We start from the raw sequence: 144,179 nt of genomic DNA on the forward strand, positions 1-144,179 counted from the left end.
ATTGGTAAAGAAGAGTGCTGGTAAGCAAAGCAATGCTTTAATTGGAAGAAAATGAGGAAATTAAAGTATGAGAGTTATGTTAATTCTCAGTCTCATCCAATTGCAATTTATATCACCACTAACCCTGTCTAATTCTAGTCTTCTAAATTGGCTTACAGTGTTCTAAAATTATAGAAATATGTAACTTCCAAATGGTTTCAATTCAAACTATTCTACTATCCAAGTAATCCATATAGTAAACCCCATCTCCTAACTTGTTAATAGTGGATGCTGGGAAGCAGTCTCAGTATTAGATTAGTTCATGACTGCATGACTAGATTGATCACAAGATACCTGCCCCACTATCATTCACTTTATATCATGAATAGGAAAGGCTGCCAGGAAACATGGTTCCATCATGAGTTAGACTGAGGTTGGGCCAAGATTGCCACTAAGACCAGAAATATAAGACGAGGCAAAAATTAATTACTGGTCAGGATGTGGGCTAATGGTTTTTAACCTGGAACAGGCATAATAATCACCAGTGGACTTTTTTAAACTACAATTTATCCCCCACCTACTGGAAATTTAATTCATTCAGTCTGAGATGGAGTGCCAACATCTGCTTTGTTTTAACATCACAAGAAATTGCCTGTACACTGCTAAATAAGAATAACCAGTAAAAGCAAAGGAGGACGTTAACAATGTGATATGATTTGAGGGGTAACAAGATAAATTTTTTTAATAATACAACACCCCACTGGTCAAATATAGTGCCTGAAGTTACACTGTCTCTTTTTTGGCTGAAAATATATTATCCATGGTCAGGCAACTTAACAGTAGAAGGGAAAGGCCTAGAATCAAGAGACCTAGGTTCTCTCCTAATTACTCACCTAACTTTGAGGAAGTCGTTCAACCTCTCAGTTTCTTCCTCTGCAAAACAGGGAAAGAAATCTATGCTCCCTAGGCTTCTATGAATGTCAAATGAGATGCGTGGGAACATATTTGGCAAACTTTCAAACGCCATCTAAAATAAAGAATTACTACCCTTCTGTAGGAAAAAGCCATTAACTTCTCTGAACAAACTTACTTGAATTGCTAGCCTATTACCTAATAAAATGATGAGGAAAAGAGACTAGGCATAAGTAACTTTGGATTGGGAGGGAGGAAACTCTGATGTGAGATAGTTCTGGGAAGGGAGAACCAACTGTTTCACCTCAATGGAGGACCCTCCCCAAGTGGCCTGAGGATAATACAGATGAATGGGACAGAGTAAGGTGGCTCAAAAAGGACGCTAAGTGCGAGCATTGCCTACTTCCTAATTTAGCCTGAAATCAGCTCAACAAATGGCCCTAAATCAAAATAGTTCAAGGGGCTCATTTTATTCTTAAATAATGGGACCGGTTAGAGAGAGAAAGAATAAAATAAGATATATCTCAGAATAAAGCGCTTGGTTGGATGTTTGATTTTTGTAGGCTTCTCTTTACCATTTTCCATTTGAAAACCAAGTTATTGCCATTTCTCATATTTGAAAGCATACACCTCTAATAACAGAGGCAGAGGAGGAATTTTGCAGATACAATAAAAAAATAAAAGTGAATTGCTCTTCAAATTGCCTTGCAGAGTTACCTTATATGAATAATTATTCATAATCTTTTTTGATGCTGTAGTGCAATAAGAGGTTGTTTTTCTTTTGATGGCAATAAAATAGGTTCATTTATTGAGGCTATAATGATCAAAATGAGAACTTGAAAAATGATGAGCTCATGCACTAGAAGTAAAAAGAGTTTGAATATGTAAAATACTGAACCACAAAAGCAAAGTTTTTCTCACTTCAAGCTTTTGAAAATGTTATATGAAGGTGAATCCTGTGCACTTGGATTGGTTTTTTTTAATGTTGATAATATATTTTATTTAACTCAATATATTCAAAATATCATTTCAATGTGCAGTCAATAGAAAAATTATTGAGATATTTTACATTCCTTTTTCATATTTGACCTTTGAAATTCAGTATGTATACACTTGTGGCTGAGCCACATTTCAAGTGCTCAAAAGCTACACAGCTATGTATAAGTGATATCATACAGTATTTGTCTTTCTCTGTATGACATTTCACTTAGCATAATGTCCTCCAAGTCCATCCATGTTTCTGCAAATGGCAAAATTTCATCATTTTTTATGTCTGAGTAATATTCCATTTTGTGTGTGTGTGTGTGTGTGTGTGTGTGTGTGTGTGTGTGTGTGTGTACCCCTCATCTTCTCTATCCATTCATCTGTTGATGGACACTTAGGTTGCTTCCATGTCTTGGCAGTTGTAAATATTCTTAAATATTTAAGTTTGCATGAACTTTATTCTTTGTCAAGAACACTGCTCTAGATCTGAGCCACAAGGGTGAAGACTTTAAAAAATTAACAAATATTTTAAAGGAGGAGGGGTTTTAGTCAAAGGGCTGTGGGTGGGAAGATAAAATCCCTAATCCATCCCTCTTTTCATTTCCATAGAGCATAGCTGTGAACACTTCCTGCTGCCTTCTCCACGATCACCCGCTCCCCTCCATCCAGTGGGTGGGGATCTGACACCCAATGGGTCTCTCGCTTCTGGTGGAAGGATCAGATGTTAAAAGCCACTGGCCCAAGCTTTCTTTCCTCTGATTTGTCATCCGCAGCACAGGCTCTCTCTTTGTGCTCACCAGACCCTTGCACACCCTAGCCCACATGATAATGAACATATAATTTCAATACAGTACAGTAAGTAACTGCTTTAATGGAACTTTGGTCAAAGAAGCACTAGAGCAGATAGGAAGGAGGGCATGCTTCATAATCAATGATACTCTTTCACTATTCACATCAATTTATATAATATTTTGTCATTCAACATTACTATGGAAATGTTATTTTCTTCCAGCTTTACTAAGATATAATTGACATTATAACATTATATTAAAACATGGTATAAGTTTAAGGTCTATAACATAATGATTTGATATATTTATATACTGCAAAATGATTGACACAAAAAGATTAGTTAACAGATTCAGCACCTCACAGAGTTACAAAATTTTGTGTGTGGTGAAAACTTCTTCTCTCTTAGCAACTTTCAAATATACAATACACTATTGTTAACTAGAGTCACCATGCTGTACATTACATCCCCAGAACTTGCTCATCTTATAACTGGGAGTTTTTATCCTTTGACTATCTTACCCTTTTCCCCTCTCACTTCTCACTCCCAGCCCCTGGCAACCACTAATCTGTTCTGATTTTATGAGCTCAGTTTTTTTGATTCCATGTATAGGGAGATCATATAGTATTTCTCTTTCTCTGCCTGGGTTATTTCATTTAACATAATGTCCTCAAGGTTCATCCATGTTGTTACAAATGGCAGGATTTCCTTCCTTTTTATGGCTGAATAATATTATATTCTTTATTTTCTTTCCATTCAGGTTTTCTCTATCCATTCCTCTGTCAAGGGACACAGGTTGTTTTCATGACTTGCGTATTGTAAATAATGCTGCAATCAACCTGGAGGTGTAGATATCTCTTCAAGACAGTGATTTTATTTCCTTGGGATATATATTCCAGTGGAACTACTGAATCATGTGGTAGTTCTATTTTTAATTTTTTGAGGAACCTCCATACTGTTGCCTGTAGTGGCTGCACCAATTTAGATTCCCACCAGCAGTGCACAAGGGTTCCCTCTTCTCCACGTCCTCCCCAGCACTCGTTACTGTTTGTCTTTTTGATAGTAGCCATTCTAACAGGTACAGTGCTGGCTGCTATAAGCCCTGCCACCCTGCTCCATTTCTATCTGATTCTCAGTGGTCAAGCCCCAGAGATTTCCCCAGTGATCCCTGGGAGGATACCTAAGTGGGCTTCTTGGGAAGCGCCAAGCAATGATGAGGAAGCTGAATGTCCACCTTGGGCTCTTTTTCCCTCCACTGGAGAAACCATAGACCCAGAGGGGCCCCTTAGTGTGTTGCTATGCGGTCCTGGGTGAGGGGCAATGTAGCCACTCCCTTTACCCTTCTAATTCGGTCCTTCGGGATCTCTGTGGTCCATGGGAATGCTTTAGCCTCACCCCTGGGTTTCTGGGATTTTCACAATGGTGCTTTGCCTATGGATAGTGGCTAGCTGGTCTTCTTGTGAGGGGGGCTGAATTTGGAAATCACGTATGTCACCATCTTAATCTGTACATTTGGTTTAAATTTTTAAAATGAGATGTTGATTTGGGGAAAATATGATAATTCTGTATTTTCTTAATATAAAAGACAAAGATTATATTTTTTCTTCTAAGAACTTCACGGCAATTCTAAACACTTATCAAATAAATAAAAGTTGTTTACTAATTTTTTGAAGATGTATTTTTTCTCCATACATTTCTTTGCCCTGTAAACCACCAAAATATACCTTTTTATCATCTCTTTCCTTTCCTACAAATGGACACAATGGCATAAATTCCTTTTCTCATGTGATGCTCTTGTGGGCAATAGTAAAAGACACCTGATAGCATTGTCCAGCTCTTCTTAGTTAGATAAAGACTGAGATTTCGAGATGTCACCTAGCCCAGTCATTTTCTTCCCTTTTGGACATGTTCTACAAATGTGCATTTTTTTTATGTCTTGTTTCTCTGCCTAGGTGTTTGTACCTAACCTGGGATCATTAAACCAAGCACAATAAACAAAGTTAACCATCAATAACAATGTAATTTGATAGATACTGTAGCAAAAGTGTTAATAAAAGTGAAACAATATCATAACACATCATGAAAGCAGTCAGAGACCTGTTGTATACTATGTCCAATGAAGGAGGTGCACGTTAAAACACCTATTGATTATCTCATGGTTTCTACGTGTCAAAGTCCTGGTTTGACTTAGCTGGGTCTTCTGCCCAGTGTCTTACCAGGGTGAAATCCAGGTACAGACTGAGCGGCATTCTCATCTAGACCTCAGAATGCTCTTCCAAGCTCATGTGACTGTTGGCAGGATCAGTTCCTTGCAGCTGTAGGACTGACGTCCCTGCTTTCCTCCTGGCCGTCAGTTCCTAGAGGCCACCCATGGTTCTTTGCCACATAGCCCTCTCACAAGCCTTCTCACACGTGGCAGTTTGTTTCTCCAAGGCCAGCAAAAGAATCTGTCTCTCCAGTCTGCTAAGACAGAGTCTTATATAACTTAAGGTAACCCCAGGAGTAACCATCCCATTACCTCTGCCCTCTTTTATTGGCTAGAAGAAAATCACAAGTTCTGCCTGCACTTAAAAGGAAAAAATTATATGAAGACTCATTTGGGAGTCACCTTAGGGTGCATCTGCCACAAGATGACACAAAAAATTCATAAATATGTTGTCTGAGATAAGCTTTGGATCTTGCCTTTGATTGGACAGCTGAAGTGGTGAGTGGGGAAAGAGATGAGGCAAAGACATTCCAACCAAGGAGAAAAGCATGAGCAACAGAGCAGAGGGAGAAAGTACAAAACACATTCTGAAAGAGTACTTAGTCCACACGATGAAGTAAAAGGACCTCTGTTCTCTCCACCTTATGTGAATTTCTAGGAATTCCCCAAAAGAAGGCAGATCTTCTGCTAACTCAGATGGAAGTCTTTGTGTGAGTTAGATAGAGACAACCTTCTTGCCAGTATGTACACTATCACAAATAGAGCACAGCTCTGTGGATGGCGTGCAGGCTGGATTTCATGTCCCACTTCTTCAGCCAGTGCCCTTGTCCAGGAATAGAATAGAATAGAATAGGAATAGAAAAGGCTACAGTGAACAGGCCACACAATAATTGTATGCAGTGACCTTGAAGGAAGGACTGTAGACGAATTGGGTAGGGGGTAGCATGGTGCTAGGTCTCTCATGTATAATCTGCCCCAACTGCCTGACCGTAGACCCCTTTGGAACTTTAATGCAGCTCCTTCTAAGGCTTTCTGCAGTCACCCATGTGATGGCATTGGTCTGCTCTGAGCCTCAGCTGATGCTAGGGCAGATTTCAAATCTGGCAGATCTAATCAGAGAAAAAGATGGCAAAGGAGATGCAGAAAGTGAATACAAACAGAAGGAAAGTGAACTGAAAATTAAATTATAGAAGATGATTATAGTGATGTCTAGAAGAAATACAGATGTAAAGAGAAAATAATCCAAGTTCAAGGATAATGGGATTTTACCAAAGAAAGGAGTTCTGCATTGGAAAAACCCAAAATAGAATAAAGAAAACTAATCTATATATCAATACAGTGAGAGACTCACATGAAGTAGACTTCAAAAGGCTCAGAGAAGAAAAAAACAGAGAGAGAGAGAGAGAGAGAGAAAACTGGGGAAAAAGTCCTTTTTCTGAAGATTATTTTGCTTTTTTTATAAAGTAGAAATTTTCTTCAGACCTTCATGGTTCTAAACATTATAGTTTTATATCAAAAACCAAGTTAGAGGGGCTTCCCCAGTGGCACAGTGGTTAAGAATCCACCTGCCAATGCAGGGGACACGGGTTCAAGCCCTGGTCCGGGAAGATCCCACATACCAGGGAGCAACCAAGCCCATGAGCCACAACTACTGAGCCCACATGCCACAACTACTGAAGCCCACATGTCTAGAGCCCGTGCTCCCCAACCAGAGAAGCCACCACAATGAGAAGACCGTGCACCGCAACTAGAGAAAGCCTGCGCACAATGAAGACCCAACACAGCCAAAACTTAATTAATTAATTAAAAGTTAGATATAATGTATTTCAATATTCATTAACTCAAATGACTTTAGATCTAACTCTGTACATGGTGTTAAGCACTAAATATATTTTATATTTTTCCAAAATAATAATTACCTCTCAAGTACGTACTATATGCTAGGCCATGAGTTTTATAAACATTGCCTCAGTTAATCCTTCCAGCCCTGAAAAGTAATAATTAATATGAATATTTTATAGATAAGGAAATGAAGATGTCAGGATACAAGATCAAGCTCTAAGGGGCTCCATTCCATTGCATTCTTTGTGAATCATTCTTCCCAGGAGCTGTACAAACTGGCTGTGTGAAGTAACTTGCCCACGTCCACCCATTTAACCAGAAGAGGAAGCCCCGGTGCCCCCACTCTTTTGTACCACACCAAAAAGTAAATTTCCATTGCTTCAAAATTTTAGGAAATTTTACGACTGTGACTTGAGTAGCAGTTTACGGAGTTACAGAGTTATTCGGTATTTACTGAGCCCTCCCTATGTACCAAGCACAGTATTTGGTGTTCTGCATGTCATTTCCACTTAATCTTCACAGCTTTCTGATGTAGGTTCTAGCATTATCCTCATTTCACACACAAGGCTACTGAGATGGCAGGTGAATAATCCTGCTCACAATACTCAGGCAGGAATTGATGGATTCAAGATTAAACCCAGGTATCCCTGACTCATTGAGCAAAGGCAATCTGAGGCTCTACTGGGGATACCACACACTCCTCAGGCTGACTTCCCTGCCATGGTTAATCTGAAAGTAACTTCACATTGATCTCTTTCCATATAAACTGTCATGCTACTTTACAATGATCTATCATCACACATAAGATTTTATAGTCACCTCCATACAAATCTGTGGTTGATTAATTAAGTAAAATTGGAAGACGTTTTGATGATGAAAAGTGCTAAGTATTCCGATGAATAATAATTAGTGTGGGACTCTAACTAAATTATGTGTGTCAGTATTGGGAATCAATTGGAGAGGGAGGGTGAGAGCTCAGACATCCAGAATTAGATGAGATGGATTTGTCAGGTCAACAGAGATGACTAGAGCAGATATTAGCAGCAAAAAAACAAACAACTTTTTAGACACCTAGTATGTGCCAGGCACCATTTGGGACCCTAGAGATATAATACTGAACAAGATAGAAACAATCTCTGCCCTTATGTGTCTTACAGTCCAGAACATGGCAGACTTCAGAGGTGGCCCCTGCACAGTGGAGCACGGTGCCAAGGAAATCTTGCAGTCAGCAAGCCGACCAGTAGAAAGCAAGTACATGGCCAAGTTAGCTGTGATTCAGGGCCTGCACTCCAATCCCTGGGAGGGTTGAGATGGCCTGAGGCAAGGCTGCAGTATTAGAAGAGAACCAGGATAGATGGGGCTATGACTGGGATTTGGTTACTGAAATAAGGCAGTGACCTGCCCACAGGAAGTAGGTAAAAGCGTGGTTACTAGGAACAAATCAGGGAGGGCCTGCGCATCGGGAAGGTGAAAGTAAAGTTGGTCTTCAGGCCAAGAATTTTGTAAAGTCCCCCTCCCACCCCCTCCACCCTACTAGAAACAGAAATGACCTCAGAGGCTAAGGTACCCGTGAGCCTCTGTTCTCTGGTGCAGCCACTGCTTCTCTGGGAACTGGAGAGCTGTGAAGGGAGGATGTCAGATCAGCCTTCTCCCTTTCCCAGGCTGAGTTTTCTCTCTCAAATTGCTCACAACACTTATGTAGCTGTAACGAGAGATCACAACACCAAATATGTCCCAAAGCAGAAGTTACCCAAATGATAGGCTCACACAGGGCTTTCCTCGTTCCCTACCAAAGAGATTTTTCTTTTTTTTCTGCACAGGAATTAGAAAGATATCTCACAAGAAATAGATGATAGATAGACTGTTGCCTTCTTTTGTGGTTCTTGTGAACTCAGAAAGGCTCAACCCGTTCTCTGCATTTCAGCAACTTTTGCATTTCAACTCTTTCCTGCCATTGCTTCACTTAGACATTGTGTCTGTGCTACTGCTCACATTACTTTCTTCCTATTTCTTATCTGTAATTCCCCAACCCAGAGTCCCCAACCCTATCATTGCTCCTCCTGGCTGCACCACCTTTTCCTTGTGCCTGCCTCAGCCTGTCCTCTTTGACAGCCTTAATGCACTAGCACTTTTGTGTCAGCACACCTGGTCAACAGGTGCACCCTCCTGAACACTTAGCACCTTTGGGTCCATCTTACTTGGTCTGTAGCTGTGCATTCCTGAATCCCCTGGACACCTCTGGGCCCAAGACCACTGAATGCTGTACCCTGTACTGATTCCTAAATACACCCTGACTCCTAAATACACTTCTTAAAACACACACACACACACACACACAAAAATAAGTGAAGCAGTCCTGACAAAGTGCACAGCCAGATGTGTGCTGTCTTGACTTCTTATCAGGGAGTCAGTTTCTTCAAAGGCTCCTTTAGATTCTCTTCCAATTCTGTGATTAGTCCTCTTTTCTACTGCAGAGGAAACAGCCTTTCTTTGCTTTGACCTCACTCTCATTTGTTTTTCAGGTATCATAAGGGTGTCATTTTCCTTTAATGATGCTATACATATGCCTATAGGCTATAACCCCTGATGGTGAAAGGCACAAATTACATTTATTTGATCCAACAAATTAGAGCTGTTGTCTTTTGCAGAGAGATGCAATGTTTTTCCGAAGGATAAGATTTTAAAACAGGATGCTTCTGCTGTCACTTATCCCATTTTCTTTAAAGACCTTTCTTTTCAAGAGAGTAATGGCAAACTCTAAACTCATTTGCATCTCAGCCTGGAGCTATACATTGCCAAAGCTGTCAAATATTTTACAATAAGTATTTGTAAATATTTCCACTTCCGGCATATATTAAAAGGCTAAGTGACTCTTCTGTGAGTACATGGTAAATATTCAAGAGTCAAATAACCTACGTAACTCTGGATGACATAGCCAATAACTTATGAGGTATTTTTCATATCTCAAGTTATTTTATGCTTGAAACAGGGCAGTTATGATGCCCATTAGGCAGTGACGAGCTCATGTCAGACACATGGAGTGACTATAGTCAGAGTGACTATAGCTCAGATCTCCTGACCCTGAGTTCACTGTTCCCCGCTCAAGTGTCCCATGCTCAAAACTTGTTATCTGTTTTATTTTTCAATATGTTTCTATCCTCTGAGGAAACTATGTTATATTCTTAATTTTTTAAATCTTTTGCTATGGAAGCTTTATTCAAAAAAGAAAAGCTGACTTCCAAGGGACAGCTGAGTTGGCGCTTACAGTAAGGACGCAATTTATAGTCTGTCTTAGTCTGTTCAGGCTGCTATAACAGAATACCACAGACTGGGTGGCTTATAAACAACAGAAATTTATTCTCACAGTTCTGGAGGCTGGGAATTCCCTGATCAAGGCACCAGCATGATCACATTGTGCTGAAAGTTCTCTCCCTGGTTCTTACACATAGCACCTTCTCAGTGCATCCTCACTGGGTGGAAGGGGAGAGGGTTCTTTCTGAAGCCTGCACTGACTCCATTCATAAGGGCTCCACCTCATGACTTAATCACCTCCCAAAAGTGCCACCTCCTAATATCTTGGCCTTTGGGGGCTAGGATTCAACATATAAATTCGGAGGTGGAGGGCCAGGAGACACATTCAAACCACATCATAGTCCTTTGCAATCTTCTTGCTAAGCTTTTTAATGTCTTTCATGTGTGGACCTCCTTATTACCATAAAAAAATTTCAGAGACATCCAGATTTATAGGCATGGGTAAAGTGCAGATTGGTATAGAAGTTACGTATATTAAAATAGGGAAAGAGCATGGAGGTGAGATAAATTGCTGCTATCCTTAGAGTGGCTGAGAAAATGGAGGTTATCTCTGGGTCAAACTGGTCCTGAAAATACTGAATCCTTTTCAAGAATGTTCAGTTGGTTACCTTTTCTCTAAGTTGGAAATTTTTATATCAAAATACATTCTTGAGGACACACAAAAGTGGGCTGAAACTCTTTTTTTTCCCCCTCATCTAGTCTTCCTGAAGTCCTTCAAACTGGGGAGACTCCGCACCAAGGGCTCCTTCTCACAGAAGTTGACCAGAAGAATACAAAGCTGACCAAACCCCTCAGGCAGAGCTGGTGAAAAATCAGTTAGTGTGTGTATAGAGGCCGTGGGATATCATGGGAGAAACAACAACCCAGTTTATGCCTTTGTATATTATATTGTGAAGAATGGAGAAGGAAAGTTGTCTGTTAAATGATAATAATAACTAAATATCTACCAAGTAGTTATGAATATCAGGTACTACAGCTCTATGAGTTCTACTCTGAATTATCACATTTAATTCTCACCCCTTGAGATACGTACTATTATCCCAATTTTGTAGATGACAAAACTGGACACAAAGTGGTTAGGAAGGTGGCTCAAAGTCACAGTTAATATGTGGTGTTGCCTGGATGTGAACCAAGTAGGTATAGCTCCAGAGGCCAGACTCCTAACCACTAGATAGTCCTACTCCTCATTGTATAAGGCAACACACACACACACACACACACACACACACACACACACACAAAATGTGATTTCCACATGCCAATCACTGCAGTAAGGACTTTTACATGTTAGCTCACTGTGTCACCATAATAAGTGTGGCATAATTTCATTATTTCCGTGTCCTATTTCTGTATCTAAATTTCCTAATTTCAGAAATACAAGTTTGAGATGTTTTAAACTCCCACTTTGCTAGTAGATGAGATGGATTATATAAATTGGGTAAATAATTAGGCATTTTTAAAGAGTTAAAAGTGAAATTGCCAAAAGGAATAAAAATAGATGAGAATATGCACTTCACAGTGAAGGAACTTTCATACATCCCAAGTCACTAGATGAGAGGAATTCAAGACACTGGAAAGAGGAAGCTATGGAGGAAGTTTCTAATAAGAGATTAAGGAATAAATAGACAACACTGCAAAAGGCTTTGCCATAAACTTCAGAGAAAATAAATCAATAGTTTAATTTTCATGCTCTAAAGTATGAATATTTGGAAGAAGATTGCTGAGTTTCTATTAAAAATCAAATAGAGACAACCTCAGATGATGAGTGATCATAAATAGAAGGCTCAACTTTGCAATTTTGAACAGTGATTGTAAAAAAATCATTTCTCTCTCCCTCTCTTTCTCTTTCCCATGCGCACGCGTGGGCACACACACACATTTTCTCCAATGTGCTGCACAAGTGAATCAATCTGCTAAGAGAGAGAGGAATGAGGGTACCCAGGGAGAGAAAGAGAAAGAGCAGAGATACCCAAGGGAGGGAGACAGAGTGCGAGGCTGCAGTGGATCTGGAGGGCTTTCCACTTCCGGCCTAGCTCTCTGTGGTGTCTGACTTCACTTCCTCTTATTGGATCACTGTATCTTTTTAACATATTTCCATTTTTGTTTAAAATAATTTGAGTCGGTTTTGGTAAGCAGCAAATGATCACTGATTACAACAGAAATATATTACAAAATAAAGGCTGGCTAAGAAAACTTAAGAGAAACCCCAAGACCCACGTTCTAATTCATGTACTTTAGGAGAAACCACGAGAGTAACTTTAGATACAAGTTGATCTTATGAAGCTCTATGCACAAATGGTTCGACTTTGACAGCCATTGAATATGCTTTAGTACTTTGAGATTTACACCTGTGAACTTTCTTATGACTTTCTGGAATATTTTTCTTTAAGCAGTGCTACTGTAAGGCACGACGTTGTGTCTTGGTGGAGTGAAAGGATTAAAGAGCTTTCTTTTTCAACCAGATTTTTTGCTAAGAAGTGACTTCAGGATTGGCCAGAATAGAGAATTCTAACAAAAACTGCAATACCTAGATATTGTTGACACAACAGTAGTCAGCGTTAACATAAATTTCAGAGAACTCAGGTCTTCTGGGAAACACATGTGGACTGGGAAAGAAATCAAATACCCTTCACTTCTTCCAGAGTTGCTAATAGGTTTTAGTCTCAATAAATTACTGATAATGCAAAAAGAAATGCGAGCTTACCTCCAAGCACTTCCATGTGGGTATTCTGTTTGTCTCTGTGGACATTTTTTGCCTCACAAACCATCATGGGCTTGCAAGGAGCTCTTCTCAAGAAATATGAATAAATCAAAAGTGGTCTAAGGGCTACATTTTCCTCAGTTTTATGCTAAACGCAATTGCCTGACTTCCAAATCCTGTCAGTCTAGTGTAGCTGAATCTCCTGTCTCTTTTGAAGATCGCTCCTTATGAATGGTTTAGGATGTGACGTTTGAATGCACATGCTTGTGCCATGGCTACAAAATGACTGATTTCTGTTATGAATCTACAATAAAAACTATATTTTCCCATCACACACACACACACACACACACACACACACACACATCCTGATACACACAATGCTTCCATGCTGAGGGTCACCCCAGCCAGGAGGCAGGAGAAATTCTTCTTTCTACCTCACCATCAGTGAAGATTTTCCTTCCTCACTTCCTCCCACACACTAACCTGTTCTCACATCCCCACCACACCCTCATACACCTCTTCATTATCCTCCTCCTCGTGCTTTCATCCTAAAACAGTGATTCCAGGCCTGCTGGAGTTGTCTTCCCAAACTGTGAAAAATAAATTGGTAACGTGATGAAGGGCCTCCATTCATACCTTTGTGTATTCAGGAAAGGAGGGAGGAGAGGTAAACTACTGACATCCCAAGTTAGAATTCTGAATGTATCCTCCAATGGAACCAGTAATATAAATAACAATTACATCTTTAATGGGATTAGTAGTATTCTTCAGTTTCTTTCACTCATTTATTCAACAAAATATTGCTTTATTGTCTACTATATTCCAGGCACCATTCATGAGTCTGTTACTACAAAAAACAAATAAAATTATGGACCTTTCTATGGATTGGTCTTAATACATAAGCATGATGAATAACATCAATGCCATAGGAAATTGTGTGCTAAGTTCCTGATAACCAATTTACAGCATGCAACCATCCCATCAGTCAGTTAAGGAATCTCTATATATGTCAGTAACCGTGCATATATAAATATTAATTTCTCAGTCAAACACTTAATACCCCATTTATTCATTCATACACACATAGCTAAATAAGTATAGATGGTTAGAATTCACATACTATGCCATAGAAACTGGTGTTCAGACTCAAATCCTTGGCCATGATCTCGTCTCACTGTTCCGCAAGATATTACATCAGATTTATGACATATATTTTAAATCTAAAGTTCTAAATCCAAAATACTTTTTTAGGTTTCCATACAGATAAAGCATAGTTACTAAGGACATGTGCTCTGGAATCAGATAGATCTGAGTCTAAATCTTAGTAGTTTTGTTACTTTGCACAAATTATTAAACTCTCTTAGCCCTTAGATTCCACATCTCTAAAATGAGGATAATAGTATCTATCGTATAGGGTTGACATGAGGATTAAATCAAATTAAGTAATGTATAGATTAAGCCCATCATGTCTAGTACAAGGTGAGTACTCAGAAACTTATTACTATGAAATGGTTATATTTTATCTATTTAACGAGCAAAACATCAAAAAGAATTAGTTGACCTGGAAGCCATTGAGAAACAATAGGTTTCTGTGTCCTCTTCTGTGGAGAGTATATTGGAAGGTGAAAGTGCACAAGTCCTATTTTGTAGCTAGGTGGTCAATTTCATTTTTCTTTTCATCTCTAATTCTCATGATTTTATTATGTCCCATGGTATGTGTTCAAATATTCTCCTCTACCGTGCTTTAAGGAAGCAAATGCAGTAATTCCATGAATACAAATACAACCTCAGCCTGGGAGGTCAACCAAACTGCAAAGGAGCAGTTGAAGGTGATATTTTAAAAATTAAATCTCTAAATCCATCTGAACAAACCTAGGGGACAGATATGGATCCACATGATATAAGAATTGCCAGATAACCAATCCCCATAAATAATCTCCTTGCAAGACTTGGAAATGACTTTGATTGAGAAATGGCATGCTATTTCTCACATAAGGCTATTCGCTAAGACACCTCTTTAACTCCTTTCATTCTCCTCCCTCCCCAGGGCAGCATTTCAATATACAATACTAGTCTGGAATTGACATTTGTTCTGAAAGGGAAATTCACTTACCTGCAGCTCTTCCTGAACAGGGTCTCGAGTGAGGAAGCAGGTACATATGCCTTTTACCCAGGAATCCATGCTTCAGTTAGCTTCCTCAGCATCTGAAAGGGAGAGTTTTTCCAATCACTCAAATGCCAAGCATGAAGGAATAAAATTGATCTTTAATTGACCTTCTTAGTGGAAAAGTAGAACTTCCTTTCCCAATAATGAAAGTCCTTCTTAAACTTTCAAAAAGGGAGGGGGGAGTCAATTAAAACTTTAAAAACCTCAGGCAGAAAGCAAGTCCAGGTGACCACATGGTTGCAAAGTATTCCATCTAATCCAGTGTTGCCGGCCCTGGAGATGACGATTCACCAAACGGAAGAAACCTCTGCTTAAGTGGGAAAACATTCAGATACGAAGAGAATTCAAAGTTTCCCTGTTTTCATAAAGTTCCCTGGCTTTAAATATAAAATGCAGAGTTTCTTCTTCACCAGAACCCAAAAAATTTATCAGCCCTGTGTTCTGCCTTTCACACCACTAATTTTTTCTCCTTATTTGCATATTATTCTTAATCTGCTCAGCTTGATTTGCTAGTCTTCTAGGGCTACTTTGAAAATAGGAATTAGAACAAACAAGGCCAATAATAATCAGGAAGTAGACATAAAATAAATACAATTGTTTTGCTTTCATCCTTTCTTTATATCTTGTTTTTGAACAATCCAAGTCCACATATATATCTTTGCAAATGCTTTATATTGAAAAATATACTGAAATAGTCTTTTTGCATATCCATCTCTCATTTAACTATAAGCTCCTACTTACAAAGTCTATGCCTTATACATCTTTGTATGGCATAGGATATTGTCTTGGAAACTTTGCTTCTGTTTTAAATCAATTTGCATTTAAATAAGACCTGGCATAAAATATCTATAGCCAAATTCAAGGATGAGTTTGAGTTGACATTATTTGAGATGATACCAGAAATATTTGCATAAACTTTTGACCCTTAAAATTATATTATTTGAGGGGCTTCCCTGGTGGCGCAGTGGTTAAGAATCCGCCTGCCAATGCAGGGGACACATGTTCGAGCCCTGATCTGGGAAGATTCTACATGCCGAGGAGCAACTAAGCCTGTGCACCACAGCTAATGAGCCTGCACTCTAGAGTCCATGTGCCACAACTACTGAGCCCGCGTGCCTAGAGCATTTAGTTGTTTTTCTGGGTTTTTATCTTGTTCCTTCATCTGATACATATCCCTCTGCCTTTTCATCTTGTATATCTTTCTGTTAATGTGGTTTTTGTTCCACAGGCTGTGGGATTGTAGTTCTTCTTGCTTCTGCTGTCTGTCCTCTGGTGAATGAGGCTATCTAAGAGGCTTGTGCATGTTCCCTGATGGGAGGGACTGGTGGTGGGTAGAGCTGACTGTTGGTCTGGTGGACAGAGCTCAGTAAAACTTAATCTGCTTGACTGCTGATAGGTGGGGCTGGGTTCCCTCCCTGTTGGTTGTTTGGCCTGAGGTGACCCAACACTGAAGCCTGCCTGGGCTCTTTGGTGGGGCTAATGGCAGACTCTGGGAGGGTTCATGCCAAGGAGTACTTCCCAGAACCTCTGCTGCCAGTGTCCTTGTTCCCACAGTGAGCCAGAGCCACCACCTGCCTCTGCAGGAGATCCTCCAACACTAGCAGGTAGATCTGGTTCAGTCTCCCCTGAGGTCACTGCTCCTTCCCCTGGGTCCCGATGCGTACAATACTTTGTGTGTCCCCTCCAAGAGTGGAGTCTGTTTCTCCCAGTCCTGTCAAAGTCCTGCAATCAAATCCCACTAGCCTTCAAAGTTTGATTCTCTAGGAATTCCTCCACCCATTGCTGGACCCCCAGGTTGGGAACCTGATGTGTGGCTCAGAACCTTCACTCCAGTGGGTGGACTTCTGTGGTATAAGTGTTCTCCAGTCTGTGCGTCACCCACCCAGCAGTTATGGGATTTGATTTTACTGTGATTGCACCCCTCCTACCATCTCACTGTGGCTTCTCCTTTGTCTTTGGATGTGGGATATCATTTTTGGTGAGTTCCAGTGTCTTCCTGTCAATGACTGTCCAGCAGCTAGTTGTGAATCTGGTGTTCTTTCAAGATGGAGTGAGAGCACGTCCTTCTGCTCTGCCATCTTGGTTCCTAATCTGTATTGGCATTTTTCTTGATCATCATGTTTAGATGTGGGCATGGCAGTGGCTTTATGAGTTAAAGTCACAACAAAGAGTGTTCTGGCCTGGGCTGTCCCACTATAAACTTTTAATAGATTGCAAGCCTCATTACTCCAAATTAATACCCAGCATTTCTCAACCAGCTTTATTACCACCTACAAAATTCTACCTTGTCTGATTCCCATAGAATAGTCAAATGCTGTTCCAGTCCAAATCCAGCTACCTTACTTTCCCTTCCTGGTAAAGATAAATTCCATGACTATTTAACCATTGTCCAATACTTTATTATATATTCGAAAGTTGCTAAGAGAGTAGATGTTAAATGTCCTCACCACTGTAGAACAAAACGAAAATGACAAACACTTATGTCAAGGACGAAATGGAGACAGTCAACACAGGAACATAAAGAAATATTAACCGAACTTTACAGAAATTTATAGTTCTTCTCAGAAATCATCAGAGGACACCAACCAATCCCCAAACACCAAATCTGTTCACACCAATCTCAGAACTTCTTTGTTCCCATGACTCAGCAACGCTGATCCAAATAGGGAAGAAAATCAGCTGAAAAAGCCAAATAACTTTTACATTTACCTCACAAAAAACCCTGCGTCTGTGAGCAACTTGAAACTCATTGGTACCACAGCCTTGAGTTTCCTGGCTTGCAGGTCAAAAACCTTGCAATAAACTCATCTTTCTGAAACCAAAAGTGGGGTTCTGCAGCTCACCACTCAAAAGACAATGAAGAGGCCAGGTTGGTGGAAAGTTTCCTTTGTTTTGGATGCCAACAACAGTGGGGGAGGGGCAGACTTCTGTCCAAATGCCAACTCCCCTCACTGTCAATCAGTGGACAAGAGCTTTTATAGAAGGAGGTAGGGGGCTACATGCAGAAACGGCAGAGTCAGCTCTGACAGTCATCTTGAAGTTGGTCATCGGGGGTCTAATCAGCAACATCTTGATTGTTTTAAGTACAGTTAATCTTCAGTTCCAGGGTCAGTTTGTTTCCATTTTCTTGAGGCCAATTCTTGGAATTGTGGCAGCTAACGTCATGGCTGTAATCTGGGCATCATGTGGTTCACTTCTTCCATGTGGTGGGGATTTCATTACCTATAAGACAGCTCACAGGATATGGCCCAGAATATTAGTCAAGGAGCTAAAGGTCCTTGACTTTGCTTAATGATTAAACTATTATTATTTAGTCTTGTTGGACTGCTTTCCTGTGTTTCTGCATTTTCTAACTTATCTGATTAAACTTACTTTTGGCTAAAGTTTTTCCACAGACAAAAGGCAGGTGGAGGACATGGGGGGCAAGGACCATAGGGTCCTGCTCCATTTCATTTCCACTTTATTTTAGTCAGTATGCAGAGTTTGGTTTTTGACACCACAAAAAAGAAATGGTTATTAAATTTTGTGTTGTGATGGAGGTATTCCCTAACACTATGGTGGTAATTATTTTGTAATATATAAGTGTATCAAATCAGCACATTGTACACTTTAAAATTACAGTTTTATACGTCAATTATATCTCAACAAAGCTGGGGGAAAATAAGAAATCAAAATTAGCAGTTGTCTGTAATGCCTCATCCTGACTCAATTAATGTTCTCCTAGAAGCCCCAACATATGATTTGTTGATGACACATATCTTAAAAATAATCAATATATATTTTGTGCTGGACATTCTCTTTACAGAACCTATTTATTTAAAGTTTTAAGTGAACATCTTTGCTGATAATAGATATGACTTAGAAATTGGTCATGACTGCAGCTTTGTTGAGTTCCAAGAAACAACATCTAAGACTGAAATTTGTTTGTGTAGAGCATTTATTAGGGTGTATACTTGGGCTCAACACCTTTGAAGCAGAATTGGACAGAGAATAAGGTTGGGCTGGGGTACAATCTCAACCAAGGGCTCTGGTGACTCTATACAGACTCTAAAGCTGGAATGGCCCGTCAGAATTGTCTTCCATTACATCAAGAAGGTAGGGCATTTTACTCTGAATCAATCAGTCACTGGATGTAGACCTCCCCTGAGGAGAGAGCATAAACTTGGGTGAAACAGTTGGGGAGAAAAATTTCCAAGAAGAACTGACAGCTGGGGAACCAAGTCTATCAGTCCTGAAGGGGATGCAGGCATCATGTCAATTTCCACTACAGGCATGGTATGAAAACAGAGAAGTTTTTTAACTTCCTGAGATGCCCCAACATGAGGAAGAAACAAATAATGTTTTAAAGGCAGTCCAACATACAAAGGGCATCCTAGTTATGCACTTCTGAAGTTAAAGGGGGTTACTCCATCCAGAAACCACTATGTACAAAAGTACCCTTTATTGATTTTGTTACTCTTGGTGTCAAAAGAAAGTTTCCCCTATGGTTTCATGAATCCATACTTAAATAAGAAGTACTTATTCAATTATAATAATCTGTCCCTATAGGAAAGAAAAGGTATCTCAGCACTGTCTCAACACAGCAAGGGATCTGTACATTCCCAGGACGTTTACTCAGTGGCACCCAAGTGAATGTCCAGCACTTTAGTGCACATGCTATATAAATCACCCGTAGTAACAAAGGCAAACTGGTCCAAACTGTTCAAAAATATTAGCAGGGAAATTTCCCCTGAGAGACTTAATAGGTGACCAAATATTGCCTTTTCTATAATTATCATAACCCAGAAAAAAACTATAAAGGTAGGGCATGACTTACAACTACACCTCAAGGATAATTTAAGCATTTACGAATGGATTTCATTTAGTTGCCCAAATCACAAAGCTTTAAGTAAGTTTTAGTAATAATTTTAAGTTTTCTGGTTAGATTGAAGTTTTCCTTGATGAAAGCCTAACAATTTTAACTTTTGGCAGGGAAGAAGTTGTGTATTTTTTTACTCTCCTCTTCACATGTGAACTGCTCAAGAAGCTATATAAGAGTCTTCCTTTAAAACAAAACTGTCACTTACCTATAAGCCTCAAAGCCCTGGAGAGGTAAAATGAATTAATGATATTTTTAATTTTTTACATTTTTATTTTTTAAAAATCCTAATTTATAGCAAAGAACAGTTAAATTAACTCCTGTATACACTTTACCTACATTCACTAATTCTTAACATTTTACACATTTGCTTTATATCTCTCTCCTTCTTTCTTTCCCTCTCTTTATATATATTATATATTCATATAAATAATGAAATAATTATTATTACTAATGCTAAACTATTTGAAATTTAGCTGCAGATATCATGACCCTTTATTCCTAAATATTTCTGTTTATCCCCTAAGAATAGAAACATTCTCTTACGAAACCACAGTATAGTCACTGAATTCAGAAAACCCAATATTCTTATAATATCATAGTATAGTATATTAATTACCTCCTAATGTCCTTTATATACTTTTTTCTTGATCCAGAATTCAATCCAGGATCACCCATTGCAATTAGTTGTAATGTCTCTTTAGTTTATCTAGAGCAGTTTCTCACCTGTCTTTGCCTTTGTGACACTGATATTTTTTAAGAACACAGGCTAGTTGTTTTATGAACTCTCCATCAACACGGGCTTTTTGATGTTCTGTCACAGTTAGTTTTTGCATGTTTGTCAGGAATACCAAGTAACCGATGTTGTGTCCTTAGTGCAACACATCAAGAAGCACATGACATTAGTTTATCACAGTACTAGTGATGTTTGCTTCAATCACTTGGTTTAGATGGCTTCCACAAGTTTTCTCCATGTAAAATTATCAATATACCCTTTGTAATTAATAAGTAATCTTGGGGGGGGGAATAAGTAATGTGTGGGGAAATACTCTGAGACAGTTTAATTATCTGTCCCTCATCAAACTTTCACCTAATGATGTTAGCATTTATTAATGATTCTTGCCTAAGTCACTTATCACTATGGTGGTTGCAGAATGGTGAATTTTTTTTTCCCAATTTTCTTTCCTTCTACATTTATTATATAACATTCTATGATAAAGAGGAGCTTTTTATTTAATGGGTTCTCATCCATTACTGCTATATTTGTGTTGATGATAACACTGTCCGATTGAGAGCCCTTCAAACTGGCTCCTGTGTCATTTTTACAATGTCATTTTTTTTTTAGAACTTCCTTACTTTTTGACACAATGAAGTGCTTCAGACTCATCTTGAATTTTTTTCTGTCCCAGCTGTAGAATCAACCATATCTCCAAGCTCTTCAGAAACCACTACATGGTTTAAGTCTACCTAGAGTGTTTGTTCTCTACAATTATATCTATAAATTTATGTACCCTCAACATGTATGTTTAGGGGATCTTTCTTCCTATGTATCTATATTGTACTCCCATGCCGACTACATGAAAAGGGTACAACGTGTACCCTTAGGGGATCTTTCTTCCTATGTATCTAGATCGTACTCCCATACCGACTACATCATCCTGCCCTAGTTCTTTTTAGTTCTTTTTATCTTTATGTCCTCTTGATATACACACAAGGGATTACTTTTCCTGTATAATTAGATGGGCATACTATGCTAATGACATCAAAAATGACCTACACTTTGAGAAAATCATACTGCCTTTCTTAGGATTCATAACAATCCCTCTTCTCATAATTTTGATGGGGAACTTTTCATGGTAACTTATCAGAAATGATTCAAGACACCAGAAATCATGAGGATTTCTTCCTCAGACTGAAATATGTGATCCATGGAAGTGGAATCATTAATTTTTTAAAGGGGGTGGAAATAGGCACATAGTTTTTAAGGTTGAGCAAACTGATCCATTGGACTTATACTCCTGGTTGATTCTAGGCCAATTAAGAACTAGGTACAGAGATTAGTTCAATGGTGGAGTAGAAGGACATGCTCTCACGCCCTCTTTGAGAACACTGGAATGACAACTAACTGCTGAACAATCATTGACAGGAATACACTGGAACTCACCAAATAAGATATCCCACATCCAAAGACAAAGGAGAAGCCACAATGAATGGTAGGAGGGGCACATTCGCAATAAGATCAAATCCCATAACTGCTGAGGGGGTGACTCACAAACTGGAGAACACTTATACCACAGAAGTCCACCCACTGGAGTGAAGGTTCTGAGTCCCACGTCAGGCTTCCCAATATGGGGGTCCAGCAACGGGAGGAGGAATTCCTAGAGAACCAGACTTTGAAGGCTAGCAGGATTTGATTGCAGGACTTCAACAGGACTAGGAGAAACAGAGACCCCATTCTTGGAGGGCACACACAAAGTAGTGTGTGCTTCGGGGCTCAGGGGAAGGAGCAGTGACCACATAGGACTGAACCAGACCTACCTGCTGGTGTTGGAGGATCTCCTGCAGAGGCAGGGGGTGACTCTGTCTCACCAGGAGGGCAAGGACACTGGCAGCAGAAGTTTTGGGAACTACTCCTTGGTGTCAGCCCTCCCGGAGTCTGCCATTAGCACCACCAAGGAACCCGGGTATGTTCCAGTGTTGGGTCGCCACAGGCCAAACAACCAAGAGGGAGGGAACCCAGCACCATCCATCAGCAGACAAGCAGAATAAACTCTAAGTGAGCTCTGCCCACTAGAGCAACAGCCAGCTCTACCCACCACCAGTCCCTTCCATTAAGAAACTTGCACAAGCCTCTTAGAGACCTCATCCACAAAAGGGCAGAGAGGAGAAGCAAGAAGAACTACAATCCTGCAGCCTGTAGAACAAAATCCACATTCACAGAAAGATATACAAGATGAAAAGGCAGAGAGCTATGTACCAGATGAAGGAACAAGATAAAACCCCAGAAAAACAACTAAATGAAGTGGAGATAGGCAACCATCTAGAAAAAAGAATTCAGAATAATGATAGTGAAGATGATCCAGGACCTTGGAAAAAGAATGGAGGCAAAAATCGAGAAGATGCAAGAAAGGTTTAACAAAGACCTAGAAAAATTAAAGAACAAACAAACAGAGATGAACAATACAATAACTGAAATGAAAAATACACTAGAAGGAATCAATAGCAGAATAACTGAGTCAAAAGAACGGATAAGCGACCTGGAAGACAGAATGATGGAATTCACTGCGATGGAACAGAATAAAGAAAAAACAATGAAAAGAAATGAAGACAGCCTAAGAGACCTCTGAGACAACATTAAAAGGAACAACATTCACATTATAGGGGTCCCAGAAGGAGAAGAGAGAGAGAAAGGACCCGAGAAAATATTTGAAGAGATTATAGTCAAAAAATTCCCTAACATGGGAAAGGAAATAGCCACCCAAGTCCAGGAAGTGCAGAGAGTCCCATACAGGATAAACCCAAGGAGAAACGTGCCGAGACACATAGTAATCAAATTGGAAAAAGTTAAAGACAAAGAAAATTTTTTGAAAGCAGCAAGGGAAAACTGACAAATAACATACAAGGGAACTCCCATAAGGTTAACAGCTGATTTCTCAGCAGAAATTCTACAAGCCAAAAGGGAGTAGCATGATATACTTACAGTGATGAAAGAGTAGAACCTACAACCAAACTTACTCTATCCAGCAAGGATCTCATTCATATTAGATGGAGAAATCAAAAGCTTTACAGACAAGCAAAAGCTAAGAGAATTCAGCACCACCAAACCATCTCTACAACAAATGTTAAAGGAACTTCTCTAAGTGGGAAACAAAAGAGAAGAAAAGGACCTACAGAAACAAACCCAAAACAATTAAGAAAATGATAATAGGAACATACATATCAATAATTACCTTAAACATGAATGGATTAAATGCTCCAACCAAAAGACATGGGCTCGCTGAATGGATACAAAAACAAGACACATCTATATGCTGTCTAAAAGGGACCCACTTCAGATACAGGGACACATACAGACTGAAAGTGAGGAGATGGAAAAAGATACTCCATGCAAATGGAAATCAAAAGAAAGCTGGAGTAGCAATACTCATATCAGAAAAAAATAGACTTTAAAATAAAGGATGTTACAAGAGACAAGGAAGGACACTACATAACGATCAAGGGATCAATCCAAGAAGAAGATATAACAATTATAAATATATATGCACCCAACAAAGGAGTATCTCAATACATAAGGCAACTCCTAACAGCTATAAAAGAGGAAATCAACAGTAACACAATAATAGTTGGGGACTTTAACACCTCACTTACACCAACAGACAGATCATCCAAACAGAAAATTAAGAAGGAAACACAAGCTTTAAATGACACAATAAACCAGAGAGATTTAATTGATATTTATAGGACATTCCATCCAAAAACAGCAGATTACACTTTCTTCTCAAGTGTGCACAGAACATTCTCCCAGATAGATCACATCTTGGGTCACAAATCAAGCCTCAGTAAATTTAAGAAAATTGAAATTATAACAAGCATCTTTTCTGACCACAATGCTATCAGATTAGAAATGAATTACAGGGAACAAAACGTAAAAAACACAAACACATAGAGGCTAAACAATACGTTACTAAATAACGAAGAGATCACTGAAGAAATCAAAGATGAAATAGAAAAATACCTAGAGACAAATGACAATGAAAACATGATGATCCAAAACGTATGGGATGCAGCAAAAGAAGTTCTAAGAGGGAAGTTTATAGCTATACAAGCCTACCTCAAGAAAGAAGGAAAAATCTCAGATAAACAATTTAACCTTACACCTAAAGGAACTAGAGAGAGAAGAACAAACAAAACCCAAAGTTAGCAGAAGGAAAGAAATCATAAAGATCAGAGCAGAAATAAATGAAATAGAAACAAAGAAACAATGGCAAATATCAATAAAATTAAAAGCTGGTTCTTTGAGAAGATAAACGAAATTAATAACCCATTAGCCATACTCATCAAGAAAAAGAGGGAGAGGACTCAAATCAATAAAATTAGAAATGAAAAAGGAGAAGTTACAACAGACACCACAGAAATACAAAGCATCCTAAGATACCACTACAAGCAACTCTATGCCAATAAAATGGACAACCTGGAAGAAATGGACAAATTCTTAGAAAGTTATAACCTTCCAAGACTGAACCAGGAAGAAATAGAAAATATGAACAGACCAATCACAAGTAATGAGATTGAAACTGTGGTTAAAAATCTTCCAACAAACAAAAGTCCAGGACCAGATGGCTTCACAGGTGAATTCTATCAAACATTTAGAGAACAGCTAACACCCATCTTTCTCAAACTTTTCCAAAAATGCAGAGGAAGGAACACTCCCAAATTCATTCTATCAGGCCACCATCACCCTGATACCAAAACCAGAAAAAGATACCACAAAGAAAGAAAATTACAGACCAATATCACTGATGAATATAGATGCAAAAATCCTCAACAACATACTAGCAAACAGAATCTGACAACACATTAAAAGGATCATACCCCATGATCAAGTGAGATTTATCCCAGTGATGCAAGGATTCTCCAATATACACAAATCAATCAATGTGATAAACCATATTAAAAAAATTGAAGAAGAAAAACATGATCTTCACAATAGATGCAGAAAAAGCCTTTGAGAAAGCTCAACACCCATTTATGAAAAAAACTCTTCAGAAAGTGGGCATAGAGGGAACCTACCTCAATATAATAAAGGCCATATACAACAAACCCACAGCAAACATCACTCTCAATGGTGAAAAACTGAAACCATTTCCTCTAAGATCAGGAACAAGACAAGGATGTCCACTCTCACCATTATTATTCAACATAGTTTTGGAAGTTCTAGCCATGGCAATCAGAGAAGAAAAAGAAATAAAAGGAATACAAATCGGGAAAGAAGAAGGAAAATTGTCACTGTTTGCAGATGATATGATACCATACATAGAGAATCCTAAAGATGCCACCAGAAAACTACTAGAGCTATTTAATGAATTTGGTAAAGTTGCAGGATACAAAATTCATGCACAGAAATCTCTTGCATTCCTATAAACTAATGATGAAAAATCTGAAAGAGAAATTAAGGAAACACTCCCAATTACCATTGCAACAAAAAGAGTAAAATACCTAAGAATAAACCTACCTAGGGAGACAAAAGACCTGTATGCAGAAAACTATAAGACACTGATGAAAGAAATTAAAGATGATACCAAGATGGAAAGATATACCATGTCCTTGAATTGGAAGAATCAATATTGTGAAAATGACTATACTACCCAAAGCAATCTACAGATTCAATGCAATCCCTATCAAATTACCAATTACATTTTTTACAGAACTAGAACAAAAATCTTAGAATTTGTATGGAGACACAAAAGACCCCGAATAGCCAAAGCAGTCTTCAGGGAAAACAACAGAGTGGAGGAATAAGCCTCCCTGATTTCAGACTATACTACAAAGCTACAGTAATCAAGACAATATGGTACTGGCACAAAAACAGAAATATAGATCAATGGAACAAGATAGAAAGTCCAGAGATAAACCCACACACCTATGGTCAACTGATGTATGACAAAGGAGGCAAGGATGTACAATGGAGAAAAGACAGTCTCTTCAAAAAATTGTGTTGGGAAAACTGGACAGCTACATGTAAAAGAATAAAATTAGAACACTCCCTAACACCATACACAAAAATAAACTCAAAATGGATTGAAGATCTAAATGTAAGACTGGATGCTTTAAAACTCTTAGAGGAAAACATAGGAAGAACACTCTTTGACATAAATCACAGCTCCTAGATCCAACTCCTAGAGTAATGGAAATAAAAACAAAAATAAACAAACGGGACCTAATGAAACTTCAAAGCTTTTGCACAGCAAAGGAAACCATAAACAAGATGAAAAGACAACCCACAGAATGGGAGAAAATATTTGCAAACAAATCAACGGACAAAGGATTAATCTCCAAAATATATAAACAGCTCATGCAGCTCAATATTAAAAAAAACAAACAACCCTATCCAAAAACGGGCAGAAGACTTAAATAGACATTTCTCCAAAGAAGACATACAGATGCCCAAGAGGCACCTGAAAAGATGTTCAACATCACTAACTGTTAGAGAAATGCAAATCAAAACTACAACGAGGTGTCACCTCACACCAGTCAGAATGGCCATCATCAAAAAATCTACAAACAATAAATGCTGGAGAGGGGGTGGAGAAAAGGGAACCCTCTTGCACTGTTGGTGGGAATGTAAATTGATACAGCCACTATGGAGAACAGTATGGAGGGTCCTTAATAAACTAAAAATAGAATTACCATATGACCCAACAATCCCACTACTGGGCATATACCCAGAGAAAACCATAATTCTAAAAGACCCATGCACCCCAATGTTCACTGAAGCACTATTTACAATAGCCAGGTCATGGAAGCAACCTAAATGCCCATCGACAGACAAATGGATAAAGAAGATGTGGTACATATATACAATGGAATATTACTCAGCAATAAAAAGGAGTGAAATTGGGTCATTTGTAGAGACGTGGATGGATCTAGAGACTGTCATACAGAGTGAAGTAAGTCAGAAAGAGAAAAACAAATATCATATATTAATGCATATATGTGGAACCTAGAAAATTGGTACAGATGAACCAGTTTGCAGGGCAGAAATTGAGACATAGATATAGAGAACAAATGTATGGACACCAAGCGGGGAAAGCGGCAGGGAGTGGGGTGGGGTGATGAATTGGGAGATTGGGATTGACATGTATACACTAACATGTATAAAATGGTTGACTAATAAGAACCTGCTGTATAAATAAATAAATATATTTATATTAAAAAAAAAAAACTAGGTACAAATAGTGGGATTCCAAATATTTCTTTTGATTTTTATGATTCATCTTGCCTTTTCTACTGAAAGATATGCAGTTGCTTAAAAATTACCACAGTGCCAATATGCCAGGCTAAAGCTCAGCTGATGTTACTACATCAAAAAGAATGGGCTTCCCTGGTGGCGCAGTGGTTGAGAGTCCGCCTGCCGATGCAAGGGACACGGGTTCGTGCCCCGGTCTGGGAGATCCCACATGCCGCGGAGTGGCTGGGCCCGTGAGCCATGGCCGCTGAGCCTGCGCGTCCGGAGCCTGTGCTCTGCAACGGGAGAGGCCACAACAGTGAGAGGCCTGCATACCACAAAAAAAAAAAAGAAGACTGAAGCCATTATGGCTCACTCAGCTGGCTTTGACCAAAATGAGAACAAAGTTATTCTAATAGAGAAATGTTACAGTCTTACCTTAATGAAGGAGCGGAGTTCAGCAGAAGTCCAGCCAAGAGTTCAGCAAAAGCCATACCCAGAAATAAGACAATCACTTTCAGTCACAGGATTTCTCAGAAAACTCATAAATAACTAAAGTTTCCTTCCCTGATAACTGTCAGTCCCTGATGAATGCCACCTTGCTTCAAGGAAAATGTTCCCCCTGATAAATTTTAACTAATAAATTTTAACTAACCACCTTGCCCATGGACCGAAAATAATATTTCACTGTTCCTCTGATGCTGTGGTTTTTGCTTTTATAAACCATTCCTTGCCTCAGTTCCATGATTGATCTTCATCACATGTGAATAAATATCAGCTATGCTTTTAATTAAACTGAATACATCTGAGTTATTCTTTGACAAGATGATCCTGTATCTAATCAAGACTTGAAATTTGACTTCCATTTACAGGAAACTCAGTAAAAAGTTAAGTGACCAACTTACCTGCAGAATGTAAAATAGTTCATAGGAAAATTGACCCAGTTTCTGCAATAACTCAATGGCAGGAATTTTTTAAATGAAGGGATGTCTGCTCCAGATTAAAAGAGATTTGAGAAACATAAAACTGAATAGAATGTGTGCACCATATTTAGGTACCATTTCAAAAAAATGAACTGTAAAAAGGCATTTTCAAAACCATCGTGAAAATGTGATTATGAGCCAGGTATTAGATGTTACCAATGAATTATTAAAATTGTTAAGTGTGACAATAGAATTGTATTTATGTAAGAAAAGGTGCATATGTTTTAGATATACCTACTTAAGTATGTAAGAGCAAATTTAAATAATGTCTATTTCCTCTTAAAGATTTCAACAAAGATGGAAAAAATAAAGAAAAATTTAAAAATAGAAGCAAGGAAATCTTGATAGTTTTTTAACTTGATTGATATGAGTTCATTAATTGTTCTCTCTTCCTTTGTGTCCATTTCAAATTGTTCATCACAAAAATATTCTTAGTAAATATTCTTAATTTTGATAATATAAGATGTGTGCACAAGTTTTTGAAACCGTTTTTCCAAAAGAGGACATTTCCTGCATATTCTAAATAAACCCAAAGAGGAAAACTGTAGGCACCATTTGCTACCTAATCTGTACATTTCTCCCTTGTCGCTGACCTGAATTCTTGAAAAGTCAGCTGTAATTAGTCACCCTATGATTAAGGAAGCAACTGAAGAAAAAAAGAGGAAGCAGGAAGAGTCCATGAAGGTGTGAAAAGATGGGCTTCCCTGGTGGTGCAATGGTTGAGAGTCCGCCTGCCAATGCAGGGGATGCAGGTTCGTGCCCCGGTCCGGGAAAATCCCACATGCCGCGGAGCGGCTGGGCCCGTGAGCCATGGTTCTACTGTCTATAGCAGAGCTCAAGGCTCATGTTACTGTCAAACTGAATCTTTTATGAAATCACTTTTTAAAAATTCTACCTACTCTATTAATTCAATTCCATCTCATAATAAAGCAGGATGGGGTGGGGGAAGTTCAAAGGGTTAGAGAATGTGTTAATAAATGATTAGTGGAAAAGTATCTTTGGAAGACTGTACAATAAATTGCTTTTGCTTTTCTCTTTCCTAATTCCCCCTCCTCGTCCTTCCAGATGGGACTTAAATAAAACGAAGTTCTTAGGCAACTAATATTAACTGTGTGTATAGTGCAATGCTTATGGTGGGGCTTCTGTTTAAAAAATAAAATAGAATAAGCCCTGTGGGATAAATGGAGTGAGTCATACTTCTAGGTTTCTCTTCCAAGCACTTCAATATTGTCTCTGTTGTGTTCTCACTCGAGTGTTGAAAGCTAAAATGATGAGTGGAATCCCAAGGGGAATCAACTTCCCAGCTTCAGTGGTGTCCACCTAATGTTCTCCTTGGACTGAAGTTGTAAGTCAACACACAGAAAGAAGGAAAACATTACAGTAGTTGCTGTCAAGATAGCAAATAGTTTTTCAACATTACCAATTTAATGTAGGGATTCAACTTATTAAATGTACATTGTCTTTCTTATGATTAGGGCAAGTTCATTTCCAGAAAAGTTCAATTATAAAATCGTCAATAACACTTATGAATTTCAATAAGTCATTTTGCTTCTGGGTAAATTATTCTTATTACTAATATGTGCAAGTCCCATTTGGACATAAAGAAAACCCCAGGGATAAGAAAGGAGATAATAATTAACTAAGCGTTCTTCATTTTTAATAACTAACCTAAGAGGAAAATAATGATATGTTCATTCACCACTGCAGAATCAACCAGAACTTACTGAACAATGTAGATTTCATTGTTAATAGCGAACACTAACTCCCTCCTTGGAATGATTTTCCTTTTAAATAAACCATATTGGATGGTTCTATTAAAGAACATCACTACAAACAATAAATGCTGGAGAGGATGTGGAGAAAAGGGAGCCCTCCTACACTGTTGGCAGGAATGTAAATTGGTACAGCCACTATGGAGAACAATATGGAGAGTCCTTAAAAAACTAAAAATAGAACTACCATATGACCCAGCAATCCCACTACTGGGCATACATCCTGAGAAAAACATGGTTCAAAAGGATACATGCACCCCAGAGTTCATTGCAGCACTATTTACAATAACCAAAATATGGAAGCAACCTAAATGCCTATCGACAAATGAATGGATAAAGATAAGGTACATATATCCAATTGAATATTACTCAGCCATAAAAAAGAACAAAATAATGCCATTTGCAGCAACATGGATGGACCTGGGGATTATCATACTAAGTGAAGTAAGTCAGACAGAGAAAGACAAATATCATATGATATCGCTTATATGTGGAAGCTAAGATAATCGATACAAATAAACTTATTTACAAAATAGAAACAAACTCACAGATGTAGAGAATGAATTTATGGTTACCAGGGGGGAAAGCTGGGGGGAGGGATAGATTGGGAGTTTGAGATTGACATATACACACTGCTATATTTAAAATAGATAACCAACAATGACCTACTGTATAGCACAGGGGAACTCTGCTCAATATTTTGTAATAACCTAAATGGGAAAAGAAATTCTAAAGAATAGATACATGTATATGTATAACTGAATCATTTTGCTGTACGCCTCAAACTAACACAACATTGTAAGTCAACTATACTCCGATATAAAATAAAAATTTTGAATAAAACAAAAACAAAAAATAAATACATGATAAAGGACATCGGGTCCTTTTATTTTTCATTAACCTATAAGGGTTTAAATGTGGCAAAATGATTAAAATGTTAATCAGTTAACTTTTTTCATGTGTTACTATTTTAGGTGCATCTCTAGATATTTTCAGCTTTTACTGCATTTCCAATCACCTAAAAAAATTCTATGGCTTTTTTTTCTTTTTCATAAACTTCTTTTGTAATCAACTGAGGTCAGATCAAAACAATTAATTCAATTCTAACAATATTTTTCATATCTCACTAACTTTTAATAATTACTTTAAGATTCCTTCCCAGACCCTTGGTTAGTATTAGCAGAAAATCATATGACTGTATTAGATGACATCAGCTAATCCTCCAAAGCAACTGCTCCTCTACAGTTTGGAAAGAAACCAACACCTCATGCCTCCTTGCAGAGATAATACACAATACACCACCGAAAGCCACAGTAATTAAAATCTCTGTTAGCATGCCTTTGATTTCCACAACTTGCTCTTACTGCTGTTAAAGATTTTTAAAACTACCAAGGATCTTCTACTGACATGAGCTTTATCCCCTTAAGTCCTTTTGGGAATGGGGCAGGATATAAATAAAGAAACAATAGTAAACAGCTTAGTACCTGCTCCCAAGATGAGCTAAGCAAAGAAGGGCTGTTAGAAGCATCGCTATGGTTTCACTGGGTTCAGTCATCTTGATTTATTTTCAACAGTGTTGAAAATTGTTGTTGTTGTTATTATTTCACACGCATTTATTGACTATCTACCATGTGAATCATGAAGCCAAGCACTAAAAGGGGTATAAAGATATACACTACCCAGTCCCTACCTGTAAAAATGTTAATTGTATTAAAAACCATAAACATCGTAGCCATAATTTATTAAACATTCATGGTGATTTAGGCAGTTTACACATGGTAACCCTTCAGCCTATCCCAAATTCTGTAATATAGGAATTGTTGTCCTTATTTACATTGTACAGATCTAGTACCTATTCTTTAATTTTGGCATCCACCCACCCTCATCAAAACCATTTGCTTCACGAGCAGCCGCATGGCACAGGGAAATCAGCTCGGTGCTTTGTGACCACCTAGAGGGGTGGGATAGGGAGGGTGGGAGGGAGGGAGACGCAAGAGGGAGGAGATATGGGAACATATGTATATGTATAACTGATTCACTTTGTTATAAAGCAGAAACTAACACACCATTGTAAAGCAATTATACTCCAATACAGATGTTTAAAAAATAACAACAAAAAAAACATTTGCTTCATGGAAAGCTGATTCTCATCTTCAGACCTCTGGGACCTGCTCAATCTCTATAGTTAGATGAGCTGACAAATCCCCTTCTATTATCAAAGCTAGTTTGCATTGTTTTTTCTATTCTTTGCAACCAAAAGCACTCTAACTGATACACAGGATAATATTCATCCTTCAAAATTAATAACATTTTCTTAAGAAGGTGGGGGTTATAGCTTCCTTTATTTTATAATTTTTTAGACACTAAGGAGAAGCTTAGCTGATTTCATAACATAAAAACCTGAAATGTCATTAAATAAATATTTGCTGGATGAATGAACTGAACAAATGAATGAATAATGATTAAACTATTGAATATGAGATAATTTCTCTGTCCTTATTTTGCCCCTACCCCATCAGGCTAAGATGCATGATTGACATTGTTATGTTAAAAGAACATAAATATATAACAATAATTGATGTAACTCAGCTCTTTGAATTTATTTAGTTTTTCTTAGGCAGTTGATGATAGCCCCAGCTTGACATTATTTGAAAATCATACATAACGGGGGTTAAGTAGCTAGCACCTAGAAAGTCAGAAATAGATCAGAGTCACCCATCTAACACTTGCCCCTGTGAATACTTACCTCCATCTCACATTCCTATACATCAGTAAGTAATGTTCCCAGAGAGTGAGAGATTAGACCATAAAATGTGTGTTGTGTTTTGTTTTACTCTCAGTGATCAAAAGTGCAATAGATCTTGTTCAACTGTTAATGGTGGTTGTTAAAGACATTAGTGCCATGACTTAGGGACCTTTTTCTCCAAGGAAGCTAAAGAATGGGTAGTAATGACACATAGCCTGAGGGGAAAGGGTGTGGTGGGGAGAAGAGGAATACTTTAAAGATATTAATCACACAGACATACTGAAGATCCCTCATCTCACGATTGGAAACTACTCCACTGAGAGGGAATTAGCTCTCACATTTAAAGTGGGAAGTGACTATAGAGAGGGAGAAAAGGGCTGTTTATTTCCAGACGCTGCCAACTTCCATATTGCTCTCTTGCTGTGTCATAGTCACAGACCTGTACAATGACAGGAAAGATAATTTCTAATCTTCCTGTTCAAGAAATGATTTTATTGATCTCCACTTTACCTTTTATTTTTCCTATGATTCAGCAGGTTAGAACTGCTCCAGCTCCTGTAGCTTTCTATCATTCAGCAAGATGTCCATGGAGTTAAAATGTCTTACAAGTTAATAGGAGGTGAAGAAATTTATTTCAGCACCAAGGAGAGTACCCTGTTATTTTTCAAATGGTTTTATGCATTCAAAACTACATATTATTCATGAGGCTAGAAAGAAATTTTGAAAGGTGGTTTGACAGAAAGCTGCTAAGAACTTATTTCATTCATGAGAAAAATTCTAATCATTTCTATAAAATTAAAAACTTGCCAGTTTTGTACCTGTACATGATTTCAACAATGCACTATTCTTTTAGCTTCAAAATGCAATGGAATTGGAGATTATTTGTCTATTTTTCAACTGTCAAAACCACAGATCCTGGATGGACTTAGATTGCAGGAAGTTTCAGCAAAGACACAGAAGAGTTAAATTAACAGCGATGTTCCATGATGCAACTAGATATTATCATACTAAATGAAGTAAGTCCAAAAGACAAATACAATATGACATCACATATATGGAATCTAAAATATGACACAAATGAACCTATGTATGAAGCAGAAACAAAATCAGGGACATAGAGAATAGACTCGTGGTTGCCAAGGCGGAGGGTCATGGGAGAGGGTAGGAGTGGGAATTTGGGATTAGAAGATGAAAACTGGTATATATAGAACAGATAAACAACAAGGTCCTATTGTATAGCACAGGGAACTATATTCGATATCCTGTGATACACCGGTCAGAATGGCCATCATCAAACAATCTACAAGCAATAAATGCTGGAGAGGGTGTGGAGAAAAGGGAACCTTCTTGCACTGTTGGTGGGAATGTAAATTGATACAGCCACTATGGAGAACAGTATGGAGGTTCCTTAAAAAACTAAAATTAGAACTACCATACAACCCAGCAATGCCCACTACTGGGCATATACCCTGAGAAAACCATAATTCAAAAAGAGTCATATACCACAATGTTCATTGCAGCTCTATTTACAATAGCCAGGACATGGAAGCAACCTAAGTGTCCATCAACAGATGAATGGATAAAGATGATGTGGCACGTATATACAATGGAATATTACTCAGCCATAAAAAGAAACGAAATTGAGTTATTTGTAGTGAGGTGGATGGACCTAGAGTCTGTCATACAGAGTGAAGTAAGTCAGAAAGAGAAAAACAAATACCGTATGCTAACACATATATATGGAATCTTAAAAAAAAAAAAAGTCATGAAGAACCTAAGGGCAAGACGGGAATAACGATGCAGAACTACTAGAGAATGGACTTGAGGTTACAGGGAGGGGGAAGGGTAAGCTGGGACAAAGTGAGAGAGTGGCATGGACATATATACACTATCAAACGTAAAACAGATAGCTAGTGGGAAGCAGCCGCATAGCACAGGGAGATCAGCTTGGTGCTCTGTGACCACCAGAGGGGTGGGATAGGGAGGGTGGGAGGGAGGGAGACGCAAGACGGAAGACATATTGGGATAGATGTATATGTATAACTGATTCACTTAATTATAAAGCAGAAATTAACACACCATTGTAAAGCAATTATACTTCAATAAAAATGTTTAAATATATATATATATATATAGATCCTGTGATAAAGGAAAAGAATATGAAAAAGAATGTGTGTGTGTGTATATATATATATATATATTATATATGTGTGTGTATATATATATATATAATATATATTATATATTATATATATATATAACTGAGTCACTTTGAGGTGCAGCAGTGATTAACACAACATCATAATTCAACTATACTTCAATAAAAAATAAATTAAAACATAAAAAGCTCCATGAGAACAAGTCCTAAAATCTTTCTCACTGCTCTATCCTCAGAGCTTGGCACATGGTAAATGCTCAATGAATATTCATGTGAGTCAAGTGAGAAAGAATGAATTAATGAATGGCATTCATTAAGTGAGTGGGAAGGAATTAAGGAATACCTTGTTTGTAATGAATCACTTTCTGCAACTGGTCTCAGAGATCCTCACATTGCTCGGCCTGAAACATGGACACATCTTGCTTTGCCCTGTACCAATGGTGCTCTGGATCTCAGAAAAAATCATGCCCCAGGTCATGCCTCTCAGCTCCACTAAGCTTTCAGTGTAAAGGGTTCTCCTTAGAGCCCTGGAAGGGTCACTGAGGTTTCTATCCATGTAATCCTACATCTCCAGGGTAGCATGGCATCCACCCACCTGTGGCTCCTCCAATGCTCAAGCCAACCAGTCAAGCTGGTTCTGCCCTGTTACCAGTCGGACAGGACCCAGTCACAGGAGGCTAACTCTCATCCTCTTCCACAAGGTCCCCAGGTAGACCATAACTACTTGTCCTTATTCCCAAGCAACCCAGGCAGCCCCTTCCTTCTGTGCCAAAAGTAGAAAATATCAGGCCTTGCTCTACTGAGAGAGCCTCAAGAGTCCAGCGACATCTTAGTTCAGATGTGCTAGGAGACAAAGGACAATAGTGCAGTTCTCCTCTGAGTTACCACCATAGCCAGACATGAGGTCACCCTGAGAGACTAGAATCTACCAGAGACATGGCCAAAGGTGAAAGAGGAAACATGAACGAGTAAAAACAGTGTTGAAACAAATGTTTCTGACAGTCAGCATGGCATGAAGACTTCTCAGGCCTCTGAATCCCTTTCCTTGTTTTATGTCTATTTGTTCAATGAAACACGTGCAAATCAAGTCAAGCCTCCTGGCTCCCAGGTGGGTACAGCCCAGTTCTTAGCTCCTAGAAGGATTCTGGGCTAAGGCTCCACTCTACTTGGACTGTACTATCAGGCCCCCAAAACGGGGGGAGCTGGCAGGGAAGGACTGATTTCCATTTCAAACTGCATTCTGGTACTTTGTACTCCAGCACCATTGGCCGATCAATATTTAATGCTTGGAGATTCTGACTCTGCGGGAGTCATGTCAGGGGACCTTGGGAGCCAATCTGCTTGAGCTTCTGAGTGATAATTATTCATGGGCTCCTGCCTCTTGCTCTTTCTCTCGCACGGTCCCACTCTGCAGACTCAGTGCCTTATTCAGTCTTCTCTCTCGCTCTCTCCGCTGCTGTAGCTGGACCCTCCGCCTTCGCCAACGCTCAGCATCTGCACATCCCTACAATGGCTAAAACAGCAATGGGTAAGGCATCGCGCCTCGTTCTTCCTCGGCTCGACCTGGAGCCCACCTCTCACCCTCTCTCTTACAGCTTGGAAGACATTCGGAGATATTTTATAGAGAAAAAGACATTACTGTTAACATAGCAATCGGGAAGGATGGAGGCCGCTCTGGGGTTTGAGGGAGGGCAAAAAGGGGATCCTTGAAATTCTAAAGCTAAGGATTTTTTTTTAAAGGTGGAAGAAGGTAAGTTGCCGTCCCATGGGTAGCGAATTTATTCTGTTTCCATATTTAAAATTAGGGCTCAGTCGTGGGGGGGGAGGGGGTCTACTCGAACTGTATGCCTTAAATGGGGTTAAGGGACATTTTGGAAAGTGCTTTGTAACATCCTTTATTTCTTCTCTAGTTAAAAAAAAGAAAAGAAAAGAAAGAAAAAAGAAAGAAAATAGGGGAGAGAAAAGGGGGCGGGAGAAAGGAAAAAGAAAAATGCAAAGTCAAAGCGGTCCCATCTAGGCTGTTTGAAAGATGGGTGGAGACGAGGGAGGCGGGAGAAGAACCGGGCAAATGTATCGCATTGTCTGGTCGGAAAAACTGATAGTCCTGGGGCGCGGTGCGGAGAGGTGAGGGCGCGGGGCGGGGTTGGCAATGGGGGGGAGACCTACACTCTTTTGTTTTAGGGAAAGGGAGGGGAAGGAGACAGGAAGTCGGGAGGGCACGGAGGGCGCGGGTGGGCAGCTGCAGGGGCGGGGAAGCGCGCGGTTGGGGAGGGGTGGAGGGACAGCGGTTTCGCAGGCTCTGGGGTGGGGTTTCTTTGTGTGAGGACGAGCCGTCCCGGGGGGGAGGCACCTGCAGAGCTGGGCACACAATGCGGATGGCCCCACCCTTTGCGGAGCCGCGCTGGTGCCCTCCCCCTCCCCCCTCCCCCCAACCCGGTGCCGCGGAAAGGGGGCCGGGTGCGGAGCGCAGCGCGACGCCCAGGAGCCCAGCCCTGGGGAGACAGCAGCGCCACGCCCGGAGCCTCGCGCTCCCGACTCCCAGCCTCGGCTTCCGAGTGAGACCTGACCATTGCCCCCGCCTTCCCCACCCTGGCCATATTGTTCCGTTTCACAGAGGGAAGGGGGGAAAAGTGGGTTAACATTTTTCTTTTCAAAACCGCATTGCATAGGGTTATTAGACATAAACGCGATAAAGCCTTCTTTGAACTCATTTGATCGTTTGGGGGAAAAGCTTCTGGAACCTAGATACGAGTATACATAATAATACAGACACAAAAGAGGTCAAGGTCTTAAACTGAGCCAAGTGAAACATGTTTTGTACGTCAGACAGGGCCAAATATCGGCAATTTTCATAGGCTCAGCCTGTATCGGAGAGACGGTCGAGACGCAGAGACCAAACGAGGTTCCGGATCCAGGGCCGCCATCCCCAACGGGTCTTGCGCCTCCAGTACCCCTCGGTTCGGCGCTCGGTGGCCCCGGGAGAAACAGGCAGGGAGGGACCGGAGGTCGGGTGGCGGCTGGAAGCACCCCTTCCGCGGGACCCGGTGCGGGATGCGGAGAAGGGGGAAAGAGGCCAAAAGGGCTTGCTCTGGTCAGCTCCGCCCTGCCCTACCCTCCCAGGCGGAGCCGGAAAGACATCAGGCTCAGATACTGGGCAAGGAAAGGGGGCTGGGGAGGGGCCCTTGAGCGGTCTGCCGTCCTAGAGTCCTTTTTTCCAGCCCCGCAGTCCAGAATAGTCCGGGGGCCCCTCGATGTGCGCAGACAGCGGGCGTTGCTCGGAGTCGCAGCGCCGAGCCCCTCCCAGCCAAGTGCGTGGCTCTGCGGAAAGGCCGGCTCGAGCCCCGCCCGGCCACACAAAGGCGCCGCCCCACCCCAGCCGGCCGCGGGACCGCAGAGGTGACCCCTTCCTCGGGGCGCGGGGAGGGTCTCTCTCGCCCTCCCACAGCCCGTGGAGCATGGGGCTGTTTCCCGTAGCCGAAGCCCACGGCCCACGCCCTGTTCTCCATGCTTTCCTGGGTGGAGATCCCTTGGATGGTCTCGGTAGGAGAGACCCTCGCTCCTTGAGCGAGGGCCTCGGCCCCACCCTTCCCAGCTGGGGCCCAGGCCCGACAGCCGCTGGCCGGATGGGGGCGCACGTGGCGAGCCGGCGAGTGGAGCGCAGCCAGCCCTGCAGAGCCCCGCGCCGCGCCCTGCGCTCCCCTCCCCAGGGCTGGGCGCTCGCCCGCGTGGGTGCAGCCGGGAGACGGGTTTCTGCGCAGTGTCCTGAACTACCCCGGCCTCCCGCGGTTCGCGGTTCGCCTGGCAGTCCGACAAGGTTCTGAGAATGGGAGGTGGGGGCTCCCTCGCTCTGCACTCTGCACCCCCACCCAGAGGTTTCTGCTGCAGGAGGGCGTCTGCAAACTCAGCAGCAGCAGCATTATTGCTATTATTTTAAATTATTATTATTGTTTCCTGACTCACTGGCCATATTTGTTCAAAAGGTTTGAATGACTGCATTTGAATAAGGATTAACCCTTGTTGTGCTCACTTTTCTTTTCTTCCTCCTGTTCCCAACCCCCCCCCCAAAAAAAGAATGCATTCCCCCTTTCATTTTACGTTATAAAACAAATACATGTTCGGTTCCTGTAGGGACTTTGTACGTTCATGTGGGTCAGATACAAGTGCAGGTGCTTGCTTAGGGCAGGGCTTGTGTGCCAAAGATTGCTGGAAAATTCTCCGCGGAGAATTGTTTGTGGCCGCAATGGATGAAAATATCCGTATATAATTGAAATATTTTGATCTTCACCTTGTAGTCCATAGACCCTATCTATAAATATATAAATATAGGTTATGCACAAAATTTTAACTTTTTGTTTTTATTCCTAAACTCTTCTTCCAATTGCTGATTCTTGATACCGACTCGATTCTGCACAGAAGCATGGATGGTGAAATAGCCACCATCCCATTAATAAAAATCCCACCCCAAATATGACAAACGTAAAGGCCCTTTCTGCCATGAGTAAGCAAATCATGAAAAGAACAACAACCTCTGCATTATTAAAATAATGGATTTTGAAGTCATTCCAGTTGCAAAGCATAATCAGTTAATCACCAGGGCGGGAGTTTTTTCCTGATTCATTAAACAATTATTGTATTCAGCAAGACTGTACTAGGTGCATATAATATTCCCTGTTATCTTCTCTAATGAAGTGGGCACCTTATAAATGGATATATAAATAACTAGAAGTGTAAAGAGGAGGATTTTTGTCAAATTTTCAGGATAAAATTGAAAGAGAAATAGCAGTAGTTTATCACTTAATCTTATATGCATAGTTCGTACCAGGAGAGTAAGCTGAGCCTGCAGTAAGCATTATTGACCCAGTGTAGCAGCATTACTGACCCAGTGTAGCTCAAGGCAGGTAACTGGTTTAATGATATAAATTAATACACCGGGTGGTGGTTGTCTACCTACACATGGTAAAATTCTCTGAAAGAAAATAAATTTTTCAATGATAATTATCAATGATTATTGGATTGGATGGTTTGTCATATTAAAATACACAACTTTAAAGTTAATTAAAATTAACCATGGTTTTGTGATGTGACTTACCGAATAATTGTACTAAATTATTCTAAGGGGGAAGGGAGTGTTTTTATTGTCAGAGCAATTGTCTCTGCCCTTAATCATTAACAGTTTTAGTAGAATTGTATCTGTTGCATTAAAAATACTTTTACTTACTTTCATATTCTTTTAATTGTTAATGGATAGATCGTGGAATAAGCATTTAATCATTTGGCACAATATATTTACCTTCAAATAACTTGTTCTCACTGGTGAAATGCTGCAGGAGGCTACATTTTCCTCAGATTCAAGAAATGTCCTCTCAGAGTGTCATAAAGCCGGTTCACGCAATAAAATAGCTTTCCTCCCTGTAATTTAGAATCAAAATAGTTACTCAATTCTGTGAATATTTGGTAGTAGCCATTAAGCAGAGTTTTAAAGTTAAATCTGTACAATTAAAAATGAAATGGAGGATAAGTCAATTACGTAATTAATTGAGGATTTTTGTCATTGATAAATCCAGACCATCTTTAGGAAAAGTCCTGACTTATCGGTCACTCGTGTTTTTTATTCCAACCGACTGTACACCCACCCCAATAGCTCACTGCTCACACAGGCTGGATGAAGCTGGCCTCAGAGCTAGTGGCTACTTGCTTTGGGTGTGGCCACCCCAAGCTGTTATATCTAACTCCAGCGCACACCAGTTTTCTTCCGCGGTCTTAGAAAAACACACATTATTCTGTTGTCACAGAACCTGTGACCTTATGTGAAGAATGCAAGAAATTTTACGGACAAGAAAAAAAAAAAAAAAAAAGACGGAATTAGCCAGTGACCCAGATGTTTCCAGAACCAAGGCTTGGAGTCTGCATTAACTTTTCAGCCCACTAGAGGGCACTCAGGTTCTCCAAAGAAGTAGATTGATTTAAACCCTGTTCCAAATACTTGCTATTTAAGAATGTCTTTTATCTGGAGCATTCAATTGCTTATTGGATAAGTTAATGCCACGCTTAGCCTAGTGAATGAAAAGAGTTTGTACACTTTTTCAAGGAGACGAGATTAAATGAGCCATGTTCATAATCTGGAAGTAGGTGTAGGTCCTGGTTAAGTATTCTCTGATGATTTTACTTTCTAGTATCATTACATTGATAGGGTTTGTAGTGGATAAATAGTATACGGTGGTCAGTAGTAATATCAAGATTATATAGGAACAGAATGTTTCAATGTTTAAATAAAGGAATAATTAAACAAAAACATTGTTTAGTTATTCATTTATTTAAAATGTGCTCAGTTTTGTGGACACACCTGAATGTCACTCACCACTTCCAGAGAGATGTCAAGTTAGTAGATAAAGCAGGTAGATACAATGTGATACTGAGAGGGGGCCCCCCAAACTGGCTGTTACTCTTTTTCCCACTTCCTGTGTTTTTTTTTCCATTTAAAGGATACCTTTTAAACCAAATCCAGTGTGATTTCAGCTTGAATATTTAAATCTAATGTTATGTCAGCTTTCAATAATTATTGAGTACCTCCTTGTAGTTTTATTATTTAGTAGAAAATTGATGTTAATTTTCATGAAATAAGAAGAAATAGATAAGCATAAACTAATTTTTAGGATTATCAAAAGTGGATTTTTTAATGTTTGCAATGGTAGGAAATTCTTTTTCTCTTATATGTCATGTACTATAATCCAACCGTAAAATATTTAATAGGTTCATATTACTATGCTCCCCAGACTTTAATGTGCATGCGAATTACCCTGGATTTTCATTAAAATGCAAATTCTAATACAGTAGGTCTGGTTGAAGCCAGATATTCTGCATTCCTAACAAGCTTCCAGAAGATGCCAATTCTAGCCACCAAACACATCAGTTTAAGCAATATAAAATTGTGATATACACGTTCCTCCCACAGTAAGCTCTGGCATTATGTCTTAACATTCAAATCTATGGCAATCTTTACAAAATATTTCACCTCCAAACTCATATACTTAAGGATTTTATTCCTCTGGGAGTTATGTGTTCTGTGCCATCATTCTCTTTTAATTGGATTTTTAAAATATATTCATATTGCAGGATTCAGCAAAAGACCTTCAAGAGAAATGTGGAAATAAGAATTTGACTCTGTTTGGGTGGGGGGGTGGTGTGTGTGTGTAAGAAAAAAATGAATGTGGCTTGCAGCACAGTTGAGAAGGACGATAAATCAATACTGCTAGTTTACTGTCGTTTACAAAACAATGCACAGAACAAAAAGTTCAATTCGGAAACTTTTAGTTATGGAATATAGTGCAAAAGTCTGTAACCCCATTTACCATATGGCTAATTCATTGCAAATACTCTGCATACTAAGGAAATTAACACAGAGGATTGAGCAGCTCTAAAGTTGTCTCTCAGCATATCCCATACTTATTACTTACCAAGTTATCTAACAGAACATTTCTTCCTGGATACCACATGAGCAAATTATTAATAATTTATTGAGTATGGCTGTATATTTGAAAACATTACGTGTGTGTTTTCTGCTTACTTAAGCCAATAAAGGAACTCCATTATTCTATACTAACTTTCTAAGAAAGTCAACCTAGAGGTAAAAAATGGGTCTTCAGGGAATATCATCAAAGATGTACTATGTCAGTCCTGGCATGCAGTGGGTGGCTGACCCTGCAAACATCACCACATCTCGGGAAATGCTCTCCAGCAAAAATGATACTATGCATGAAATATCTCAAATTAGAAATTTACCGTTTCCCAAATAGGGCACTAAAAACATGGTCCCAAATAAAACTGGCCATAGAGATAATAAGATGTACTTTTTCCCCATGAAGTTGGATTAAGCCTAAAGCTTATCCATCCCTTTGTTCCTGTTGTTCTTAACTGTTCATTTCAGGGTCTCTCAAAAGCTAGGGAACTTTCAATTTTGCAACTCCTGGTACATTTTAAAAGGAAGAAGACATGCTAAGACAGCATTATAAAAGTAATGTGTGTTTTAAATGTTTAATCCTAGCAGTCTGCTGTAGCTGTTTGTATACTTCATTGGGAGATAACAGAAATTTAAACTAGTGGACCCTGAAGAATGAGGCAAAAAATTTCCTGACTGGTCCTTCAATCAACAATTTTCCTGTGACATTGCTTGTTTTCAAGGATCATTTCTCTGGCATAGAAGTAAATTTCAGAGTGTCTATAAGAAGTTACTTTAATTTATTGCTTTCATCCTTATATAGTGTATATAACATGCTAGGCACTAAGCACTTTACACATATTAGCTATGTTCATTTATAACATGTTATAACATGTTCGTCATCCAATAACCCTAAAAAGTATGTACTATTACAGATGAGGAAACTGAGGTGCAGAAAAGAGGAATGACTTGCCCAAGGTCACACAGTTATTCAGATCCAAAATTTGAACCCAGGCCTTCTGGCTCCAGAATCTTTGCCTTTAACCAGTACCCTTAGGCTTCAGAGGTGTTCCCATCATGGGGTTTGAACCAGTGATACTGCTATTTTGTTTAACAAGCCAGATGGTCTTATCCTTTCTGAGCACAGATCCACCTTGAAGATGAAATACCTTCAAATTAATGACTTTTAATAGCTAACCTGGGGCTTATTAAAATAATTGCTATGATTTAGGCTTTTGGTGAAAGAGAGCTATAAGACCTTGGGGGCTCTAATGTATGGGATCACTTTGCTCTCTGAAGGCTCAACTAAGAACACAGCAGGGACTTCTCTTGTGGACACAGTGATTTTTTTTCTGGAAAAAAAGAATTCTGACTTAATCTAATCAGTATCTTCCGGTTGACACATTTCAAAATGGGCTCTTAGCTGGTTCCGTAGACCCTAGATGTTTAACCTTAATATTTTGTTTTATGAAATAAATCTAGAGCTAAAAGAGAGATACGGCCATGGCATCCACATTTAACATAATCATTAGATATTACTTCAAGACTTTCTCCATCTTGTTACCTCAAGAGCAGACACTCAGGCAAGAGAGATCTGTGGGAAGGCTCTGACTCCCTTGCAAAACATTTCTAATTATCTTTTAATAAAGGAATCAGGTCCTGTCATTTGTCAAGGAGACATTTGCAGTAGTAAAACCTGTGTTTATATAACCCATTTTTATTAGTCATGATTAAGATAACACTTTGTGTACATTTGTTCTCACAAAACACTTTTATGTGAATGTAAAGGTTAATTAATGCATTTCAGCAGTCATTTTACTAGTCATCTAGAAATATAGCTTCTCTAGGAATTGTACTTAAGAAAAGCCACACGTTATACTGTAAAACCATAATAAAATTTTAAGGCTTTTCCTCATTTGCAATTTTGTTGACCTCCAGATTAAAATATTTAATACTTTGAACAATTATAAGATTTAAAAAATTTGTTTTTGTGATCAAAAATAATTACAGTTCTTGTATACTCCATTAAATATAGTATTATCTGGAATTGTTTTTTTTTTAATTGTAAAGCAATGACCATAAGTGTGCTTATTTAGCAGTTATTCTTCTGGAATAATTGTACTTTGGATGTCAGAATTTGTACATCATCCATTAGCACAAGTACTTAGTATCACAATAGATGATCAGTAATATGAATCTGTCAACCTTTTAGTTGTATGCCTTTATATCCGGAAAAGAAATGGATGAAATTCATCTAAACTTAGTTCCACAAATACTTGTACAAGAAAGCATTTTCAAGTTTAAAATTTCATTCTACTCCCTGTTTCGGAAGATTTTTTTTTCTATTAATGGCAGCCATAAAATTTAATTTCCATTCAACAAAACTGCTTACAGTAAACCTAATAACAGTGTTTCAGTTTGGGCTTCCTAGTAAACAGAAACCTAACTCACATGATAAAGCTCAACGGTATAAAACATTTGACTGTTGCAAAACTGAGACCAGAAAATCACATCAAGATGTCACTTGTTACCACTTCCAGACTCTAATGGGGAGGGGCACCAACCATCTCAGGCAATTGAACAGCAGCTAGAGTTACTGCAGCCTGCCTTGGAACCCTGCTTCAGTACATAATTGTCTTTACTACTGCGTGGTTCTTTTTTGTTCCTGACACACTAATATCTACTGCTGTTTTTTAAGTCTTACAGCTTTATCTGAGCAGTGCCAGTTAGCATCTGTCTCATTGTTCAAACACGTGACAAATTACCAGAGTTGATTCTAGCCTTTTCATGCACAGATTACATGATCCAAGACTCCTGTCACTTTTAAAATGATCTTTTCATTCTATTTCTGACCTAATCTTTACTTTTAGAATAAAAAAAAAAAAGGAGCAGATAAACACAGAAGACTGAAAACATTCAAAAGAAAAATTGGATAGCATGATCTATCAATGTGGGACCTTGTAGTTCTCAGAAAATACTCACCTGTGCCATACTTTGTAACCTTCCTATAATTCTTATGAGATGGGCATAGTATACACATCACTCTGTTTAAAAATGAGCAAATTTAAGCTCAAAGAATTTAGTAACGTTCACATGTGGTAAGTTTTAGAGCTAGGGCCAGAACACAGGTCTAACAAAGATATATGTATCTATGTATACATACAATATGTGTGTGTGTGTATGTAATTTCACTGATATGTGGAATCTACAAAACAAATGAACAAACAAAACAAAATAGAAACAGAGTCATAGATACAGAGGACAAACTGGTGGTTGCCAGGGGGCAGAAAGGGGGGGTTGGGCAAAATAGGTGAGGGAGACTAAAAGGTACAAACTTTCAGTTATAAAATAAATAAGTCACAGGGATGTAATGTATAGCATAGGGAATATAATAAATAATATTGTAATAACTTTGTATGATGACAGATGGTAATTAGACTTATTGTGGGAATCATTTTATAATGTATGAAAATATTGAATCAGGGCTTCCCTGGTGGCGCAGTGGTTGAGAGTCCGCCTGCCGATGCAGGGAACACGGGTTGGTGCCACGGTCCGGGAAGATCCCACATGCTGCGGAGCGGCTGGGCCCGTGAGCCATGGCCGCTGAGCCTGCGCGTCCGGAACCTGTGCTCCTCAACGGGAGAGGCCACAACAGTGAGAGGCCCGCGTACCGCAAAAAAATATATATATATATTGAATCAATATGCTGTGCACCTGACACTAATATAATATTGAAGTCAATTATACTTCAATAAAAAGATATAGATATCTAATATATATTAATATATATGTATTAGATAGGATTAGATTAGATATATATATGAATATATCTAATATATATTACATCTATATTAGATGTGATAATATATAATAAAAACAAAACTAATAAAATGTAGCACTTTCTCCTGTCCAGTAACAATATGCACAAGTGAGGAAAGGCACACACTAAGTGGGTTTACCTTCAGTCTAAATTTATTAATAGTTAATGGCATTCGCATGGCACAGGGAGATCAGCTCGGTGCTCTGTGACCACCTAGAGGGGTGGGAGGGAGGGTGGGAGGGAGGGAGACGCAAGAGGGAAGAGATATGGGGACATATGTATATGTATAGCTGATTCACTTTGTTATAAAGCAGAAACTCACACACCATTGTAAAGCAATTATACTCCAATAAAGATGCTAAAAAAAATAGTTAATGGCATTAACTGCAGTAAAATAGATTCAAATACCAGCTTTGTTCTGAAGCCTATGCTAGGTATTGTAAAACTATAAATAATCACGGTCCTTACCCTTGGAGAATTTAGTCTTTTGAAGAAAACAGGACCTTGTACATACAAAAACTAATAATAATAACCAGTAATTGCAGCTTGTAACTATAAATAGAAGTCTCCACCATTTTAACAATCTTATTACACTACCCTACAATATTATGAGGCAGCATATAATGATATACTAAGACCATCATTTAGGAAGTACAGAGAGCCACTCAAGTGCTCTAAGAGACCTCTTGCAGATAAGAGGTGGGTATGGGAATTAGATGGATGTAATTTTTTTTATTTATTTATTTATTTTGCGGTACACGGGCCTCTCACTGCTGTGGCCTCTCCCGTTGTGGAGCACAGGCTCCAGACACGCAGGCTCAGCAGCCATGGCTCACGGGCCCGGCCGCTCCGCGGCATGTGGGATCTTCCCGGAGCGGGGCACGAACCCGCGTCCCCTGCATCGGCAGTCAGACTGTCAACCACTGCGCCACCAGGGAAGCCGGATGGATGTAATTTTAAATCTTGCTCCACCTGTTCACTAGTTGATAATCCTTGAGTGAATTATTATTTCTATACTACTGTTTTCTTGGTTATATCTCACAGTATATCTCAGGTATAGCTCAGTTATATCTCGGGGAAATAAGACCACCTAAATTACATGGTTGTTGTCAGAGAAAGAAATACTGTATAATATTACTTATATGTGGAATCTAAAAAGAATACAAATGAACGTATATGTGAAACAGAAACAGACTCACAGACATAGAAGATAAATCTGTGGTTACCAAAGGGAAGAGGGAAGGAGCAAATTAGGTGTATGGGATTAACAGATACAAACTACTATGTATAAAGTAGATAAGCAATAAGGATATACTGTATAGCACAAGGAATTATAGCTTTTCTCCTAGTAACCTATGATGGAGTATAATCTGCAAAAATACTAAATCACTATGCTGCACACCTGAAACTATTATAATATTGTAAATCAACTATACTTCAGTTTTTTAAAACATCACATGGTTGTGGAGGGGATTAAGTAAGTAATTCAGTGTTAAGCACTTTGTAATCCAAAAGAGTAATCCCCTTCCCTGACACCCTAGATGGATGACGAAAACACTAAATAAAAATATTAATTTAAAGTAAATAACTAAATTCTTATACTTTGTAAATTTCTACATATAATAACAAATTTACTGGAATTACTTGGAATTCAGGAAATGAGCATCACTCAGTAATTCTTCGTGGTAGAGGGAGAACTGATGTGATACTTATGACACAGTGGCCAATATAGAACACCTCCAAGATAAATCCATTCCAGGTAATGCGAGAATTAAAAATACATTTCTTTTGCATTTATTTCTCACCTCATGTTTCCCCGTTATACTTCATATCTCATCCTCCTTCAAATACGTATATATCTTCAACAAAACTAACGCTTCTTGCCTACCCAGTAAGACTCATCAACATAAAATGTCACATTCAGTAGAAATAAAAACTGATTCCAGAAACATTAAAATGTAAAAGTCTTCCCTGACGTTTCTTGGAGAGCAGGAAAGGGGAAATTATATCACATACCACACACGCACGCACGCACGCACGCACGCACACAGAGTCTCTTGTTCCTAAAATCCTCTTAACCCATCAATTTCACCCAAATCTCACATCACTTGACCGTTTCATAATCTCTCATTTCTGTTTCTCCAGCCTCCTCCCTGCCTGGAACTCTCCTGCTCTCCTACTTCCATTTTCAACACCTATACTTCAGCTAGATCTTTTCTTTTTCAGGGATAACTTCAGGTATTTCTTACCTGGGTCCATTTAGCCTTGCTACTCTCCACCCATTAGTAGATAAGTACAACAAAAATACTAGAGCCAAACAGTACAAACAGAATATTCCTTAGATGACTGTAGTAAGAAAAAGGATATAGATACTTAGAGTTTAGTATTATTCTCCCAGTACTCATGAAAATAATATGTTTTCAATCAGTAGAGTTCCAGGTACCGATCAGTAAAACACTAAAATGTTACTGGAATGTCATTATTAAAATAATAAAGATATCCTGAGAAATCCAATTAGCATTCATCTGACATCTGACTTGACAAAGGCTTAAGGGAGCATAATTCTGCTATAAAAGAGCATTACAACTATTTTGTTTTGCCTTCAAAATATCATTTCATATAAACACATGGTACATAAAGTTGGAATTATATTTATGACATAATTACAGGCATATTAATAGAAATATGTTTACATTTACAAGTATAGTCCTTTTTCAAATTAGATACTGTTGATAATAACAATCTACAAATAAAAATACTCAATATTGTTCATATTTATAGGCCATAAAATGTAGAGGATAAGATATACTCCTACTTTCTCATAAACGTGAAATAATGACAAAGGAGGAGCTTTATACGAAAGCATCAATACAGTTTAAATCCTCACGAGATCATGAGATATTGCAGTGGGTAAAAGAGTTCAGCTTTAAAGAAAATGTAGACATTCTTTCATTTTAAAAAAACTGAACAAGCTTCCGAAATGCCTAACCAGAACGCAACGGTAGAAAGAAAAGAACTGTGTCTCTTCTATCAACCAAAAAGTTGGTTTAAAAAAAAAAAGCTTAGTAGTAGAACAAATAAAAGAAAATGAAATTCAGTATCTAGGATGAGAATGTTTTCTAAGTTCAGCATTAACGTTGAAGAAATATTGAATTATGCTGCTTTGAAAGAACTGGATTCCACGTGCTGAAATTTTTCTTAAAATGAATTTTTTTTGAGTGTGTACAGTAGCAGTCTGTATTTGTTATGAGTTGCAGGAACCTGTATTCCAACTTAGGCAAGAGAAGAATTGCAGAAAAATATAACTTGGGAGAGAATGATGAACTTTATGACCTGCTTGCATAGCTGAAGAGAATAAACGCCTACCCACTTTTGCAAAGGGACGATGCTGCTGGCAACAAATAGCCAACATTTTATCACTTTTGATAAATTTTAGACGTGAATGGTGAATACATAGGGTGAGGACGGTCAGCTAAAAAGTCAAATAGGATTTCTCAGAATTGCTTCTGAAAAAGCTTTGTTCTGCTTGAGAAAAAGAGTAGCAGGCTTTGCAAGGCAGCCTCAAATCTAGCTTTGCGTGATCTTTCTTCCTGTGAACTCTACAGGTTTACTGTTTAACAATGAGCTTGGGGATTAGCCACATACCTACTTGCAGCACCTTTTTGTGGTCATCATATTTCCCATCATTTATTGTCCCCTACTATGCATGAACCAGTCACATGTCACGTGTCCCTATGCCCTTTTTCCCATTTCTTTTTTTTTTTTTTTTTTTTTTTTTTGCGGTACGCGGGCCTCTCACTGTTGTGGCCTCTCCCGTTGCGGAGCACAGGCTCGGGATGCGCAGGCTCAGCGGCCACGGCTCACGGCCCCAGCCGCTCCGCGGCATGTGGGATCTTCCCGGACCGGGGCACGAACCCGTGTACTCTGCATTGGCAGGCGGACTCTCAACCACTGCACCACCAGGGAAGCCCTTCCCATTTCATTTTTATGGCAACTCTTAGGCTTCATTATTCCCACTGGACAAGGAAGGATAGGAGAAGCCAAGGGAAGTTAAGTGACTGTCGAAGTCACACACCTTGTTCACGGCAAAGGTGGGTTTCAGATCTCAAGCCCTCTCTCTTCATTCCAGCTGCCTCACTGGGAACAGTTGTTAACTGTGTTTTGCTACAGATATTTCTTTATCTTACATGCAACTATACTGAGGGCTTCTTTTAGGCCAGAACCACGTTTCATGTACTTTGTCGCCCTCACAGCATCGTGTGCCCGGCAGTAATGATACTGTTGGGTAACGTGTATTGAGTGTAGTGTGCCGAGTGCAGTGACAGCTGTCCCAAGCACCTTGAGAAGATTATCACCCCCATTTCCACAGCTGGGAAGGAAAGCCACATGCAGCCAGTAGGTGCTAAGGCCAGGGTTTGAAACAAATCAGTCCCTGGAGCCCTCTTAGGCAACCACTATACCTACAGTCTCCCTTGGACATAAGTAGGGGCTCTGATTGTGTTCGGTAATTTGATGAGCTAAGGATGAAGAGAAGCCACAGCATTACAAGAAGCAAGATGCCACAGCATTTCACTGTAGCCACGGCCTGTAGACTTCAAAAGTCACTCAAAGAATAAAGAGCAAATCAGAGAAGATTAATCTTTGCTAACAAGATCTTACATGAGTTAGCACTTAAGTTTCGCAATACATGATTTAATTCAATCTTTACAATAATATACCCATTTTGTGGATAAATAAACTCATGTTTAGAAGGTTTAATAAATTGTTAAGTTTGGATAGATCCTGAGCTAGAGCCTAAGTAAGTCTTCAGCTCTTACTCATAGTTTTTTCCATTATCCCAAGGTAATATCTTAAGTCAGTATTGTGGCCAAAAAAGCAACAGAACATATAAATGAATGCAGAGGAAACATTCACCTGCCTCCTTTTTCTCCTTGCATAGAGAGAGGTGATTACCTGTTTTCATGAGGTTGACTTTATGAAGCATAGAGGTAGGTGGGGCTGCTTAAATTTTGCCTGGGAGCCAAGCAATTACAGTTGTGCCACTAACTAGTGCCATTTTGAAACTATCGCCATAGCTACAGCCATGGGATAAGGGCTAAGTGAGATAAGTAGGCCACCTCAAAGCACCTGGAAATACCAGTCTGTAGCATAAAAGGAAGTTAGTAAATTTAGTGAAGATAATCAGTGAGCTCAATCTGGCTCCAACATCTGGACTCTTAATCCCCACTCTTAAGCTAGTCTCAATGGGAAGCCAGCTGAGTCACTGACAGATCCAGGGGATATCATCTGGAGCTGGTGACAGCTCCTCCCTGCTCAGCCACCAGAAGATAAGCTCTTATAGAACACTAACTGCTACATATAACTACATGCATGCATTAAATGAGACACCTTCTCTCGCCCTCAAAAACCTTAAATATAGTTGGGAAGGAATGATTAGCAGCGAACCCAACAGTAGAGGAATAAGGGCTAAGCTTTGTGAAACAAGCCAGGAACATGACTGTGTCTTTGAAAGAAGAAGAGACTCAAAGCCCTTTGTGATGGAAACCATTAAGTTTGAGTTACTTCTATTTTTAGGGAGATGCGAACTCAGCCTTATGGAATTGCATGAGTCAACCATTGGAGACATTTCTGAATTGTCACCACATCCTGGTACACAGCTCCTCTGTCCTGCTCAACACATTATTACTTGGCCAACTTTTTGAAATTGTGAGCAATATCCCAAACCACAAGTACAATTTTTTATGAATGTATTTAGGCTGAATGAATCTAGAGAAAACAGAACGTGAAGGAAAGCCCATATTGTGCCTTTAAGTATGATGTATTACCAAGTTATGATTTTTAAAATAATATCGGCAATTTATTATGCCAAATTCTGATTCATATTAATCTATGCAGATCCAACACTTGATACCATTTTACCTTCAGTTTTTTACTGGGAGTGTTTATGACCAAGTCTTGTAGTACTTGCTGCCACAAAGAAAATAAGAAGCATAGGTTATTCTGATCTCACTCAACCAGTTATACCAACATGTAATCTTTCTCATATCTTAGGAATGAGTATCATGAATTCAAACGGGGCTCCAGATGGCATCCAGAAAGCTCATATTTTATGAATCACCTATTCTGCCTAATCATAAAATATATTTTTTTATATATATTTAAAATAGATCTTCCTTGTAGTATGGGAAAAAGCTAAGTTGGCTCAAATAGTTTGACAATTTGAAATTCAAATGATGAGTTGCTTTATGAATCACATTATATATAACATTTTGTGTCTATCATGTAAATATTTATTGTGAAATACCAAGATTTGGAAAGAGGAAACAATTTACAAAGCAGAAATATGAAGAGTAAGTTTTCCTTTTCTTTAAAAATGCAATGCCTTAAAATAATTTGTTTAAAAGAAGGTAAGTAAAGAAAGCCCTTAGTGCAGAAAACACAAAAAAATGAATCTGCATGTAATGAGGAAGTTAATTCATTTATAGACAATATTTGCTAAATTTGTAGAATCATAGAATTCCAGAGCTTGGAAATACCAACTCTCAATGAAAAAAGGGTCCAGAAAAATTAAATGACTTGCTCAAGTTCTTAACAGAAAAATCTTAAGTTTTGGGAAGACCTCAAAGGTCATATAATCTAGTCACCATCTAATACTTATTTTCCCACCTGAAACATGGGGTTAATTAAGGCTTGAGCTACTATCCAAGAGCGTAGTTTAATCGCAACACATTACATAATTTTGTAAAGTAAAAGAGAAATGCCATTCTTCATGAAAACTTTGTAAATGGAGGAATTCTACAAGTAATACATGGTACGTATATATTGCCTTGGTCAGCAGAAGCAGCAAGTACCACCATTCTGGGTGCATTCCAAGAATTTTGTATGTATACGTGAGGCACTGGTCTTCACATGCAGATGAATTTGCTTCCCAAGAAGGATGAAAGTGTGTGAAGCCCTCCGAAAGGCTGTTCCAAGTGTTCTGGAAGAGGAGATCAATGATCCTTAGGTTTTAGGAAAGGAAAAAAAAAAACTGCTGCTATGCAAATAAATTGCTTTGTATCACCCAACATCAAAAATGCACAACCAGATTTAGAAGCAGGAGAAAGAGTCAAATATCGAAGAAAGATGATTTTTTTAAAAGCCTTTCATCACTTCCACTCATTACACCTTTTTCCCATTGCTGTTTTCCCTCTGTCCCTGTCATCACCACCACCATACCATCTACCATCCCCAAAGTGGGGGAAGGCCTTTAAAAAACTAAGGTTATTAAGTTTGATTTCTTCATGTATAAAATGAGACTATCATTAGATTATTTAGATTATTTCTGCTGTTCCTTCCAGTTCTACAGTGCTAAGGCTAGTGATTCCAATTACATTAGACAAAATGCAGACTTATTAATAATCTAAACATATTTATATTGATGACCTTAAAGTAACTCTTGGAGAAACTGCTCACCAATCCAGGTCAACCAGATTTCACTAAAGTACAGAAACAAAATGCATAACCAAAACAAACTAAAAACCTCATAATATATTTCCTCAAAGTATGAACAAACCCTCCTGATCACTCAGGTATTTTTATTTGTATCTTATAGGTTAAGCGTATTATGAAATCCACCTGTAAGAGAACATACAGTTACTTTTTTAATTTTTCTGGGTTTTTTTGTGATGTGTATTGCTTATTTCAAATAAATCAAAACCCAAATTTCAATCTCTTTATCCTTTCTGTAGCCATTTACTTTATTACAAAAAAGGCAAAGTGATACTTTGGCATGCAAAGAACAATAAATTAACAAAACTACATTTATCATAGCATGAGCATACAAAACTTTTGCATCACTGAAAATTACCGTTTCTTAGAAGAGCTTTTATTTCCAGAAGAAACAAAATGCATGTGAAAGAAAGAAAATTTAGAAATACTTTTCTTGGACCAAGTTGTCTTTTATATTTTAATCTTGTTTGTAACAGTGATGACACAAAAGGGACTGTGGAATTCAGAAGCTCCCGACATTTTTCTTACTTTCTTTTTACACTGCTTTTCATTCCTGGCAGAAAATTATACGAATTCAAGTTCTAGTATATGATGGGATGAATCCTATTTCAGAAAATGAGTCTTTACATGGCAAAGTTTGAAGAAGTAGCATTTGATTTCCAAAAGAAAAGCAGTTTTCATGGCATATCTACATTAACCTGAGGATTTCTTCCACACTATTTACCTGCCTCAAGAATGGACGCTGAAGATAATTACACAGTGGAAGCCGTAATATTAAGAGGTTTCACATTCATCTCAAAGGCTCCAGTACTCTCACATACTTGCAGAGATACTCAGTCAATGGTATCGCTCAATTTTTTAAATATCAGTGGCAATTCTAAACCTTGACAATATTTACATTTCCTATATTTTTAAATATATATTTGTTCATTCTATTCTCTTTGACACAAAGTGACTGTAGGACACATTACTTAAGTGTGACTAACAAGGTCACAAGACTTGTTTTCATTCAGGGGAAAAAAATTTACCTGACTGCTCAGTTTTCGTTCGCTAAGCCAGTTACCTAAGCTTTTAATACACAGGTTTTGAATGGATGACTAAAACCAAACTCTAATAAATATGATTTAAAAATCCAACTTTTAGAGCACTATTGAGTAAATGTTACATTCTGTTGCATTTTACAAAGTTTCATTTAAGACTCTAGAATTCTTAGGTTTTGGGAAGCAAGCAAAATGCTGGCTCCTACATGAGGCTTTTGTGGCCTTTTCCTGAAATATTGTCTATTAATCATTTATATGCCGTTCATTTCCTAAGAAAGAATTTAGAAAAAGTGCTCTAAGGACAATTTGTATACTACCCAGATAAGGATTCTATTCAATGGAAACTTAATAAGTATTATTTGGCAATAACAGCAAGTTAAATACTTCTTTTATTCGCAGTTGATGCTAGTAACTATTACAAGTAGTAAGGGTTTTGTAAGACGCACTTAGAACTAAAACAACAGCATGGGACTCTTTAAATGTGTAGAAACTTTACACCGTTCCAAGGGAGTTGAGGTTTATGGGCAAACTTCAAGAACTATGCTTTCGACTTTTGGCAAATTTTCAGATTGGTAGAGGAATTAAATCAGGATATAACTGATAAGGCTTATCACACAAATTACTGCAGAGTCCCCGCTTAATCGGACTGTGTTTCTTCTCAGTGTTCTGTATTAATTAGCATATTCCATTATCTGAATACAGGCAACCCCATCTTGTAATGATAGAGAGGATTCTCTTTGAAATCATCGTTTGTATTCTCAGCATCTAAACCACTGGTTAATTCATGGGGAAATTCAACTGACCTATTAAGTGAGATAAAGTCATGTGAATCTTATATTACAGGTTTTTTGTTTTGCGCTTGTAATAAAAGTCTTGCATTTTTCATTTCTGGAAGTTCCTGCTTTCACCGAGAACATAATAAGGTGAACATATATTCACCATATATGTAGTTTTATACTTCCTTATGCAACACAAAAACATGAATCATAGTCAGACTTAATTCTAAAATCCATGTGAAGGAGAAGCCAGGGCTTATTTTCTAGAGAAAGGCTACATGTTACAACAAAGTAAAAAAGGAAGCCAACATCCTCATCATCGATGACCAAAACATTTTTGATTCTAGAATTTATACCACAAATGCAATAGTCAGTCTGCATAAGAAGTATGTTTTGCTGAATTAAGAATGGATGCAAAATATTTTTTTACTCTTCAACCAAAAAATTAAGAAATAATGGGAAGAGATTTAAATCACTTGGGTGTCACATTCAGCCATTGTGGAGACACAATTCAGAGAACATCATGGCAGCCCTCAAATGGAGGTTGCCTCCCCATCAGGAGACTGAAGGGAAGGGGAGAAAAGAGTCATTCCTCTACGAGAACTCCACTCAGCCAGATGCATGGTCTCTCTCTGTTCTTTCACTCTGGCTTTGTCTCATTTAAGTCCCAACCAATTTAGCTATCATCCTAGGCTTGTGACTACTGGTGACTTAAGAAAAAGACATCCCTCAGTACCCAGAATTAGGCTTGCTGATAAAATCTTGAATTGCAGACAGAATAAAGTGCTCCCATTACCCCTGGAAACCACAGCGTAGACCAAACCACAGTTTGGTCTCCATGTAGAACTACAAGAATTTCTTTACCAGGGGAAAGATAAAAGAACAAGACCCTGCATGACACAGCGGAATTCTCATTAAACTCAACAGGTGCTTGGCCTGGAATCAAGAGTAAGGTGAGGTCCCAAATTGATACAATTTACTGCTTTTATTACAATTTTGATCACAAGGACTGATTCATGTCACCCAATTTCTTTTCCTTGTCACCATTGTTTTTCCAAGAATCAATGGAATTGAAATTTAAGAGCTTCATATGTTTCTGTAAAATCCAATGATGGGTTGTACAGCTTTGACTTTCTTTTTTTTTTTTTTTTTTTTTTTTTTTTGCGGTATGCGGGCCTCTTACTGCTGTGGCCTCTCCCGTTGCGGAGCACAGGCTCCGGACGAGCAGGCTCAGCGACCATGGCTCACGGGCCCAGCCGCTCCGCGGCATGTGGGACCTTCCCAGACCGGGACATGAACCCGTGTTCCCTGCATCGGCAGGCGGACTCTCAACCGCTGTGCCACCAGGGAAGCCCTGACTTTCTTAAATATTCCTTTATTTGATTTGATATCTATTCCTACAGAAAAAGTATGCTTCTCTGGTCTGGCTGATCAAAATATTAATCTTTCAGAACCTCCCTGGTTATTACAGCTTAGGAGATCATAATCCTTGTGGGGAGATGTGAGTGGAATAAATACAAACCGAATCCATATTTATTTGGATTAGCATTACATCATCATGGCAGAAATATCTAGAACATTACTTCATATCAGTGATCTTCTGGGATGTTAAAATAGATCTTGAAAAATTAGAGATTTCTTTTTCATGTAAATGTTGAATTCTCAATTACATATTCATCAAGCTAAGGTTTTTTTAGGGTCCAAATTGAAGCCAGTATAGTATGCAAATGTTTTAAATAGAATCATTTTAGTCTATTTCATCTTTCAAGAAGAAAATCACAGTGACGGAACTCCTGAAAGTATTTCTAAACGGGATGATAGATTTGACTTTTAGAAGATAATCTGACCTCAGGCTCTAGGACCTCAAAGCAATCAGACTACCAAACACAATACACATACACATACACATACACACACACACACACACACACACACAACACAATACGGCCAAAAGCAAGTTAAGATGAGCTGCAGGAGCTTAATTTATGACATGGATAAAGAAGGCATCAAAAAAAGAGCTTATAGGTAACGGATTCCCATCTATTTAAAGACACATAATAGGAGGCACAGAGAGAAGTCAGATCTAGGAGATCAGTGGTAGAGTGTGAGTTCAGTGTTTAATGACTGTGGGTGTAGGTCTTGAGTCTTTTTAAAATCAATTAGCAGAGTACCCTGTTTCTCCCATTATCTATCATTTAAACCCTGGCAACAGCAACGAGGACTGCCAGGAATGTCCACAACTATCGCCCCCAGCTTGCCAGATCCTAAAGATGCCCCTACCTGGAAATGACAGCGTTTTTTCCCAAAGAAAGAGGTGCTGCTTTTTTTTTCTTTTTTCTTTTTGCGGTACGCGGGCCTCTCACTTGTGGCCTCTCCCGTTGCGGAGCACAGGCTCCGGACGCGCAGGCTCAGCGGCCATGGCTCACGGGCCCAGCCGCTCCGCGGCATGTAGGATCTTCCCGGACCGGGGCACGAGCCCGTGTCCCCTGCATCGGCAGGCGGACTCTCAACCACTGCGCCACCAGGGAAGCCCGAAAGAGGTGCTTTTAATTCACTGTTTATATAAATTGGAAAGCTTCAAATAAAAAAATGTTGTCAATGAAATCTCTTCGAAACCAATGCAAATCTACTTGCTGTAAAATCATTGCAAGGAACTTATATCCTGCATTCTGTATATCATCTAACTTTGTCCTTTACTTTCTTGCCAGAGACCTTTCAAAAGAAGAAATTTAGGTTGACTCCAAACTGAGTAACTTAGGACTTGCCAAGAAACCCCACCCCTACCCGCTACTGGACTAAAATGATCAATGATTGCAGGTAAAACATGAGAAAGGAAAGGAGGAAAATCAATGTGCTAACAGACCCTGAGCCTCCCTCATCGGAGCCCCCAAAACACAAATCCACGGTCAGGCAACGAGTGCCTTGAATGACTCTGTTCTTATGATTAGCACTGCTATATGGGAACACAGACCAGTAGCGCATCCAGAGATTATGAGATATTTTCTTCCAAAGTAGTATATTAATGACATTTTCAGAGCATTCCTTAACTGTCTTTCACATGTTAACAGGAAGTCTAATACATATTATTTCTTTTTTATACTCTGCATTAACCAAAACTGAGTCAAATAAAATTTTGCCCAGAATGAATAAATGGAAGATATTTTTGTGATACTACTGATTCTAAATCAAAAAACAACAAAGTAAGTATGAGAACTCATATTGATGGTCGTTCCCACACAAACCAGGTGAAAAAAAAATTGAACATTTTTAAAACACTTCATTTTAATTATTCAAGCCTTTCAAAAGTAATGGAGTATATTGTCATGAATAATATAGATTATTGTCTTGTTGAAACACAAAGTGTATAAAATTAAGATGTATTTGAAATTTTGAGCAAAGGGCTTAGAGCTTGTGATATATATTTAGAAGAATGGGAGAAATAATTTTATACGTATATACATACATATGTGTGTGTGTCTATTTCATATTTTACTAAGTAAACAAAATCTCTGCTATTTTAATCTATGCCAAGATCTAATCTGATAATTAAGTCTCTAGTACGGATTGTATTGTTCTCCTCAACCACTCTTTTCTCCTCGAGGGAGAAGCACAATCTCCAGATTCACACACACACACACACACACACACACACACAGGAAAAAGCCAAAAAAAAAATTGAGAAAATTTAGGTGATTGCCTGCCAAAATATATCATCCTTAAAATAATAATCCAAATAACTGATGCAAAAGTATTTTTTTCCTAAAATACCTAGATAATTACCACTTTCTCTTTTTACCTCATTAGCTGGAATATGAGTGTGTAAGGATATATTTACTCATATAATAAAATATACATATACTCAAAGTTCCCTTTGAGAAACTGTTCCTGTGTTTTCTAGCCATCTCTGTACCAAGTAAAATCCACACGTAAAAGAAAAGTTACATTTTCTTTCTATAAACCCCTACACTTACCTATAGCCATGCAGTCAATAAAGTTAAACAACAAATGCCAAAGAAAAAATGGGAAAGAAAAAAGTCTTGAACTCGTCATTTTAAAAATCAGTAATAATATGCATTATTTTCTAGTTAGAGACAATATGTAGATGGTGAAGTTAAGTGTAATACACCTGAGCAAATTCTTGGTGAAGTGAATGACATTAGCAGCAAAGCGTTTAGAGTCAGGCAGACCTACATTCAAACTAAACTCCACACTTTATCATCTACTGCACATCAGGCAAGCTACACCACCTCTCTGAGTCTTTTAATTTCATCTGTAAATCTGGACTAATTATAGTACCTCTCATCATATTGTTGAGATGATTAAATGAGAAAATACATGCAACCAGCTAGCACCATGCCTGGTACATTGTTTGTTCTCAACAAATCGCAGCTGTTGCCATTATTCATAGTTCATTGTAGCCATTTAGAAGAATGGAAAAAATATCAGCGTTCATACACCATTAGGTTAAGTGGATATTGCTATAAAATCATTACGCATCATGTGGGTTGAATTTTAAATGAATTTACTAGAGAAATACACTTACCTGTAAACATTGATAGTAAATAACAAATGCAAGCAACAATGAAAAACATTATATGGAATTACCTATCTCTTCCCACATCCTTACAAACATGCATGCTCTGCTTGGTGTTGGGTATAGTGAAAAGATTAATATATGCTGACTTCCAAAAACCAATGAAGAAAATGATTGTCAATTCAAAGTATGAAATTTCAATACTGAAATCTTAATAACATGTTTCTAATAGCATTCACATTTGCTTGGGATTTGTTTTATTGTCAATAAAAAAGTTTATTCAAATTATATATATTTCCGTACCTCAACCCATGGTCTATTTTCTGCAAGGCCAGCTCATCCTAGATGAGCTGGACTGAGTTTTAGCAACCCTTTTTCTGGAAAGCTTCCCTTGGCTACCCATCCATTAGGATCTCTCACTCTCTTCCATCTACCCTTGACTCCAAATTTAGGTATTCTTTTCTATCAATTCATCTTTCATAAAGTCCCCTGCATCTTCCCTTTCCTTTTCCTCTGCACTACCCTTTCCCCAAACCACACTGCCTTACCTGCTGAACTTTATTCAACTGTTTCTTAAGTGTGTCTCCTAGCGATGGACCTTTCCTGCATAAAACGGCCAAATAGGTCTAAGAAGAGCTTTTATCAGGTAATTCCACTTTCAAAACGTTCAATGGCTTCCTGTTGCTAGGATGACTCGTAATAGCCAAACGTTTCGACCGTGAATGGGGATGTTATTAATGTTACTAATGGGCTTAAACCAGAACGATGCAGGCAAGCCAGGACTTACAGTGAACCAACCCATTGCCAACTCTGTGCTTTTCAAACTTTCTCACCTAAATATTCCTAAGAGTGGACTCAAAACTAAACTCTCAAATTCAAATTTGTTTTAAGTTTACACATTTAAAATTCTTGAAATTCTAACATTCTTGTATATATCCATGTTTTAATGTACACATAATGTTTTTAAGTCCCAGCAACCCTTTTACATGAGCAAAATTTCAGAACATCTTACCCAAAATCTTGGAGCCAAATTGACCTCAAAGAAGACTTACTATCAGGACACAACTTCTAAAAACCCTTTGTAGTGTAGTCTATGAAAAAGCTGTCTCCTGAAACACAGAGAAGGCCATTCGCAAAGACCTGGAATTGAATTATGCGCCCTGAAGTTGAGTTGAGTCAACCATCCTTATGTAAACTCACTGTTCCACTCACAAAAGTCTTCCATATGGTCTCTTTGTAAACCCATTTCCATGTCAACAATAACAAATATACCTCCTCTCTTCTTTGCTTTCCTCAACCCTACTCAGTCTTATGACCCTGGTCCATTTGCTCTGGTTGCCATATAAAATACAAGGCACCCAGTTAAATTTGAATTTCGCAAAAGCAAGGAATGGTTTTCAGTATGTCCCGTGCAATATTTGGATTAAAACTGAACTAGGTATCGGTATTTTTATTTGCTAAATCTGGCAACTCTAACTGTAAAGCCATTGCTGACCACCCTCCCTACAGCCCCAGGACTTTGAGGTTCTTCTGAACCTCAAAGTACAAATCATCTACCTCTATTTGACACTTACCCTATTTTGCATGTGTTTCTATTGCTTTTTATATCCATATATTTCATTTCCCTGACTTGAAAGCTCCTTAAGAATGAGGACACATATATTGTATCTCTTTTTAATTTCATAATGCCTCACAGAAACTCTTGACCATAGGTGGTGATCATAAATATTGATACTTGTCAATTGAGAGATTGATTTAAAATCAGGGCTTCCCTGGTGGTGCAGTGGTTGAGAGTCTGCCTGCCGATGCAGGGGACACGGGTTCATGCCCCGGTCTGGGAAGATCCCACATGCCGCGGAGCGGCTGGGCCCGTGAGCCATGGCCACTGAGCCTGCGCATCCGGAGCCTGTGCTCCACAACGGGAGATCAGTGAGCAAAATAGCCAACAACTATTTGCTAAGCAAGTGCTTTCTGTTCCATTCAGAACTATGCTGTAAATTATTTCATAAATGAGTAAGATGCAACATTTGCCTTCAAAGAGTTTAGTTTAGTAAACAAAACTTACGCATCAGAAACCAGTAGTGAATGATCTGAAACAGTATATAATCAAGTATAACAGTGTATAATCATGATTATGTAGTATAGCCTACTAAGGACAACAGGGAATGAATGTGGGGGTACCCCCGAAGAGAGGGAAACGCTGAAGAGGGGTGATCTGAATTGGGATTCAGATCTTGGGAAGGATGGAGATGAGTGGAGACGATTAGGAAGGGTAATGCCGTCTGGGGAAAGTCTTGGGCAACTGCAGCAAGTGGAAAGGAGACCCATCTTCACAGTATGCCTTTGCTGCATGGAAACAATCAGAATTTGCTTGTGCTGTGGTTGCAACTGGTTTTCATTTGCTTTTACAGCTTTAATCTGTTACCTCTCTATAAAATGGAAAATCTTTTTTTATTGTAAGTATAGTTGATTTACAATATTGTGTTAGTTTCAGGTGTACAGAAAAGTGATCCTGTTTTATATATTTTTCGGATTATTTTCCATTATAGGTTATTACAAGATATTGAATATTGTTCCCTGTGCTATACAGTAAATCCTTGTTGCTTATCTATTTTATGCATGGTAGTTTTTAATCTGTTAATCCCATACTCCTAATTTATCCCTGCCCCCTCCCTTTCCCCTTTGGTAACCATAAATTTGTTTTCTATGTCTGTGAGTCTGTTTCTGTTTTAGATTAGATAGTCTGTTTCTGTTTTAGATTAGATTAGATTTCTGATATAGATTCTTTTGTATTATTCTTTAGATTCCACACATAAGAGACATCGTATAATATTTATCTTTGTCTGACTTACTTCATTTAGTATGATATTCTCTATGTTCATCCAGGTTGCTGCAAATGGCAGTATTTCTTTTTTATGGCTGAGTAATTTTCCATTATATATATATATACACTCCCTACATCTTCTTAAACCAGTCACTGGTTGATGGGAACTTGGGTTGTTTCCATGTCTTGGCTATTGTAAATAGTGCTGCTATGAACATTGGGGTGCGTATATCTTTCCAAATTAGAGTTTTCATCTTTTCTGGATATCCAGGTATGGGATTCCTGGATCATACGGTATTTCTATTTCAGTTTTTTTAAGGAAAGTCCATACTGTTTTCCATAGTGGCTGCACCAATTTACATCCCTACCAACAGTATAGAAAGGTTCCCTTTTCTATGAGACAGAATATCTTTTATTTTGCTTTTGGATTGCCTTTCCCTAATAAAGTTGATGTCTTTAACATGTGCTTCTAATATGTGCTTAATTTTGCAAAATATTTTGGGTACCATTTGGTGTCCTCTTACCAGAAAAAGGTACAAGCCTACAAAGGCTTGCTGTTTTGGTTTTAATCAGTTCGTGGAATTAAATGCATTGAACCACAAAATGCTTTTATGTGACAGATATTGTGATTCACGCTGAACATCCATGTGAAGATAGGCTTGGACCTTTATAAGTGACATAATTTTATTAACTAAATAGACACATAGGACAAAGAAATATGGTTTCAGCCTTCTAAAATTCCAAAGGCATCCAGTAAAAATCTCTCAGAATGGGTGTTGGCAGGACTATTCTGGCACAAGGCAAATTGTGTTGCTTATTTTAAGGAAATAAGCTAAATAGGGATGGAGATTCCTTTAGAGAGATGCTCTGGATGTATTAGGTTGAACCATATGCAGTATGACACTATTGGTCTTTGTGTATGGTTCAACGGTGTGCAAGCATGTCTAGCCCTCTTGGCACATTGAATCTCATTCTGAAAGTAGAGCTAGAAGAAAGCCTCTTGGCAATCTTAAGACAGATTGATTTACTACATTTTATCCAGAGATCCCAACTTTGTCACTGGCCATATATGACTTCAGCCTCTGTGGGCCATTTCATTTGCAAAATTGATGGTACAATGGGTGGACAGTTGACTAAATGATCGCTTAGAATCTTCCCAACCTAAATTTCTGTAGCTCTAAAACATCCAGATACTGAATCTGTTTCCTACTGGCTAACCAAAGATGCACCTGGCAATAATGCCCAAACAATCTTCTGCAGATTCTCGCCTTGCCAAGGTACTCCTCTTCCATGGGTTACATAATGATCAGAAGATCCTGCCAAGAGGTACATGCCCCCTGTGAGGTTCAATATGTTAGGACATCACCATTTGTTTATACTTTCTCACAAGTCAGTGCACATTGTCTCTATTATTTTTCTTCCATTTTCCTTAATTTATTAATTTTGCTAATTATATAACCAACAAAGGTGAGAGGATCCCACCTCTTTATCCCCATCTGGTCGTCACTTGTCCCGGTGATGACCAACGTGATAAGAGGCCCTCTAAGTCTGCCTAGACAGGAGACCTCTTGAAGGACAAAGGGGAAAATGAAATGGGGGGTGGGGGGAGTGAAGGGGGAGGAAGGTCTGAACTCCAGCAGCTGCTAGGCATCAAACTGAGTGTGCAGAGAGGAAGAGACATCCTTATCAGATCTCAGGTCCAGGTTTTTGGTGTGTGTGGAAAGAGGGAGATAAAAAAAAAGTGCACTTGGGATGAAGAGAAATAAGCAACATTGGCCCCTGCAAGATATATCAATATTTGCTTAATAACTATCCTGGTGAGTTCTCTGACTCTCCAAATGGGTATGTGGCCATTCAGGGTCAACCAGCAAAGGACACCTCCTGAAGCTGATTTATATACAACAGACCTGCGTGCAAATGTACTGGAATGGACCTTTCTCTTTGCCCATTTTGTCTGTTTCTGCTTCCTCTGTATCTTCCTGTCTCTCCCTCCTACCCTGCTGGATCTCATTTCCTTCTACCTTCCTTTCTTTCTCTAGCTCCCTTTCTCTCACTTCTTATCTAACCTGCAACAATTTGTGTTTTATGTCCTCTGTACTAAGGAATATGCACCCCAGAGTCCGTTTCCATCTTTCATTCATTTATATTTTGTGAAAGAGAGCAGTGTCCCTGGCAACATTCATTCTTCTGGAGGCTACAATTATTACTCAGGTTAAAAGAAACGTTCAGAGGAAATTCAGAAAATGATAGATACTAATCTTGAGCCTTTTGTTTCAGCCTACAAGGAAAAAATGAAGGAGCTGTCCATGCTGTCACTGATCTGCTCTTGCTTCTACCCGGAACCTCGCAACATCAACATCTATACTTACGATGGTAAGATGCCTACAATAGAAATGCCCCTGCTGGCTGGATCAGTTGGCAAAGCTTGGATATATTTGTTTCTGTCTCAAAGTTCCTGATATAATTAAATCAATATTTTGTGGATATTACTATTGACCTGCCGGGTCTAGCTAATGGGTCTTATTGATTGCCGTTTGCTCAAAACAGTATGAGTTTGATGCTAATAACAGCACATTAGTGTCTGTTAAGAAACATGGCTGAGTGCTTATTAGCCATTGCATCCAGCATGTCAACAACCACAATATGTCCGAGGCTTTTCTTTGCAAATAACACGATATGCTAAGCTGTAATTAGAGATCACAATTTGCAAGAAAATGCTTTGTAGTTAGAAAACTCAGGAGAGAAAATCAACCACCATCACAGTTTTTTAGTGTAGTCTTTATAAAATCCCCGTATTTTGTGTGTGCTGTCAACAACCTAATAAGTTCCAGTAGTAAAACCGACCTATGAAGCCCCAGATAAAGAGGATTTTAAAAGAAAATCCTAAAGAACTGGCATAGCTATGAACCTTATTTTGCAGTAAAACCCTTTTGGTTTGATTTATCCTGATTCATACGACTTAATTTGATTACCTTCCTGGTTCTGCCAGTACCTGCATGACCTCGGGCAAGTAACTTAGATTCTTTGAGCCCGATTTAACTCTAATATCCTCCTCCCAGTGGTGTTGTGGGTTTAAATGGTTTCATGTTTAGCATAGAGCCTGGCCTCTTGTAAGCATTCAGAATGGTAGCTGACGTTATCAACAATACCATTTTTACGTAATTCAGTCCATTTAATCAAAATGTTTGGTGCAGTTATATATGTAGTAGAAAAAGCTGAGGCATATCTGGCTACCTGTTTGGCTCACAACGATTTTCTTTTCCACGTGTATAAGGAAATACATTAAAGGTAAGGTGAAAGGATCTATGGCAGTTAACCCCTTCTATACCTTTAAAATATTCCAGGACTCAAAGATGTTTTTCTTTCAAACTGATTCTGCCACGGCACAAGCATCATAAATATGAATTAACTGTTTCACAAGGAAATGTCTTCCATGCAAAAAGATTTTGGTTTCCAACCAAAACTCTCTTTAGAATGCAGGTCCCACGCCTACTTCGTATATGTCCATTCAGTCAACAAATACACTGGTCCTATCCTTAATCTGCTAAATGTGGCTGTGACTAGTAATCCAGCTATGTTTCTTCTGAGACTGTATCTCACCATGTGTTGTCACTGAGGCTCCAGTGATGAATGCAGCTCAGGCCTCTTCTTCAAGGCACTCATGGCCTAGTAGAAGAGAATTACAGCATACGAATAACCAGTAAGTGGAACTCAGTGTGATTATTTGCTAAGGCAGCATTTACTGGTAGGACACAGAAGACGGATGGTTTCTGCCCTCTTAGGGACTGGAGAGAGGGAAACGAAAATCAAAGGTTATATATAAGCTGAGTCTTAGAAGTCAAATAGACAATTCAACATAGCTCATGAACTGCTTCCTAAAAGAACTGGTAGAGAATTTCAAATTCCCAATGTCTTTAACCTTGTCTTCTCTTTCTATATTAGGTAATAATGTGAAGTGTTTATTGTAGACAAATATTATCACAAGAATTAATTATTATTATTATTTACATTTATAAACACTAAGTGCTATGGCCCGTGCTTTACATTGAGTATCCTTTATATCTTTTTTTTGGAACACCTTTACAATTTAGTTTTTTTAACAGCTGTATTGAGGTAACTTACAAATCACTGCACATATTTAATGTATATAATTTGATTAATTTGGACAAGTATCCTTCATCTTTTAATCTTCACAACAGTCTTATGAGAAAGGTGCCTTTTATCTCCATCTTTCAGATGAGGAAATGAAAGCTTAAAGAAGTGAATTAACCTTCCCAGTATCACACCCTAGTAAGCAGGGCTTACTATTTGGATGCAAATACAGGCAGTTCTGATTTCAGTGTCTCTAACTCTATCCATTTAAAATCCCATCGCCTCATCGAATAAGTGATTTTTATTTGCCTCTGTTCTGTTGAAATCCTTTTCCATAAATTTACACACTTTTTATAGAATTGTACTTAAGATATAAGTACAAATTTGGATGCCTTCAGGAAGATTTAAAATATTTTTACCTTTGTGAAAAAAGCCACATCATTTTTAACATACCTACTGAATTGACTTTGTCTATATGATCTGTTAGCATTCACAGATCTAAGTAAGTAAGGTCAGTTCCTGTTCACCTGGGGTCTTACCTGACCACAAACTGAAAGTGCACTAACCAGGCTGCTAAAAGAACGTTAATGGAAGCTAATTTATAATTCTTCTCTGCTCTGCTCTAGTGAGAACTAGCCTGGAGACCTGGCCAGCTTGGTTGCCACAATTTTCAAGGGACATTAATAAATTAGTGAGTCCTGTGAGGTTAGGGAGTGATGCAGTAGTAAAGATCTAGAAACCGTGTCACTTTAGGACACTGAGGATGCTTTAGACTGGGGAAAAAATTTGAAATGGAAAATCATAACTCTTTTCAAATACTATTGTGATGCACAACAGAGACTGGCCTGACTTTGGGTGGGTTTAGAGGACAAAACAAGGACTGGGGGGCCGAAATGAGAGGGGTGTAGTCTGGGGTTCAAAATAAAAAACAGTCATCTAAAAGTTAGAGCTGTCCAATGAGCTTTTAAAAATCAGTATATTTTACTAAGCTGTAAGTTGTGTAATTACACTAATATCCTAGCAGGTGCTAGCTACACTCTATTTTATATTATAAATGATATTATTTTACATTATACATTATTATTTTACATTATAAATTATATTATGCATTTTCAGGTTTCTGCCCATTTAATTACTATGCATATTATGCAGCTATTGAGTTTAAATAGTTTTAAAATGTACAGAGTGTATAAATTAGATAAGCAGAAGTTGCCCCCTCCCTCCCCTACTACAATGCCTCTTCCCCCGGTTCCTGTCTACAGCTGAGGGATGATGAAGAAGGACATTCTAAATAGCAACAAAGTAGAAGCAAAGAGATTACCATGGTACCCTGTCTTATTGTCTTCATTAGACTATAAGCACCTTGAAGACAGGGACCCCCATCACAGTGTCCTCCCCAGAGTGGACATTACACTGCTTGATGACTCAGATCAACAGACACACTGAAGGGCAAACCAGGAACCAGCAGGATGCCTTTGCACATGAGCCTTGACTGCTGCAGGTATTTCCAACCATTCAGGGAGCTGCATCGGTTCCAACACAGCTCCTGTGATTTCTAACCACAGGATTAGGTGTGAGAACTGGAGGACTTGGTTATTTTCCTCATTACGTAATCTGAAAATGATTCCAGCTTTGCTAATTTCCAAAACAATAAATAAATCTAAATTTGTGCTCCTTGGTTTTCATATGAGGCTCATATTTATTCAAAAGGAAAATAAAGTTAGTTCAAAATCGATTCAGGCTCTTTTTTTCTGGGCACGTCTACCATGATTCAACTCCCTATGGACATTATTGAATTTCCCCACACTGTAAATATTTAGCCAGTTAAAATATATCTATAATTATACGAAAGAAAGAGGTCTTATATGTTCAAACGATGTAGAGTAAATGATCCTATGCAGCATTTTACTCATCTTTGCCAGAATAACAAGGCTACTTTTAATTGCCAGAATTCAAAGTGTTTTAGTAAACCCATGCCTGTGTTCTGTGTGCCTAACCTTCTCAAATATTCATCTCTCAGATATGGAAGTGAAGCAAATCAACAAACGTGCCTCCGGCCAGGCTTTTGAGCTGATCTTAAAGCCACCATCTCCTATCTCAGAAGCCCCACGAACTTTAGCTTCTCCCAAGAAGAAAGATCTGTCCCTGGAGGAGATCCAGAAGAAACTGGAGGCTGCAGAGGAAAGAAGAAAGGTAACTTTTTCCATAGGTTTTTAAATTCTGCTCTCTCTTTTCCTTGCCTTCTCTCTCTCCTCTTCTCTCTCCCTTCTCCTCCCCAACCCCTCCACTTTCACACACACACACACACACACACACACACACACACACACACACTTCCATCAGAAGTTCCAGGAGACAATGATGCCTGAACCTGCACATGTAGGTCTTCTAGACATAGATCCAGGCTACTTCAAGTAAAAACTGTTGCTTTGAGGCTAGTTAAAACCAAACATCTCAGACACTGAAAGAACTTCAGTGCCCTAGTGCCCTCCCCCCATCTTGGACCCATTTTGATAAAAGCCTCCCTGCCTTAGCCTATCCTTGCTGTCAAGAAAGCACAGCCTTAGGTACTGTAACTCCAGGGGTTGTGGTGGAGAGAGGTGCCCAAGTGGTGAGTCCTCCCTCTCAGACTCTGCGTCCTGCCCCAAAGCATATTACATGGTTTTCCTCGGAACTAGAAAGCACCAGATACTCCCTCTGAGATATTTCCTGCCCAGAAAACACTGTTCACCCCAGGGTAAGGGCCAGAAGCTTGCCCCTGTCCCCAAGGCCTCACTCCCTGTCCTTAAAGTTGGTTCATCCAAGATCAGAACCCTCTCGGGAATATATGAGTATCTTCCTCTACCCATTTTTAAGCCTTGATAGCATTTTTTTCTTTTTTCCATTGGTCCTTGTTTGTATTAAAGAGCTTTTTCTTAGAGCTAAATCTTTAATTTTCCACAATCAGCTGAATAAGAAAAGCCAAGGGTATTAAAAATGGAGGGCATACAGAAATCCCTAAGACTGTATACATAGAGACAGAAGTTATGTCTGAATATGTGCGTATCAGCTGTGTGATTATGGGGGTACATCCCATCGAGACGCTCTTGATTAACCCAAATGAATTACTGCAGGTAATTCATTCCTATGTTGTATTTTCCACTGACTTTATCATGATATATTTTTAGAATCATGTAGTCACTAAGAATATGCTCCATGCAAGGTCTCGTGATTTAAGTGGAAACTCTGCATTTATAATAATTTTTAAATTTTATTTAGATGTTTATAAAAAGTTAGCCAATACATTAAACACTTCTATGTTGGATACTTACAAAGAAAAGGAAAATAGTCCTTCTCCTAAAGACTGAATTCTCTAACAGGGAGTGCAGAACAAACCCAAATGTGTGTGTATGTGTATGTGTTTATATATACCTACATGCACACACACACACCAACACACTCACACATATGTACATACATAACTATAGCATCAAATAACAAGGCTCAGAGATTATAAATCCTAGATTAAGTTTTCTGAACCAAAAATACTTTTTGTTTTCATCTTTGTGGTTGGAAAATCTTCTTATATTGTGTAACTTTCTGATCACAATTTCAGTTTTTACTCAGGTGAAGTTCTCTTTGCATCCAGTGAGTATTTCTTTACATATTATTTATTGTATTTGACCAATTACTGTTGTTATAAATTTGGATTTCAAAGGAAGGAAACTAAGCTACTAACCCAAGCAGACATACAGGAAGTTGCTTTAGAAATATTTATCTTTTTTTTTGTTGCCATTTATAGCTTTCTTCTCATAGTAAAACTGAATTAACGTATTCAGAGTTACAGTCCTTCGAGACTGTCGCCAACAAATATGAATGACTAACTACAATAGTAGAGAGCATGTTACAGTCAAGGTAATTTAAGTTCTCACCGAAGCATTGGCATCTTATAGCTAACAGTTGTAAGTAGAGGTCATAGGTTGACATATGGAGATGCCATGACTTGAATAGAAGTCAGTAACTGACCTGAAATTGAAAATTAAAGATGAAAATTCAACATCATAGTTCAGATGTTGCTGGTATATTTAATTTGAAGGAAATTATTAAAAGAAAAAGAACACAGAGATGATCAAAATTAACTGGATGTTCTCATAGAATTCCCTGAGTTAACTAATTACTGATTCTGGTAAAATTCATGTACTCTGACAACAATAAATTATCAACAATTACACATTTAAACCATTGAATTTAACTAGAAATTGGCCACGTGACTAAAAGACATCTGCGAATGTAATCATCCAGCATTGCGACACCCAGGAAAAATATTCTTTGGAGCCCTTTAAAATCAGTATTCCGTCACATTTCTGCTCTTACTAAAATTTTCAAAAAAATCATTATATAGATTATGTCCAGGTACTAGGGTTTTAATTAGAAGAAAATACAACTAATTAACAGAAAGTGACAGCTTAAGAAATCATTAATTGATTTTTTTCTATTGGGTTGTACTGACTTAATTAGCACTCATTTGAAGAACTGTTAATTCTCTTTAAAGAGAATTCTTTAACTTCTTTAATTCTCTTTAAAGAGCCTTTAGCAAGTGCATATATCTCAGTAACTATCTAAGTGAGGATATGCATATAACCAAAACCCAACTCAACTAAATGAAGCAAAAAGAGGGTATGGGACTAAAATCCTCAGAGTGGTTACAGCTTCAAAAACAGCTTGATCCAGGAGCTCAATATTTCTTTTTACATTTATCATTTATTTCTGCAACTAATTGGTCTCAATACCAAGGATTTTTTGTTTCAGTCAGTCCCAAATTATTTTTCTCACAAATTAGCAACTCCAGCAGAAAGAGAGCTTCTCTTTCCTAATAGTTCTAACAGAAGTCTTAGAATTGAGTCTCAGTGACCTGTGCCAGGTCACATGCTCAACCCAGTAAGATGGTACTAAATAGAGCAGGACAAAGAGAATTGGTAGTTCTGGGGCGAAAAGTGCTATTCATATGGGGTGGTCAGAAAAGGCCTCTTGAATATGAGAACATTTGAAAAGAAGCATGAAGATAGTGAGGGAAAACATTTGAAAAGAAGGCAAGAAGGTAAGGAGTGAGCCATGGGACTCTTCTCTGGGGGACAGAGTTTGAAGTAAAGAGAACAGCAAGTGCAAAGGCCCTGAGGTAGGAGTATGCTAGGACTATTCGAGAGATAACACAGAGGACAGTATGGTGGGAGCAGAAGGAGCAAGGGGAGACTGAGGTAGGAACTGAGGTTAGAGGCTTTTTTTTTTTTTTCTTTTTAGAGGTACGCAGGCCTCTCACTGTTGTGGTCTCTCCCGTTGCGGAGCACAGGCTCCGGACGCGCAGGCTCAGCGGCCATGTCTCACGGGCCCAGCCGCTCCGCGGCATGTGGGATCTTCCCGGACCAGGGCACGAACCTGTGTCCCCTGCATCGGCAGGCAGACTCTCAACCACTGTGCCACCAGGGAAGCCCTAGAGGTAGCATTTTTAAGGACTCTGAATTCAAATGAAAAAGAAGTTCATTGGGAAGATGAAACCATTTCACTCCTTGTGAATCACAGCCTCTGTTCAGAGAAATATCTACTTTAAAAAGCTGGGTGACTAGAAAAATAAATAGTGTTAGATAAATAGAGAAGACATGAAAGTGTGCTAGATGTAGAGAATTGTTCCAGAACTAAGGATACCCAGAGGTGAGAGTGCAGAAAGTGTGTTTTCAGGGCAGTGGGTAGACCAGTAGTTTGGGCTAGTGGCCTTGGGTAGGGAGTAGTGAGGTGAGATTGTGGAGGGCCTTCAATGCTAGGTTAGGTATTCAAACTCTATTTTATCTAAGAAATGAGGAGTCACTAAAGGCTTTCAGAAATACTCAGATGTCCAACCTAGCCGAGTGACCGGCAGCACTTATATTGCCCTGGTTCCATTTCCTTTCCTACAAGCTAAAAGTCTGTAAAGATTCCGCCTACCAAACATAATACATTTAAATAAGTATTAATCAATTCCTTTTGTCATGGTTATAATCAAAGCATCTATAACTGCCAATTAATATTTTTGATTATCATAAAATAAGCATTCTCTCACTAAATTAACATAATTCTAACTCAAAGTAAGGATTAAGATAGACACAGAGGTATTTCACAGAGGTGAAATATGGCTCCTGATAGGGCTTTTAAAACAAAAAGGTTATGAGACCCCTCCCCGTCCATTAGTACCCTTGAAAGACTTGCTTCTGGGACCTGAGTTTAGAGATCATGTCTGGGAAGCAGTGACCTACCTCGGCCGTGCTGCTGGAGCCTGCTGGATCTAGAGCTGGAGGGCTGTCACTGACTCATCTCCGTGTGGGCTCCAATTCACTTTGTGTTCGATGTTTTGGCAGTTTCCCCAATTCCTCACTCCATCTGTTGATACTATTGCAGCACTGACCATCTGATCACTACGTTAAATGCTCCTCCGTTAGGCTCCTTTGAACCAGAATTAATGCTCCATTGATCAGTTGTAGAAGATTATTATAAAAGGAATAAGTCCTTTTTCTGATTTTTTTCTTCCTTCTTTGATTATCTCCGAGAATCAGTATTCACCTCCATGAGACCACATTACCTCATGAGGTCAGATTTGAAGCTCATTATTTGAAATTAAAGTTTCCATACAGCAGCTTACCCATGTGGATGAAATGATATGAACTCTTCGGTTATCCATCCATCTATGCATCTATCCATTTATTCATTCAACAAACATTTATTTAGTGAGAGGCAGCAGAGCTAAGCCAACCATACATTCCAGCTGGCCCAGGACAACCCCAGCTTATTCCTACTGTTTGGTTATCATTATTATCTCAATCTCGTAAGTATCCCAGTTTGGACAATAAATTATGTGATATGGCAAGACAAGCACAGTGTTTAAGAACATCTTTAAAAGCATAGTGGTTAAGAACACATGGTTAAGAGAATGTCTGTGATCAAAGTCTGGTTTCGCCACTTAATAGCTGTGTGACCTTGGGCAAGTCCCTAATCTCACTATGTCTTATTTTATCCATCTGTAAAATGAGACTAACAATAGGACCTACATCCTGGAGTTATGGTGAGAATTAAAAGAGTTATTCCATATCACAAGCGCTGTGAAAGTGTCAGCTATTATCGTGTAAAAACACATCCAATTCCAACCTCACAGAGATGATGATCTAGCAAACTCATGATTTCATAAAGAAAGCTTCTCATTAACACAGATGCTGAAATGTTACTGTATAATACATTTCATAAATATTTTTAAACATTTTAAAATATTAGTTATCAAATTACAAAGGTGGTTTGATAGGTAACAGATATATAAATAGTTCATCCCAACTAAAAGTGGCTTGAAAAAATTAGTATTCTTAAAAAAAATGATGAAAACTTAAGGAATTGATTGATATTGATAAAATCTCATGCTAAAATCAATTAAATTAAAAAGAAAGTTATTCAAACCACTCCAGTAAACTATAATTGGCATACTGACAATACTGGCACCATCAACTCCAAAGTCATCGAACCTCCGAAAGAAATCTGTGTTGGTTATTTTTAATAACATGGCCTCGAAGTGGACCATTTGTCACCAAACATGATAGACTTACCTTTTCCATTGGTCGGCATCTCACATTGTAGATGGCAACTAAAGTTGAATCCAGTAAAAGAGGGGTGGTTTGTATAGCAATGATTATGAGCTAAAGTGCTGGATTATTCACAATTCAACATTCAGGAAGTGTTCTGCTCCTTAGAGAATGTGACATATGGTCCACAGACTCTTCCCGTGTGTGAAGAGCACCCCCGTGATTCTTTTCCTAGGAGTTAACCACAGTAAATGCACTACAGACTCTGGCAGAAGGACTCATGCTAAAGGTGTTTAGATTTCACTCATTTTAAATTTCTTATTATACTTCTGACTCTTCAACACATAGTGAATTTTAAACCCTTTTGTTTTACATAATTATACTCAATCATCATATTTAACAAGGCTTTATTTGTGACTTTAGCTGGGTTAATAATGTATTTTCATTGTTAACAGTAAAGCAAATAATTAGAGACACATCATCTAACCTACTACCGTAAAAGCACTTAGGTACTAGGAGATCTAGCGTCTGATAAATGGTTCTAGAAGGCAAGAAATATATCCAAATGATGAAAAGGGACAAGAAATAGAGAGGTATGGGGACCTCCCGGCAGTCTAGTGGTTAAGGCTTCACCTTCCAATGCAGGGTGAGGGTTCGACCCCTGGTCAGGGAGCTAAGATCCCACATGCCTCGCGGCCAAAAAACCAAAACGTAAAACAGAAGCAATATTGTAACAAATTCAATAAAGACTTTAAAAATGGTCCATATCAAAAAAAAATACTTTAAAAGAAAATAGAGGTAGAAACGTGTATACTTCAGGACACATAGAAATAAAAACTAGCACTATCTAAAATATAGTCTTAAATCTCCTCTGTGTACACAAAGTAAAATGAGTTTTATTATACCACTTAACTCAAATTTATCTTCCATTTCATTATACAGTAATTAAATGCTTATACTCAGTAATATAAGAAATGGTAATGAACCTCTTTGGAAAATTATATAGTTAAAGTGTTCCTAAATGTACAATAATTCTTCTCACCATCTCATTATTTTTCCCTTCACGTATGTCTCTTGTAATTATTTCAGTGATACTGAGTTCAGTGTGAGGAAATTTATGCCCAGAATAGGTGTTCACCATCCTTGTGGCTCCGCTATTACAATAGCAAGATGGAGATGTTCTTCATCTTCCAGAACATCATGCTGGATGTCTTAGCTCTATAAATACTTTGCCTTGACATTCGCATTATACCTGAATCATGCCCTCATTTTCTATTTCCGCATTTCAGTGACCTTCCACATTAGGTACATGCTATTCAGAAATGCTCCTCTGTGGTCAGATCCTTTTCCCTTAAACAATTTAGTTTTAACAACGTTTAGCAAATCCCACCTCTCCAGCCTCCCTATAAGTCAATCAAGATTCCTTTCTGCTAATCTGCCCAAACAAGGAATAAAGTAAGAATACCTATTCGACCACGTAGCAAAAACTTTACTCCGACCGAAATGAAGGAAAATGCTTCTACTTTTATATATCACATCCTCACACTCATTTTCTGTTTTAAGGCAGTTTTCTGGACAAAATACTTATTTGCTTATTGATAGAAATATTAGAATCAGGACCAGTGAGGCTGTGACTGGGGGGATTAAAGCTGTATTCATAGAATCAATTTCTCCCCAGGAACAAAGTTAGAGGTTATAGGTGGTGATATCTGGAGGCCAGGCTATGTAAGAAGGAAGAAGAATTATGACTCTCTGAAGCAGTGGAGTTCCAGAGACCCTAGGAACTGAGGTCAAAGCCCTCAAGGCTGTTAGCTCCATGGAAGAATTTAAGAGTTGAGTACGTACGAGGAAGAATCAAAACAGGGAGGCAGACGTATTTTCTTGGTGAGGAATTCTTTCCATAATCAACTTCTCATCCTGTATTTTTTTTGCATGGACTTGAGCTTTAAATATTTGAAACATATATAATTATTAGATCCTACTAATGCATGAGTTGAGGCAATGGTGGTTATAACAACCCCTACCAGTGCGTAAGGAAAGGCTCCATGGAGTGGCCCTGAAGGGTGGCCTGGCCCAGTTAGGCAGGTCTTCATCACTGAGCAGCAGCCTCACGTGAGAACGTTCTGTACTGCCTTCTGTTTCTGTTTCACCCCATTAATTGTGCTAAAGGAATGCACTTGACACCTAGGCTGGGTAATCTCATTTAGCCCCAGTGGCTGCAAAAGTACTAACGCCATTCACTGAGGCATTTCGAACTGAGCCAAATGCCACACTCCACAAATGCAATAGGCCTCCCTCCTTTCGTGATTATGGGCCCCCGAGGGAGTCTGTGTTCACACAGACCAAATGTGTCCCACCAAGGCAAGAGATCTGAAAAGGAATGTATTGCTCTATTACCCTTACAATGCCAAGGCCTTCCCTTCTCAATCCTGTTCCCCTGCTGTCTCCCGACTGGTTTCGGTTCTTCCACAAAAGAAAATTAAGAGCACAAATATAAACATCAAGTTACAACACGATTTCACAAAGTGCCAAAGTTAATTTGAGCATCTGAAAATTAAAAACGACGCAGTTGCTTCTGGACAACTATCCACGGTAACTCTGCGAGAAAGGGCCACAGAAAAATCCAGGTAGATCCTATCCAGGGCAGTGCTGGAAGCACTGATCTGTGGGAGAAAGAGGCGGGGAAAGGAACTTACTAACATACCGAGCAGAAAGTTCACGTATCTACTGGCTTCAGCAGCCTTGGCTGATGGACCATGTCTTACGAGGAATACAATCTAAAAGCACTGCTGTAGAGGATTTTGAAAAATTTTGTTTTGCTTTATTTTGATTGATTTGGTGTTCTTTGGTTTCCTGAAGCTGCCCCACCGTTTTCTGCCCATGACAAGAGACACCTAAGGTCCCAATCTTATCCATAATTCTTGGACACATTGCACCCTTGTTTTGTGATAACCCAGACTTCTCTCCCTCAAAAAGTTTTCTGGACTTAGGTTACGTAAATTGAATTGAACTTTCTGAAATGAAAGATCAAAGTCATTTCCTCTTACTTCTTTGTGGTGCTTCCTTAACCGTGAAAATTCTTAGCAGTACAGCCCCATTCAGTGTACGTGTGCTGGTGGAGAGGACGGAGTTAAGTAAGGGCTGACTGTCACCAACCGCGAGGACACATGAATCTACTCACCGTCCATAACTAAAGGAATGTGGACAGATATCCTGCACACGTGAGATAACCAAGATTCTGCATCTGAGCTTAGGTGTAGCAGGAGGTTCAATTGCCGTCCTCCCCTGTCACAAGTGTTTTGAGTTTTCCTTTCAATAATAATGGCTGCCGTTTGCTCAGTACTAACTTCCTCCATATTAGACACCGTGCTGAATCCCTAGCAAACATTATTTCATTTGATGCTGACAAATAGTCCTACGAGATAGCTACTATCTTCATGCATATGCCAAAAAAATAATTTCGTGAAGACTTTTCTCAGAGAGAAACTTTAAACACACACACACCTTTTGTCAGTCTCTCTTTCCCTGTGTCACAATTCAGTAGTCCCGGTAGCAGTAGATAAGCAAAATCCATGTAGGATGTTTTACCAATAGCCCCACCTAGAGGCAGGAGGATGAATAAACTAGAAAATATTTTTTCATGTTTTTTCCAGAAAGGCTCCATTTGATCTTGAACTTACTTTGTGTTAACATTTTATCATTTTTCATAGTAGATTTTTTTGCAAGCTATAACAAAGCAAGAATGAAATGGGTCCACTAAAGATGTCAGTGAAACGATTACGGGGTTAAAACAAGAAGTGGGGCTGGTTCCCAGAACTGTCTGTTTAATCTCCAGTGACTCACTAGACATATTCCTGATAAACTTCAGAATAACCACATCAACAAAGACTCTTAAGGCTGTCTGATTTTACCATTCCTGTAGAATTTTATCTAAAGAAAAGTTTCTTTCCCTGTCAGACTTCGTATTGTTTATACATCACAATCTCTCCAGTAAGGGCCCACGACCACTGCCATCAACTGAAATATCTTCCTATTAATGTTTTTAATGGTAACCAATATTTAGCCCATGAAATGTTTGTTTGATCTACCATTGTTTAGATATTCACATTTACAATGAATCCTCTGAAGCCTCACCTCAGAGGACCAGCTGATCCCAAGGAATTACCCAGGAACTATGGATGTGTAATAATTTAGTCTTAAACCTGGATAGTTCAGTATTGGGTAAGACTGCTCTTAGCTGCATAATTGGAGGAGAAGGTGAATGTGGAAAGATGTTAATATATCCAGGGTCATTGACCCAGTTAGCACTTAAACACAGACCTGATGCCAAAGCGCATGCCAGTGCATTTTTCAAAAAGTAGGCTGTGAACTGCCTGCATTACAATCACTAGGGCTGCTTATCAAAAATATAGCTTCCTGGGTCTTACCAAAGAACTGCAGAGTCAGAGTCTCGCGGGTGGATACCAGGCCTCGGCATAATTATCAAGCACCCCTCTGACTGTTAACATAAAGAACCGTATAGCCTCCTGATGCTGCAGGAGAATTACGGTGTGCAAAAATGTGTGGGACGTGCAGGAGTGGGATACACAGGTTTCTGATGTTTCTGCTGTAATCACTGAGCAAATACAGGGTTTCACAGGTGACCTGGGTGGCCTTGGCATATTCAAGATGGGGCCGGAAAAGGACTTTCTGTTGTCTGTGGCCATATGGAGATGGAGTTTGCACTGTTCCCAAAGTCTCCTAAGAGAATTTGGTGCATGGAAAAAAAAAAAGAGCAGAGGTGGGCATGGAATAAAATGAGAAAGTGGATTTAACAACTGGGGGAAAGTTGAAAGGCTCATTGCAGGGCCCAGCCTACAACTGATCAAAAACAATGAGGCAGGAAAAAGATGGGAACGTGCCCCAATACTCACCTATTTTCCTCAGGCTTCCATGGATGTTGCCATCAGGTGATTAATTACAGCATTCCCTGTTGCATAAATGCTTAGCAGCAACTTATGAAAACAAAAACTCTACCAGGAGGGTAAAATGCTTCTTCTAGAACAATCTGTCCGAAAAACTCACAGCTGAAAATTCAGCTCACTACATTTCCCCACTCAGCACATTCTATAGAGAATTCTAAGGCATGCAGATGAGCAGGGAATTGACAACAGTGCTCAAGGCTAGAAGTACTATTCATTTGAAAAGAATGCTGTCTTGAATCAGTGGACCATTATTCCACCAGGTTTGTGTCTGGGTGATTCTAAGATGGATATGTTTTTCTTCCCCAGTCTCAGGAGGCTCAGGTGCTGAAACAATTGGCAGAGAAGCGGGAACACGAGCGAGAGGTCCTCCAGAAGGCTTTGGAGGAGAACAACAACTTCAGCAAAATGGCAGAGGAGAAGCTGATCCTGAAGATGGAACAAATTAAGGAAAACCGTGAGGCTAATCTAGCTGCTATTATTGAACGTCTGCAGGAAAAGGTAATCATAACAGAGTCCTGAGCAGATGCACACATTTGTATGCAACACGGCCAGATGAACTCTCAAATGCCCAGGCACCAGAGACTTAATCAATCTCTGCTGCGGGTGCATAAGGCACCTAACCCCATGGGCAGGGTTTCCCGGGGTAGCATGGCCTTAGTGGGCACTGCAACATGGTTGAAGAATGAGAGTAGGACTTAAAGCTGGAATTCTGTCAGATTTTTCCAATGGTGAATAGTTTGAGGGAGGCTGATTCCTGCTTTTCAAATGTATAACAGACTTCGGTACAAATCTTAGGAACCCATCTACTGGAAAAATATTAAATTGGAAATATTAAATATTTCATACAATCAGTAATAAAAGACAATATATAGTAAAATAATAAATTTAATATTTAGTCTAATAATTAATATATAATAAATATGTAAAGGTTTTGTCAAAATATATTTGGACATATTTCTATACATTTGGAAAAACATTTGTCAGAAAAGGACAGAATATTTATGAACAGCGGAAAACCCATTCTCTCCATGTAGGAAAATCTACACTAAAAGCTAGTAGGGGAACTTCATTTACTCAGTTTTCTGGTGCCTTCAATTTCCTGGTGCCTTTCTTCTCACCAACCTGAACATATAACTATTCCCATCAGTCAGGATGAACAGCCCCGGAAATCCTCTAGAAATTGTTCTCTCAGAACCACTGTATCTTTTACTCAGGATAATTGTGAATCAACCTTCATCTCTCATCCTAGGCCCTAAAAAAATAAAAGCAAATGGCATTGCTAGGAATGGGGCATGCTGATTTTATTCCAGGATTGGCAATTAGACCTTTAATATCCAGTGCAAGATTTATATCAATCCAAGTGGTGGGGTGAATTGGGAGATTGGGATTCACATATGTACACTGATATGTATAAAATAGATAACTAATAAGAACCTGCTTATAAATAAAATAAAATTTAAAAAAAATAAAATTAAATTAAAAAAAGACATATCAATCCAAGGCTATCCAGGAGCATTACTGTTTTTTAAAATTACACATAGTCAAACACACAGCAGATCCTTCTTGATTTCAGTTGTAAAATAGTTCATAAAATTTGCATATTTAACTATTATTTCCAGAAGTGCTGGATTTTAATGGGCAATTTATTTCTCTCTGTGTATTTTTCTTCACCCACCCCTCTGGCCAGCTCCTTTTTTTCTCTTCTCACTCTCACACAGAATTGGTCTCCTCCCTCCATGCATACATACTTGCATACACACTTGCATGTCTACATACATGCGTACATATGTACATACATGCATACATACGTACATACATGCATACATACAGTTTGTCCTGGAAATAATCAACCTGTGGAATGCTTAATATTCCTGGCATCAAGCTGCAGAATCTCCAGGGGTGGGACCCAGGCATCCATATTTTTTTTTTAACTCTCCAGATGATTCCAGTATGCAGTCAGGTTTGAGAACTAGCGGTTTGTAGCTTTTTCTGATGTAAATCTCAGCTGACAGCATTTTATCCTGTGCTGAGTGATGCAGCCCACATCATTTTTAGGGCCACATTTTCCCTGGTATTCCATAGCTAAAGAGACACTTTTCAAATCTAATAGAATCTTTGACCAGTGACAGCCAAGATCTGTTATCTTCTCAGTAAAGTGGAGATACTCCTTAGAGCATACTAACTTTACTTCCATTTGATGTATTTTAAGAACATTGTAGATTTTTTATTGACATATGGTATATGTGTTTGTATGTACTAAAACTACTATGCTTCTTCCTAAAATAAGACAAAGTTAGTTTTTTATTGTGACTTTTTCTGAATGAAATTACTGCAATGAAGTTAGAAATTAAAAAGAGGATCCATAATAATAATTACGCTGAAAGTGCATGAAACTGCCGATATAACATAAACTTTTCTGGAATCTCCCACGTCAAAAGGTGATTATTACTGAAATGACATCTATTAGTGAGATAGTCATCAGGCGACCACACTAAGTGCCCACCATTTTGACAGCCCTCACTGGCCCTACCGATTAGCCAAGAGATGTGATACAATTCCACGTGAGCTTTTGCAGCAATCTGCCTACCACCCAGCCCTCAGTCCCCCTCCTGCTCAATTATCGAATTGAGCATTTGAGCAGAACGTGTCCCTCGATGGTGGCTACGATAGTATCCTCAGTGTCATTCACTGATGAATTCCCACAGACCTGTCAGAGTCCCAGCCATGTTAGCACAAAGCCTTTAGATAAGACTGAAAGCCTAAAGCAAAATCAATCCCAGTTGCACTTTAGAACTTACTGAAGAGCTCTTTAAAATGAGAGCTTCTGATGTAGCTGTCTGGGGCGGAACCCAGAGATCAGCATTTTAAAGCTTACCCATAAGCACTCATATTTAGCCAGGGTTGAAAAGCACTGAGCTAAAGCCTTCTTAAATATGTTCTGTTATGTTGTCATAAATGATATTTAAATCTTTTTGATTTTTTGTTCCGTAAACATGTTCTTTCTTCCTTCAACAATAATGTTACACTCTTTTCTTTAACATATATTACTATTCATTTCTTGAATAAATGAGCACCTATAAAAATATAAAAACACTAACATGTGAGTAGTATGTGGGCAGGTACTGTGTCTATATTGTTCACCACTGAACACACAGTGCCTAGAATGTGGAAGAACTCAACAAATATTTTTGAATACATACATACATACATACATACGTACATACATAATTCAGCTCATGATCTCTCTTTTCTCTCTATTCTATTCCCAGGATTCCTCATGCCTCTCACAATTTCTACTATCTCCTATATGAGAACATATCCTATGATTATTAGTTTATTAATCATTCGGTTAATAATTATTAATGATAATAAATGTAGTTGTGATGATGATGATACATTTACTGAACACATGACACATATTAGCTTTGTGCTCAGTACAATTTTGAATGTTACACTGTTTTTAAATTTCCGTTTCTGTTCCCTTAGCACTTCATCTCAACACTCCAACTTATCATATAGAAAAGAATCAAATGAAGAGGGTGTGAGCAAAAAGATGCCTGTGCCACAAAGACCTGCACTAGTCTGACCTGTTTCAGTCACTCAAATTGAGTGACATGAATAGTCATGCTCAGGGCTCAAAATTGTAGTCTATGACTACACTGCGGATTATGACTGACCCTGCAGTAAAATTAAAAATGTTCTTATTCTTGGAGTTTCTATTTCTAAAAAATAGAAAGAGACAGACAGAGAGAGAGGCAACACCTATTCTCGCCATACAGAAAGGATAAGAGACACGTTCACCTTCCCCACGTGTGCTTCTTCCCCTAACCCACTAGACAGTATCCCACAGAAAATCCACCACCTGACCCATTTGGAACCCTGGGTCGTAGCAGCTCTCTTGTCAAACCCAACCAGGAACTGCAGTGAATAGCTAGTTTTGAAAAATCAGTTAAAGCATGTATAATCATTTTGACCATAGATACATTCATTAAACATATAACTTTAACATCAAACATTTAAATGTACTTCTAATTACACCCTTTGAATGTGGACCAGGACCTGTCTGAGAAATGGATCAGTAAATTGGAGTTCCATGTCCTTCTTTTTCCTTGTGTTAGCCACACCTATATCACATTAGCTATGATCTACAGTTTCCTTTTTTTTTAATTGCATGAGGGCTAAAGACATAGGCAAAATAATCTGGATATAGAAAGGATAAAAAATGTTTTTTCTTCAGGGAGTAACATTCTGTGATTCTTTTTCTAAGAGATGATTTTGATGATATATAACTCTTTAGATAGAGATTTCAACCATTATCAATTCCCGTCTGTTGTAACCTTTCATGCTTCTCATCTGACTTTTTTTCTTTATCATTCTGATTCACGAATGCTATTTGTGTAACTATTTCCTATGGAATATGTCTGATAAATGAAAAATGAAAGGGAAAAGAGGATTAAACTAGCTTTCACTGATTTCTCACTGTAGGCCAGGCATTTGACACATGCTATGGAATTTAATCCAAGCTACAGCCCTAGAAGGAAATACTGTTATCATCCCCATTTTGCATCTAAGGAACCTGGTCCTTAGAGAGGTTAAGCCATTTGGCCAAGATCACAAAGCTAAGCAGATCGCAGAGTCTCGGTTTGAACCCATGTCTTTTTGACGCCAAACTTTTATTCTAAGCTAAAGCTGTAACTCTGGCCATCCTAAAACACCGCACAGTAAGCAGACTTGGCAGCGGCATTGGATGTTGATATGCTCCCATGACCAACGTCATCTTCATGTATGAAAATGTGCTTTGCTGCACTCCTGACTCACTCCTGGCCCCTCTTTTGCATTGCAAGCTCATAGCTATTAGTAAAAAGAAGGATTCTGATGATGTTGAATCTCATCTTGCATTTAAATACTCATATAATAGGATTTCATGGATTGGAATTGATACCCTAAGTCATCTAGTTCAAGTCTTTTGTTTAGATTTGATACCTAGTGAGGTGAAGGGGATATTAAAAGGTAAAGTAAAAGAAAGACCTCATATTTCTTCGCTTCCAGTGCAGAAATCTCTCTAATCACATTTTCTCCAAGAATCAGAATTTTTTCCTAAAACCATCTCTTACACATTTTTGCATATCAAAAGAATAGTTGCATACAAGCGCTTAAGCACTATTATATTGATGGGAGCAAGGGGGTAAGTTGTAGAGAACATTGTAAATTTAGATCTGCTTCGCTCTGTCTAACCCAGCGTGTCTGACAGTGCCTGGCAAATAGTACAAGCTCAATAATGAAATGAATATTATCAAAGAATAGACTTGACCTCTTGATGCACTTTCTCAGAGCATCACAACTTCCTCAGTAACCTCTTACTCAAGGTCTGACAATTGCCAACATTTTGCTGATTAAAAAAAAAACAGACTATGTTGAAAATTACATGCCCCCTGCCTATCTGCCTTTGATTCTCCCACATTTTTATACGAAATCACATTACAATTTTGAGTATATATTTGATGATTTGAATGTAAGGTTTTCAAATAATAGATTTATTAGAATGCCTGAAAATAAACAATATTTTTCCCAGAAGCTCAGGATTTATTTAAATTTCCTTTTTTTTTTCATGTTATCTCAAGCTCACAGATTATATTTCTTCTTTCCTATGGCAAAATCCATTTCTTTGCAACTAATTTTGAGCTGAATAAGAAGTGTGCCCCAAAGTAGCCTAATAATACTGATTATAATCTTTCCTGTTATATTACACATTTGAGTTTATATGAATCTTTAGACTTGAGGCTGATTTTTTTTCCTAACATAGTGATGGTCTGGGCTTTCTCTCAATTTTTGTCAGAGCTCAGGTCTTACTAATTAGTTTCTGCATGAGAAAAAGATTTTATGGCATCTTTTTCCTCACCATAGCAGAACAAAAAGAAAGAAGAGTCAGCTGCATTCATGCTAGTTCCCCTGTGACATTTCCAGACAGGACATGATTTCTCTATACATGTTTTTTCCCTCTTCTCTTCATGGCTTTTGAATACAGACAAAAAGCTCATTTAAACCAATTAAATAAAATTGCTTTTAAACTCTTTCTCTAGAATCAACTTCCTGTTTACTCTAACTCTGTATCTTTGAAGGAAACGTAGAGCTGTACATGCCTTTCTCTCCCAGAACCTACATTTGAAAAGACACATTTTTCCATACAACTATAAAATTTTCTCCTCACGTTCACATTGAGGCTACATAGCAGTGGTTGAATGGGGGCTGTATAGCCAGGCTCCCTGGGTTGGAGTCTCAGCTCTGCTGCTTCTTAATTTTGTGATCTTGGGCAAGTGACTTAGCCTTTCTGTGCCTCAGTTTCTTCATCTGTAAAATGGGCACCAGAGTAGAGCCTCCATCACAGGATTGTTTCGAGGATCAAGGGAATGAATACAGGTAAAATCTGTACCTATGCAGAACTGGTACCTATTAAGTGCCTAATAAATGCTTAGTATTATAAGGAACCTATAAGCAGAGACTACTTGAGATTAATAGAGCTTCATGATAAGATTTACTTTATAGCTGGTCAAGATCATTGCCTCTGAACTAAAGGAATCTATAGAGCAGCAGTCCCCAACATTTTGTCACCAGGGACTGGTTTCGTGGAAGACAATTTTTCCACAGACCCAGGGCGGGGGCTGGAGAATGGTTTGGGGATGATTCGAGTGCATTACATTTATTGTGCACTTTATTTCTATTATTATTACCTTGTAATATATAATGAAATCATTATACAACTCACCATAATGCAGAATCAGTGGGAGCCCTGAACTTGTTTTCCTACAACTAGATGGTTCCATCTGGGGGTGATGGGAGACAGAGACACCCGAAGTGTGTTGCTTATGTCCAGTCTACTCTGTAAGATGCAGCTTAACTGTCACTTGCCACTCACTCATAGGGTTTTGATATGAGTCTGCAAGCAGTTGATTTATTATGGTCTCTGCAGTCAAACCTCTCTGCTAACGATAATCTGTATTTGCAGTAGCTGCCGAGCGCTAGCATCACTGCCTCAGCTCCACCTCAGATCATCAGGCGTTAGATTCTCATACGGAGCGCACAACCTAGATCCCTCGCATGCGCAGTTCACAGTAGGTTTCGCGCTCCTATGAGAATCTAATGCCGCCGCTGATACGACAGAAGGCAGAGCTCAGGCGGTAACTCAAGCCATGGGGAGCGGCTGTAAATACAGATGAAGCTTCGCTCGCTCTCTCACTGCTCGCTTCCTGCTGTGCAGCCCGGTTCCTAACAGGCCACGGACCAGTACCTGTCTGTGGCCTGGGGGTTGGGGACCCCTGCTATAGAGCCACAAGAAATTTCTGGAGCTTCAGGGGAGTAAAATAGCAATATAAATAATATTCTAAATAGAAAAATAAATAATACTAATAACAATTAATATTTTAAAAATTCAGTTTCAATTGAACACCCACGTATTTATCACCTATGATAGGCAAGACCCTGTGCTTATAGTCATCCAAGGCAGAACTGTGCACTAAAAATAGAATTCCACCTTTCTTATCAGCTCCCTTCTCAGAGAGTTTAGTTCCCAAATCAAGTTTAGTGCCCCAGATCCTCACGTAAATAAACATCTATTGATCATGCACTATGTGCAAGAGAACCTGCTGGGCCCTGCAAGTGCAACAAAAGTGAGAAAATGCAGCCCTGGCCCTCAGCGAGCTTCTAAGTAAGCATCTGCCTAAGAGAGCTGATGAGATAAGAACAGAAATGACCAAAGCACAAGTTAGAATAAAACGGCTGCCACATAAAAAGGGAAGATTAATGCAGGTTTTCAAATGGAAAGTGAGATCGTTTTCAGTCTCATGAAAGTCTTCACGGAGAAAGAGACAACCGCTACAGGGATTAAAGAGTCTGTTTACTATCCTGGTGGTTGGAACTGGAAGACTTGGAATCTCCAGCATTGAAAAGTGCATGAAAAGATAATTCCGGGGCTTCCCTGGTGGCGCAGTGGTTAAGAGTCCGCCTGCCGATGCAGGGGACGCGGGTTCGTGCCTCGGTCCGGGAAGATCCCACATGCCGCGGAGCGGCTGTGCCCGTGAGCCATGGCCGCTGAGCCTGTGCGTCCGGAGCCTGTGCTCCGCAACGGGAGAGGCCACAACAGTGAGAGGCCCGCGTACCGCAAAAAAAAAAAAAAAAAAAAGACAATTCCGTTAAACCGAGAAATCAAGCAGGCGTAGGAGAAGGGTGGAGGCTAAGACTGGAGAGGTCATTTGGACTCAAGTTTTGAAAGCCCTGACTAAGGGGTTAAGAATTTAGGAAGTATACAACAAGTCTTTTTCCTGCATCTCATCCTCCCAAAATGTCCACTGGCAACTATAAAGCCCTTAAAATGTTAGGGAAAAGGAAAAACACCGTTCAAAATTATAGAGAAGACAGGATGATATTGTATTGCTATTCTCTGGATTTATACAGTAGTCCTAATAGTCGAAATTCTCTTAATCAAAAAATTTTTAAAAATTTTTAAATTCTCTTAATCATATGATCTTTTGTTCATCGTTTTAATCAAATACAGTGATACAAGTTTTTTAGACACTATTAGTCTTCTATGATCTTCCGTAATGTGACCCTCATTGGGTTCCACGTTTTCCTTTCTTTGAAATGAGAACATTTCCTAAAGGTAGACGCTAAAGGGGGTTACTTCCAGTCAAGCGCATAGTAGCCAAATTAGTGGGCGGGGCCTCCTAATTCTCTGTGGACCAGGCGAGGCTCCTGATGTCTCGTCTCCCTTCGGTGTTTTTCAGGAGAGGCATGCTGCGGAGGTGCGCAGGAACAAGGAACTCCAGGTCGAACTGTCTGGCTGAAGCGACGGAGGGTATGGCACGCCCCACCATTAGTAAATCCCCCTGCCTATATTATAATGGATCATGCGATATCAGTATGGGAAATGTATGACATGGTTTAAAAAGAACTCATTATAAAAAACAAAAAACAGAATCAAAAATAAAAAAAAAATCAATGCGGTCTCTTTGCAGAATGTTTTGCTTGATGTTTAAAAAATACCTTGGATCTTATTTTGTAAATACTTACATTTTTGTTAAAAAATACAAGTATTGCATTATGCAAGTTATTTCATAATCTTACATGTCCTGTAACAGGCTTTTGATGTTGTGTCTTTCCACTCAAATGAATTTGCTAGGTCTGTTCTTTTTGAAGCTCCCCATGTCTGACTCCATTCCTTGCCCTTTTCATTCCAACAGAAAAATGAGGTCAATAGACAGTCTTTGGTGCTAGAAACCCACCATTGCCTACTGACCTAGACAGCTTGGTAATCTCTGAACTTGACTGAGACCATACCTAGATCACAGGTATTACAACTCCACACAAATCACCACATTTGTCCGCTCATAATCTACTGACTGCCTAAGAACTACAAAACCAGGCTAAGAAAAACCACTACTCGTAGCATTTACTTCTGCTTCTACTGGATTATGTGCTACAAATGTGCTTTGACTTTAGAAAGGGATGGACGAAAAAGACAGATCTGAGATCAATCTGGGTAGAAGCAAAAAGCTGAACCTTTTAAAGTGCTGAACACAGATCCTAACCCAGATGGTTCAAGCAGCCGTGAAATCGCTTTTCATGAAGTGGGCTTATTCTCTAGTTTAAGTTCTTTTGATGGAATGAATTAATGTGTCAGGTGGCTTATTTGTGGATGCCATGATTGATGATGTTCATTTTAAGCTCTTACCTATAGTACAAGTACATGATGCTACTGAATATTTTTCCACTTGGAAACTGTGAGCTGATTGTTGCATTCAAACACACACGCAAACAAAATCAAAAACACTGCGGACTTTCACTTAAGCTGGTCTTTCTTCCCCAGTGTGAGGCAATCCTGCCTATTTAAAAAAATATTTATATATATTACTCCATCTATGAGGGCTGACGCAGTCAAGGGGGCTAAGCAGGGCGTTTGTGCCAACTGAGAGAATCAACAGATACCCACCATAAGTACCTATCGCAGTTTTGAAGTCGTTTCTCCCCCAACTCCCAACTCCCGAAGGTTGCTGCCTGCATATTTACTCTTCATTAGTGCTATTTTCCTGTATGTCATTGTGAGCAAGCTGTGATTAATAAAGAATTGGAGTTCTGTGAACTAATACAGGTTTGGTCTGTTCTCTTGCCCCTCCCTGTGTCAGACCCTGGAGTTCAGATTTTAAAAGGGTGGCAGTTGCCTTAGGCAATCTCAGAAGCAAAGACAGTAATTAGAGTTTGAAGGAAACCAGGGCCCTGCTGATTCACTTCCCTTCTGGAGCAGCAGGAAGCATCACTTTTCTCTCTCCCTCTGACAGTCCAACACAGCAGGAGAGGGCTTCAATCTGTTCCCCTTAAAAAGCATTCAAAATTGAAGGAGGTACCACAGGTTTAGACTGATGATTCTGCAGGAGAGAGCCCTTCTCAAAGAGCTTGGAAGCTTCCTGGCACCGCCTCACGTTCTCCCACGCGGCCACAGGACACCTTCCCCAGCCTGTTAAAATGTGATTTCCCTGCCATACTGCCGAATTTTGCACTGCCAATAAACACACTGCACACACGGACACAGCGGGGGCGTGTCAATGACCCAGATGGATACTGCAGGACCAAAGGAACCACATCCAGTTTTAGCAGAAAATCATAAATAATTGAAACCACACAGACTTACGAATAAACAAACGGAGCTATTGTCCATAGGAGTGCTAACAAGCCAAGTTTAAGGTGGAGGCCACCTGGTCCCTATCTTGAATATCCTTTATTTGTGGGCATCTAACACTGCAACCATTGATACACATCCTTAAAAACATGAATTCCATGATCTTCCTTTCAGAAGTCAATCAGAGCTTCTGATTAGCATAAAATAAACTATACTTTCACACTGATTTTTATGTTGCTTAATTCAGTAAACATTACTTGAAGGGCTTCCACTGGGCCAGAACCTGTGATTAAGCCCTGGATTTCCTCAGGATTACGTTTAAATTGCGTATATGACTTTGAAATGTTCTTTAAAGAAAACTCACATAATCCCATGGATTTGAAGATTCACCCTCCTCTCATCTCTTCTACTCTCAAAAATGTGTGAAACAGTGGAGGACTGATAAATGTTATTCCCCTCCCTGAATCAAGCACCAGACTTTACAACACTTGCACTGATAGCCGTACTCTAACTCTCCCATCAGCCCTCCCACTGAGGGAGAGAATGAGAAGGGAGACACGGCACCCTTGACTTCAGCAAGCAATCACCTCTTGCATTCCCAGGCTGGACAGGACAACGGTCCTTGACTTCTAATCAGGCAATTTGCTGAAAACTGCTAAGGCAAACACAGAGCCTAAAGCAAAACTGACATCCTCAAGCTCCCCCAAATTATCCAGGTCATCTTAGATTCCCCTCTGTCCCCACTGCCCACCTCCGAGTGACCATCAAACAGCACTGATTTGACTTCCAAGTTGCCCCTCATTCCTTGCTTTTCTGCTTTCATAACCACTGCCCTAATTTGGATGCTATCAGACTCTCACAGGAGCCAACTGAGAAGTCTCTTCCGTGCCAGTCTACAGTCTCCTCTACACACTGATCGGGTCCCTCCCACATTCTACTACTACCTCCCCTTTACCAGCAGAATAAAATCTGCACGTCTTTACATGACATTAAATTGTCCCCAACACACCTCTCTTTTCTCAAGAATGTCATTTTCCTTAGACACCAAACCATGCATCCTGACATACCAATGACATGAAATGTCTGGCCTCCATGCGTATGCTGTACTCTCTGTCTAGAATTACCTTCACTACAATGTCAGTCACAAGAGCCTAGCTTGCTCTGTAATAAAACCCCCCAAATCTCTGTGAAATGAAACCAGAAAAGTTTATTTCCTTCTCCTGCTGTACATGTCCAACATGAGTCACAGTGGACGCTGCTCTGTTTCACTGCTCACTCTGGGGCCAAAGGCCTACAAGGACTGCCTCTACCTGGAACATCGCTGGCCACCGTAGAAGAGGAAAAGTGTAAACATGGCCAATCACGTGCTGGCTCTCTTAAAGCTTCCTCCCAGAAATAGCACAAGTTATATTTCATTGGTCAAAGTAAGTGATACAACCACATTTGATTCTAAACGATCAGGAAAGATTCCAGCCCATCATAAGCCCAGAAGGAGGAAAGCCAGAAGTAAGCAGCACTGATGACTACCACCCTACTGGTCACCAAATAGCAGGTTGACTCTCCTTCCCACGCGTAAAGTACACTCACACTGTTCCTAAGATATAAAATCCCCAAGTGCCACTTGTCCATGACATCAAGCTCAATGTCCAGGATCTCGGTGGTACACAGTACTCTTTCCGACAGATGTGGATGTGAGTCCTCCTGACAAGAGACAAATCAATTTAAAATGCAAGTTATCTTCCCTAACATATTCAATTTACGGTGGTGAGATGAGGACAGATAAATCACAATAAACAAGCTTGTTCTAAAGGGGAACAATAGGGAATACATGGCATTCACTGAAGATAGAAATTCTGGTGACCCATTGGCCAGTCATTATGAGGGTCCTCCTTTGGGATAGGGAACGTTCCTTGCTTCTGTCTCTATTCTACTCCCAGAGAGGGGCTCCCCACTCCATGGCTCTTGGCTCTGTTACCTAAGCAGATCTTCCTGTCCCTTTATTCCCCTTGGCACATTGGAGAATACGCCCTCCATGGAACCTTAGCAGCTCCTTGCCATCTTGCTGCCCACCAAACTTGCAGATCCAAGACTCATTACGTTTTTACTACCATACCCTCACATACTAGTCCTCAACCTGGCAAGAAATAGATGGCATACTATGAAGGGGTAAATGAAGTATATTTAATGAAGATTCTTTTATGAGGATGTGGACAGATTAAAAGAAACCAACAAAGGATGGTGAAGGACCTAGTGTGTACCACCAGAGAGAAGCCATTTCCACCTGTGGCCGTAGATCCAAGAGAAAGTTGTAGCTGTGGAAGAAGGCTGTCTGATCAGGGGCCATGACCTTAAAGAGAGGAATTCAGCCTCTAACAAATGGAGCCCAGCAAGGAGGGATCCACAGAATAGAGCAGCCTTCTTCTCTTACTCTTCCCTCTGTAGCCAAGGACTCGCACCGGCCAAATCCAACAAGAAACCAGACGGCAAGGGAGTCCAGGGGAGGCAGTGCATAGAAGTCAGCCTCTGGGGCTGAGTAGGATGAAGAAAGGCAGAAAGAGAATCTGGAAGGACAAACAGAGGATATGGCGACCTGTAGTACAGACCGCCAACAGAATTAGAGAACAGTGCTCATGACAACTAGGATACCTTCCATTTGTTTGTCATTTGTGCTCTTCACTAAATATTTCTGGCCTCTTTTTTCTGGGATTGATTGCTTCCCTGACACTTCTAGTTAGGCGTGGTTGTGCAATTCCCTTTGCTCAGGGCACGTTGTGCGGGAGTAACCTGTGCCCCTTCCAGGTGGAAAACTTGAGAGGAAGTTCACAATTCATCAGGCCCAATTTCCCCCTGCTCCCACGACCTGGAAGAAGAAAACAGAGCTCAGCCCCCATCTGTGAGAGACATGTATCAGGAATGGGGTAAACTCTTCTTGTTTTATGCCCGTGAGCTCTGAGGTTGTTATTCACTAATAACTATTAATGAATTGAAATTCTTTTTACCATCACGCACCGTGACTTTTAGCCAACCACATCATCCCCAGTCTGAAATTGAATGTTTCAACAGCTTTCAAGTGGCTTACGTATTTTCAGTTCATTTGAGTCCTAAATGGCAAAGAAACCATTTAACACTATGATATTGGGAAGGGGGCCTGACCTAACCAGCTGAACTATTTATCTCAAATATGAAAAGGCAAATTGAATTTTTTCATTGGTTTATTTTGAACTATAGTCACCTGCATTGTTTTAAAAGATAAGAGAGCAAAACGTTTAAAACCTTATACAAATTCTAGCATACAAAATTTTCACATACATACTTGTGCCAACTACCTCTAAAAGTTATTTTCCTAACACACATATTCCCATGACTGAGGCTTCAGTAGACCCTTTTGTGTATGAAAGGAAGTAATACGTTTGACTAACCTGACACAGCATGGAATATTGTGAAGGATTCCATTTCAATTAATGGGGATTTCCAGAAAGTCTTTTAAAACCTGCTTGTGATGTTTCCTAAATACTAGTTAAATAAATGTATCAATTCAGTTCTGTAGGCTACATGACAGACACTGAGCTAGACTACATGTTATATACAATGGCACATACAGTCATTGAAATGATCCTCTCTCTCTCTCTCCCTCTTTTTTTTTTGGCCACACTTCACGGCATGTGGGATTTTAGTTCCCCAACCAGGGATCAAACCCGTGCCCCCTGCAATGTAAGCGTGGAGTCCTAACCACTGTACCACCAGGGAAGGCCCCCCTCCCTCTTTTTTGAGTCACATTCATCTCTTCTCTGTCCCTCACCTCCCACCAGGGGGGTCATCTCGTATGGAGGGGCAAAGATGTGTTGGAAGCCAAACTTCAATCCAACGGGGCCTCTCTACTAACTCTCAGGTTAGCATTAAGCACTCAGGTCTCTGAAGAAAAAAAAAAAAATGCTATCTTCTATCCTATTCCAATCCTATTGTCATATTTTTTTCTACCCATCTTAGTCAAGCTTCTAGAACCTGTTTCTCTTCCTTCACCTCCCAAGCACATTTCAACCTACCACCATCTGCCTTCTGCTCTCACCTCTCCAGTGAAACTGCTTTCACCACTACCAATGGCCCCTTTGCTACTAAACTCCCAGTCTGGTCAAATACTACTCAGGATCAGCTCCAGTCCCTTCCTTCCCTACTGACGCCCCAATAGGCTGGTGAGCCGCATCGCCTATGTGCTCCCAAAGCACCCTGTGCAAAATAGTGCAGTGGTCAAGGGCATGGGCTTTGGAGATTAAGGTCCCTAGCTCTCTGACCCTGAGCAAGTTGTTTATCTTCTTTAAATGTCCTTACCAGGAAGCTAGGGATGATCTCATAGTCAACGCCTACATTTGACTGAATCATTGTCTCAGCTCTTCACTTGACTGCAGGACCTCTCACTGGAGAAGACAGAGTACATTTCCCCACCCACTGATGTTGGGCTTGACTACGCATCAGACCTTGGCCCATGGAATAATACTGGATTTGCTATGAGTCAAGGCTTTAACCAAGCAGGGGCTTGCCAGCTTATACTCCTATGATCTGTCATGGAAACATGTCCTGGAGGAGCTGTTGTAAACAAGGAGAATGTGGACGCACGTGAGCAGACCCGAACCCAGTCAAAAGCCTGGAGCCAAGCCCAGCTGACCAACACTCTGAAACAGAAAAAATATATGTATATGCAAGAAAAGTAAATATTTATGGTCATGAGCCACCGACGTTTGAAATGGTTTGTAACACAGCATTGTTATGAGATGATTAATGTAGTGTCTGAGAAGCCTGCTGACAAGATTAAATGAGCTCATGTAAAGGATCTTTACAGAGCACCTGGTACAGGTAAATATTCCATAATTATTATTAACATATATCCCACTATATTATAATTTCTGTTTGCTTAGCTGTTTCTCTCATTTAACCATAAGCTCCTCCAAAGCAGAGAGTCCTCTTCTAATTTATTGTTGAATCCCTAGTATTTAGCAAGGGTTCAATACACACACACACGCGTACACACACAGACATACTTTTGGTGAGTTAATGAACAAAATGAATTGATGAATTCGAATGAGAAGAATACTTACCGCAGTGCTTGGCATATTCAACGCTTAATATGAGTTCCTGTCTTCTTTCCTTCCGCTATAGTCTAATAGTGTCTTCTTGATTTCAAATTATTTGAGCTTGAAATTAAGCTTAGGTATACAACACCATTTTAGATGATCAGAAAAATAAACCTCCGCAAAAAAGGGAAAACTTCTTAACATCTAACCATAGAGAAAAACAGAATAAAATCACTTGGAGGCAACTCTTTAATTAGGAATTTAATGGTAACACTTTCAGCAACATACCATGAAACCAACACTGGTTCCAGCAGGTCACACCACATGGGCTGCTGATTCTGCCCGCAAGTCATGCCACTTAAAGCAGCAGCTGGTCCAGGGCTCTGAAGCCTGAAGTTCCCATTTGTTCCTGAGGAAATGGAGTCTAACTAAACTGAACACTCTTCCAAAATGGGAAAGTACAGCAAGGGCACAGTTCTCAGGGTCTGGTGACAAAAAAATTCCTGGCATTTATGTGCTGAATACTGTACGTGCATTGTCTCCTTTAAGCCTTAAATTCCCCAGGTAAACAATGTCTTTCCCAATGGAAATTCCCAATGGAAATGCCCAATGGAAACAATGTCTTTCCCTCTCTCCCCTGGGGATTCTGCTTCCCCTGTAGGCTTCTCAAGGAGTGTGTTCTTGTTTTCCACATTCAGATCATTCTAACTCCCCCCTAAAATACCCACTCTTGCATCTCATGTCACCAGACTATTCAACCTCTTTTCTTCATTGTTGGGGTTCACTACAAACCCCCAGGTCACGGTCCCACATTTCTTTATGATTTTTAGTTCTTGGATCTCTGTTACTCTCTTCAACTCTATTTCTGTGTTAATGATAGTATCCACATAGATGAAGCTCCCACATTCTTTTGTTTGTTTGTTTGTTTGTTTTTGCTGTACGCGGGCCTCGCACTGTTGTGGCCTCTCCCGTTGCGGAGCACAGGCTCCGGACGCGCAGGCTCAGCGGCCATGGCTCATGGGCCCAGCCGCTCCGCGGCAATGTGGGATCTTCCCGGACCGGGGCACGAACCCGCGTCCCCTGCATCGGCAGGCAGACTCTCAACTACTTCGCCACCAGGGAAGCCCCCTGTGTAGTCACCTTTGATCCCCTTCTTTCTCTCATACTCCATAGGCAAACATCAGAAAATTTTGTTGACTCTATTCTCAGAATCAATAGATAGATAGATAGATAGATGATTGAGGGTAGGTAGATAGATACTTTATCACCTTCATCTAATCTTTCTTCATCATTTGCTGGGATTACTGAGACAGCCTTCTAACAATGTAGAAACATGGTGTGCTGGCCAATAACATGGGGCCAAAGTGTGTGGGTTCAAATCCCACCTTGGTTACTTATCAGTCAGGTGTCAGTAAACAAATAACTTAACGCCTCTGCCTCTGTTTCTTCAGATATAATGGAGGATGATAATAGTACTGACATCATAAAGTTATAGTGAAAATTCAATGAATTAGCAACTTTAAGCACTAAAAAAAGAACCTAACCCCTAGGAAGGAGTACTTACTATTTATAAAGTATTAGTTACTTTGGTTATTTTTTATCTAGAAGGAACTGAAATGCAAACTTTTCTGTCCTGAACTTTATATTAAACTCATCACGAACAGCTATTTGAAAGACATTTTATAATTACACCCAGGCCACTTTGATTTTCATACAAGTTTTATTACAGATTTTTAGCTTTCAAACACTTCTCTGCCTGCAATGAGGGCTTATATTTACACATATAAATATCTCAGATGATTTTTGTAACAGAGTAGGGCATTAAATAAATATGTTTCCACTCACAGTTATTGTAGCCACAAAGCCCAAACATATTAGTAAAATATATTTATTCTGCTGAAGGAACACAACATTTAACACAACAATAAGAATCACTTATAAATTTAAGAAGTTGTCAGCAACCTTCTATATGTAATTTATTTGTTTACTCATTAACAAGCACTTATGTAACCACAATATTTTGCCTATATGTCTTTTTCATTACTATTGGGAGATGGACAGTTAATTACCAAATTACATACTGAAAAGAAATAATGAGAAGCAACAGAGTACGTCAAAGTTTCCCCTAGAGATGAACATTTTGAGTAATACCTCTTTGGGAAACTTTTAATGTTTCATACATTCAATATGAAATTGACAGTTACAGAAGAAAGACACATCATTTCTAGTCCAGAGCTATAAACTAAGCCTAGTTATATATTATCACAAAAAGGATGGGAAAATCTATTAAACTTTAGCAATTATAGAATGTCCATTATAGAAGATCGATTACAGAATCACATGCAACCTTCTTATTAAACTGGTTTGTATTCTCTTGGCTAGGTTTTCATTTTTGTAAAATGAATCTAACAGCAAATGGAAGAGAAGAGCAAGAAAAACGTGTAAGAATAGGACACTCTTTTGCAAAGAAAAAATCTTACCCACTTCTAGTCTGTTCTACATACTACAGCCAAGGTGGGAGTCCATAAAATTGATATCTGATTGGGTCACTTCTCCACTTAAAATATTTTTGTGGCTTCTCATTGCCCTGAAGTTATTCTAAATTCCTTAGTGTAATTTACAAACTTGTGGTCTCACTGCTCTCATCTCTTATCATCATAGCCCTATAACCTATGTAACAACCTTACTTTCTTTAGTTTCTGGAAAATACCATGATTATCTCCTCGCAACATTTAACAGAGTGCCTGAAAACATTTGTGGAGTGTAAAAAAAATAATAATAATCGAAAACAAATGAATGAAACAAAGGGAACATCTCCATTTTTTTAATGATTTGATTCATTTCCTCCTTTCACGGCTCAGCCCACAAACATGGCTGATGACAACATTTTAAAAGTATGGAGAGTAAAAAAGCAAAACAAAAATTCAGAATCAAAAGTAATCTCAAAGGATTAACAAATTGATTTCTCTGTCATTGAGTAGGTCTGCACAAAATGTATCAGAACAGATAGTACAAAAACTTTTTAGTTGTGTTGTAAATGCAGGATAATAATTTTGAATACATATTTTGAAAATCAATTTTTTAATTAAAATTCTGAAAGCAAAGGGTGATTTCCTCTTATTTGAGCAACACCATAAATAGTTTAAGGAACTATTTCTTTAGGAAAACGTAATTGAGAAGTCACCAGTTAGATCAAGACGGAGAGTTAGATACATTCATTTCTCATTTTTTGCCCCAAATCCGTGAAATAGCATAAAATATATTTAAGATAGAGTAATTCCATTGCAATAATAGAAAATAGAAGTGCTGTAAATAGGCCAGAAGTTTTGAGCAAACTTTGAAAAATGGAGACCAGTTGGACTCAGATCTGTAGAGAAATCCAGCTCGAGGAAGGCATGTATTTCAGAGGTAGATGCAGTTGGGGGCAGTTCTAAGTCCAGAGTCAAGAGGTAGCAGGTGTGGGGCGGCAACCAGGTATGAGAATGTTTAACTGAGAGCATATATCTTGAGTATGTAGGCCAGCTGACTCCTTTCCACTTTCCAGACTTTAGTGAGAGTTAGACAACACTATCTTTGTATTCAAACTAAAACAATGAGTGTAAGCCCTAAGGACATAGAGGCAAAAAAAAAAAAAAAAAAAGAAAATTAGAGTAAATGAAAGTGGAAACACAACATATCAAAACTTATCGGATGACAGGAGTATTTCTAAGAGAGAAGTTTACAGAACTGACAAACCTTTATCTAAACTTACCAAGAAAAAAAGAGGGAGGTTTCAACGAAATAAAATTATAAATGAAAGAGAAAACATTACAACTGATAGCCAGTAAATACAAAGGATCATAAGAAACTACTATGAACAATTTATATACTACCAAATTGGACAACCTAGAAAAAATGGATAAATTTTGAGAAACATACAACCTACGAAGTCTGAATTGTGAAGAAAAAGAAAATCTGAGCAGATCAATAACAAGTAAGGATTGACTCAATAATCAAAACCTCCCTACAAAGAAAAGCCCAGAACCAGATGGCTTCACTGATGAATTCTACCAAACATCTAAAGAAGAATTAATGAAAATTCTATTCAATCTCTTCCCCCAAAAAAATTGAAGAAGAGAGAACACACTCAAACTCATTTTACTCTCTAAAGCAATTTACAGATTCAATGCAATTCCTATCAATATTCCAATGATATTTTTCCAGAAATAGAGCAAATAGTTTTAAAATTTGTATGGAACCACAAAAGACCCTGACCAGCCAAAGTAATCTTGAAATAAAAGAACAAAGCTGAAGGCATCATGCTTCCTGATTTCAAATTATATTGCAAAGCTATAGTAACCAAAACAGTATGCTATTGGCATAAAAACAAATCAAAGGAACCAAATAAAGAGTCCAGAAACAAATCCATGTATTATATACTCAATTAATTTATGGAAAAGGAGTCAATAATATAAATGAGGAAAGCATAGTCTCGTCAATAAAAGGTATTGGGAAAACTGGACAACTACATGCAACAGAATGAAACTGGACCCCTAACTTACACCATACACAAAAATCAACTCAAAATAGATTAAAGACTTGAACATAAAACTACTAGAAAAAAATATCAAAGGTAAGCTCCTTGACATCAATCTTGGCAATGATTATTTTGGATTTGACACCAAAAGAAAGAACAGAAGAAAGATAGATTGAGGGTTCCAACATTCATCTCAGAGCTCTTCTAGATTACTTGGGTGAGAGGGGGAGCAGTTGGTGTAGGAAATAAAGACATAACAGAAGAAAATTTCCTAGCACTACAGAGCAACATGAATCAGCAGATAGAAATAACCAACTAAGTGCTAAACAGAGCAAATGCAAAAAGACTGCACCCACACAAATGCTGAAATTTGGAAACATCCAATCCTTTAAATTGCCAACAGAGTTAAAAATAATTTACCTACAGAGGAGTGAAAATCAGATCGATTCTGAGTCCCTATTGGCAACTCTGAATGCTAAAAGATAAAGGAGAAATATCTTTAAAGTCTTGAGGAAATAAGGTAGGGCTCTACATCCATCAAATGATCAATCAAATGCAAAGGCAAAATAAAGATATTTTCATATATATAAGAGCTCATAAAAGGTACTGCCCAATTTCTGAGAAAATTACTCAAGGATATACTCTGTCAATATAAGGAGCCAGTAAGATTTATAGGTCTTCTAATAATTGTTGATGAATATGTTTGATATTGTCTAACATCATTCGGTATCGTTCTCATCCCTCTATACTCTCCTCAAGGACTACAAGCCTGTGAACTACACTTCCTGTCTTCTTTGCCAGCAGAGTTCCTGGTACTCTATAGATTCTGCCAATGATATGTGCTTGCATTAGATTTGGAAGGTGGAAGGGAAATAAAAGTCATTCTTTCCCCCCTGGAATTGGGGGGAAAAGCAAAGATGATCTTTTGTAGCAGTCACATTTCTCTGACAATGCCTTACTTCAGGACAACTGTGACCATGGACACTGGCCTTTCCTGCTGTCTCCAGACTCCTACATTGCAACAACCACTTCCTGATTTTCTGGACCACACAGCTATAGTGCCTCTGACTTTCACTCTCGCAGCACTTACAAAGTTCTGGAAAACACCAAATTCCCTTAAATCTCTTTCAGTTTGACATAATTAAAATAGTTTCTGATTGACTTTTTACCAGTCATGGTCTTTTCAAAAATAATAATTTGGAAATTTTCAGAAAATGTTATCCAAAAAAAGTGCTATTTATGAAAAGAAACTCTCTGCAGTTCAAATCGAGCTTCTTTTCAAGACTCTTATCAGACTCCTTCCACAGTATCGTATCACTAAAGAATTCAGTAAATTTAAGAATACAGGAAGCCTCAGTAAAAACAGATGATTCCTTAAACTTTCACAAAATCCAGAACACTTGTAAATTGTTGTGCTTGATTCTTAAATTTTCAGATTCTCCAGAAACTGCAATAAATTCTAGACAGGGCTTGCCATGCAGTGGAATTCACTCTCAAGTAATATATTTATTAAGAGACCCATGAATTTCAGCTAGGTTCCACAAAGAGCAAAACATGTAAGAAAAACTACTCCAAAGTGGATTTGTTTCTATGTATAAGTTTAAGGTAAGATCCTACTCTATGAATAAGCCAAAACAAACATCATTTTCATGGCAACACACTCAGAACAAAGCTTCTAAACTTTTAAGTAGGGATCAATTTCCAGAAGTGAAACCCAGATTTCAGGGGGCTTTCCTCACTCACTTCACAGTTGAAACCTTATGAAAAGTAAGTTACATCTAAGCAAATCAATGGTTTTGCTCTTTAAATGGCATATACAACCAAGGCACCACGGAATGAGCAGTACAGCACCAAACTAAGAACAAAGGTAGAACTTGATTAATTCAATTGGCCCAATGCCTGGCACATGGTAAACGGGGATTGAAACTGCACAATCTGTAGAATTGTGTTGCAACACATTCAGCTCACTATTTCTCTGGTAACAAGCCCTCCAGTTCACTGAGTCATTCAGCAAACATTCACTGAGGATCCAGCATGGAGTTTACACAATCTGAGAAAACTATCACATGCATTCGCCATCTTTTGCTCTTTCTTCTACACACAGACCTGTGCCCATTCTCTTCACTTATTTTCTACTTGCATCGACCATCCTCATGATTGCCCTTCTCTTACTCCTGTTCTTACTGACTCACATTTGCATTCAACATTTAGAGAGTGATTCGTGCACACCAAGCCCTGCATATATAAATGAATAGAACCCAATCCTCAGCTGTGAGGCCATTCAAATGGTGATCTGCCTAAAAAACAAAGGTAGCTATCTCACATTCTTACAATAGTTGCCCGTTGCCCGCTGGTTGGTCTTAAGCATGTGACCTCCGACATGACTGAACTGATGAGCACAGTTCATACACGCCATGCTCATTTTCAGGCTCATGCTTTTGCTCGTGCTGTCCTATCTACTTGCTTACCTGCCTTCTTCTACAGCTCACATATCCACTGGTTCCTTTAGGAACCTATCTTGAACACATATTCATCCCTTCCCACTTCCCCCCATTGGCTGACTCTTTCCTCTGCTTCTGTAGCTCCTTGTGTTTGCTTGTGTCAACAATGATCACATTGCAATTGAAATAATTTCTTCCAGTTTTACCCATTCACTCCACAAACACTATTGATGGACTATTAAGTGCCAAGTATTTGACTAGCTGTTAACTATACAATACTGAGTAAAACAGATGTGATTCTTGCTTTCATGGATCTTACGTGGTTGTGAGGGGAGATGGACAACAAATAAGTCATATAGATACATTCATACAACTTGGGGGAAATGGCCATGAAAATGATGAGATTCATACTCTGTTAGATTAAAGGGATACAGAAGATAAAGTTGTCCAAAGATTCTTATCTGAGGTGGATGCAAAGGCCTGGCACATAGGAGGTGCTCAGTAAATGTTTCCTTAACTTTCAAAACTGTGCTCAGCAAGCCTACATTGGAATTAGACTTAGATTTTTATACATAAACTTTTATGTATAAAAATAATAACATGGGGATTTCCCTGGTGGCGCAGTGGGTAAGAATTCGCCTGCCAATGCAGGAGACACGTGTTCGATCCCTGGTCCGGGGACGATCCCACATGCCACTGAGCAACTAAGCCCACGCGCCACAACTATTGAGCCCTCAAGCCACAACTACTGAAGCCCGCGCGCCTAAAGCCCGTGCTCTGCAGCAAGAGAAGCCACCGCAACGAGAAGCCCGCGCACCGCAACGAAGAGTAGCCCCCGCTCTCCGCAACTAAGGAAAAACCCAGGCGCAGCAACCAAGACCCGACGCAGCCCCAAATAAATACATAAATAAATAATTTTCTTAAAAATAAAATTATAACATGGCAGCTATGATGGTGTAAATAACATGGTGGAGTAGGGAGAACAGTAGGGAAAGAAGTTTTATGTGTGTGAGGAGGAGAGAGAGAGAGAGAGAGAGAGAGAGAGAGAGAGAGAGAGAGAGAGACCCTCAGACCCCCTAAGGATGTGTTGCCTTTGGATTGCGGGTTTTCCCTCCTGGAGGAAATGTGAGATCATTTTGGACCACCAGGGGGCAGTGTCTGACCACGTGTGACAACAACTTTTCTGACCCTGGCAATCATTTTGTAGGGGAGCCACCCCTGCCTGCCCCATCTGTTAAAAATGGGCGTAAAACGCTATTCATTCCTTTTACATGACTCATAAAATACATAATCCTCACAGATGACAAATATAGTAATTGGATTAAAATGTATTAAAAAGGAAGAAAAAAAGAGGCGTTTCCATATTCATCATTCTATAATTATCCTTATCTAATGGAACAAATCTCTACTTCCTAATCATTTATAATTTTCATCACTCAGCTATAGGTCACAGCAGGTATTAATATCGGGTGAGAAGGAATCTTCCGGTTTCTACTCAGCATTGATGCCGTTCAAGCACTTCCAACGGGTGCTTCCTCCACATTGAATAGTCTGGTTTAGCCTCATCATAACTCATTGAGATAGATGAGAGGCAATTATCATTTTTGCTTGGCAGATAAGGAAATGCAGAGGAGCGCTCTGCTGGTGCGGGCAGAATTGAAAATGGCCACCCACGTTTGACAGGCTGCCCAGAATTCACTCAACTCACTGCCAGCCAGAATGAACAGGCCCTGGAGCACTGCCATTTCCTGACGAAAGTCAATGACCAGGTGCTTTCAAGAGTGTGTTATCTGAGACACCTAGAGACATTATTCCTGTCAGAGCACATCAGAACACTCATAAAGAGCTTAGAGCCCCTGCTTGGCCCAGCGAAGTTGGTCCCCAGAGGCCTCAGCAACTTCTTCACTAGGAACCGTTAATGGGAGAGACCAAATACTGTTCCAGGAAACAAAAAGCCATAAGAGTCGGAAAGAAATAATCTAGGCTCTGCTACCTGGTTATTCAATTAATGGACATTCATTAAACAGCACTGCATGGATCACTGCAGGGAAAGCAGTGTGTAAAATATTGTCCTTACCCTAAAGGAACTTTAATTATGAGAGCATGGCATATATGCATAAAAATATTTGTTAATAATAATATAAAACAGATTCTGCTTCTGTGTGGCGGAGTTCAACTGAGATGGTCGATACATATTTGTTGATCGCCTACTAAGTTCCAAACATGAATGAGCTGCAAGAGTGTATGTAAAAGGCACTGTGCTCTCCCTTGCAGACTTTAAACTCTTGCTGTAAAGAGTATGATTTATTCTGTTTATTAATTTGTTCAATGAAGATTAATGGACCACCTGTAACATATGAAGCATCTTGCTAAACAAGAGGGATATGAATAACCCACAATCCCACCCACAAGGAACTCAGGCTGGTAGGGGAGACAGACTGTAAACAAATTGTTTACTTTTAATGTAGTGTGTGTGTGTATGTGTGCATGTGTGTAGTAATATATATTTTTTATTACTTTGAAGATTGAATTATTTGTAGATAGATTCCTACAAATACCTATAATTATCTATCTATAGATAAAAAATTTACATAGATGATAGATAGATAGATAATGCTTAAGATGACATGAGAACTAGAAGAAACATGACAAAAAAAGTGGCATCTGAGGAGAGTCTTGAAGGTGTTTTCTAAGTAGACTCATGAGTGAAGGATCTTCCAGGTAGAAAGAACTGAGTGTGCAAAGGCACTGAGTCAGGAAATGGCATGGTGGCTCATTAATGGGCTGAAGTCAGAGTCAAAATTGAGCAATGGGGCTTCCCTGGTGGTGCAGTGGTTGAGAGTCCGCCTGCCGATGCAGGGGACACGGGTTCGAGCCCCGGTCCGGGAAGATCCCACATACCGCGAAGCTGTTGCGCCCGTGAGCCATGGCCGCTGAGCCTGCGCGTCCGGAGCCTGTGCTCCTCAACGGGAGAGGCCACAACAGTGAGAGGCCCGCGTACGGTAAAAAAAAAAAAAAAAAAAAAAAAAAAAAAAATTGAGCAATGATGGAATATGAGAATGGTAGAGAGGCAGAAACCAAGTGGCAATAGGGATGGAGATTTTAACTTTACACAATAGAAAGCCTTTAAAATATCAGAAGAGGAGACTAGGGCAATTGTATTGTGTATTAGAAAGATTATCTTAATTGCTGCGTGGAAGATGGTTTGGACTAAGACAAGATTAGAGGCAAGGAAATAATTAGGAGTCTATCTCAGTAGTTAAGACAAAAGCTAATGAGAGGTATGGAATAAAGAATTACGTAGGATGTAGGACCAAGACAACATGGTAGCCAATTGATACTGAGGATAAAATATGATCAGGATCAATGATGATACATTTTTATTGGATGTTTTTAATTTCTACTGTGTCATAATCTGGTGTCCTCAACTCACACACCCTGGCTGGCAGCAATAAAAGAAAAACTATAAGAAAATAAATGGGAAGAGTGGAGGATAAAGAACTCAGGTCTAAATATGTTGAGTTCAAAGTACATGCGAACCATCTAATGGAGATGACATGCGAACCATCTAATGGAGATGACATGCGAACCATCTAATGGAGATGACATGCGAACCATCTAATGGAGATGAGTTCAAAGTACATGCGAACCATCTAATGGAGATGACCTATAAGTAGTTGAAAGCTAAGGTGGCCATAGAATACTTCCTGGAAAAAGTTTGGACTAATTTAGATCTAAAAGAATAGGTAGAGTTTGTGGAGGGGAGGTAGGGAAGGGGGAAAAAATTGGGAATGAAGGACATCCCAGGTAAAGAAATATTCTGAATGAGAACAAAAAGGTAGGAACAAGGACAGTATATGAGACCACCCTGAACAAAGCAAACGGGAAGAAAAAAAAGGTGGTGCTCCACAGACAGAATGAATCCAAGGTTATGGTGAAAATGGGCTCCAAGGAAGAGTATCCTGGTGATAAGATGCAATACGTGGTTTAGAGACTAGAAAATTTGGATCGGAGTGGCAAATGGGAGGTTAGTAAATTTTTCAAGTCATGAAGCGTGTAGGATAACGTCATTTCCCTTAAGAAAGTAAAATGCGGAACTTCCAAAATTTAGTACCCAAAGTAGAGTTTCCTGGTGAAAAGAAAGGTTGATATAATATGTATTATATGCTAGGCACTGTTCTAAGCACATTACAAACATCAATATATTAAATCTTCCCAGCAACCTGCTGAGTATATGTTGTCATTTTATGGATGAGGAAACAGACAAGGAAGAGTCCAGTAACTTGATGAAGTTCTTACGGCCAGCTGGTGGTGGGACAGGAGTCTGACTATGCAGCCACGCCTTCAGTCACTTCACGACATTGCCTCCCAAGTACTGTGGCTGCTCTGACTTGGTACCTTCCCTTTGAGCTCACCCTCAGCCACCGTGCTGATTCTAGGGGAGGTCGGCTCTGTCCCTTTGCAGTGCCGACACAAGCCAACCCCTGTAAGAGTCTTTACTAAATCATACAGGAGAACAAAGTGGAAACACAGGAAGAGTACTCAGAAAAGAAATCTGACTTGTGAAGCACAAGCCTTTAATCCTTTTCTAGCTAGCTTGCCCTGTTCTACATGATTTCCTCTGAATACTATACTCACCCCAAGGGCTGATATCTCTGCATGCCTCTTGCCTGAGATCCTCACCTTTTAGCTTGTTCCATGTGGTAAAACTATCTTTAAATCATGGATACCAAGGGGGAAAGGGTGGGTAGGGTGGGATGAAGTGGGAGATTGGGATTGACATATATACACTTCTATGTATAAAATAGATAACTAATGAGAACCTACTGTGTAGCACAGGGAACTCTACTCAGCGCTCTGTGGTGACCTAAATGGGAAGGAAACCCAAAAAAGAGGGGATATATATATACATATAGCTGATTCACTTTGCTGTACAGCAGAAACTAACAGAATATTGTAAGGCAACTATACTCCAATAAAAATTAATTTAAAAACAACAAAACATGTGATACAGAGCAACTACCTAGACATCTAACTCAGAGAAGATCTCCTTCCTCATTTCCACAGATTTATATGAGTGTCCACCTGTTCCTCAGGTGTTGACATCACACGTGATTTCATTCTACCAGTGAGATTTCCTGTCCAGAATCCCTGTGCCCCTAACCTTCACCCTGAAGTGTGTCTTCACTCTTCCAAGTACAAGAGCATTTCCTGATACACTATACCAAACACTGTTTCCAGATGGGAGGAATTACCTGCCTGTAAAACTGAGAGTATTTACTCACAAGGTGACAGGGAGGGGGCATTGGACACAGAAAGAAAAAGATTGGCCTTAACACAACTGGAATAAGTGTTTTTCTATAAGAGTTGAAGGTGGGAGTTCCCTGGTGGTCCAGTGGTTAAGAATCCATCTTGCAATGCAGGGGATGCCAGTTCCTTCACTGGTCAGAGAACTAAGATCCCACATGCCACGGGGCAGCTAAGCCCAAGCCACAGCTAGAGAGCCCATGTGCCCCAACTACAGAGCCCACGTGCTCTGGAGCCCAGGCACCACAACTAGAGAGCCCACATGACACAACTAACGAGCCCACGCGTTCTGGAGCCTGTGAGCCACAACTAGAGAGAAGCCCATGCACCGCAACGAAGAGTCCGCCACAATGAAAGATCCCATGTGCCACAACTAAGACCCAATGCAGCCAAAAAATAAATAAATATTTAATAAATAAATAAATAACAATTGATTTAAAAAAAAAAAAGAGTTGAAGGTGAACCCAAAGTTTCAAGTCCAGGTGACAGAGAACTAGTTGTATTGAGACATTCAAGGAAGTTGGTGTGAAGAACTGGCTTAGGGGATTAAAACAAAGAATTTGTTCTTACCCAAGCTGATCCTTCTGAGGGAGAAAGATCCAAGTGCAGATGTCTGATGGGCAACTGAACACCTAAGGCTAGAGATATAGACAGGGATGTCATCAGTATAAAGGTGAGGCATGACAAAGAATTGATAGATGTTCCTAAATTTGAGGGAGGAAAAAAAAAAAAAGACCAAGTGGGAAGAATTCATAGCTATGGGAGAAATGAAGAAAAAGAAGAGGAAACAAGCAGATAAATGGAAAAGGAATCATTCCGGGAAAAAGGGAGAAACCAGAGATACTGCAGCACCACAGGACCACAGAAGATAAGAGAAAGGTTTCTGAAAACAGCGAATTACTTAAAAATTCTCATGTGGCAAGAGATGCCATAAATAAGAGCAGAAAGCAAACAATATACTACAAGAAAACATCTGAATTACATATGGCAGATGAGTTGATATTGACATGAAAAGAATCTTCCATAGAAAAAGGATGAATAGTAATTTCACAGAGATGGAACTGAAAATGGCCGGCTTGTGTATGAAAAACTACTCATATTCATCAATAGCCAAGGAAATGCAAAAGAAAACCCATCAGAAATGTTGATGGCATCCGTGCTGGCCAGGAGTCCAACATGAAGGAAGGCTTTTTCATTTATTGCTGGTGGAGGTGTAATTTGGTACTAACTTTTTGATAATCATCTGACAGCATTAATAAATTTTCAAATGCACATACCTTTGACCCGATGACACCTCTTTTGAAAATCTATCTCATAGAAGTAAAAGCACCGATATATTTAAAGATCCTTGTATTTGATTGTTTTTTGCATCATTTTTTGGTAGTTGGGGGGACTTGAAAAATTGAATCCAGGTAAATCAGAAAATAATTGAATAAATAATGGCATATTCATACCATGAAATATTGTGTATCCATGAAAATGAATATATCAATTTAAATGATATAGTTTAAAGCAAAATACAAGTTGCAAAGCCATATTTATTGTATGATTCCCTTTCTGTATTAAATGCCTGTTTATGCATATACAGTTAAATGCATTTGTATAAGAACAGATATCAGAGGGGAAGCATAAACATCAAATTGTTAATTTTGGTTACTGGAGTGGGATGAGAGCAAAGGGAGGGAAACTGATTAACTTTTTCTTTATATACTTCTGGGAATAGGTTGATCTGTTACAACATGCATATATTTTAAGGGATTTTTTTTTGGTAAAATACAAATAAATAATTGTAACCAAGAAGACCTGCAAAGTGTCAGAAGCTACATTATTCTAGAAGACTTAACGTGGAGACACAAACCACTAGACAAGTTCTTTGGGAAAGACCTCAGGAGAGTGAGGGTCAGAGGGTGACACAGAAGAAAAGAATCCTGATTTCAAGAAATGCCAAAGAAAGTGAGTGGTAAATAAATGTTCATGCTCCCAAAGGGGCGAATATATAATATGTGCATATTTCTGTTGGTATAAAGTTTTCCATTTTAAAAATAAACACACACAGGGCTTCCCTGGTGGCGCAGTGGTTGAGAGTCCACCTGCCGATGCAGGGGACACGGGTTCGTGCCCCGGTCCGGGAAGATCCTACATGCCGCGGAGCGGCTGGGCCCGTGAGCCATGGCCGCTGAACCTGCGCGTCCAGAGCCTGTGCTCCGCAACGGGAGAGGCCGCAACAGTGAGAGGCCCGCATACCGCAAAAAAAGTAAATAAATAAAAATTTAAAAAATAAACACAAAAAATAATTTTTTTTTTTTTTTTTAATGAAAGCACTTTCTGGTGCATTATCTCATTAGACCCTCACAGAAATTCTGTCCTGTCATCAATATTGCATCCCCATTTGACACATAAAATGCTGAATCTCAGAGAGTAAAGTGACTTTCCCAAGACCACACAGCTATTAAGAGGTCCCACTAGCTGGGCAATCAGATCTCCTGTATTAAACCCCTGTATTTTGATCGGCCAAAGCCCCGAAGTGCAAAAGTTCTTCCTGGACTTCAAGGGAAGTAGTCTGGCTAAGGAGAGATCACTCCCATTTTTGGTTTTGTCTTTTTTGTTTGTTTTGTTGGGTTCTTTTTTTTTAGCCTCACTGCATGGCATGTGGGATCTTAGTTCCCCAGCCAGGGATGGACCCACCACACCCCCTGCAGTGGAAGCATGGAGTCTTAACCACTGGACCACCAGGGAAGTCCCCTCACTCCCATTTTTGGATGGAGAATCAGTGAAGGGAACCCACTCTGAATCAAAATCAGTCTTGCCGGACCCAAGCTTACGGCAGGAGGCTGGAAACAAGAAGGGACGCTGCTGGAGGCATCTGTTCCTGTCACAAGCTCTCCACAGCCTCAAGAAAGTAACTTCACCCCTGTGTCTCAGCTTCCCTCCCTTTAAATAGGATACCCCACCTTCCTCTGAAGAAAAGGTGTGCTGAGATCAATGGGGCTTTCTCTACAATCGCTTTGAACTTGATGGTAGAAAATACTCCACCCGTTGCCCTTACCCTCTTCCTTAGAAGTGGTTCCCTGAGAACACGCTCAGGAAGGAGATTTATAGTATGGTCCTCCCACGTCGTTTGCCTCAAGGTGAGAATGATCCTGCTTAGAGTATCTAAGAGACTAAATATAAATTGAAACCACACCTGCTGAGAGCTGAGGGGCTGCCAGGAGCTGTGAGGAAAACCTGATATCTTTAGTAGTCACTGTGTGTGTGAAAGAATGTGACAAACCTCAGACAAGGCCAAAAGGGACCCACCCTAACGAAAGAAAACCACAAGTGTGTGCGCATGTGTAAAATTCCTAAAGAAAACCACAAGTGTGTGTGCATGTGTAAAATCCCTAAGGAAAACCACAAGTGTGTGTGCATCTGTAAAATTCCTAAAGAAAACCACAAGTGTGTGTGCATGTGTAAAATTCCTAAGGAAAACCACAAGTGTGTGTGCATCTGTAAAATTCAGCCACACAGTCAGAACCTGCAGAAACCAATTCCATCTGGAAAAATTGAGTTTGTCTCTCATTGCTTCAAGAAACCACATTCAAACAGCCTCAAAACAGCTTCTTTGTGGGTTTTTTTTTTTTTTTTTTGCGGTACTCGGACCTCTCACTGTTGTGGCCTCTCCCATTGTGGAGCACAGGCTCCGGACGCGCAGGCTCAGTGGCCATGGCTCACGGGCCCAGCCGCTCCGCGGCATGTGGGATCTTCCCGGACTGGGGCACGAACCCGTGTCCCCTGCATCGGCAGGCGGACTCTCAACCACTGCGCCACCAGGGAAGCCCTTCTTTGTGGTTATTGATGAGGTTAGTCAACAGCCATATGTGCATGGGCAGGTGGTGAGCAGTGATGGGTTTTCCTGTGTCTTCTATTCACCCAGCAAGGTGGTAATTTCCAGAAGCCAAAGAGCTGTCTTGTGACGGTCTATCTGGTGTCTGCTCTTCCTCCTGCCCTGCTCACCCTTCATACACGGCATCCGTGCAGGGCTCTGCACACACAGCTCACGCATTGCTGAAGCTCTCATGCTAGTTATTCACGGCTGGAGATTTCTGGGGGATTCTACAGGGATAAGCCAATAAGCAACCGTCACTGAATTCTAAAACATGGGATTAGAACTAAAATAATACCCAAGCTGGTCGTGCACATTTAGATTGTTACAGCCAAGCTATAACTATCTTGGTGTCCTTTTATCCCTTTTCTAAAATCATAGCAGAATAGACATTACCTAATACTGTGTGTGTGTGTGTGTGTGTGTGTGTGTGTGTGTGTGTGTGTATTCTCAAAAGCAATTTTTAGGTGCATAAGCAATCCAGGAGTTGCTTATACACCTAAAAATCAACTCTCTCATAACTTATCGGGCACAAATCATGTACTATAGTTTAATTATTGTGCTACATAATATCTAGTGGGGGGGACCTAAAGTTTTGGTTTCTTTTTCTTTTTTTCTTTGAAGGCACAGTTCCTTCCTTCCAGAAAGTCATAGTAGAGTGAGGGAGACAGCCAGTTCAGACTAATATCCTCCATTTCTACAAAGTTGAATGAATGTCACTTGTGTAAGATGCTAGGCTGGATTCTCCAGGGCACCAGAGTATATAAGGCAAGGCCTCTGCTGTCAGGGACAGGCTTAGAGTCCCCTTGAGTGGCTACATTGAGTTTTCAATTAATTAATTTATTTATTTTTGGCTGAGTTGGGTCTTTGTTGCTGCGTGCGGGCTTTCTCTAGTTGCGGCAAGCGGTGTGGTGCACGGGCTTCTCATTGCGGTGGCTTCTCTTGTTGCAGAGCACAGGCTCTAGGTGTGCAGGCTTCAGTACTTGTGGCCCACAGGCTCAGTAGTTGTAGCTCATGGGCTCTAGAGTAGTTGTGGTGCACGGGCTTAGTTGCTCCACGGTATGTGGGATCTTCCAGGCCCAGGGTTTGAACCTGTGTCCCCTGCATTGGCAGGCAGATTCCTAACCACTGTGCCACCAGGGAAGCCCTACATTGAGTTTTAAATGCCTGGTATGCCATATCTTTCCAGGTTCTATTTCTTGCCTATTATATGTGGAAGTCAAGGCAGTAGGTGGAGGAACTATGAAATGAATAAACCTAAAAGGCAATTTTTCCTAATGCCTGTACCCACAATCCCTGGTAGGCATCATAATATAGCAATGTGGTTTAACTAGAGCACCCAGGGCAACGTAAAATGTAATGGATAATTTGTGCAGATCCTCTACTTTTTTTTTGTGGTACACGGGCCTCTCACTGTTGTGGCCTCTCCCATTGCGGAGCACAGGCTCCGGACGCGCAGGCTCAGCGGCCATGGCTCACGGGCCCAGCCGCTCCGCGGCATGTGGGATCTTCCCGGACCGGGGCACCAACCCGCGTCCCCTGCATCGGCAGGCGGACTCCCAACCACTGCACCACCAGGGAAGCCCAGATCCTCTACTTTTCAATGAAGAAATAACTTTCTTTGGATTCTTCACATTAGGAAACATTGGCACAAGAGAAAAAAAAAGAAAGAAGGAAGGGAGGGAAGGAGAGAGGAAGATGAAAGAAAAAAGAAAAGAAACAAACAGAAGGAAATCTTTCCATTGTTTTGAAAATTTAATAAATTCTTTAAGAAAAATTCTATTGACTCCCAGCAGAAATGAAGTCACGGATCACCCCTCTGATTTGGAAGGGGAGGGAATCAATGGTTTATTTTCGAGAATCCCAAGCTCCTTCCTCACCTTAGAGGAGTCTCCAGGTGTCAAACTCATTATTATTCTTCTCAGCCTCTGAATTCTTGCCACAGAAGCTGCTTCCCACCCCTAACAATTGCCTCTTGGTTACCTGTATCATAGAATCAGTGTCAGGTTTCAACTTGGAAACCTGGTTAAATTTAGAGGCTGCAGGAGACATTAATCTAGTTTGAAACTTACCCACTTAACAACTAAAAATAGGATAAGAAACTAGATTCTTATCTGGGGGAAATAGGGAGACATTGGTTAAAGGGCACAGATTTTCATCTCTAAGATGAATAAGGTCTGAGGATCTCATGTAAAACATGCTGGCTATAATAAAGAAAGAAAGAGAGGGAGGGAAGGAAGGAAGGAAGGAAGGAAAGAAGGAAGGAGGGAGGGAGGGGGGAGGGGGGAGGGAGGGGAGAGGGGGAGGGAGGGGAGGGAGGGGGAGGGGGAGGGAGAGAGAGGGAGGGGGAGGGGGAGGGGAGGGGGAGGGGGGAGGGAAAGAAGGAAGGAAGGAAGGAAGGAAGGAAGAGGGGAAAGGGAGAAGGGAGGAAGGGTGGAAGGGAGGGGAGAAAGAAGAAAAACAAAAAATCTAGGTATCTGGTTGAATGGGGGCTGTGGGGACTCTCTCGTGCCAGAGAAAAGACAGAGGCTGTCTTACCCCTAGGTTCTTCATGACATTTTTTTTTCCTTAGGGGTAAGACAGGAATAAAGACACAGATCTACTAGAGAACAGACTTGAGGATATGGGGAGGGGTAAGGGTGAGCTGTGACAAAGCGAGAGAGAGACATGGACATATATACACTACCAAACGTAAGGTAGATAGCTAGTGGGAAGCAGCTGCATAGCACAGGGAGATCAGCTTGGTGCTTTGTGACCGCCTGGAGGGGTGGGTTAGGGAGGGTGGGAGGGAGGGAGACGCAAGAGGGAAGAGATATGGGAACATATGTATATGTATAACTGATTCACTTTGTTATAAAGCAGAAACTAACACACCATTGTAAAGCAATTATACCCCAATAAAGATGTTTAAAAAATTTAAAAAATAAAAAAAACAGAGGCTGGGGGAAATGCGGAACTGCCCCGGCACATTGAGTTTAGACTTTGAAGAACCATAGCTAGGCCTAAAGAACAATCTGCAAGTGAGTACAGCAAGCTCTTCAAACAGCTTCTGTTAAAATGCAACTGTTGCAGGGCCAGTCCTGCAGCAGACGGGCATGCAGTGTCAGGGCTTCTGGGGGCGATCAATGAGCACTTAGCTCTGCCCCCAGAAGCCCTGACACTGTGCACACCCACCCCGCCCTGGTATAGACAGGCTCCGTTTTCCTAAAATGAAAATGTCCAAGTCACGTTCAGCCCACAGATAAAGGAAAGAAAAAGCAGAAGGGCTCAGGCATAGGACTGAGATCACTGGGGAAAACACTGCAGACCTCAAGAAGATCTGATTTTATTCCTAATGTTTAAGTCATTAGAGTGCTCCTAAAATGTACAAGAACTCCAGAGGAAAGACTCCAAGAATGCAAGCATTTTATTTTATTACATTTTTATTTTATTGCCAAAACTGAGTCCCTTAACTATTCTGACTCTTCATACAGAAATCTCTCCTTCAGAGCAGGAATGTTGCAGTTGGCACCTGAGAATAGGAAGACATCAAAGTCTTGACAAATAGCCCAAGGTCACACCTTAGTCTCTCCACCAGCAGTCAGAGAGTGAGTCCTAAAAGTCAATCAACATTTTAAAAAATTTCTTTGGAGGTATTGATCTCAAATGATTAGAGGTCCAAATGGCAGAAGGGAAGAGATCCCAAAATGTGCTTGGTGGCTGGTAAGTTGTTTCCAAAATAATTTCTTTGCCAGTTGTCTTCGTACTGGATTCCTTATTTCACATCACTTGGCAGGAGGCAACTCTCTGCTTCCACTTCCATCCCCTCTGTGTTACTCAGTTCCTGTTAGTGTCAAGTCTATCCCTTTAGTCATTTAGGAATCTCATACATTTGTTCAATCACTCTCATTTTACAGCAATTTTAGTTCAAAAACCTCTGAACATGTGGAACAGATACCACCTTATGTTCATTTCTCTTATAACTTCACGAGAGAATATCACGAGTTCTAACCATGAGAGGGAACCACAGCCCTTATTTCGTCAGTTAACTGGCAGATGCTGGGACACTGGAGAGAAACTGTCCAAGGATGACAGCAGGATTTAAATTCTTAGCCCACGTTCTACCTCCTAGGTGTTAAGTGACTTCCTCTACTCCTGACCACGTGTACCCTCTTTTCTCCCGTCACTGAAATCACTCTTCAGAGTCTCCTCCACAAGCTAATAGCTCATGGACAGCATCGAGTTAGACATTCTCTAAAGACTTTCAGACACTGGCCTGGAGTAACCCAGAGCTTCCCTGAGGAAGGGAGCTGGGCTTCAAGCACCATCCTTGCCTTTAAACCAGATGACACAGAAGACAATGAGAGATAGAAGAAGAAATGGAAACGTTTATTTAAATAAAATAGAATTGGAGATATTCTAATGTATAACTTTTAAGGGTTAGAAAGATCATAGAATATCACCTCAAAGAAACCTCTCTGTACCTACGTCTCTTCTACCATTTTTCTGACAGAGGGCTGGGAGGAGGGGCATATCCTACGTGTGATGCTACCGAAGGGAAACTCAACACCTTCAGATGCTGCCCATTCCATCCGTGCTAATAGAGTCCAGCATCTCATCTCAAAAGGGCACGACCCTGAGGACCAATCTGGACCATCCTACTGCCGTTATAATGCCATCTACAGTATGCAGCCTGAGTTCCTTTTCTGAAGCACATCTCTTCTCCATGTTCTACGTCAAATACGTGTGACCCTCGTTTGGTCTTAAATAATTGCAGTGTATTCCTGAATCAACAACCCTGACTTCTTTCTTGATCCTTCTCAACTGAGCTATGCATGATGCTCTCCTTATATTTCTACTCATAAATCAATCCCTAGTTCCTTAAAGTATTAGTAGCCACCTCATGGGCTTTTTATAAGAACTAAATTGAAAATAAATATATCACTAGAGTATGGCCCAGTACATAGAAAGACCTCAATCAATATTGGCTTTTATGAACCATTATTATTCATGTGCATTTCTCTTTTTATTCGACTCATATGAGCCTCTTTAAAGATGGGACACATGGATGTAAAAACCGGACGTGACATTCTAAATGTACTGGCACCTAAAAGATGCTGAGAAGGGGGACTGGCCCTTTCTCCTCCATAAGGCATTGCATCCAAAGACTCCTGCTCTCTCCCACTAGGAGATCATGTTACACACATGGAACTCACTGGCTTCCCATTGTCACTGTGACTACTTCAACAGTTGTGTCCTTGTCATTGCTCCTAGAGCTTAATATATACTTTGAATTATTTTCCTTGAAACTAAAAAAAAAAAAAATCTTCACATAGGTTTTTTTTAATTTATTCAAGTCCTTCACTGATATTTGCTCCTCCTTCAATTTAGCATTACCTCCAAGTTGTGAGGTGCTGGTTATATTTTTTAGGTTCAAAAGATGATCGTTTGGATAAATGCACATGAAGGCATATGTAGAAATATTTAATTCAAACACATCAGTCAGTGGCGGTTGATTGATTGCACACTGAGCGCATGTCACTGTTGTGGAAAAACGTAACTGATACTTAACAAATATCGATTGATTCCTGCCATGGGCAAGTTTCTGGGGCAGGATTTCTTATGTGGAAAAACTGTCATTTTATAGGAAAAGATGGTTTTTCGTTGAAAATAAGTATGCACAATATGTGTAAGATGCATAATAACAGACACTTGCTATAAAGAATCATCTGAGGTGTTTCTCCATCAATCACCAGCAACAGCAAATATCCCCATCCTAAGCTCACAGCAGATATCGGTAATATCTGCTGCTCAGCAAAGACAAAGCCCTGGAATCCTCCACACAGCTCCTTAGGCAATCTATATCAATATGTCAAAACTCAACTCGTCATTCATTTATTCAACAAGTATTTATTGAGCACCTACTATGTGCCAGGCATTGTAACATGTGCTAGTCTATCACAGTGAACAATATAGGATATGGTCCCTGCCCTCTTGCAAGGGCAGTATGATGAGGCTGGCATTTAATTCAAAAGATATTTTCATCCTTGACTTAGACTATCCACAAGCTGTTACATCTTCTCCCTTAAAAAGATGTAAGATGAATGAGGGAAACAGACACAACTACTCTTTCTCTATGTTGATTCGAGGTCCCCAGGACTTGAACTTCTGGCCAAAGAGACTGGTGAAAGAAGAGTATTTTAGATTATACGCTAGAAATAGGGTGTATTCGTCAAGGTTGCTTTGGCTACAAGTTAACAGAAAATCCAGTATAAACTCATTTTAAATGGTGAAGAAGTTTATTGCCTCACTGCGTCAGAGACTGAATTGTCCCGCAATATCCCATAGCCATATAACTCCCACGATTACTTGAGCATACGCCCACCCAGAATAAAAACTACTTTCTCAGCCTCCCTCACGCTAAGTTTTAGCCAGCAAGATAGAAGCCAAAGTCTACTTGGCAGCTTCTAAGAATCTTCCCCAAGAGGCAGATGGTACATACACTTCGACCTCTTCTTCCTTATGCCTTCCTCATTCTAGCCTCCTAGAAAACGGATGCCATTATCTGAGACCTTAAGGATAAGGTCCATATCCCAGAGATAGTGGAGTGATGATCTGGAAGAATCCTGAGCCACGGAGGACTTCAAAGAATGGTGGTTGCCACACCAGCCCTAATCTACTTTCCTACAATTTTCCATGAAAAAGGATTAAGCATCCATCCTGTTTAAGTCATTGTTATTTCAGGTCTGCATGATGCACAGTAAAACCTGACCCAAATGATATACTCCTATAAGGGGAAGTCCTGCAGTAGGGTGAGCTTCAGGAGTGGTGTGATCTAGTGGTTCTGGCTTTATTCCTCTGTGATACCCTTGGCCTCTGCTCTCCTCCATGATGGAGACTCATCTTGAGCTGGTGATGATATAGGTGTAGTGGTTCTGAAGCTCACATCTGCACATGACAAAAATATACAGAGGGAGGGAGAAGGTAGCTTCCAGAAGTTTTCCCAAAAGTGGGAAAAAGAACATAACAAGAAGTCCCCAACAAACGTCTCCTCTTGTATTTGGGTCTGAATTGAATCCTGAAACAATCATTGGCAAGTGGACCTGCCCCTATGCTCTTAGACCAAATAGAACCATGCCCTAGAACTGAGGATGTGCCAAGCTTTCTCTAGGCTGGGTGCGAGAGCTGGTGGGAGCGAGCTGAACAAACCTGAAACTGAGAGGAAGTAAGAAAAGTAACGTCCTGGCCGTGTATGAGCAGAGCAAACCACCCAAGACTTGTGACTAAAAACAATCTTACTTAGCTTACAGATCTGCAATTTGGGCAGGACTCAGTGGGGACAGCTCTTCTCTGGGCCATGTGGCAACATCTGGGGGAGGGGGCTGCTTGAAGATCACTAGGGGCCCCTCAGGATCTCTCTCTATCTCCATGTAGCCACTGCATCGTTTCCCCGGCACGGTAGTTTCCAAGTCACTGGATTTCTTCAGAGCAGCTCAGGGCTCTGAAGACACCTATCCCAAGATAAGAGAGAGTCAGGGAGATGCTGTGCAGCCTTTTCTAACTTAGCCTCACTTTCATCTCATTCTATTTGTACAAGAAGTCACAAAAGCCCACCCAGATTCAAGGGGAAGGAACATAAATTCCACATCTTGCTGGTTCCATGGCAAGATTCTGGAAAAACATATGAGACCGGAATGATTGTTGCAACTTATTTTGGAAAACGCAGTCTGTCACAAAGTAAATGGGAGGTTGATAGGCCACCAATAACATCCACGACCAGGAGATCAGACATATCTTCAGACATCCACCTGCTTGCTGTGCAAAGCGATCAGTGCGTTAAGACACAGCGGGCAAGCGCTACAGCAGTTCAAAAATGCAAAAGATTACATTTCTGATGGCAGGGGTGCGCCGAGAAGGCAACATTGCTAGTGGGCCATGAAGCATGGTATGTAAACTGGGAAATGTGGATAAGGGGGTTCCAGTGAGAGACCAGTAAGTAAGTCCTGCGTCACAAGAAAGCACACAGGTCAACAAGGACCTACTGTATAGCACAGGGAATTCTACTCAACGTTTTGTAATAACCTCAATATTTTGTAATTCTACTCAGTATTTTATATATATAAAAAACTGAATCACTTTGCTGTATACCCGAAACCAACACATTTTAAATCAACTATACTTCAATTTAAAAAATTAAAATTAAAAAAAATTTTTTATAAAGAAAGTGCACAGGTAAGGGAATTCCAGAATAAGGGATCAGGTGAGTGGATCCAGCAGGACAGGACCCTAAGCAACCAACTGTTCATGTCTTCTGCTTATAAAGATGTATAACCATATTTTCCTAGGGCTCCCTTTTAAAACTGTTGGAAAAATAATTTAAATAAGTAGATTGAAGGACAGGTAAGCAGGCAGACAGAGGCACAGACAGATGAGTGAAAGAGAAATGGAGCACAGACATGACAGGTGCCCTCTGTTGGGAGCTGCCAGCTTGCAGCATTGAGCCAAATGGCTGAGGACATCTACTCCTGTGGCGTGATGACATTCACGCCAACTTCCTGTAAATAAGAGGATTGATTTTAAACCACCAGGTGCTCTCAGCCTGTTTCACATAAAAAAATGATCCTATTTCTCAGCAACCTAGGTGGGGAGGTTTGAGGCCAGAGGTGGCCTGGCCCTGACCAGGGGCCCTGGTACACTGAGTACTGAGAAGATCAGTATCCCATCACACCCACAACCTGGTTTAGATTTAGAAGTTGGTCTTAGCATGATTTGTCCAACAGCAGTGGCTGCACACGTGGATCCACTAGAGAACTTTTATAAAATTACAGAGGCCAAGGTCTCCCCTGAGACTCCATTTAATTGATCTTGGGTGCCATCTGCACAAGGGAATCTTTTTTATTCTCCCCAGGTGATTCAAAATCACTGCTCGGGCTTCCCTGGTGGCGCAGTGGCTGAGAGGCCGCCTGCCGATGCAGGGGACACGGGTTCGTGCCCCGGTCCGGGAAGATCCCACATGCGGCGGAGCGGCTGGGCCCGTGAGCCATGGCCGCTGGGCCTGCGCGTCCGGAGCCTGTGCTCTGCAGTGGGAGAGGCCACAACAGTGAGAGGCCCGCGTACCGAAAAAAAAAAAAAAATCATTGCTCTACCTCCCAAACTCCCCAGCATTAACTCTTAGAGAACAAAGTCTTAAAGGCTTAGGAGCTCAGAGTTCATCTTCACCAGTGGAGTCTCTACCTTGTAGTAGTGTTTAGTAATTTTTCTACAGGTGAGTCAGGAAGAGCTCTGTGTCGGGAGGAAAAAAACAGGCCCTTATATCTGCATTATGCTAACCCTCCAACTATGTAGAAGTAACTGATGATTTTTTTTTAATTTCCAGTCCAGATGTGTGAGATTCCCAGGGGAAAACTCTTTGTGGTCTGGCATTCCTAATGGGAAGAGACATCTTTTGTTATTAGACATTGAAGAATTTGAGCCTAAAAAAACCCAGATTGGGAATTTGTGCATCAGATTTGCTTTTCCTCAAATTGGTCTCTGCCTGTGACATATGATTTCCACTGAGTCCACAGTGTACTTTCTGATTGTTAATTGAGGAGTTGGCAGGTTAATTAAGTAATTTTAGTAGCAGAAGCACATGGGAACATTCCTACCATGGATTAGACTCTAGTTCATCAGTATAATCCACCATGAGCTGAGAAATGCTTCTTAGGGCCACATTGGCCACCAGTCAATCATGAATTTTCCACAGTTACTTCAACGGTGTCCAAATCAGCACTGAGGGAATCAGAGACAATGTCTCAGAGCCGTGGGTCAGAGCTTCTACCTGGGTGATTTGGAGACTTATGGAAACAAGGTATGTAAGAGCATGAGCTTAAATCACAGCTGAGGAATCACAGCTGAGGGATGAAGATCGCTGCTTCCTGAATGTACCATGGTCTTTGAGCCTGGCGGGACCTGGTTCCTAAGGGGATGTTGTCAGTTCTTGGCTCACCAGGGCCAGGTATCAGTCGGCACCAGATGTTTTCTACTGCAGACTGTCAGCTCTGCTGTTCCGGGGCAACAAGCGTGTGGAGAACCAGACTCAAGCATCGCCTAGTTGGTGCCCACCTCTTGCAGACTTTGATTCTGACTGTCTGACCCCACAGTTTCACCTTCCCCATCACAGGTAAGAGTTGGACTCCATGAACACTTCTACTTGGAGACCTCTCTCTCTTCCAAGCAGCCATGCACCCTTCTCCTCCACTTCGGGGCTGCCCGTGTCTAGAAGGTGCTGCTCCCCAAGGAGACTGCTACGGCTCCCCTCTGCTGCACCCATCTGTCCCAGGTCACGCCTCTGGATGTGCCCCAGAGGAGATATTATTCCACCCCTCACCTGAGCTCCAGGTCTTGCCTTTTGTTTTTGCTTTTGTTTTCATTTTTGCTTATGTTTTTGTTTCTTTGCTCTATTGTCATGATTGCCTTCCCAGCTTTACTTTGTTTCAAATCATTTTGTGCCTGGATCATATGAGCTACAAAAACTTGGGGGATTTTCACTCTCTGAAGTGTCCATGCCCCAGGCAGGAACTGCCCCCAAGCCCACTTGTCCCAGCGAGGAGGCTGTGAACCCCACTGCAACAGCCAGACTCTCAGACTCACTGATGCAAAGTCAGCACTCAAAGGACTGAAGGGATGTGGAGCCAGGTCACGTCAATAGATTTAACATGAAAAGCTCCCACGGTGGGGGAAATGGACTAACCACTGAATCACACCCCCTCCTGGCTGCACATCCTGCACAGAATCGCAAGACCCACTTCATTATTCAAGCCCACCGTGAACACTTGACCGCAGTCATACCTGCCGGCCTCACATCTGCATCCTGGTCCCTGGCATTGCTGCAGAACATACTGTTCAAACCTCATGCAATGGCTAGATTATAGATGAGGGCTGGCACAGTGGGTGATTTTCCCACAACTAGTTCATGAGTCCCTGATTATTTGTTTTATATAAAATTAGATTAACAAACAACAAATTCTCAACATTGTAAATCAATTATACGCCAATAAAAAAATTGTAAAAAAGACCTGACAACTAAATGTATGCTGTGATTCTAAGCTGGATCCTTTTATCATAAAGGTCATTATTAGGACAACTGGTGAAATTTAAATGGGGCCTGAGGATTAAATGTTAGTGATGCTTTGGTGGTCATTTCTTGATTTCAGTGGTTGTATTATAGTTGTGTAGGAAAATGTCCTTGTTGGTAAGGAATATGCGTCATAGTATTCTGGGGTAATGGGATATCAGGTTGGGAACTTGTCCTAAATGATCCAGGAAAATAAAAAGTTTCTTGTACTGTTACCTCAAAAAACAAACAAAACACAAAAAATTCAAAAAGCCGTCAATTTGGGCTCTGATATTAAGCCAGTCTAAAGGCAACATGTCACAGAGCAAAGAGTATGGCCTTCTGAGTCCCAAGACCAGGAATCGAATTCTGGCCTTAAAGTGTGAGCTTATCACTGAACCCCTCTGAACCTTCATTCTCTACTCTGTAATACCAAGTTAGGAAGTTAATGGTGAGATGGGTGTTGGGATATGGAGAAAACAACTGGGGCGTTATAGTCAGGTGGCCTTGCATTCAAAAGCTGGAACTCCCCTGACTCCAGACGGGCAATCTGTCTCTAACTGATACAACTCCCTTCAAAAACCAGCCTTAGCCCATCTCCAGTGTTCCAAGCAGGCATCTCTTAAAATATTCCCCAAAGCCCTGGTTTCACCTTCCCCTTGGCAAGTAAGAGGCAGATTGGTGAGCCAAGGAGCTCCCACAGGGACACAGCCTCACAGCTACACCTCTCAAAACAGCACTCACATGAGCTGAAGACAATTTCAGAGCCAGTGCAAGTGTATCAGCGTCTAACCAGAACCTACAAGCACAGAGAGCTCGTGGCTTCTCCTCCCTGGATTCCAGGCAGCTTGGTTGTGTGTGACTCAGATCTCCCCACTCCCTGGAAGGCTCCACATTTCCCCAGGGAACCTCAGCCAGCTGGGCACTGCTGGCATTCTAGTCAGAGCCAAGTATATCTCTGCTTTTATCACCAGAAGTTCAAAAGGGATCACATCATTGGGGTTGGTGATGTGGGCTGCCAGCCGTTGTCCGAGGTACCAGCTCTGGAGGGACACCCTAGGGAGGCTCAGGGGGAAACGGACCTGCTGCATTAGTAATTAACAATTATTAATGGTACAGTCCAGAACTTGGACTTCAAGCTATTGATAATGCTTTTGAAGTCAGAATCCCTGGGTTGAGGTTCCTGCTTAGCCATTCACTAGTCATTGACAGTCTCAGCTCCAGTCTCCTCACCTGTACGATGTAGTTTTACCATCAATAAGTTTTGTCACAGTTGAAATGACAGCAGTTGGAGCATTCTGATTCCAATATTAAGCCAATCTAAGGGCCAATATGCTGTAGAGCAAAACATAGGAGCTTTTGAGCCACTAGATAAGAATAAGGTTCTTAGCCATTCTGTTTCCTCGTCTGTAAAATGGGCAATGGTAGGCCTAGGGGTTGTGAGTCGGGCAGTCCTGAGCTCAGAGCCATCACCTGTACTTGGTGATGTGGCCTTGAGCAAATCACTCATTGTCATTGAGTCTCAGTTTTCTTCACTGTTTAGTGGAACTAATATTACCTATTTTTGCATGTAATTGCAATTTCTAAATGGAAAAATGAATGCATGTAAAGAGTCTTCTAGAGGGATGCCTAGCATATAAGAGGCACTTAATAAAAAGAATAAAATGGAAACTATTATTATTAGCTGTGAATATGCCTTGTATTTGTGTGCAAGGTTATACACATATAACTTATTATTAATTTATCTTTTTTTCCTCAGAATGTCTAAGATACACAGTGTAATGCCTAAATTATTACCTTAGAAAAGTAAATAAATTTAGCTATGGTCACAGAGGGCTAACAAACACAGGAAAAGATGCTCAACATCACTAAGTATTAGAGAAATGCAAACCAAAACTACAATGAGGTATCATCTCACACCGGTCAGAATGACCATCATCAAAAAATCTATAAACTATAAATGCTGGAGAGGGTGTGGAGAAAAGGGAACCCTCTTGCACTGTTGGTGAGAATGTAAATTGATGCAGCCCCTATGGAGAACAGTATGGAGATTCCTTAAAGAATTAAAAATAGAACTACCATATGACCCCACAATCCCACTCCTGGGCATATACCCAGAGAAAACCATAATTCAGAAAGATACATGCACCCCAGTGTTCATTGCAGCTCTATTTACAATAGCCAGGACATGAAAGCAACCTAAATGTCCATCAACAGAGAAATGGATAAAGAAGATGTGGTACATATATACAATGGAATATTACTCAGCCATAAAAAGGAATGAAATTGGGTCATTTGTAGAGACATGGATAGACCTAGAGACCGTCATACAGAGTGAAGTAAGTCAGAAAGAGAAAAATAAATATCATATATTAACACATATGTGGAATCCAGAAAAATGGTACCGTTATTGACAATATGATTCAAAAATGTAGATGGAAAAATCCTAAACCAAATATTACTAAATCAAATACAACAGTATACTAAATATAAAAAAAAATAAATTTCTTATACATTAGGTTAAATATACTAATAATAAAATAATAATTACTTGTATTTGCTTTTTAATATAACGTATACCATGCTAAATTTTCTTTGCTCAATTTTGTTCAATGACTCATATTCCAATAAACTTAAATAACTATTAACATAAAAAAATTTAGCTATGGTCAGAACACAATAAATCAAATAACTATATTTGGATGGTCAAGAGCTTGAGCTAGGAGTCAGGCTGCGGAGCTAAATCCCAGCTGTGTGACATCAGACAAGTTACTTAACCTCCCTGTGCTTCAGTTTTGTCGTCTCTAAAACAGGACGATAATTACAGCTGTCTCATAAGGTCATTGTGAGAATTAAATAAGCTTAATAAATTGAAACATGAGAAGTCTTTAGAAAGTGTGTAACTCATAGTAAATGTTCAGTAGATGTTGACAATTTTATTACTATGTGCCAATGGCTATGCTAACAGTTTGGTAAATCATAGATCACTAGGCCTTATATAATTCATCCCCTGAATGACTCATAATCTAAGGAGAAAATAGGCCTTATATAACCAGGCTTTGGGTTTCCCCAATGGTGCATTGTGCAATTTTGAAAAAGCTGTCTTTCTTGACACTTTCTTCTCATCTGCCAGAAATTTTTCCAAATAAATATGCTACAATAATTATGCATGTCAATGATGCCCCAGGTAAGTGCAGTATACAGCCTTGACAACCGTATATGGCGACCCTGTATAGCTGGACATAAAAAATACGTGTGGGGCTTCCCTGGTGGCGCAGTGGTTGAGAGTTCGCCTGCCGATGTAGGGGACACGGGTTCGTGCCCCGGTCTGGGAAGATCCCACATGCTGCGGAGCGGCTGGGCCCGTGAGCCATGGCCACTGAGCCTGTGCGTCTGGAGCCTGTGCTCCACAACGGGAGAGGCCACAACAGTGAGAGGTCCACGTACCACCAAAAAAAAAAAAAGTGTGTGTATGTATATGCATGTACCTGTGTGTGCATGCACAAGCACACATTTTATTAGTAACAGAATAAAGGACGAAGTGCAAGAGGATGGGCTGGAGAGAGTGAAGGAAGATTTTGTGGAGAAAGCAACGCTTAAATTGGGCTTTGAGCGATGAGTAGAAATTTGCCAGGTGGAATCAAAGGCTAGAAGGGGACAGTGAAAAGGGAAATCTAAGCAGAGGAAACAAAATAAGAAAAGTTCAGAAGCATAAGCACGTTTGTAGACTAGAGAAAGGAGTCTGATGTGTGAACAGAAGCGGGTGAGAGGTTGAACCTGGTAAGGGAAGGTGGGAAAGTGCCAAGAAATGTGTGATTGGGTCGTTGCTCAAAATGTTGGTGCCTCTCCCAGTAGAATCACCTGAAGTATGTGTTGAAATGCAGGTTCCTGGGCCTCAGCCCAGAATTCCTGAAGCAGGCTCTCTGGAGGTAAATTCTGGGAATCTTCGTTTTTAATAAGCACCTCAGACAATCTTTATATTCAATAAAAGTTTGAGAACCACTGCTGCAGGTAGCGGGGAGCAATCCCAAATTCTGAAATGGAGGAGGAGCCCAGAATAAGTTAGTTTTAGCGGGTACTTTCCTCCCAGAAGATGGAAGGGAAATTTTACATGACAGGAGGTGACCCAGTAGGTTTAGGGTGTCCTTCTCTGCGTCCTGGAAACAACATGTAGACCCTGGGAGCCCAAGAATTAGAAGGAATCAGCCAACTCCAGGAGGTAGGAAAGTAAAAGGAAACTGGAAACAACATACCTGTTCATCAAAGACAAAAGGGCTGAGTCAACTCTTGTTTGTATACCACACCAAAGAATATACACAGCCGTTAACAAGAACAGTCTATATAAAAGATCTCCAGGAAATATTGTGGATTGAAAATTGCAACTGACTGAACAAAACCCGTAGTCTGATCTTCCTTTTGGTAAAGTAAACACACATACCACACATACGTCCACACAAAGCAATGTCCCATAACCTCACACGTGCATATACATGTATGTAAATACGTAACCAATGTTCTTGGATGGATCCTCAATGCACTGATAATAACAGTGACCTCTGGGAACAGGGTAGGCTTGGGAAGAGTGGTTAAGGGAAACTCAGACTCATCATACCATGTTATTTTTATAAGAAGAATGTATTCATATATTACCATGTAATTCATGTTGAGAAGAGATTACAGATTGAAACAGAGCTGACTTTGAAGACAAAATTGTCCCTCTTCCCAATTTTGCTACAAGGGTAATATCAACAAAGCACCCCCATGTGTGTCTCCACCCAACCAGACCCGAGATGGAGACCAGGCAGGACTAAGCCCAGGCTTTCTGCCTCCCAATAAATTAGGGAAGACTGGAGCTGCTAATTTGAATAACACATGACATAGAGGATTCTTAATAGTACCGTCTCATTCTACACAAGATTGTCTCTGTAACCAGCGTGAAATCGTCCTCATTTACTAAGGTTCAGCTGTTGCTGCGCAGCCTGGAAGGAAGGATTTCATTGCATCAAAAGCTTTCTGGCTTTGCAAAAAAGTGTGTGACCACTCCACCAAGGTAATAAAGAACGAAAGGCCCAAGTGTACATTTTCTTCCCTCATATGTTCAATGTTCTCTCTCTAGTATCATGAAACTGGAAGGCTGTCCTTCAGCAGAACAATTCCTGCTAGGAATTGCTCATGATGTAGGTCTTCCATTGGGATTTGCATAGAGAGATATAGCAGCATAAACAGCAAGGTAACACTTCATTTTCCATGCACAACTGTCGTTAATTCATGTGCTACCCCTTACAAATTCCAGGAGTCAACCCAGAAAAACCTGTTGACGTCACACATGAGAAACTGCCTAGAAGCCAAACCTTATTGCTAAATTAAATAGTGTTTCATGTGTCACTTTTTGAAAAATAAACGGCATGACACATTTATCAGACCAGAAACTGCAGAAATGTTTAATGTTGGCTCTTCCACCATTAAGACTAGTATACATCTTGATTCTATAGCGGTAGGTTTTCCACTGAGGGATTACAGAATGCAATATTTAAGGTAAATCTGGGTGATTATAAAATAGGTCAGCTAATGCTGTCCAGCCAGCTTTTCTGTGATACCCAAGGCCCAGCGGTTATGTCCAATAAGCTCCTAGAGGTGACTCCAGTGTCACCTCTATTCTCTGGAGTGACTCAGCATGTCACTCATGGCTCTTAGAATTGCCAGCATTGCTGTGTCCCCTTGTTTCTCCTCTGCACATTACTTACAACAGAACAGGACAAAATAACCCTTTAAACAAGAAGGTATCTTGTGTTTTTCATTTTAAGTGCCCTCAGTCCATAGTTATTATGGGTTTTATAAATAAATATCAAGTTGCCCAGTACTCATGAAATACAGTACAATGCATTTAAACACACAAACACATTTTGCCAGATGGTACGCTACTAATCGAAAAAGGTACAGTGGAAATTGAATTATGCAGGGTTTGTTTTTTTTTTTTTAAAGCAAGATCCACTTAGCTGAAGAGATTGTGGACTTACACTCAGTAAAAGCTTTGAACCAACAGTTAAATAATATCTGAAAAAATTCCAGGTTCATTTAGGTCACTGAGTACAAAAATGTTTGCAAATAGGGCTCTTGAGGGGTAAGGTGGGCTTCTCCATTCAAGGTCCATGGAAGTTGCAATCTTCCTTTCAAAAGGTAGTTCTTTAGTAAATTAGCCATTAAGGACAGAGAGTGTGGTTAGAGAGATGGCAGATAGAGAGATGTCCTCTACTCTTACTTTGAAGCCCTTCCCTTTAGGGAATATGTTGATTAAAAAAAATTATCAATTTGTATAATAACTGTCATAGGGCATCCACTCTGTAAGTGCTAAGCACACTGAATATTAAATACAACTCCTACTGTCAAGGATTTTTATGGTCTAATGAGACAAAAAGAGATAAGTTGAGTGCTAAGGTAGGAGGAGGCCCTGCTTACTATAATAGGGTCCTCGGAAGGGAGAACCCTAAATGCATCTTCGAGGATGTGGGAAAACATCTAAGAGGAAATGCCATCTAAGCAGACAACCGAAGAACAATCCAGCCGTTAGTAACATCCGTCGGCAGCAAGCAACAGAAAAATCTAATTTATGGTGATTTTAACACATAGCAGGAAGACTGGAGGTAGGCAGCCCTTTACGGTTCCACCTCACTCCATGCTTTTCCCTAAATTACCCCACCTGATCACAGCTGGTGAAACCAGGTCTGAGAACCAGTAGCCTATTAAGTGGCCTGCTGTAGAACTCTGCCCAAAGAGGCACGTCTGCGGGATTAGAGCTGGCCAACCCAATGAGTCCCACTACATTGGGGACTTTTTTTTTTTTTTTTTTTTTTTTGCGGTACGCAGGCCTCTCACTGTTGTGGCCTCTCCCGCTGCGGAGCACAGGCTCCGGACGCGCAGGCTCAGCGTCCATGGCTCACGGGCCCAGCCGCTCTGCGGCATGTGGGATCTTCCCAGCCCTGGGCACGAACCCATGTCCCCTGCATCGGCAGGCGGACTCTCAACCACTGTAGCACCAGGGAAGCCCGCGGATTTTTAACATAACCCATACAAAGGGAATCAGCAGAGCATAGAGTGGTGAAGCTCTAGGAGGAAAAGCACTGATGTAAAATTTTTGATTGGTATAGAAGAACCTACCTGTACATTCTTTTCTTAAATAGGTCACGATTCCATTGGATTTAGTACACGAGTGATGAACAGCTTTTATTTTTGTGCCAATATTTATAAAATTCTTCGAACTAGATCCTTGACAACCATTTAAAATGATGATGAAAAATATCAGATGCCTATTTCTAAATGTTCAAAATTCATTTAGGGGATATGGAAGCAAAATCTTAAAGACTGGTGCTCAAATTGAAAAACTATGACCCAAGAAACATAAAGGGAATCTGCCACAATGTAGGGAAGCTGATGTGCAGAACATCCATCAACAGCACGCTAACGATAGAAAGCAAAGCACCCTTTATTCAGTGCAAGAAGGTCACATGTAGCAAAGTTTCGAGAGGTGAAGAAGGGCAGAAAGGCATCAGGGCTTTCCAAGTGCATAACAATCTCAATTACTGCAAGATATCCAGGTATCCACCAGCTGGCCTCCTTCATCCCATATTTCTCCATGAATGACTGTTCTCACCGAAGCATTCCAAGATTCTAGTTATTGGCTTATCACCTTAGTAAGTTTTTCCCTGCGTGCTGCCACCAGGACAATTATTTACTTATTATTGCCTCCAAAATCAACTCATTTTTAAAATTTTAGATTGATACTAAGGAATCATTATATCCCTAAAATAACAGATGTGATGTGTTCATTCTACTTTTCCTAATTCATAATAAAACTTTAAAAATAAAAAGTCCCCTATTGTGCCAATTAAACACATTCTGTACACCTACTAGTGAGACTAACAGGAAGCATCATTCTGACTTAAACTGCCAGTGAGCTAAGACTTTGATTTTCCAAAAACGGGTGGAAATAACTGTCCTACTTAGGAAGAAGTTGGGGCTATTTCATTAAAAATTTTAAATTTTTAAAACTTTTTTTAAAAAGAAAGAAAAATTATTTGCCTGTAGCCAAAAGTCTGGCAGTAGGTTTAGGCTTTTACAACTCAAAAAGGGGGTACGGGAAGAGGGAGACAGGGAGAGGGGAAGGGAGAGAGACAGAGAGAAGGAAGGCAGTAAAGAAATGAGAGATAGGCTAGATTTTATGACTAAGAAAAATTATTAACAATTATTGAGTCTAGATAGTATTTATTTACATAGGTATTTCCTTCCCAGTTGCTATTACATCCCTTAAATATCTTGCCAAAAAAACATTTTAGACAGCTTACTATATATATATATAATATATATATAATACAAATAAGTAAGTAAATACATCTTGGAAATGGGGAAATAAGGGTAGAGAAAATAAAAGAAAGACAGAATTTAATTCAATACACTTAATACCTCTCATCAGATTCTGTACACTTGCTAGATATAGGTGATGAATCTGTCTTCAGCAAGCTAGCAGCTAATACAGAAGAAGAAACCTGATCTAGGAAGCCTTATCAATGCCGTGGAGGGCCTTGCAGTCAGAGAAACCTACATTTGAATCCCAGCTCCAGCCAGCTCTGTGGCCTTGAGTCCCAGCCATTGAAACTTTTAAGCCTGTTTCCCCCTCCAGAAAATGGGAGTGATAATAATCAGCTCTTAGAGTTATGAGCTACACAAGTCAGGTATCTAGTAGAACACCCGGCATTCAGCAAATGTTTAATATAAGGAATCCAACAGCTCATACAATCCGTAGGATAAAAAATAAACTAGTTGCCGGGGGCCAGAGAGCAAATAGCTAACCCAGCAGAACGTGAATGAAACTCAAGTAAAGAGGGGATGAAGATCCTACCCAATTTCTTTAGCGACACTTGAGTTTTGAATCAATCACGGTGAAAAGTAAAATAACTTACACGCGGCCAGAAGTTTGACAGTGGTTTCAGGCTTCGGCATAAGGCATTTGGGTTTGTTGCATGTGTGTGTTTGTATGTGTGTGCATGTGTGTGTGTGTGTCATGTTATTGTTTTAACCTCGTAATCCCTTGACTAAAAGTAATGCATCCCTTCACAGATTTGCACAGGTGGCTTCAACATCGACCTTCCTTTCTCTATTTTCTTCAGAAATAAACTGAACTTCCTGGCTCTGCTTTCCTCCCCCTCCCTCCCTGGAGGCTGTGACAAGCTTCCTCCGGCTGAGAAGGCAGGAGAGTCCGTTGAACCAGATTAACATTGTTTTCATGGATCCACCACTGCCAAGAGCTTGACTCACGAACTAACGAGATGGCAGGCGTCCCTACCCGATCTTCGGGGGTGGGCATGAGAGTGGTTAGACTTCACACACACCCAGCCCTCTTTGGCTCTCCACAGCTTTCAGCTCCAGATCTTCTGGGATTCCGGTCAGCGGGCTCCTGTGTCTCATTCTACCTCTGAAACCCCCAATGGCTGAGCCGTGATGATTTTTCCATGCCTCCCCCTGGGGTGTGTCGGTACACAAAGCCCAAGTATTCGAAATCTTTTGGATTCATTCAAACAGATGTGCATATATACAATGGAATATTACTCAGCCATAAAAAGAAACGAAATTGAGTTATTTATAGTGAGGTGGATGGATCTAGAGTCTGTCATACAGAGCTAAGTAAGTCAGAAAGAAAAACAAATACCATATGTTAACACATATATATGGAATCTAAAAAAAAAAAAAAATGGTCAAGAAGAACCTAGGGGCAGGACGGGAATAAAGACGCAGACCTACTAGAGAAGGGACTTGAGGACACGTGGAGGGGGAAGGGTAAGCTGGGACGAAGTGAGAGAGTGGCATGGACATATATATACTGCAAAACGTAAAATAGATAGCTAGTGGGAAGCAGCCGCATAGCACAGGGAGATCAGCTCGGTGCTTTGTGACCGCCTGGAGGGGTGGGATAGGGAGGGTGGGAGGGAGATGCAAGAGGGAGGAGATATGGGGATATATGTATATGTATAGCTGATTCACTTTGTTATAAAGCAGAAACTAACACACCATCATAAAGCAATTATACTCCAATAAAGATGTTAAAAATACAAACAAAGAGATGTGCAACCGGGGTCTGTTAACTCTGGTCCCCAGTATCCAGTACTCTGGGTCCTCACACTCCACTGTCCCCAGAACTCACAACCCCAATATATCCCATGAATAAAGACATGCCTACCTGTCTGTGGCTGTCTGGAAACAGTAGGGTCGTACTTCCTTCCCTCTTGTGCCTGGTTTCATCTTCAGTGGACCCATCGTCTTGCTACCTCCCACGTTAGTATTGCTCTGAGGCCAGAAAAGATGTGACTGGGGCCCAAAGTCATGTTTTCCCACAGGAGCCGGAATTGTCATATTTCTCAGAAGGTTGTGTGTTTTTATCCAGGACCGATTTGAAATGCTCCAAAAAAGAAGTTTTTTAAAGTAGGATCAGAGAAGTCAGAACAACAAAATATCCTTTACTTGGTAACTTAGTACTTCTTGGGAAAGGAAAAAAAGAAAACTCCCTGGGCCACAGAAGACAGCATCATGGAAGGAATACATTTTTATTATCAGAGACGTTAGGAGACAGTTGGTGAAAGCCTTCTAGCCGACCTTCTGACAAAGAAGCACAGCACATCAGTCAACCACAAGATCTGGAGGCCTGCCAAGCTGCTTGTGATCAGACAAGGAAAACAGCATCAGGCTTAACAGCTTGAGTTTTGGACTCAAGGCGATTTGGGGATCATTTTGTGCGTTCTCATTTTGGGTGGTAGACCTGCCTCTCCCACATACTAACTGCATGACTTGGGGTAAATAACTTAATATCTTAAACCTCGGTCTCTTCCTTTGTAAAGTGAGGCTGATTACATCTCTTCCATAGGCCTGCAGTGAGTTTAAAAGACAACTTACTATTGTATGTAGAATAGGGTAGGGCCACAAACATTTATAAGTGCCTCCTTACATGGCACTACATGGATGAATAAGTACCATATGAGGAGGAACTTACAAATGGATGGATGGTGGAAAAGGAAATGGTCACTGCCCTCAAAGAGCACACAATCTAGTGAAGAAGAGAAGGGCGAACATCTGATTACGATATGATGCAATACCTGCCCTAACTGAGGTTGGACAGACTGCTCTAAGGGGCAGAGAATGGGGACATTGTCCTGGTGGAACCAGGACACAGACAGTGGCAGTCTGATCCCAGGGCTTCTGCCCTTCATCATCACGTCCAATGGCAGCAAAATGCCATGATCATCAGTCTAGCTCCCAGCCTTGTGACGTGAGAAGATTCCAAATTCAGTTGGCCACTTTCTGTGACCCTGTTGGACCCACTGAAACTAGCCCCACCTGTGCCCTTTTTAAAATCTAGAAAACTATCAGAAAATAGATTCTCTTGGGCTTCCCTGGTGGCGCAGTGGTTGAGAGTCCGCCTGCCGATGCAGGGGACACGGGTTCGTGCCCAGGTCCGGGAAGATCCCACATGCTGCGGAGCGGCTGGGCCTGTGAACCATGGCCGCTGAGCCTGCACGTCCGGAGCCTGTGCTCCGCAACGGGAGAGGCCACAGCAGTGAGAGGCCTGCGTACCGCAAAAAAAAAAAAAAAAAAAAAGTAAAAGAAAAAAAGAAAATAGATTCTCCCTCAAAGGACTTTGGCCACTTCATTTATTTTCTTGAGTACCTTTGAGTCCATCCCACATCACACAGTCGTTCAGCTGTGCTCAAAGTCTTCCATCAGCATCTTCCCATAAGGATGGAAATGTCAAAATCAATTTCCTGGAGAAGAAACAAAAATGGCTTTTTTTCCTAAAATGATCCTGATAGCAAAATTTATGAGAGTAGAAACATGACCTGAGGGATCGGATGGAAGGCTCATTGAAAGAGTCATTTTCATCTGGACCAGAGAAAGTCCTGGAGAAGAAACTCCACTGGTCCCCAGAGGACAGACTACTATATGTTGGAATTTGTCCTTGTTTCTAACAGCCACAGTGGTGGGGGATTTTTTTGGCTTTTGGGTTTTTTTTGGGGGGGGGTGGTTTTTGAGTTTTTTTGCAAAGTTCTGGTTGTATCTCAAGGGTAGTGGGTTGGAAAAGCATTTTACGTGGGAAAACTGAACAAGCTGGAGTCACAGACAGAGGCTGGCATGTCACACTGCAGACAGCTCAGCGAAAGGTGAGGCATGTCCAGGTGCCAAGGATATTTGGAGAGGCCCAGAGCCCTGTTACGCTTTCTGGTGCTTCCATCTACAAGGACAGCTAAAATCTTACGGGAATATACCCGAAAGCGCGGCCCACTGTACCGCAGAACCCCACACCCGGACTCATTACAGAATGGTCAAAAAGTAAACTGGTTTCTCTGCCACAGAAGGAGACAAGGTTCTGAAGTAAAAATTAGAAACAGTTCTCCCTCATACTGTCCCTGCCCCCTCTAAATGTGTCGAGCAGAATTTAAAGTTTGTCAGCCTAGGGACTCCCCTGATGGCGCAGTGGTTAAGAATCCACCTGCCAATGCAGGGGACACGGGTTCAAGCCCTGGTCCAGGAAGATCCCACATGCCATGGAGCAACGAAGCCCGTGCTTCACAACTACCGAGCCTGCACTCTAGCACCTGCAATCCACAACTACTGAGCCCGTGAGCCACAACTACTGAAGTCCGCACGCCTAGAGCCCGTGCTCCGCAACAAGAGAAGCCACCGCAATGAGAAGCCAGCGCACTGCAACGAAGAGTAGCCCCCCGCTCGACACAACTACAGAAAGCCCGTGCACAGCAACGAAGACCCAACGCAGCCAAAAATATATAAATAAATAAATAAATTTATAAAATAAATAAGTAAAGACTGTCAACCTGAAGGATGCCATCTCTATCCTGCACCATCCCCCTCCCCCCATCCACTTGGTCCAGAAGTACCAACAACTTCCCCCAAGTCTCAGGATAAAGAGACTGAGTGTGCCATGGGGACAGTTCAGGGGAACCATCAGGTCTTTTAAACAGGAGTGATCACCATGGTGGTCAGGACACCAGGGCTCACAGACAGCCGGAGCCCTGGAAGCTGGGCCGCCTGCATGTGGGACGACAGCCAGGGCTCCATCTGAGGGACAGCTACGAGGACGCGGCAAGGTGTGTCCAGGCAGAAGGCAAGAGGGCAGTGGTGGCTCCAGGAGTTCACTTTCGGGAAGGACTCCGGGACAGCTGTTTGGTTGGAAGAGGACTAGAAAAGCTGAGTGTGTAGGCACTGGACACAGGACTGAGAAAACAGCAGTCATCCATATCCAAAGATGTAAGTGCTGCAGAGATTTGGGAGGATAGCTAGAGCCTCCCAAATCGCACACTGCAAGCCACCCAGACACGACAGAATCGAGAAGCTTCCTGCACCAGAATTCCCTAAGGTCACGGCTCTAAGGTCCCAGGCGGAATGGCAGATTTAGAAAGCAGGTCTCGCAGTGGGTGGGGGACAGGCTCAGGCTGCCAAAGCCAGCTGCAAGGTGTCCTGTCCAGCAGACAGGAGGCAGGGGGCTGGGAGGGCACGCGGTAACCCCTGAACAATGCAGCTACCCGGCGGTCAGCCGAGGGTCGCGCATCCTGGGTGAGCAGAACGGTGAGGATATCTGGGCGGGAGGGCATGACCCTGTGGAGAGGCAGCGCTGGGTTCTGCTTGATTGTTTCCTGCCTCCGGCCCACATTGGTCTGGGAAGGAGGCAGGGCGGGCTGCAGGTGGGAGGTCTGTGTGGCCAGCTGTGACCGAGCTGGAAGAGGCTGAGTCAGGGGAAACACCATGGAAGGTCAGGCTGGGGTTGGGGAGGACCTGCTGAAAAGAATCCTTGAACGTTCTAGGGAAGGAGACGAGTCTCACTTCACGCGGGGCAGGAACTTCCTTCCCTCTTTCTTTCTTTTCCTTCCTCTCTCTTCCCTCACAAGCAAGCAACTAGAAGCAGGATGAGCTGTCTCAAGGAAGAAGAAATAAAAACAGCTTTTAAGTGACTGGAGGTCATGTCCTGTTTGAAACAGCAGCAAGAAAAGAGAGCAGGGCGTTACCTCTCCCGCAGAGACCAGGCTGCCGTGATCTCTGGCCAATGGGATGGCGAGAGGACTTGAGGACCGTCTTCATAGGCTTGGGCTGAGGCGTGAACCCACAAATCTTCCTCTATCACTCCTTTAAAGACACTGCTAACCACTTCCACATCGGCCCCAGCAGCACTTGATCCTTTCACTGTGGACGTTTCTGCAAGGTCTTCCTCCCCTGAGAGTTGAGTACAGAAGCCATAATCCAAGAGGCCGTGTCTGGGACTCTTTTATCCTTGACTCGTGTTCCTGTGCATTTGGCCTAGAGCCTAAAGAGGAGACCCCCCAGTCACAATCAAACAGCTAGGCGGTGAGCAATGCTATCAGAGCTCCCCTTTTCAACTCAGTTGAAGATTGACTAATAACCTAAGAAATAGTCATCCTTTTTTAATTTTCCAATGAAACGTAACCGTCTTCAAGGTGCCAGTCTTCCGTAACCTGCCTTTCATCCATCCAGTCTTCAAATATTTGCCAATATTTGAAGTTGCAAATATTTGTTAAACGCTCCGTGGTTTCCACAGGGAAGCAGGAGAGGCCACAGAGCTGTCAGTACTTCGATGCAGCAGTAACTTAAAGCAAAGAGATAAGGTAGACCTCGGAAAGATAAAATGTAAAATCGGTGTCTGGAAAGATAGGCCCAGTCACCTTAAAGCATCAGGACAGCTCCCTGTACATGTCAGACATTCACAGCGTTGGGTAGAAAAGCAGCGGAGCTGGCTCACCAGCCAAAGGACCATGGCAAGGCCCGGCCGGCACATCCAGGGAGCCAGGGACCTGAGCTGTGCACTGGCTCATGTTGGCAATGGAGAGCAGAGCGCCATGGGGAGAGAGGAGCATCAGGCTAGCTGTAGCTCAGGGCATGAAACAGGAAGTTTTTTAACTCACCAAGTAATCTCTGAGGAAAATCGGGATCCTTCTACCAGCCCACAGAGAGAGAGTGCACCAGCTGAAGTTCAAGAGAATCCTTTTAGTCTCCTCAGTACCTCTGGTTCTTATAAATTACCTTGCTTACTTACTTTACAAGTAATCTTGGTTACTGTAAGTCTGCCCTTGAGAGATTGGGTCAGCTGGAAATTTCAGTGCTTGTGGTAAATTCAATCAACATCTACTGAGTGAACAAATGAATGAAATTAGGCTTCTGTCTGCAAGTTTGAAGTTTCGACTCTGAGCCACAGGCAATTCCTAGAGGCCACACCTTCCTGTGAGCATCTTGGGAGATACCCTGCCGGTCTTTCCCGGGCTCTGAACCACCACCACTTCTTGCTCCTTAGTCAGATGTGCAACTAACATGTTGCTAACACAGACAAAAACAAATAAAACCACGTCTTTGACCAGGAGGGAAAACACTGATACATCAGAGAATAATATAAAGCAACAGATAGCTGTTAAATCACGTGGTTCATGGGCAGGAAACTAGGGACGGCTAAGAAGGGCCTTATGGAAAAGATGGGCATGAATTGGCTCTGTAGGTTGACATGGCTGAGGCATTGGGCCATGGTGCCCTGGATAGGGATGGAAATGTGTGGGACCGACAAAGAAGGTGGGAACACTTGAAGGAACACAGAAGGTTTCCGTTCTGAAGTGCTGGTTATGATGTCAGAGACCTTAGACTGACCAGATCCTGCAGTGTCTTAAATGTCAGGTTGCTGCAGGTTTATGCAGTGGAAGCAGACCTAAGAAGACAGAGCTGGTAAGAGGACACAGGCTGGGTCACAGAGGAGAAAGAGCAGAAGTAAGGCAACGGCTAAAATATGAATGCAGGAATACACAGACAAGGGCTATGGAGTCTACGTTTAGGACTTTGTCCCTCCCTTCAACTGTCTAAATTTTTTCTCCTATGTTCTACTATGTCAACTCAGCCCACTTTATTTTGCTGACTTCTGCTGTCCGTACATTATCTGGTTTAATTCTCCCAACAAATGTGAAGTACATATTCTTTTCCCCATTGTGTAGGTGGAGAACAAAGAAGCTACTTGCAAGTTGAGTAACTTGCCTAAGGTCATGCAGCTGACTAGCAAATAGCTGGCCAGAGGCAGAGCCCTGAATTCAAACACAGGTCTGCCTGAGCTAAAGGCCAATAATCCTTTGTGTGTGTGTGGGGGGGGGGGGGGCAGGGGGGGGGCAGGTGAACAGTTTTCCAGCTATTTAGAGAAGTTAGAAAATATGATTTCTTAGCACAGACTTTAAAAGTCAAGTTCTATATTTGGCACCTAGGTTTTCTGTATGCTTTTATAACCACATCACATTTAATCCAGGAAGAATTTGCTCTCAAGAAGCATTAATTAAGCATTAGGTAAATGAAATTCTCACAGATACTCAGTTCTTAATAATATAAGAACAGGATCAGCATTAATTAACACAGTATATCAAATAGGATTCATGGCTTAAACCAGAAAACGTTTATTATTTCCTTACAGTAATGAAGTCCCAGAATAAACAGTCCTGCAGCAGTGACAGTGGCACCACAGGACCATCAAAGACCCACACTCCCATCTCCCTACTCCAGCATCCTTAACACAGGAGCTTCCATCTTCAAGGTCACCTCAAAATCCATTATGGTGCTGAAGGTCTAGCCATCAAGTCCATGATCCTGGTCGGCACTGAGGAAGTGAGGATGAGCTAGGAAAAATGCCCTGCCTCCATCTGACCCTGTCATAAAGCGCACTTTCTAGAAGTCCCTCCCAACAGATTCCACTTGGAACTAATTGGCCATTCCAAGGCAGAATGGGGGCTGCAAACGTGTCTTGTTCTAGGCAGTAATGTGCTCAGCTAAAAAAATCTGTCACTCAGGAAGAAGGCAAGAATAGATACTGAGTAGGCAACTAACAGCCTATACCACTCAGATCACCTGAATCAGCAAGGAAGCCAAAAATTAATTGAAATTCAGACAGTATGCTAGGATTCCATTTGCATGTGAATCATGGAAATCTGAGGCTCTTACAGCACTTTTCTGCAGGCCAAAGAATGCAGAGATTTGAAAACATATTTGAGGATCTTTAGGAGGTTTTTTTTTTTAATGACCTTTGGGTATTTTAATGAAAGAAGTTTGCTCCTGTCAAGTAAGCTTAGTTTCCTGAGACCTGTCAAAATGTTCTCTTATTATATTTCTAATATAAGCTCTTAGCATAATGAGGGCAATATATGAAGGGTGAGAAATACAGCTATAGGGGCTGGGAAGGTTGATGCTGGGTCTGGAGAGTATTAAGCAGTGAAAAGATGGCCCTTTTTACACAAATGAACACCAACGTGAGGCGCCTTCCCCGAGAGCTCAGCTTGTCCACAGAACTAAGGGTGAAAATTGTCTACTATTTTTAAAGCCAACCCCAAAGAGGATTAATCTTGCTTCCCCAGGACCACCAGAATTGGTCTCTTATTGGTAAAGTAGATTCCTCTGCACCCTTTGTTTTATTCCTAAATGGGCCAGTATGTTTTAGGATTAAGGCAGCCTTGGAAACTTTTCAACAAGGTCAGAGTTCAGCCATCAGCCAAGCAATTCTGATTTTGAGAACTCATGAGAAAAGGACCAGCTATCTCCGTGATTTTCCAGACTTAGCTAATTTTGAGTAAATACGTGAAAACAGTCTCTTAACCCTGATTCCAAATCTTCTGATTATGCCAGAAATAAAATCTGCAGAATTTCCAAGACTTACCATTTTTGACACTTTAAAAATAATGTCAGACCATTTTCAACTTACACTAACTTGGGAAAACCATTATAAGATAGTGCTGGGCTGAGGTAAACAGCTCTAGTTCACCTTTAAATAAAATAGTGACCTATTTTTAGAGACCAGGGGTTTCAGTGTTTTACCATTCTGGAAGTAAACATCATCATCGTTCCTTCTATTTCAATGAGCACAGCTGTCTGGGTGGGGATGTAAACATCCCCTGGCGGTGTTGTGAATCCAAACACAACAATGTCAGGCTGCTGTGTGAGAACCAGGAAACGAAGCTGACTACAAACTGCACAAGAACTGATCTATTTTCATTGTCTAATCGAAATGAAATAGGACCTACAAGATAGATAACAGGCTTGGGCCTCTTAGAAATTAGCCCTTTCGTCAATCCATGCTTCTCCTAGAAGTACAAAGATCCGGATGGAACTCTATATTAATCTTATTTCTTATTTTCTTATTTTTCTTGTTTCAAGCCACCAGGTCATGGCAGAGAAGTCAATAGGTATGTGTTAGAATGATTTATTTTATTTATTCAGGCTCTCTAAAGAACAGGTGAGGGAATTCCCTGGCAGTCCAGTGGTTAGGACTCAGTGCTTTCACTACCAAGGGCCCAGGTTCGATCCCTGGTTGGGGAATTAAGATCCCGCAAGCCACGCAGCAAGGCCAAAAAATAAAATAAAATAAAATAGGAGATACCTTAACACGAATCGAGCCACTGTAGAGATAAGGCCTGGGGTAGTGGATGGGAGTCTCTAAATCACCAGACACCCAGGTGGGTTCTCAAGGGCACAGGCAAGTATACTTAATTCAACTCTAGGTGTGAATATTGATCAAGCATCTTTACCACACTGAGTCCCATTGTAGCCCCAGGGATTCAGTGATGATGTGGCCCTGTCTTCAGGGAGCTCACTCTCTAGTGAAGTGGGGTGGACATGCACAGAAAGGCCTCGCAACACTGCAGCATGACCACAGCTTAAAATAAGGATGCCTAGACTACCTTAGGAGCAGAATGAAGATGATCTGGGAGAGAATATTTGATATTTAAATATTTTTTACAAATCACTATCTTTTTTTTTTTTTTGCTATTGTTTCTTTGGGTACAAAGGAAATCTTAACAGAATTTTTTAAAATACAGACTTTTACAGGCTATGCTCTGATCATAATCAAATGATGTTAAAACAAATAATAAAAAGATATTCAGAATGGAAATGTTCTGGGTCTTGAGTGTGGCAGTGTTTACCCCATTGGACACATTTGTCAGAACTCACTGAGCTGGACACTTAAAATGGGTGCATTTTAGGGCTTCCCTGGTGGCGCAGTGGTTGAGAGTCCACCTGCCAATGCAGGGGACACGGGTTCGTGTCTCGATCCGGGAAGATCCCACATGCCGCGGAGCGGCTGGGCCCGTGAGCCATGGCCGCTGAACCTGCGTGTCCGGAGCCTGTGCTCCACAACGGGAGAGGCCACAACAGTGAGAGGCCCGCGTACAGCAAAAAAAAAAAAAAAAAAAAAAGGGTGCATTTTATTAGAAGACATTCACTCCCAAATACCTCCTGGATCAAAGCAGAAATCAAAACTAACACCTGTAGGAAACGATGAAAAAGAGAAGAGTTCACACCCAGGCCTGAGGACATGGCTAAGTTGGACTTAGAAGAAAATTCATGTTCTTAAATACTTGCATTATTCCAGAGAAAAGAGCAGTGGTAAAGGCACTTAACTCTTAAAAATCCTCATGGGACTCTATATTAATCTTATTTTTTACTTTCTATATTTTATGATGTTTTGACTTCTTGGGGGCCCTGGCTGGCCAGGGAGAGACTGCCCACCCAGGGCTAATTCCTAAGATAATAACTTGCCCGTTAACACACTTTTCATATGAAAACCAACCAATCCTGAGTCCATACCTTAGCCACCTTCTATACCTGACTTTTACACACCAAGTCAGTATTTTCCCTGCCCTCAATCAACCCAGCACCAGCTATCAGACAACTAGGGATGGCCCCTATGCCCCAACTGCCAGAATCATTCAAACTAGCAATCCTAAAATGTTTCCCTGCTCTGCCTTGCCTTCCCACAGGAAACACTGTGTTTTCCCCTCACTCCTTTCTGCCTCCGGACTGACTGGTGCTTCCCCATGTGGCCCTGCAGAGTACGGCATGACCCCTCATTTGGGGAAATGTAAGTAATAAAAATCTTCTTTCAGTGGCAGTAGCTATGCTGTCATACAGTCACCTCTATAAATTAAAATCGCATGGGTGCCAATATTGACACAAATCCCCACTCACTAGTGCTTCAGAACATGGTACTAAATGTAGAAGTGAAAGTCTCAGTTCTCTCTATGTCCATCGTCCAGTTAGCTGGCCCAGTCTATGTACAGTTGGGTACATATGACATCTGACAGGGGAAAAGTATTCTCTCAAGTGTGTAAGCATGTCAGAAGAATCTCATCTCACAAGACTCTAATACATTTGTGCCCTGGCTTTCCTCCCATGCCGAGAACAAAAGAGAGGTTCCTTCCATACAGCAAAACTCTCCTAACCAAGATGCAGGATGCAGACTCAGACCCTCTTAACCCCCTGCCTGGACCACTGTGGCCTCCCAGACTTGTAACCAACAGTGGCCTGTGGGCCAGGTCTGACCCACAGATGGGTCTTATTTGGCCATCATAATATGTTTAAATACACTTAAGCCAACATTTAAAAATCACAAAATTTCGCACAAAAATCTAGATTTCCAGCTTCTTTTAAAATTTGGAAACTTTTGTGGTGCTGGCCTGTTCTCCCATATGGCAACCACCAGCTGGAGCTGACGAGAGTGTGCCGCTTTGCTGGGGTTTATCCCTTTCAGCCCCCAGTGCTCCATTGGTTCAAGACACTGAGAGCGAGTGTCAGTGGCCTTTTAACGCTGTGCTTGCTCAGTTGACTATCTCATACTAGAGGTGTTTTTCTGTATCCCCAAGGGCACCAAGTAAGGGGCCCTGGAACCAGACATTGCCTGGGTCCAAACCCTGGGCCTCGCACTTTTGTCATGAGTTTGATCTGGGCCAGTTTTTCTCATCAGCTTGTACCTTAATAACCTCATCATTAAAAAGAAGGATAATAATTGTACCTACCTGTTGTAAGGATAAAGGATTTAAAAGCACTTAAAACAAGGTCAAAGTGGGCTTCCCTGGTGGCGCAGTGGTTGAGAGTCTGCCTGCCAATGCAGGGGACACAGGTTTGTGCCCTGGTCCGGGAGGATCCCACATGCCGCGGAGCGGCTGGGCCCGTGAGCCACAACTACTGAGCCTGTGCGTCCGGAGCCTGTGCTCCGCAACAGAAGAGGCCACAACAGTGAGAGGCCCGTGTACCACAAAAAAAAAAAACAACAAAAAAACAATGTCAAAGTGACGCCAAGTAAGAGTACAAGGTATTAGCTTTCAAAATCCACGTCTTCATTCAAAATTGAGTCAGGGGGAGGGGAGGGACTGAGAAGACCATGTATTTAAAAAAACTAAGAAAATGTTTCTTGGTAGAATGAATAAAACTCACTCCCAGATGTTGAACAGGGAAACCACGAGCCAGCTTCATTCAGTCACTGAC

The 144,179-nt window shown here is 40.3% G+C and overlaps 1 protein-coding gene across 1 annotated transcript; it reads left to right on the forward strand.

Moving 5' to 3' along the window:
• The first annotated feature begins 36,744 nt into the window (after positions 1-36,744).
• Positions 36,745-90,035, forward strand: STMN2 (stathmin 2). The gene is made up of 5 exons (XM_060035186.1): positions 36,745-36,886; positions 65,556-65,651; positions 69,391-69,563; positions 80,212-80,403; positions 88,683-90,035. The coding sequence occupies exons 1-5, from the start codon at positions 36,868-36,870 to the stop codon at positions 88,740-88,742; spliced, it is 540 nt and encodes a 179-aa protein (XP_059891169.1). The 5' UTR covers positions 36,745-36,867; the 3' UTR covers positions 88,743-90,035.
• Positions 90,036-144,179: the final 54,144 nt, after the last annotated feature.

Source organism: Delphinus delphis, chromosome 17 (genome assembly GCF_949987515.2).
Source record: "Delphinus delphis chromosome 17, mDelDel1.2, whole genome shotgun sequence".
Taxonomy (NCBI): Eukaryota; Metazoa; Chordata; class Mammalia; order Artiodactyla; family Delphinidae; genus Delphinus; species Delphinus delphis.

Excerpts from the sequence above, each read along its gene's own strand:
- STMN2 (XM_060035186.1), top strand. Across the intron at positions 65,652-69,390 it reads CAACATCTATACTTACGATG|ATATGGAAGTGAAGCAAATC; the intron begins GTAAGATGCCTA and ends TTCATCTCTCAG. Across the intron at positions 69,564-80,211 it reads CTGCAGAGGAAAGAAGAAAG|TCTCAGGAGGCTCAGGTGCT; the intron begins GTAACTTTTTCC and ends TTTCTTCCCCAG.